This window comes from Lynx rufus, unplaced genomic scaffold (genome assembly GCF_022079265.1).
Source record: "Lynx rufus isolate CCGP_SWC_20201006 ecotype Redwood Valley unplaced genomic scaffold, mLynRuf1.p SCAF_21, whole genome shotgun sequence".
In the NCBI taxonomy this organism is placed as follows: domain Eukaryota; kingdom Metazoa; phylum Chordata; class Mammalia; order Carnivora; family Felidae; genus Lynx; species Lynx rufus.
In genome coordinates this window covers 26234453-26357428 of record NW_025814836.1, presented here as the reverse complement: position 1 = coordinate 26357428, position 122976 = coordinate 26234453, and the positions used below count along the sequence as shown (strand labels likewise).

Sequence of the window (122976 nt, the reverse complement as noted above, 5' to 3'; positions counted from 1 at the left end):
ATACCAAGTTCTGGTGACACGGTGAGTAAAATGGCCCTCATCATCCGCAGAGGGGGCTGGCATGAAGGTCGGGGAGCACGGGGATTCACAGAGAAGCAGCCGCTGAAAGTGAACACACACCTGTCCTGTGCACCAGGGACCTGCCCTTCGGGAGAACCAGCACCCCCGTCAGTCAGCATCAGCACGGGGGGCAGCCGAGACCGTGTAGATGATGTTGATTGCCGCACGATCTTTTTTTTTTTTTTAATTTTTTTTCAACGTTTATTTATTTTTGGGATGGAGAGAGACAGAGCATGAACGGGGGAGGGGCAGAGAGAGAGGGAGACAGAGAATCGGAAACAGGCTCCAGGCTCTGAGCCATCAGCCCAGAGCCCGACGCGGGGCTCGAACTCACGGACCGCGCGAGATCGTGACCTGGCTGAAGTCAGACGCTTAACCGACTGCGCCACCCAGGCGCCCCTACCGCACGATCTTTAGCTGACGCGGGGATGACTTCAACGCCCATCGACAGGAAATGGAACGGTACTGAGTTTATTCCTACGGTGAAATACTAGGCAGCAGTTACAAGTGAACTTGATCTTTATGTTTTGTTGATAGGCCTCGAACACATAAAGATGTAAAGTGATACAGGCAACACGATAGTATTTGCTTAAGCAAAACGCGCTTGCGTATGGTTACGGATGTTTCTACACACATATTTACACACACACACACACACCATACGTAGCTGTAAACAACTATGGACGTATACCAAATTCTTGGCAGGGCGAGAGGGGTGTGGACCTCTGTGTAGGGATTACAATGCACTCTGTTTGTATCTGTAATATTTTCTCACGACTGATAACACGGTGATAGATGGAAATCAAGTAAAATCGTAGCGGTCGTTGATCTAGCGGGGGTGGGGGTGCTCGCCACACGGGGCTTTGTATTAATCTGTATCTTACACTGAGTGCGGGCTCCCAGGTCAACTGTGTCGCCTGCTCCCTGCTGTACGTTTCCGGCACTCGCGAATATGATGAGCTCTCACTCCCACCGTCAGGTGCTGTTCCGCGGTAAAGATGGTTCTGGAGATGTAATGGAGGTCTCTGACCGGTTAACGTTGACGTGATGAGAAGGGAGATCCCTCTGGGTGGGCCCGACCCGATCAGGTGGGCTCTTTGGCAAGAGCGTCTGGGACTTCCCTGGAGGAGATTCAGAGCCGACGGGGTGTCCTCCCGCTGCTCGGTGAGGCGGACGGCCGCGTTGCGCAGAGGGCCACGCAGCGGATGAATTCTGCCAACAGTCACGCGAGCTGCTCCGAAAAGGCCCCCAGCCGCGATGGACAGCCTGGCGGAGACCTTGGACGGACCACCCAGCTGCGTCTGTGCTCGGCCCACAGACACCGTAGGATGAAAACTGTGTGCTGCGGGGCGCCTGGGTGGCGCAGTCGGTTAAGCGTCCGACTTCAGCCAGGTCACGATCTCGCGGTCTGTGAGTTCGAGCCCCGCGTCGGGCTCTGGGCTGATGGCTCAGAGCCTGGAGCCTGTTTCCGATTCTGTGTCTCCCTCTCTCTCTGCCCCTCCCCCGTTCATGCTCTGTCTCTCTCTGTCCCAAAAATAAAAAAAAAATAAACGTTGAAAACTGTGTGCTTTTTTTTTTTTTTTTTTAAATTTTTTTTTTCAACGTTTATTCATTTTTGGGACAGAGAGAGACAGAGCATGAATGGGGGAGGGGCAGAGAGAGAGGGAGACACAGAATGGGAAACAGGCTCCAGGCTCTGAGCCATCAGCCCAGAGCCCGACGCGGGGCTCGAACTCACGGAGCGCGAGATCGTGACCTGGCTGAAGTCGGACGCTTAACCGACTGCGCCACCCAGGCGCCCCCTGTGTGCTGCTTTAAGCCACCAAGTGTCACACAGCAATGGAAGAGGAGGACGAGCCCTGTCACGTGTCGGTTCTGGGGGCGGGGGGAGGGCCCAGAAATGAACAAACACCGCTTTGTCCCACAGGCTGGTGGAGGCGGCGGAAAAGTTGAAGACACAATCTGGAGTGGCGAGAGGGGCCATGGAGATAGGACTAGGGGGTGGCCTCCGGTTGGCCACGGCCGACTGAACCCCCACTGCTACAGAGCGCTGCGCAGTGCCCGCGAATGGGGCGTCGGCCACCACAGGTGCAGACCACGTGACGGGACGGACACCTCCCTTCCTTCCCCCGGGCCCATCGGCCGGCTGGTCTCCACCCGGCGTTTTCTGCCTCCGTGAATTCCTCTTCCACCTACAACCTGGAGGAAGCCTGTCGCCAGTGGGAGAAAATGCGGTCGACACACAGGGAGAGCTGGGAGGTAAAAAGACACGGGATCCTGAAGACGTTCGACACCCAGGTCCAGCTGAACCTGAAGCCGGCTTGATTCCCATCCTTCCCAGTTAAAGGAACCAATAAACCCCGGGGACCCCGTTACTTCCTAGCCTTGCGTCCTCGTTAATACGGACGTTCACGCAGCCCGGTAAACGGCAGGAGAAGTTCTCACACCGTACTCGCTCCCGCCATTCCTAGACTGACCGCTCATATGAACTAATTAAGCGCCGTGAAGTCTTGGAGGGCAGGTGCCTCGGTCCTGGGTGTCATCAGGGAGCCTGGAGGGAGCTCCGTGTGCCGAGACAGACGTGACGGGCGTCACGGCTCAAACGGTGCACACGCGTGAGTGAGGACAACACAGACATCTCACGAGGGGTTCTGCCGTCAGGCTGAGCTGTCTGGCTTGCCCGTGACCTGTGGGCGCCCTGAACGGAGGGAGGGGATGGAAGTTTTTGAAACGACAGCCTGATGCTCCGGACGTGCTCGCCACAAAGAGACCCGTGGACGCAGCCCAGCGCAGGCGGTTGCTGGAGAAACCGGAACTGTAGCCCTGTCCTGGGGCTGTGTGTTCGAGTCTCCTTCCAGAAGTGGGGGGGGGGGGACCATTCGCCGTCAGACCAGCAGACCAGCACTCCAACTGGGCTCCGAACCAACAGGACGGAGTCTCTAGACGTTAGAACAAACCAGGTCATTCAGATCCGCGATCAGCTCCTGCCTGGATGTGGCCTTTCTCCTGCCGAGCTGGAGCGCGGGCCTTGGGAACCTGCCTTTGCCCTGGGGGACCCAGAAGTATCCCTCACGGCTGCTGTCCCGCTGGTCGCTGCCGGACGCTGCTGACACGGAGTCCGATTCCGTCAGGGGCGGCTCAAACTCCGGCCTGTCCCTGAGGTTCGGGGGGTGCTGTGGGTACTGGGAGCCCCGGGAGCGTGGTTTCTTGTGCACGTACACCGGCCTGTCGAGTTGAGTCTCCACGCCGTCACTCCAGGACCCGTGGGGCACCCTTCCCTGGCGCTTGGGGGCCGGGGTCTGCCTCTCTGACCTGTCGCCAACATAGAAGCGAGGAGCCCCTCGGAGGCCCGCCGGGGCGTGTGGGTGGAAAGAACCTTCCATCAGCTGCCTCCGCGGGGCGTCCTCGTCTTCCTCACTCAGCTGCGGGGAGCCACCCTGCCGGGGGCCCCGGGACACAGCTTGTCGCGTGCTCCTGGGGTACACCTCCACCAGGTCCCCCAGGGCATCCATCCGGAAATGTCTCTCTGGCCAGAAAGTTGCATGGGAATTTTTGTGAGAGTCTCGCTCATTAATGATGTAGTAGCTGGGGGCCTGGGGCCTGCGACCACGAGGTGCCCAGGCCGAGGGGCACGGTCCGCCAAGGGGAGGGCTGATGTGCTGAAAGCCTTTTCGGAAAAGAGGTTCTGAGTGAGCGTCTTCGATGGGCTTTGTCAGCATCACAGGTGAGCGGGGTCTGCTCCTGCGCCGGTCACCTGTGCTCACACAAGGACCACGCGGGCGCCTGTAAGACAGAGGTGGGTAAGCGCCTGGTCCGAGCCCCTGCCTCCCGAGTGCCGCCAGCCAGGGAGGCCGTGTTCTCGGCCTTTCCCTGACCACGTTCCAGGGTGTTAACATGTGCTCTGCGGATGCACGCACAGGATGGTTTGGGGACCCGGGAGAAACAGAAGCCTTTGCTCCTGGAATTCTAGAACACCTACCGGAACGATGTGCGCGGTGCATCTCCATGGAGGGAGTAGGGCAGAGGGCGCTTTGCTAACATATCTCACCCTGAGCCCCGTTTTGTCCAGGAGCACACAGTGGGGCTAATATTAGGCCAGCGCGTGTCGGGAACGTTCCTCCGTGCCATCCCTGCCGTGGGCTGTCCGGCCGCTCCGGCACGTCCTGACCACCCGATGGTAGGGGATCCCTCCTCCCTGTCAAGGCCCCGTAGATACACTCTCTTATCGCAAGACTTCAAGTCCTCCGTGAACTTGGTCGCTGTCTTTAAGAAAAAAAAGCCCAAACCCCAACAAACCCCAGCCCCTCCCCCCAGCATTTTATCTGAATTGCTTTCACGGTTGTCGCGATCAATTCCAACAACATCCTCCGTGAGTTGGGGTCAGTGCGCACTCCCAGAGTGCATCCGCTGCTGTCTTATGTGTGAGGAAGGCTCGAACAACGACAACGGACCCCAGGTAACACAGAACGACCCCGCCAATAACTTGGCCAGCCCGGAACTGAAATATGAAAGATCTTGCCAATAATATGGCCAGTGTGGAGTTAAAAAAATAAAAGAACCAACAATTATAAAAGGCATTTTTTTCCCCTGAGGCTGTAGAAACACCTACCCTAGGTTGGCAGGAATGTTTGCTTACAGGTGATCCGGCAAAAGGCGGAGGGGGAAGAATGTGTCCTGTTTGACCCACTTTGTCCCCCCCATTTCTTCTCAGTACCAGCTGGCCCCGTGGCCGGCTGGCAGAGCTGGAATTCGACGGCCTGGCCTCCTGAAACTGCTGACGCCCTCAGATCCCTAAGGTTCTTCAACCTGCACTTCACGGCCCTGGCCATCACCGGCAGGTGTCACGGTCAGGGAGGCAGGTTTCCAGCTGGTCTGCAGATAAGCTCACCTGTTCGCGTCCTGCCCCGGCCTGGGTTTGGACGTGCCGGGAAGAGGCGAGCTGGGGCTGCGGGGGCCTGGCTGGGGACTCGGGGGGGTGTGCTGGGCAGCGGCCTCTACCCTGCCACTCTCACTGCTGCATGAGTCCCAATTGACCACGGCGCCGTTGCTCTGGGGTGTCCCCGAGTGAGCTGAGGACAGCTGGCTGCCGAGGTCGCCGTCCTTGGGAAGCCTCTTGCTGCTTTCGTCTTGGGTTTGGATTCGGGCTGCGGGAAGAGGGTGGGACGTGAGAAGGCAGGGGTGACCCGTCCGGGCTGGTTTAGCTGCAGGAACGTCAGGACCTCCAGCTGCTGGGTGTGCAAACCATTGTGTGCCTGGGGACACACCTATCCCGAGGGCAGCCACCGTTCCGTAACCCCGATCATATCCTCACGGGGAGCTGGGAGGGAGTGTGGACTCCCATGAACCCCGAGGCTTTATAGATGCATCATGTGAGATCCCCCCAGAGGCAAAGCGGGTCGTTGCCCAGCTTTAGGGCTCTGGTCGTTTACCTACACAATGCATATCATAAAGCTTATACGACAATTAAGAGCTTTTGGAAGCAGTTCACAGAGCATTCTGGAAGAAGACGTAGCCTGGAGCTGAAAGAGGGCCATCGGACAAAGCCACTGCCCTCCCGAGAGAGCTCCCGAGGCCCTCGGTTTTAAGGACCACCCGAACTAAATTATGTCCCGTTGGCAAGTAGTCCTTGACTTTCAGTGGGGTTTGATCGTGTGAGCTTCAGTCTCTTTCTGTAGCGGATTTTCATACACAGGGCGCTTTCTGAAAAGGGGGAGGGGCAAGGCTAACCCTTGGGCCTCCTGGCTCTTCCTCAGCGCCCCCCCAAGCCCCCACACCCTCACGAGGGGGACGGATCTAATTAGCTCTGCAGACACAGAGCCGGCCCGCGGAGCCTTTTAGGGCCTCAATCTCATTCATTTTCTGCAGATCCCTCCGTGGTCTCTTCGTGGCCCCGGGGGCAGACGGGGGGCCCCGGGGGCCCACCTCCTTCCTTCCGGACACACCAGCTCTCTGCACGAGGGGGAGCCTGGGCGGGAACAAGTTTGTCGGGGCCCCTGGAGAATTTGGGGAGAGAAGGCCAGGCCCAGCTGGCATTGCCCTGCGGGAGTGGGACGAGGGGTGCCCTCAGAAGGCTGCACCTGGGGCACCGACGTGGGGAGGGGGGGTCTCGCAAGGAGGAAATGGCCATCGAGAAGTACAGAAAAGTTAACAAGACAAGGGCGTCCGTATGGGTTTGCTCCAGATTTCTCTGCTGCTTTTTCTCTCCCGACTCAAACTCTCCTTCTGATTTCAGACATGTTTCGGTGCTATTCACAGGCCTGGGTATGACGGAAAAATTATACGTTTAAACCAGTATTTGTATCCCTATTTTATTGTGCCTAGTTCATTGTGAAAACCACAGTTTATCAGGCATTTGTATTGGTAGCACACCTTAAACGGCTGTATTTAAAACATTGTTTTTAATGTTTGTTTATTTTTGAGACAGCAGGAGACAGAGCACGAGCAGGGGAGGGGCAGAGAGAGAGGGAGACACGGAATTGGAAGCAGGCTCCAGGCTCCGAGCGGTCAGCACAGAGCCCAGTGCGGGGCTTGAACCCACAAACCGTGAGATCACAACCTGAGCCGAAGTCGGACGCTCAACTGACTCAGCCACCCAGGTGCCCCCGAACTGCTGTATTTTTAAATGCCCCCCCACCCCCCCAGCCCCAACTGAGGCATGAGGCATTTTTGTTTCTACTTACCCTCTACCATTTGGGCAACCTTTTTCTTGTCTTCAGATCTGGCCTAAAATGCAAATGATAAGCATGTTTGTTTTGGTTTTAGCAGGAAGAAGTAATGAACACTATTCTGGGGGAGGGGGGGAATTCACGTGTGACGGCTCACGCCTTGGGCCAAGAGCCTACGACTGCTATCACTTGGGGACAGCGTACTCGGGGACTCGGGCCTTGCTTAAATGAATAAACGCCGACACCCCAGAGCTGAAGTTATACCCAGCAGGTTTTATTTTTAGGGCCAGCTGTTCGACAGACCGGGTGTCGATTCTGCCAATATGGTCAACCTGAGACACGGATGAGAAAATACAGATCAACATGGGACGTGTATGTTTCCCCCAAACGCCTTCTGTAGCTTCACATCCGTTTCTTATGATTGTTCACAGAACTGTTTCTTTGCCTGAGCCGATACCCACAGGAGTTATGGTTTTCAAAGTTGAAAAAGGCGGATGTTTTTGCGTGGGGCTCTGGGACTGGGGTGGGGCGAGGAGGCAGCCAGGAGTGGAATCGTAGGGAGGCACCGCCCACTCTCGGCTGCGTGGGGCAGGGTCAGCGGGAGCCCGAGAGCCCGTGCCTCCCTTGCCTCACCCCGTCCTGGCCGGGGCGGTGTGCAGAGAGGGGACACCATGCCCACGCTGGACCTGTTAGTCTCCTTCTGACCGTCCTGAGAGCTAAGTCCCAGATGGGAGAGGGGGTGACGACACCGGAGCCTGAAAGTCATGAAAAAGGCGCGTCTTTGGGTCCAAACAGAGTGCGTGGGCTCAGATGTGCAAGTTGGCACAGAACGGGAAAGGGGCCCTTTTTCCTTCCTGTGAGTGGGTCGCGGCCCACAGAAGAGCCCTGCACCCTGAGTCCCCGGGGCAGCCACAAGAGGGCGCTGACGCGCTCAGGGCATCAGCAAGGCCTTGGTGGGGGTGGGGGGGAGTCAGCTAGTTCCTGGGCCAATGGGAGCTGTCCCTGGGATTTCTTAGAAAGAACTCTGCTGGAGCCTGGGGGAGGCGTGGCCTTGTGTCCCGGAGGTGACCAAGAGTCCTCGGAATCCGGAAACGTGACCTCACCGGTAGTCCCTTGCGGGCGAGAGCTGCTCCGCGAGGGACACGCAGTCACGACGGCAGAGACGAGGCGGTGCTTACGTTTTGGATTTGCATTCTGAGCTGCTGGTTGCTGAGCTTTAAGGATCTTGCGATGCTCTGAAGGTAATAGATGACCATGCTGGGACGGAAGAACACAGGCCACGCGTGAGCCCCCCTCGCCTCCCGCTGCCGGCCACCCCGGGGCACGCTCGCGGCCAGGCTGGTGCGGGATGATTTCAGCGTCTGTCCGACAAGACGACGATAGCGGCATTCGGCCCCATCGCAGCGGCCTCGGCGGAACGAAGCCCGCCGTCCCTCCCTCCGCGACTCCCGCCTGGGTCATCAGGCTCTACGCGGGACTTTGCAACGAACTCGTGGCTTTTATTGGGTTATTGGAGAGCAGCGCTCTCTCGGTGGCCAGGGCTGCAGAAGTCCCCCAAGCCTGGCGGGGAGGGGGGTGTGTGCGTCGCGTGTGGTACTCACAACAGCAGCAGTGTGGCCGGCAGGATGACCACGGGGCTGCTGACGTACCCCACCGCGGAGCCGAACCACGCGGGGAAGTCCTCCTCGATGGTCTCCGACACGACGTCGTACATCTTCTCTTGTCCGCTGCGAGGAAGACAGAACCCCAGATGGCGTTGTTTTTGGCAGGAGGACTCTACGGACCGTCAAGCAACAGCCGTGTGGCCGGAGCCCCGTCCTCGGAGTCAGGTGCCAAGGGAGGGTAGATACCCCAAAGTGTAAGACATGCAACATTCCTAAGCTTTTGTATGATTTGTCGACTGATGGGAGATTCGAAGGTGGAGTCAGCGATCACCGTGTGTGCGTGTGCGTTTTAAGGCCGGTAAATGTCCCCGATAGTTTTGAACCCGACCCGAAGGGAAAGCTAGGCAGAGCGCTCTGGGCCCTGCTACCCTGATGCAGTTAGAGAAGTAACATAGAATGAAAAGGGACGTGGGTTAGCGTTTGATAACGGCTTCCTGAGCTCTGGAAGGGACGAGCGCCCAGGTGACCTCCTCTGTCGCACAGCAGGCTGTACTGTTTTGATAGGCGCTATCTTTTCCAGAAGAGCACGGAGATGCTTTCCCAGCCTGCCGTCAGGGAAAGGGCGCTCACCGGTCCTGGACTCCCGGGCTGTGGGTTCGAGACCCTTCTCTGCTGTTGACCTGTTCCGTCGGCCGGGAAGAGAATTCCCTTCAAGGCAGGGGCCCTTTCCCTAGAGCTCAGTCGCTCAGGGCAGAGGAGACAGAACCGAAGTAACTTACCCGAAGGGCCCGCAGTTCAGAGACGGCTTGTACCGAGCAATAGCAAAGACGGTGGGCAGCATGCACAGAAACAGCATGAACAGGAGCATCGCCAGGTAGAAGTTGTTGGATCTGCGAAGAAACCGCGTGCCGAGTCCCTTCTGTGACAGTTGACACGATGATATGCCCAAACCGACACCCACACCGAGGCCCTGACTCTTTAGACAGAAAAATCCTCTTCCTGCAGGAGGCTCCCGGGGCATGGGGGGGGCGGGGAGGGAGCTCAGTCGGTTGAGCCTCCGACTTCGGCTCAGGTCGTGATCTCACGGTTTGTGGGTTCGAGCCCCGCGTCGGGCTCTGTGCTGACAGCTCGGAGCCTGGCGCCTGCTTCAGACTCTATGTCTCCCTCTCTCTCTCTGCCTTTCCCTGCTTGCACTCTGTCTCTGTCTCTGTCTCTCTTCCCAAAATAAATAAATATTTTAAAAATAAAAAAAAAAAGATGCTCGGGGGGTGCAGGAGTGGCTCAGTCAGTTAAGCGTCTGACTCTTGATTTTGCTCAGGTCATGATCTCAAGGTTCGTGGGTTCTGCCCACATCAGGTTCTGTGCTGCTGCACGGGGCCTGCTCGAGACTCACTCTCCCTCTCTCTCTGACCCTCCCCTGCTCGCTCGCTCTCTCTCAAAACAAAGAAACATTTTTTAAAAAGTTTAAAAGGACGCTCAGGGGACTGTTGAAGGCAACGCTGTTCCTAGCAGCGCGGGGAACACCCCACGCGCCCACCGACAGGAGCAGGGATAAAGGCCCTGGGGTGCTCTCCTTAGGAAGCACCGCACGAGCTCAGGGCTGACGGTACACAAAGCAAGAAACTGGGAAACGCGGCGCCCTTAGGAGTCGGTAACGAGGGGAATCGAGTGCAAGGGGGGCTTCCGGGTATGACTCTGGGTCTGCTTCTTGATCTGGGTGCTGGTTCCCTAATCGCATTCGGTTCGTGCACGTTTACGCCTTGTGCCTTTTCTAGATGGTTCTTAGACCAGGAAGGCGTTTCAAAACAAATGTGAGGAGCTGGGGAGGAGTGAATCGGAGTGGATCTGAGGGCGGAGCACGGGCGGGGGCTTCAGGGCACGTGCGACCGGAGGACGGACGGGCCAGGGCCAGGGCCAGGCGGCCGCTGGGACACCCCTTGCGGCACGTGGCCCCGGGGGCGGGAGGCCCGACGAGCCCTCCGTGTGCAGCGGCCGCGGTTCCCACTCACCTGGAGGCTCGGAACACCTGCTGGTGGGGCACGTTGCAGGTGAGCACGGCCCAGCTCCTCAGGTACATGAGCCCGATCAGCTTGAGCACGTTGAACGCCGGGAGGCACGGGGAGAAGAAGGCCCCCATCCTGCAGCACAGGGGAGGCGGTGAGCTGTGCCGCTTCGGACGTCCCCGCGATGCCTAAGGAACCGGAGACACCCCGGAGGGGCCGGGAGCCGGGCCGCCCGGCTCGCGGACACGGCCGGTCGCCCCCGCGGGCGAGGAGTGACCCTGTGATGACGCCCCTGCCACGCGGGTGTGCTTGGCGCTCGTGTCTGCCTCCTCGTGCGGCGGGGGGCACACACGTTCGCCCCAACACTTGACAGTTGGCCTCGGGCCACCTCGCTTTCCCGAGAGACCCGCCTTAGTACCTCTTGTCGCGAATAGAAATCCCAAGAGAATCTTTGCTTTCTCGCTTTGACAAAATTGCCCATACGGCAGTCCCCTCCTGGTCTGCAGGGCTCTGTTCCAAGACCCCCGCGCTGGGGGACAGTGCTGAACCCCGCATACACCGGGTTTTCCTACACATTCCCCCCCCCCCCCAGGTGATGAAGTTTAACCTGTAAGGTCGGCACTACGAGATTAACACGAACTCCCAGTAAAACAGAACCATTAGAAGATGATGTCACAAAAGGTCTATGAAAGTGGCCTCCCTCACAAACTATCTTATGAACTGCACTCACCCTTCTTCTTGCCACGATGCGAGATTACTGTAGTTATAAAAGTGCCTGATGCTGAGCAAAATATTAAATAAGCGTTGGGTGTGGCCTTAAATACTGCATTTGTGAAAACTGTGCAAAAGGGAGCAGACTATAAGGGTACAGACTTTGAGGAAACGTTGCTCGATGCTTCTCTATGCCTCATGCCTTTTACTGAATGATTAGGGAGAGAGACTGTGTTTTCTGAATGCACGGAGCCTCCGAAAAGAAGGATGGAAACTTCTTTTCCTTGCCTGTGTTTGAACAGACAGCACTGCGTGTGGTCTGATACGCAAAACCAGAGGCGGAGGCTTGACTCGGGGAGCTCCCCGCCGTGCTCCCACAGACACGCGCGTATGTGGGGGTCCCTTTGCGTATGTGGGGGTCCCTTTGCGTCTTCGGTGTCCTTAGGAAAAAGATTGCCTTGGCCGGGAGTTGCCCCATGTGAATGGATTTCATCCCAGGATGGGTCTCTCCGTCTGGACGATGGCCATGCTCTGGGCTCAGTGTCTCCATGAAAATATGGAGGCACATGGGAGGGACAGCGGGGGGGCTGAGGGCGGGCCTGGACCCAGCAGTGACACAGCCACTCCCTGGAGCTCCTGGGGGCTCAGCAGACTGTGTTCCCAGCCATCCCTCAACCTCCCAGCAGCTTATTCTAATGGTTCCTGTGCAGATATCTATCTATCTATCTATCTATCTATGTATCTATCTATCTATATAGATAGATATATATTTGGGGGGGGGGCTGTGACTAATAGTGGCCTAAATACAGACTATTTCTTTTCTCGTTCCTTTCTGCAAAATGCTTAGAAAGCCATTGCTAAAAAGCCATAGTAAAATTAACTACACTTGCAAGATGGTCTAGTTAGGAACTGTTTATGTCGCTTTAATTCTTATGACTGTTACAATCGTGTCCCGTCCAGACCGAGTAAGGCAAAATCTTTGTCCGGGGGCGCCTGGGGGGCTCAGTTAGTTAAGTGTCTGACTCTTGATTTCGGCTCAGGTCATGGTCTCACGGTTTGTGAGTTGGAGGCCCGCATCGGGCTCAGCGCTGACGGCACGGAGCCTGCTTGGGATTCTGTCTCTGTCTCTTTCTCCCTGCCCCCCTCCCCCGCTCACGCTCCCTCTCTCAAAATAAATAAATAAACTTAAAAAAAAAAAATCTTAGCCTGGATGAGAGGTACACAAAGGTAAGAAGGAGCTTTGATACTTACCAAATCATTCCTTGGTTGTAGACTAAATGTAACACGTTCTCTGCTATTTTGAATTCCCCGTATTCAGGCTACAAGAGAAAAGGAACTTTCACATTAAAAAACGGTTCCAGGGGTGCCTGGGTGGCTCAGTGGGTTAAGCATCCAACTCCGGCTCAGGTCATGATCTCACGGTTCGTGAGTGCGAGCCCCGCGTCAGGCTCTGGGCTGACAGCTCGGAGCCTGGAGCCTGCTTCGGATTCTGTGCCTCCCTCTCTCTCCGCCCCTCCCCTGCTCACGCTCTGTCTCTGTCTCTGTCTCTCTCTCTCTCTCAAAGATAATAAATAAGTGTTAAAAAAATAAATAAACGGTTCCAAAGTTCCTCGTGCAAACCCGTTCACGATAGTCACGTACAAAGGGTTCTTTGGTGTTACAGACACAGAGAGGTCGCGGTCTGCGTGGCCACCCCAGGAAACAGTACGGCTGAGAACGAGAAGGCAACTCAGCCCTGTGCACCCTCCCCTCTTCCCTCCCATTTCAGCCACATCAGGAGAGGAGGGTGCAGCCATAGGAGCTTCCCCGTGGACCCAGCATCTCACTTACAAACTTGCTTTCCAGGTCCCAGCACCAGTAGTCGCTCAGGTACCGGACGAAAAGTCCTCGGAAGAAGTCGATGAGCAGAATGCTGGCCACGGTGAAGAGCATGTCGATGATGGAAAGCTTCAGCATCTCCTGGAACACAGGGGGTCCTTGGGGCCACCGCCTCCTGCAGGGCCCCCAACCTCTGCCAGTCCCCACGCCACCCCCACCCCCACCGTGGTGTCTTCGCGTCTGGTGCCTAATGGGCGTTCAACGAATATTTGTGCATCTGAATTTGAATTTTGGTATCTGAGTCCAACCTGACACGAAACCAGGACAGAACCTGAGGTCTGTGGTTCTGAGGCACTGGAGACGACTTGGGGCCAGTGATTCAAGTTCACAGGACAGACAATAACCTGGGGGGGGTGTGGGGGGGGTGCTGAGATTCTCTGCGTGAGATCCCGTACGGGGAGGCCGAGCCTGGAGCGGATGCCCGGGTTCAGACCTGCCTTCTGCTCTTTACTGTCTGTGTCCACGGGCAAGTACCTTCACCCCTGGAGTCTCAGTTTCCCCGCGTGTGTCTACAAGGAGGGTCACGATAGGGTCTCATGAGGACTAAGCGCTTAACACGGGGCCGGCACGTAGCCGACACTGCACGGGTCTTTGTGCCGATTGTTACCATCAAATCGGAGAAAATCGGAAACGCTCACTGAACCTGAGTTTCCTTTCCTATGAAACAGAGGTAGTGACCCTTCAGAACGAAGTGATGAATGGCTGTGGAGGGCCTCTACGAGGGACCGAGGGAGCCACCTGGCCGACGTATGTCTCCCAGCACTGGTCCTGAAGACTCTGGGTGTAGATGGCGGTCTTGTTGGCCCCCGCGAGGGGCAAGGGGGGGGTCGGCAGGCCAGCCTCCTCTGGGGTCCACATTCCGCTTCTCCCGAGCCCGGTCCCGGGCCCACGTGTGGCCCATTTCTCCCCTTCAGGGGCCGCGCTGGCGGCAGAGAAGACAGTAGACCCCGTCCAGTGGCTCGCGTTACTGCTGGTGGCAGCTTCCTGCGGGGGCGACGGAAGGAAGCAAAAAAGATTGCTGCCTGTTTGTAAATAAGAATGGTAGACACCCAGAACAGCGCTGCTTGGGAATGATCTCCCTCCGCCTCTCTCTTTCTCACTGTGTCTGTCTCCCTGTCCGTCTCCGTCTATCTGTCCACTCTCTCTCTCTCTCTCTAGCTGGGTGGCTGGCCCCTTCAGCCCCGGCCTCCAGACACCGTCCAGGTTAACACCCGGCGCATCTTCTCGCCCCCGCGAGCGCGTCGGGACAGTCGTCACCCCGCGTTCCGCAGGAGCAGGCTGAGGCTGACGGGGACGCTCCGGGGCGGTGTGCGGGCCCCGTCCGTGTGGCGCCACGGCCGCTTCTGCGCGTGGGAGCCTTCGGAAGGGGGCGCCGGCCGACGCCCCCTCCCCCACCACGTGGGGCGCCTCACAGGTGCCGCGGGCTTACAAGGGGCGCCCCCGGGAGGGGGGCCCCCTCTGAACTGTCCCCACGCGTGCTCGCGTTCTCCCCAGCGCCTCGGCGAGTCTCACGGCCAGCCTCCCTTCCCGGGATGGTCCGCTGTCGCCGCAGACGCCCGCCTCGTCCCGACGGATGGAGCTCACAGAGGCCGGGCGGCCCCGGCCAAGGGAGCGGGAGTCGAGACGCCCCCGCTCCCCTCTCCCGGCCGGGTCACTCGCCAGCCGTAAGCTCCGGCCTCAGTTTCTTTAGCTTGGAGGCGGGGCTAATTCTGCTCTCTTTACCTTGAGAAGGCCACAGCTGAGTTGAGTGGTGAACGAGACGAATGGAGGGCAAGAGTAAGCGGTGACAATGTCCGCAAGGGTGATGGCCCCGGTGGGTGTGCGTGTGTGCACGTGTGTGTCCACGTGCGAGCATGTGTGAGTACGTGTGTGCGTGTGTATGTGTGCGCGCATGCACGTGTATATCTGTGTGCACCCACATGCATGTGTGTATGCATGTGCATGTGTGCTGCACGTGTGTGCAGGTGTTTGTATGTGCACGTGCGTGCACACGCATGCGCGCACACCCATGTGTGCGCGTGTGTACGCATGCATGTGTACACGCGTGCGCGCGCACATGCGTGTTTACATGTGTGCGCACGCGTGCGTGTGTTTGTATGTGCGCGTGCAGGCATGTGTGTGCGTGCATGTGCATGTGTGCACAAGTGGGCATGCATGCTTGTGTGCATGCGTGTGCATGTGCGTGTGCATGTGCGTGTGCATGTGCGTGTGTGCACAAGTGGGCATGCATGCGTGTGTGCGTGCGTGTGCATGTGCGTGTGTGCACAAGTGGGCATGCATGCGTGTGTGCGTGCGTGTGCATGTGCGTGTGTGCACAAGTGGGCATGCATGCGTGTGTGCGTGCGTGTGCATGTGCGTGTGTGCACAAGTGGGCATGCATGCGTGTGTGCATGCGTGTGCATGTGCGTGTGCATGTGCGTGTGTGCACAAGTGGGCATGCATGCGTGTGTGCATGCGTGTGCATGTGCGTGTGCATGTGCGTGTGTGCACAAGTGGGCATGCATGCGTGTGTGCGTGCGTGTGCATGTGCGTGTGTGCACAAGTGGGCATGCATGCGTGTGTGCGTGCGTGTGCATGTGCGTGTGTGCACAAGTGGGCATGCATGCGTGTGTGCATGCGTGTGCATGTGCATGTGCGTGTGCATGTGCGTGTGTGCACAAGTGGGCATGCATGCGTGTGTGTGCGCGCGCGCGTGTGCGTGTGCGTGTGCGCGTGCAGGCGTGGCAGCGAGGATGGGACGGGGGCCTCTGCCGAGGACGGCACTCACCTCAGCGCTCATGCTGTTAACTTTGTCCAGGAGAGCAATGATCAGGCTGTAGAGGTTCCCCAGGTACAGCACGAGGACCCTGAAAGCACACGCCCGCCTTGAGAGAGAGCCCCACACGCAAGCCCGAGGTTCTGGACGTGCCCCACTTGGGAGGGAATCTCACGGTCACCCCGAGACAGTGGCTGCCCCACGCGGTTCCCTTCAGAATCGTATGGGGGGGCGGAATAAAAATTCCAGAGCGCGTCCTGCTCAGTCGGTCTGGATGGGGCCTGGGGACCCCTTCAGGCCCTGTCCTGGGGGCAGCATACTAAAGCCGCTAGTGTCGCAGGAAGCGTGTGAGCTGAGGAGGTGGGGCTCCGGAGGGTCGTGTAAATTACGCATCCTTGTGTCCCCATTCCTGGTTCGTAAGGTGATTTTCCAGGCAGGATCTCATTCGAGCCTCCCAACTGGTCAGGCACGTGCTGAAGGGACAAGTGGATTGCAACATGGGTCCAGAGTTCTCCAGAGGCGGAAGGAACACCACCTGAGCGCCACGGGGTCTGCTTCCCACACGCGGGTCAGGCCGCCAGCCGCTCGGGGGACTCTGGGCAGCTGTGAGCGGGGGGTCAGCCGGCCACCGATCAGAGACGCGCTCCCGGCCGGGCAAACACGCCCTGGGATCTCCCAGCACACGGCCTGAGCCTTGACAGACGCACGTCGGGGACGAGGCCAGACAGGCGAGCGACGGGTTCACCAGCTCCTCCTGGGGACCCTGACTGGCACTTAGGGGGTCACGAAACTGGTACAGGTGCATGAAGAAGAGAAACGGCTTTATCCCGAGGACCAGACTCCAAGCTGATGCTTGGCGTCGCCCCTCGGTCCCCAAGGCCCCGTTGTTCACAGGTGCAGTTCAGACACGTGGGTGGGAGCCAGCAGGGGGGTCTGGGGCATCACTGCCGCCGGTCCTGGCTTGCCCCTCCACTCCCTGCACAGAGGAGCCCTGGATCCCCCGACTCCCTGCACAGAGGAGCCCTGCCTCGCGCCTCAACTCCCTGTGCACCCAGCCCTGGCTCGCCCCTCCACTCCCTGCACAGAGGAGTTCTGGCTCGCCCCTCGACTCCCTGCGCACCCAGCTCTGGCTCTCTCCTCCACTCCCTGCCCAGAGGAGCCCTGGCTCTCCCTCGACTCCCGGTGCACCCAGCCAGAGCCCGTTTCTCTGCATTTGGGGCACCTGCACAGGGCAGGACCCTCCGAATATGCTCAGAAGTGCTGCCCGACAGGAGAACAGAGGATTAACACGTGCTTTCCTGGTCCCCCTTTGCTCTGGGCCTCCCCGGGCCCTGGACAAAAGGTGACATGATCTGCTGTGGTGAGTTAATGGGACTAAAACAATATGTCTTGCTCTTATGACCAGAATTAGCCCTAATTTGTCTCGGGCGAGTCTCTTGATGGCTCTGTTTCTCTAGCTTTGACCGTGAATAACGAGACCGATCTGTATAATACGATTGCTGTTAGAACCAACGAAGTAATAGAATTGATCCTCCCCAATGCTTGCTGGTGAGGACAGAGCTGAGGCAGACACTTGTCTCCCTCAGGTCAAGATTGGGGCTGGGCACAGGAGGAGGACCGGGTTTGGGCCGGTTTGGAATCTCATCCCGGAGCCACCCTGGGTGGGGAGGTTTCTGCAGACCCCTTGACGGCTCTTTCTTTATTTCCTTCCTTCCTTCCTTCCTTCCTTTTCTTTTTCTTTCTTTCCTTCTTTTCTTTCTTTCTTTTTTCTTTTTTTCTCTTTCTTTCTTTCCTTTTCTTTCTTTCTTTCCTTCTTTCTTTCTTATTTAATTCCACTTAGCTAACATATACAACACCCAGCGCTCATCCCAACAGGTGCCCTCCTTAATGCCCATCCCCCATCTAGCCCATCCCCCCTACCCCTCTCCAGTGACCCTCAGTTTGTTCTCTGTATTTAAGAGTCTCTTATGGTTTTTAACCCCCTCTCTGTTTTTATCTTACTTTTCTTCCCTTCCCCCATGTTCATCTGTTATGTTTCTCGAATTCCACACGTGAGTGACTTAGTTTGCTTAGCGTAATACACTCTAGTTCTATCCACGTTGTTGCAAATGGCAAGATTTCCTCCTTTTTGATCGCTGAGTAGTATTCTGTTATATATACCATACACAAAAATAAATTCAAAATGGGTGAAAGACCTAAATGTGAGACAGGACACCATCAAATCCTACAGGACAAACAGGCCGCAGCAACCTCTTACTAGACAATCTCCAGAGAAAAGGGAGATAAGAGCACAAATGAACTAGTGGGACGTCATCAGAATAAAAGGCTTCTGGGGCACCTGGGGGGCTCAGTCGGTTAAGCGTCTGACTCTCGATTTTGGCTCAGGTCATGATCTCACAGTTTGTGGGATTGAGCCCCACATCAGGCTTTGCTCTGACAGCAAGAAGTCTGCTTGGGATTCTCTCTCTTCCTCTCTCTCTGCCCCTCCCCCGCTAACGCACATGTACCCTCTCTCTCAAAATAAATAAACATTTTTTAAAAAAAGATACAAAAGCTTCCGCACAGCCAAGGAAACAACAAAACTAAAAGGTAACCGACATGGGAGAAGATATTTACAAATAACATATTGGACACAGGGTTAGTATCCAAAATCTATAAAGGACTTACCAAAATCAACACCTAAGAAATAATCCAGTGAAGAAATGGGCAAAAGACATGAACAGACACTTCTCCAAAGAAGACATCCAGACGGCCCACAGACCCATGAAAAGATGCTCCGCATCACTCATCATCAGGGAAATACAGATCGAAACCACAGTGAGACCCCTCGATCTTTCTAGGCGTGTTTTTCTGCCTTTGAGATGACAGTTGGGTTTTAGGGAGAGGCAAACAGCCCTCAGGCCAAATCCTAGCCCCACCTATTGTTGTCAGTCAAGTTGTGAGGGACACGGCCACACCCACCTGCTCCTTTGCAAATGGCCCCTGGCCACTGTCCTGATGTAACAACCTCGGGGCTGAGCAGAAGCCACTGAGACCTATTCCGCGAGACCCAAACCGTTCACCCTCTGGTCTTTCGGGACGACCTTTGCCACCCCTGAACGAGAGCAACCTTGCCCGAAGCTGGCGGGCGACTGGCTCTGCAGAATGTCACCAAGCGGCACAAGAGACAACGCAGAGGCAGATGTGAGGCGGGGCTGTGTGGCGCCTCCCCGGCCCCGCTCGGCCAACAGTCCCCGCTCCTGGTCTACCGCGTGGACGAGGGGACTGCCCTCTGGGGGCCGTGGAGTTTTCAGGGAGACGGGGTGAAGCCAGCACTAGAAACGGATGTGGGTGCCCTGCCCCCATGGGTGGTCCCAGGACACCCCGTCAGACCCAGCAGCTGCCACACCTCGGGCCTCCAGCACCCCCAGCCGTCGCGTCCAGCCACCAGCCTCGCACCGCCCTGTCCACCCCTCTCTCCCAGCCCCCTTTTCCTCCTCCTTCCCCCTTTCTCTCCTGCGCATCCTGCTTTCCTTGAGAGGCACCCCCGGGGAAGTTCTGTGCTAAGCTTTAAGGGCAGCGAACAAGCTGGGCTCTTGAGGGACGCGGGTCCCCCGTGTGGGGGGCACACGGGTGCCCCCCGCGTGGCATTTCCCACGGGGCTCCCGTACCTTGCCAGCTGAAAACGCAGCGTGGTCCGCGGGTGGTACATCTCCAGGGCGGCGATGAGGTCGAAGGCTGATGGCGCCAGCATGGTGACCAGGGAGACGACCACACTCACCTGCCGAGAGAGCGCGAGCCGGCCGTGAGTCCCCAGTCCCCCCCTGGCCCGGACTCGCGTGCCTCCCGCTGGCCTCCTGGCCTTCCGTGCAGTCGCTGGGCACCCGGAGGGCTGTGCGGTTCCCACCCGGAAACCCTCCTCCAGATCCCTGCCGATTCGATGTTTCGGAGAGGCCCCTGCCACCCTGTCGCGGGCTTTACTCCTTTTAGGAGCCGGCTTCAATCCGAGATGCTGACGTTTGCCACCGGGGATTTGTGAGCAGTCCCGCCACGTCTCCCAATTGCCCTGCTGGTCACTTGGGTGGCGGGTGGAGGTGACCCAACTATTACACACAGGAAAGGGGGGTGCCGACAGGTGATCGGATACGCTTTCTGCACACAGAAGAGTAAATATCTCGAGGGTCACGCCTGGGTCCTGTTTATCTAACTTTCTGACGACGAAAGAAGGACGTTTAGCTGGTACCCGGGCGGTGTGAGCTAAGGAAAGATGCCATATCTGAATATGCCTTTAAAAACCTGGTCTATCTGCAAACACAGGTAACCCACTTACCTGGCATGAAATAAGAGGCCTGAGAAAACCTGACCTGATGCCGTCTCAGGTTCTGAACAACGAGGGTCGCTTGAGGAAAACCTAAGAACAGCCTCTCCCCTACGCACTTTGCTCCGTAAATTCCAAGGATGACGCTCGTTTCTACAACAGCAGTTGGCGGGACGGTCTCTGCATCTGCCTTTTAGACCTTGGCGGGAAAAGCCAATGGGGCTTGGGAGGCAGCGGCCTTACAACAGATACTAAGAATTAGGAGAGTGGTCGTAACATTTCTCTCGGCCGCTTCCGTCAGGGGAATATTCACATCGACCAAGAGAAGAGACCTTTTAGCAAACAAGCCTGGTTTGGGATTTAGAAATCCCTGTTTGTTAATTTAGAAATACGGAGGGGGCGCCTGGCCGGTCCATCCATTAAGTGGCCAACTTCCGCTCAGGTCACGATCTCACGGTTCGTGGGTTCGAGCCCCGCGTCGGGCTCTGTGCTGACAGCTCAGCGCCTGGAGCCTGCTTCGGATTCTGTGTCTCCCTCTCTCTGTGCCCCTCCCCTGCTTGTGCTCTCTCTCTCTCTCTCTTTCAAAAATAAATAAACGTTTAATTGTGCTCTCTCTCTCTCAAAAATAAATAAACGTTAAAAAAAAAAAGACATAGAGAAACAACCTAAGTGTTTAACAGCTGGCGTGTGGTCAGCTATGACAGGTGCCACGGACTGCGATTTGGTCATTAAAGCGAGTCTGCGGGGGATGTCCGTGTCTGGAAACGTGTGTGTGCGAAGAACCACCACGAGAGAGCAGCAAACCACAGTCCTCGAGACCCAAAGGCGAAGAAGGAAACGAACGCTTGAAGGTGACGTGGAATCGGAACCGTTCCCGACAGCGACCAACCAAACCATCCCTCCAGGTCTTGGTGTGGCCCCTGTGGCTCAGAGCCCGTGCAGTCGGTGTTCTCGGACAGGGGGACTAGGTTGTCCAGGGGGATATTTCCAGCCCACCTGCCTAAGGAACAGCCGGGAAGGGGAGGGCAGGCTGCTCTCGCGTCTCTCCTGGAGGGCGCGTGCGGGGAAGGCGGTGAGTACCTCGTTCTTCTCCCAGAGCGTCAGCTCCTTCTTTGACTGTTCCAGCTTCTGGGACCGGTCCACCACGAAGTAGATGAGGTAGATGCTCCCGGCGAGCGACAGAAGCACCAGGATGTTGGCAATAACCCTCAGGCACACGGTCACTGCCCTGCGGGGAGAGGCGGGCTGCGCTGGGCTGCGCTCCGGGCGCCGCGTGAACGACGGGACCCACCTCGTGTCGTGTGAACCCTCTGCCCTGAAGCGTCCGTGCTCTCCCTACCCACCCCCAAACTCCTCCTCTCCTGAGGGATCAACGAGGACTTCTAAGCCCACCCCACTGTCCTCAGGGGGACTCGAGACAAGTCTTGCGAATCTGACACTGTGCACAGGTCCATGCGGTAGGTGATCAGCTGTCTTTCCCTCGAGAACATACGCTCTGAAATGGTTTACTCTTCCTCGCCGTGGTATGCTCAGCTCCTGGAACGGGCCCAGCGCGTATAAACACATCCTAGCTCTTTTCTAGATGATGAACGAGGAATGGAACAGGGGTTTGCTCTTTCCTTGCTAACTCTGGGGGCAAACTCACTGATTCCAACTGCTTCTATATATATATTTCTTATCTTTTTATTAAAAAAAAAATTTTTTTTTAGTGTTTATTTGTTTTTGAGACAGAGAGAGAGAGACCGAGCACGAGAGGGGAAGAGGCAGAGAAAGGAAGACACAGAATCCGAAGCAGGCTCCAGGCTCCGAGCCGTCAGCGCAGAGCCCGACGCGGGGCTCGAACCCACGAACCGTGAGATCGTGACCTGAGCCGAAGTCGGACGCTCGACCGACTGAGCCCCCGAGGCGCCCCAACCAACTGGCTTATTTTGAAGGCGTCTTCTTCCAACTTTGGGGCCAGACTTAGCCTGGGTTTCCCTGCAAACAGAGCATCAGGCAAAGGCCTGTTTGCAAGTACTTTACTCGGGATGTGATCCCAGGAGGTCTGTGGGGGAGGCGGGAGAGAGCAGTCAGGGCAGGGTACGTGACAGACTTGGCCACAGCTCGCGGCAACGGCAGGGCCTTCTGAGGGGCTTGCGAGCTGTGTCTCAGGACGGTCTGCCCGGCGAGAAGTAGGGAAGCCTCTGTCGTCGCTTTCCTCCCTGCTGGTCAAGGGTGGCTCCCCGAGAGTGAACCCCCGGCGTTGCCCCAAGCCTGTCAGATTCCCGTGCACGCACGCTGGCCGGGGTTCGGTGGGTGCCCCACGCTGCAGCCTCAGAGGGGCCGTGGGGGGCACTGAGCAGCGGGTACCGGTGAGGGGTGAGGGGTGAGGGGTGCGAGGGGCCGTGTGCACACAGCTGCGGCGCCCCCACGGCCCTGCCCCGCAGCAGGTGCTGGAGGAAGAGGCGTGGCCAAGGAGGACGTGAAGGGCACAGAAGAGGTGTACCAGCCTCTCTGTAAAGCGTGATTCCACCCTCCGGGTGACCTCGGGCTGGTCGCGACACGCCCCTCCACATCAGTGGTGGCCCTTCATCATCTGTACAAGGGGGAAGCTCACCCCCAAATGATCTGACGACCGTCACCTTGTCTTTCTGTGCAGAACTTCCCCCGCCTCTACCCAATCCTTCTGCGTCCTGTGACAATATCCTGGATGTCCCAGAAGGCCTACCGCGGGCCTATTCTCCCCGGGCTTTGGCAGCCGCGGAAGAGACTTGGGGAACAGGCCAGTCTTGCTGCTGATGTATTTGCTTATCACGATGGGTCGTGCGTTACCTTGCAGTCAGACGCTGCAGTTTTTAAATGTGGGGGGACAGCAAAATCACCCGCTAAGAATGTGGACCGTGGCGGCCCACGTCCAGACGGTCTAACTCAGGGAATCGGGGTGGGCCCCAAAGGGGTCGGCATGTTTTGTGCCCGGGGGGTGACTGTGATGGGTGAGTGCTCTCTGCCCTCTGAGAAGCTTCTATGGAGCCCCATTCTCGTTTCACAGGGGAGGAAGTGGAGGCCCGGAAGGGCCAGGGGACCGTCCCGGGTCGTGGGAGCTCAGGACGAAGGGAGAGTAGGCGCCCCTCCTCCGCCTCCCTGTGGGGAATCCTTCCCACCTGCTTCCTCAGGGGCTCGCGTGGGCTTGCGCACCTCCCCACGTCCACGGCATGGCTCCGACAGGCTTTCTGCGTCACGGAAACGAATCCAGGGGCTAAAGACCCAGGGAGGATGTCAGAGAGTTGTCCCGTGAGGACAGGTCACTGTCCCTTGGGGGACTGGCCCTTCCGTGTCAACTCTCTGGCTAAAGGGCCTCACCTCACCCAGACAGCCCTCAAATCCCAGAGAAGTTCAGATCTGAGCCGTCACCTTGGAAGGCTTGTCGACAAGAATTGGATATTATTTGCGTCTTGTGACTTCTGGGATTTGTTGCTCGGGGACCTGGGTGGCGCAGTAGGTTGGGTGTCCGACTTCCGCTCAGGTCGTGATGTCGCGGTTTGTGGGTTCGGGCCCCGCGTCGGGCTCTGTGCTGACAGCTCGGAGCCTGGAGCCTGCTTCCGGTTCTGTCTCCCTCTCCCTCTGCCCCTCCCCCGCTCACGCTCTCTCTCTCTTTCTTTCTCTCAAAAATAAATAACCATTAAAAAGAATAAAGTACTCTTTGCTTAATTTAGCAAACTAGAAATTGGTGCTAAAAATACCTCCTTTATTATCTAAGTAAAAGAACTCTCACCCTGTGGCCTGATCTAAGGAGGAAGGAGCCACTCTTGACTACTGCTACTGACCGATTAGATTACAGGCTTCCCACGTGTCACATTACTAGAAAGACGGATTTTAAGAAGAAAGAAGAGGGGCGTCTGGACTGCTCAGTCAGTCAAATGTCCAATTCTTGGTTTCAGCTCAGCCCATGACCTTGCAGTTTGTGAGTTCGAGCCCTGCATCGGGCTCCATGCTGACCGTAGGGAACCTGCTTGGGATTCTCTCTCCCTTCTCTCTTTGGTCCTCACCTGCTCTCTCGCTCTCTCTCTCTGTCTCAAAACAAATAAATAAACTTAAAAATATTTTTAAAAACGAAGAAGAGCTACCTGACGATGTGTGAAAATAAGATATAGAGAGTTGGATCATTTTTGTGCCAAATTAAAGTAGCATTTCAACGAATGAAGCATGGGGAGTCTCCATACGTACGGGTTTTTACTTTTTTCCTTCTCCTGTTCTTCCAGGATGGCCTCCTTTAAGGAAAGACACATTCAGTTAGAAGCTTAGCGTTACCATTAATCATAAGTCTTCAGAATTATTTCATGATAAGAAATGATGAGTCAGTATCTGGAACCACTCTGTGAGACGTTGTTGACATCAGTGCTTTGTATAATAATTAGATAAAAACGGAGGGGCGCCTGGGTGGCTCGGTTGGTTAATTGCCCGACTTTGGCTCAGGTCTGGACCTCGCTGTTCATGAGTTCGAGCCCCGCGTCGCGCTCTGTGCTCACAGCTCGGAGCCTGGAGCCTGCATCGGATTCTGTGTCTCCCCTCTCTCTGCCCCTCTCCTGCTTGCACGCTGTCTCTCTCTCTCTCAAAAATGAATAAACATTAAAAAATAATTAAATTAAAATAAATGCAGATGGGGGCTTGGGGAGACGAGGGGGCAGAGCATGTTATTTAATAAATGAAATGATCTAATGGTGTTTCCCGAAAGGGGCAGCATTGAGCTGTCGGGTTGCTCAGTAGACCCGAGTCCCTGCGAGCTTCTAACTGCTTCCTCTCCTGAGCTACCGCTAAAGCGCACGTCGCCAACACGCGTGTATATTTTCACTCACAAATTACCTGCAATATGGCGGCAATCCCTTATGCAAATTACCAGCAATGCACCAACTGAAATTTTCGGGGGATGAAATTTAGAAAATTAAAGTAAAGAGTTTTTCAATGCCCCGTTCTGTATTCCATGGGAGTGTGGGTGCACGGGGCCGGTCCCCTCGCCGAGGAGGACTCGGACTCTCGCGGAGGCCCAGGGGCTCCGCGGTCAAGGCTGCGGGCGAGGTCGGAGGACCCCTGACCGCCCTCGGCACCCCCCGCGCCGCCCCACTCACCCGGATGCTGTTTACGATGGCGGCCGTTTTGCTCTCGGCGGCCTCCGGGTTTCCGATGAGGTAATCCCAGGCACAGAACACCCGCCAGCAGAACGTGTAGTTTTCATTGGAGGCTCTGGCCAGGCTCGTGCGCGAGTTCTTGGCCATCCTGCAAGAGAGGAGCCGGGACGAGCATGTGAGGGCAGCGTCAGATGGGCCCCGGCCGCCCCTGGGGGGCACCGGTGGGTCCAGCGCCCCTCTTGTGCAAATGGCATTGGCTACTCTGGTGGCCGGGAGGTCACTGAAGGCATGTGTGCCCGGGGCCGGGCAGTGTGACTGTGAAATCAAACTCTCCCTGGAGCTGACTTCGTCTTCCTGCCCACTGAAGGGAGCCTGTCAGGTGCCTCCTGCCCATGACACCCTTGAGTGAGATGTCTCTGAAGGCAGGAGCCACCGTCCCTCTTCCTTCAGACTGAAGGTCAAAGTCCCTCTGCCTTCAGACTGTCTCTGGTGATAAGCTTTTACCTGTTCTCTCTCCACAGTCCTTGCTCCTGAGTTTGCTCTCATCCGTCTCTTAGATTGTAACATCGAGCAAAAGGCCTGTCCTCCAGGTGGGGGTTTTGGGGACCCCCCAGAAGCCAGGCTGGAAAGCTTCCTGCCAAGTGGAGGCCCCTGGGTCACTGTGCACCTCTTTAGGCTTTTGTTTTTTGATGGTGATGGTGATGGCGCCCACGAGGCTGACAGAAGCAGCCGGTGAGCCACGCAGGGTGGGGCCGGGTTCTCCCTGGACTCCCAGCCCGTCGGTCAGTCCGCTGTGTCTGGCCCCAATACAGAAGCGGGGCGTGTGAAGGCTGGCAGGGCACCCGGCCGTCTTGGGAGCCAACCTGCCCATTTTAGTAATGAGGCCCGGGGAGGGGAAGTGAGTGGCTGTGGGTCTCGCGGTGGGGACGGTGCGGACGCCTCACCCCCAGCCACTTCCTCCCACTGTCTTCCTCCCACCGTGTCTCCTCTCAGTGATGGACCGGGTGCGCCAACCGCATCATGACGCGGACGAGCCTGTCCCTTACCGAACTCGTAGCTCGGTCACAGGCCGACGTGCGGCCAACGGAGAATGTTTGGCTTTCTGCAAGCTCTGGTCACTTAGACCGTCCTGTTCCTATCTCTGTCACTGCACTTACTAAATCGCCTGAAATTACGTTAACTGATAAGTCTGTGGGATTCTTGTCTCTCCAGACCCAACCCGGAGCCTGGCACACAGCTGCTGGTTAAAATGAGCACATCTCTCTTTAGCTTTGGTCCCCCCACCTACAAAGTGGGTACAGTTCTGCCTTAACGTTACACGGTATTGGCCAGCTTGCGATCACACGTATCACTCTTGGCATGTATTTGGAGAAACTGAGCAGCCATACTTTTTTAAGAGGATGATGAAGCTGTAAGCAAACACAGCCATGCCCACCAGGAAGTACGCCAGGGGCAGCCGGTAGCCCGCTCTCCCGATCCTTCTCTCCCTGCCGTAATAGCCGTAGAAGAGGACGGAGTACTGTAGATAACCCTGCAAAGAGAGAACACTCAGCGTCACTTCCGGGCTCCAGAACTGTGGCCCCCGTTCAGCCCTCCCTCAAGATGAGAGTGCGACCCAGCCTCCACCTCACCCCCAGGGACCAGACGGTGTCCAGGTCTTGGGCAGACATAACACTCTCCTTGGGGATCGTCTTGCTGTCCGTGCTTCCGAAGGGCTGGCCCGCAATGAGCTGGTGGGAGAGAACAGGACGTCGTGGGATCCTCAGTGAGGGCAGGGGACCAGAAGAAAAGGGGTGGCCGATCCCCACGGCCTGTGAAGGCGTTGCACGTGTGAGATCTCTAGGGGCTGGATCTCTGTTGATTCTCACTGATGGAGAGGTAATCCTGGGTGGGCAGATTTTCTCTTCGCTTGGTCAGCCCGCCCGGGTATTCTGTCGCTGGGCTGGACGGGGCTTCTACAGATGGGTTTTTGAGGTCACCGGGTTTCTTTGATGGCACGGAAGATAACCCCGTTTACTTTGGGAGGACAAACGTTAGTTGAGAAGTGGGTTTTATTTGAACAGTGTCTGCACGCTGGCCCAGATGCCGAATCTGGCCTGTCACCTCTTTTTGAACAGCCTAAGAGCTAAGAAGCGTTTTTGCATTTTTAAATGGTTGGAAAAGAATTAAAAGAAGAATGATATATCGTGACACTTAAGAACGATCTGAAAGTCAAATTTCAGTATCCATAAATAGAATTCGACTGGGGGCGCCTGGGTGGTTCAGTCGGTTGAGCGTCCGACTTCAGCTCAGGTCGTGATCTTGAGGTTCATGGATTCAAGCCCCGCATCAGGGCTCTGTGCTGACAGCTCGAAGCCTGGAGCCTGCTTCGGATTCTGTGTCTCCCTGTCTCTCTGCCCCTCCCCTGCTCACTCTCACTCTCTCAAAAATAAACAAACATCAAAAAAAATTAAAAAAAAATAGAATTCTACTGGAACACAGCCACACTGTTCATGTGCCGTCCGTGGCCACTTTCACACCGCGGGGCAGACAGAAGGGGTGTGACAGGGGCCGCGTGGCCCTGCAAAGCCCGAGCTATTTACTAGCTGACCCTCCACAGAAAAAGTTTGCTTGAATACAAGGATGATGAGGGGAGTCGTGTTATGAAACTACTCTGACATCTCTTGTTTTTAACGACTCGCATTTTTATCTCTCCTGGGCTAGTTCTTACCTCTGGAATGACGATAAAAGCACCTGTCATAATTGTGAGCACAATATTAATTCCAAATAACCATCTCAAGAATATGAAGTAGGAGGCAACACCAGATCCAAAATGACCTAAAGAAAGACAAGATAATAAGAACGATTAAAGAAAAAACCAAAAAACCAAAAAAACCCAAAAAACCCAAGACAAACAAAAAACCCCCATACGCACACAAAAACCAAAGACCAAAAAACAAAACAGTATAAACAGGATGAACAATATAAAACCCTCACGGTGCAAAGTTCTCTGTAAGCAACGTTGCAGTTGTTCGTGTATCGGGGCACAGACCAAGAAGGCCAACTGGGGTGTTCCCCCAAAATAGTCATTTACGTGGGTCAAGATGTTCCCTGGTATTTCCAGTTATAAGCACAAAAAAAAAAATCCCTAATTTCATAAGTTCCCTAATGACATATTCATTATGTCATTATACTTCAAATTCATTATGTCAAAATACTTCTGAAATACTCGTCAAATTTACAACATTTCATGTATGTTCAGAAGAATCAGCATCTTTTGAGGGGAGCCTGGGTGGCTCAGTCGGCTGAGGGTCTGACTCTTGACTTCTACTCAGATCATAATCCCAGGGTGGTGAGATCGAGTCCCGCATCTGGCTTTGCACTGGGAGCCTGCGTGGGATTCTCTCTCTCCCTCTGTTCCTCTCCCCTGCTCATGCACTCTCCTTATAAAAATAAAATTAAAAAAACCAACTCTTTTAAAAAAAGAATCAACATCTTTTGAGAATTTGATATATATATATATATATACATATATATATATATATATATATATATATATTTCATTTGTTATAGTTTTGAGAATTCCCAGGATTTTTCTTAGAAGTTTTTTGTCTTAATTTCAAGATATATAGCAATTGGCTAGATGTGAACATTAGGGGAAACTGGGTAAAGGAATTATAGAAACTCCTTACAACTTTCCTATATACCTACACTTTCCTATATATTTTATTCTAAATAAAAAGTGTATTCAAAACCTAATTTCTAATAAGAAGATAAGAGTGTGTGTGATCTGTACCATACTTAAAAAAAAAATCCCCTGAATTTGTATTTCAAATTTAGTTTATATTGGTCACAATAAATAGGAAAACACAAAACACAATAAATAGGAAAACACAAAACATCACAAAGAAAAAAAACATTACCTATTCTAGAACACTAAATTAACATTATTATTAGAGTTTCTGGGGCGCCTGGATGGCTCAGTCGATTAAGCATCCGACTTCGGCTCAGGTCATGATCTCGCGGTTTGTGAGTTCGAGCCCCGCGTCGGGCTCTGTGCTGACAGCTCGGGGCCTGGAGCCTGCTTCTGATTCTGTGTCTCTCTCTCTCTCTGCCCCTCCCAGGCTCGTGCTCTGTCTCTCTCTGTCTCTCAATAATAAATAAACGTTAAAAAAATTTTTTTTTAAATTCTATTAGAGTTTCTAACAAGCTTTTCGAGTGACCCCTCATTATTATTCTCCACGTATAGATTTTTTGTATAAAATTGGCATCTGTCTACAACATGCATCTTGAGTTATTAATTATTATCAGCATTTTCTCACGCAAAAAAAAATTCTTCCATAAAATAAATTGTATTGCTTCGTCAGCTGAATTTTCCGTAGTTTACTTAACCTCGCCCCACTCCCGGCCATTTCGGAAGTTTCTGACTTTTCACTTGGTGGGGGATTCACTGGGGTGAATAAGTCTGCCATAGACCATTTCTGTCCAAGGTCAGGGCACACTGGGCAAGCGCTCTCTGGAGAAAGGGAGGGTGGGGGTCAGGGCAGGTCAGGGGAAAGGGCCAAGCAAGGAGACAGTGCTGGAGCCTGGCTTCCGCCGATCCCACGGCGGATCCTGGAAGGCAGATTGCACAACACGGTGGGTTGGCCCCACTTGGCACAAGGAGCTGGACTTCGTCCGTCACGGCCTCTGGGCCCTCGGCGGGGGCAGGTGATGTGTGCCCCGCATCTGGAACAGTGTTGGCCCAGGGCGGCGCTCCGGAGACCAGGGGTGGGGGGTGGGGTGGAGGGGTGGGGGGGGGGAGGGACAGCCGTGAGTCACAGTATCCACACCCAGAGCTGCCGGGAAAAGCTGGACCAGCCAAGTCGAGAAATCCGGGTGGGGCACCGACTTTGTCCGCCTGCGCTGATTTTGTCGTGGCTCTCGTTTCTTCTGCCGTTAAGGGATGGGGGAGTTTTATCGAAGGGCACAAACAGCATGAAGGTTTTTGCTACAGATTTTAACTTTCCCCCGGGGGACGCCTTCCCAGTGGGCAGTCCCGCCCATCGCGTGTGCCGGTGCTAAATTCCACCGAAATGCCGAAAATGGGCTTTTCTCCCTTTGACTCTCAGCTTTGCTGTCTCAAGGATGTAGGTTGCCTTTATAGGTGACCAAATGCAGCCCCCTCTTCCTTGACGATTTCCTTCTTCACCTTCGGGATTGGACAGGCTTCTGTCCTGATCCATTTGGAGATCACACGCTCTCTCTTAATTCTTTCGTGGTTTCCCTATTTTATGTTTAATAGCTAATGGGACTTTAAGTGGAGGATCTAACAGAACTCTGTAAGAATCCAGTGTATCTGCAGTGCTGTGCTACAGATTCAAGGGCGGTAGTGTTCCTCATGTCCTTGAACCCTTTGGTTACGCAAGCTCATGTGCATCGTCAAAAAAAATTTTTTTTCGACGCGTCTTCTGGGTGGTTTTCTTCCATATACGTTTCACGATCATCTTGTTGAGTACAGAAAATTAAAAAACTGTGTTGAGGTTTTTACCGCAATTGCTGGAAAGCTGTAAAGTGACGTTAAGAAGGCCCACATCTTCCAAACATGAAGTCACCTGTGCCTCTCACAAGACTCTTGAGATATGTGGTGGCCCAATTTTACAGCTTCCTTCATTTCAGACCCACTGTTGAGTTTGTTCCTGGCATTGTGTGCTCTGTGTTATGGGTGCGTGTTGTGTGAACGAGTTTAGAGTATGTTTTCTAAATGGTGCCACTCACCCCTAAGAAAATGCAGATTTCTGAGTTTTGGTTTGGCAAATGCTCACATTAACCTTGGGCAGTTTTCCACCTGCTCCTTCTGGGTCTGTGTCGGGTCCGAGTCACGAACGACCCGTGAGCCGCAGCGAATGTGGGACAGCTGTCGTCCGGGGAAGCGGCGGACAGATGCCTTCCGTCTCCACCGTCCCGCGTCCAGCCCGGCGCCTCATCACGCGCGGGGCGAGGACCGGGACACGGAGCCCCTTCTCGGGCCACGCCGTCGTCTGGTCACTGGCAGGGCCTCCCCGCTGCCCCCCACCCCCCCACCCCCCGAGCGCCCACACTTACTCTCGATTTTCTTTATCCTCATTTCCCAGGGGATGAAGGTGACCATGAAGTTACGGGCCCCGCGAGCAAATTTCCGCCAGAGCTGGAAAGGAGGGAGCAGGGTTAGCGGGCTTCGCATTTGTCAGGATGGCAGTGACATCGTGACGCTAAGGTCCCTGGTGGAGGAGAGGTTCCCAGACACGCCTGTGATTATGACGTCATAGGGCTTGAGGCCACACTAGGACCAGAGCAGCCCCTGTCCGCTCTTATTAGGGTGACGACACCTGCTTGGGACCTGAGCTGCGGCGTCTGTATCGACGTGCGTATGGTCCAGGGTCACAGGCTGCCTTATTCCTACCGTTCCCGCCCTGGGGACTAGTGGAAATCCCTTGAGGAGTGATGTCCACTCTGGGGCTGGGGCCCAGGAGTCCGCATGGCCAGCAAACTGCCCCGATGACCACAATTCCCCGCTTGGGGGATGAGAGTCTAGAACATACGCCGAGCACGAGCCCTGCCCGCCGTGTGCCTCCCGTCCCACACCTGTGCTGGTCTCCTGCCCTCTCTCCTGGCAGAGGCCACCAGCGGGGAGATCTGCAAATTCGTCTTGTGTGTTTAAGAGGCAACTGCCAAGAGTTCAAGCTCTCTCTCTCTTTTTTTTCTCCTCTCTCTCTTTCCTCTGAGGAGAATAAAGCACAGCGCGCCGGGACTCCGGCCGCTCCCTCACAATGTTGGCAGGCTGTCCATTTTAACACACAAACAATCCGGGCTTGTGTTGGAAGCAAATGATATCACCGCGGAAAGAAGGGCTCCAAATGCAATTATAGGATTCTGAAGTCTGAGACAGCGCGCGGTCCTGATGCCTGAACGCACGATCGTGCCGTTCGGGTTGTGCCTGCCAAGGCCAGACACGCGAAACGCAAATCTGTTCGAGTTTCACCAGACGTTGTAATTGTTGGTCTTCTGTTCATGACCCAAGACGCAGCTCAGACCTAACCACGCCCGTGATGCGTCCGCTCAGGGTCTCTGGAGAGAGGCAGACCCTGCTCCCTGCAAACTTCCCGGCCATCGACATTCTCGTCATGCTCAGCTCATCCTACCTCGTGCTGCCCTTCTGTTTTGTTTTTTTCTTTTTCCCCGTGGCTTATGTCCTTTGGCACGGAGGCGAAGACCAAAGCTTTCGCTCTGTTGTCCCTGCAGCAGGCAGAGGCAGGGTGATCACACATCCTCGGGGGAGGGTTTGGTGTTGGAAAGCATCTGAGTCTCTGGCCCGCGGTGAAGTCCTGCGGTGTAAGCAGCCCTGGAGGAGGGCCCCAGACCTGATGCCAGCTCCAGTTCAACCGCTACCTTACCGCGCGCTCCTGGGAAAGGCGTTTTCTTTCAAGGTCCTCATCGGTCCAAGAAGTGGGCTTTGATCAGTGGTATTCAGAGTTACTCTTCCAATGAGAATTTCAGTGCATGAAACAGACTAACGCAGAGCAATTTTTCTAAGTGGGAGATGCAAACCCTCCTCCCCCCCGCCTCTGGTGCTCATGTGACAAGTCAGGGGCCCCGAACTCAGCTTCAAGGCCGCCAGACCCTCAACGCTCGTTCTGGTGACGACGGTCTGCCCTAGCCTTCTAAAGGAGCTTCCTTGAAACACGTGATTTGTTATGACCAAGATTCCAAAAGGCATGGGGAAAAAACACCTGATTCTCTGATGATGTGCATCAAATCTCCACGGAAAGCCTGAAACTCTGAAATGATTTGAGATTTTAAGAGCAGAGCAAAAACAAAACAAAGCAAAACCAGGAGCCAGACTTGGAAGAAATGGGTCTTAATTGTGGGCCTGGGTTACTGAGTCTGGTAAGACTCCGTACCAAATAAGCTCATTCTTGCCTCTTTGGGAAGTCTTGTAAGTTCACCTGGAATAAGTGTGTTCTAACCACATGAATGCTAGTTTATGAAAAATGCATTCATCCAGAGCACGTCCTGAGCACTGTGTGTGTTTCTAGTACAGCGGACGCAAGTCGACAAGACACGTAAGACGTCAGCTGGCCCCGAGCTTGCATCCAGATAGAGGGAAGGCAACGAAAGGGTCAACGCCACCGTGGGACGTGGTCCATTAGGACTGGAGGAGAGAGGTCTTTTAAACAAGGGGGTCAGGAAAGGTCTATCTGCAGAGGTCATACTTGAGCTGAGACTTGAATGAAAAGAAATCAATACTTCAAAAAATAATAAATCGGTAGAGGAGCTCTCTAGGAGGGCAGGACAGCACGCAATCCGCGAGTTAGCACGTGCTGGACATTTTACAGCAGAGGATGGAAGGGGGGAGGTGGGGTAGATCCAACAGGTGGCAATGGCCAGATCAGTTGGGTCATGGGAAGGAGTGAGATTTAACTCTAAGTGTAATGAATGCCTATCTGTCTCTCTGTCTGTCTATCTATCATCTATCTATCTATCTATTATCTCTCTATCATCTCTCCATCCATCCATCCATCGACCCATCTATTTATCTATCTATCATCTATTATCTATCTATCTACCTATCATCTATCAACCATCTATCTATCTATCATCTGTTTATCATCTATCTATCTATCTATCTATCATCTCTCCATTCGTCCATCCATCCACCCATCTATCTATCATCTATCTCTCTATCAATTATCTATCTATCTATCTATCTATCTATCTATCTATCATCTCTCTATGTATCTGTCGTCTCTCTATCTATAATCTCTCCATCCATCCATCTATCATATCTATCTATCTATCATCTCTCCATCATCTGTCCATCCATCCACCCATCTATTTATCTATATCTATCTTCTATCTATCTATCTATCTATCTTTTAAGTAAGGAAACAGTTTAAACAGTTTAAACAGTTTAAGTAAACAGTTTACTGTTTCAAGGATTGCCCGGGCTCCCGCACGGAGGAGAGTGGATTATAGGGGGACGTGTGCAAAAGCAATAGGACCTTCCGGGAGGCCAATCAGCCTATATACCATCATAGGCAGGTGCCAAATCATGCCATGCAGGCTCTAGGGAAGGGTGACCTCCCTGGTGGGTATTGCGTGAAAAACAAAGGACGTAGAATATTAGAACCAGAAGGAATCTTGAGAATTACACGTGAAAACCAAAGTCAGAGCAGGGAAACGATGGCAGAGAGACTTGGGTGTCCTCCCTCCTGCCGCAGAGACTTCTCGGGTCCCGGAGGCCCCACCCACTCAGACCTTGCTTCCGTAAGAAACAGGGACCCCTGCTGGCACTGAAGGAGGACTGCCTGTAAGGCTCAGGTGGAGACCCAGGGGGGCGAGGACACAGGCCGGACACCGGGGAGGGCCCCCCAGGATGCCTTGTGCTCTGCAGCCGGGACTCCCAGGACAGGACAGGGTGGAGCCCCTGGGAGTGGTGACCGGATCTCAGTGCCGGGAGTCACGGGAGAATGGGTAGCCCGTGACACAAAACGTACTGTTTGGAAAACAGTTGCATCTTCGTCGGACAAACCAAGGACTATAAACAGATGGGCTGCGGGCTGGATGGCTTCTGTTTTCTCTCCGCGGCAGCCGGAGTGGGTGCTGGTCCTCTGTGGTTCGTGTCAAAATTTCCAGCGTAAAAAATTATAGGGGCTTCTGTGTGGCTCCGTCGGTTAAGCGGCCGACTCTTGATTTCGGCTCAGGTCATGATCTCACGGTTGTGAGTTCGAGCCCCACCTTGAGCTCTGTGCTGACAGTGCAGAGGCTACTTTGGGATTCTTTCTCCCTCTCTGCCCCTCCCCCACTCCCACTCTCTCTCTCAAAATAAAAAAAAGAAATACACATAAAAAGGTGGAGGAATGTTGTTCCGAACAGGGAGGGGAGGAACCAAAGCGTGAAGAAGACACTCGAAAGGGGGACCTGTCTTTGACACTTTACTGCACCCCCTAGAAGGCGGAAGTGACCCAGTCGGGACATGACCCCAGGGCCTGGGACAAAGCGTGGCACGTGGATTAAACTGAACTGGATTGAACCCCTTTCTGCAGGGCCATTGCTCCTACAAAGGTGCCACCGAGCACCTTTGGGCAGCCCGTCTCTAGGTGAGGCTGGGAATTCTGGTTCCCCTTCTCATTCTGGAAACCCTGAGTCTAGTAAGTCAGCCCCTGGTCGAATTACACCTTTAATCCTTACTGATGTCACTGTGACTAAAAGTTGCTGTGCTTTTCACTCATATATATTACAGGTTGTCTGAACAGGACCTTCTAGTATTTTCCAAGAGACTTCCCACTGCATTGCAGGCCATCTGTTTAGGGAAAATGAGGGAGCCGGGCGGCACATATGCTTAGCATTAAAAAGATAATTTTGTTAAATGTATTTATTGCATGAGCCCCATCATCGCCTGACAGGCATAAGCACTCAGGGGTAATTTTCGTCCTAGGAATAGATTAGAGTTTTCAGGCACAGTCTGTGCAAAGGAAGAAGAAAGCCAAGGCAGAGCCTTGAGGACCCTTTGCGACTTTATCTAATTTTTCAGTTAAGTAAAATTTAGGACCAGCTTTAATTAAAAAAAGTTTTTTACATTTATTTATTTTTGAGAGACAGAGAGAGACAGAGCACAAGTGGGGGAGGGGCAGGGAGGGAGGGAGACACAGAATCCGAAGCGGGTTCCAGGCTCCGAGCCGTCGGCACAGAGCCCGACGCGGGGCTCGAACCCACCAACTGGGAGCCGAAGTTGGACGCCCAACCGACGGAGCTACCCAGGTGTTCCGTGACCAGCTTTAATTTAAGCTTCGTTAAGGATTTTGTTGGTTTGTTTCAGAGAATCTGAAAAGAGTGCGTTTAAAACAAATCTTACTTTTCTACAATGATTATAGTTCTGGCATTTATCCCAGGAAAGGAATTTTAAAGGGTAGAAAAAGCACTATGTGCAAAGATAGTCTTTGCAGGGTTATTAATAATAATGAAAAATTAAAGGCAATTTAAATATACACCAGCAGACAAATAACAAATTAAGTTAATTTACCAGCAGACAAATAACCAATTGAGTTAATGTACTTGTCTGTCACGGGAGACAACATGTGTAAAACGTTCAGAGCAACACGGAAAAATCCTTGTGTTATGGGCTTAAGTGAAAAAACGTTTGTACGCTGTGATTACTCTGTGTGAAAATTATAGACTCAGTGACTGAAATGTGAGCTCTAGAAAAAGATACTATATAAGAGGATGATTTTTTTCTTTGGCTTCTGAACATTTATGGGAATGATCGCAATGTCTCTCTAAACAGATCATTGCAATTAGATACTAAAGTTTAGCTTTAAGGGGCTGAATGGGAAAAATAACAAACAAAAAACATAGCACTGAGTTCTCAAATAAGCGCTGGGATAGATGTATAACGTTCCCATTACAAGACACGCTGTAAATAAAACTTACACGTATGGGAGTAAGTCAGGAAAAATGCTAGATCATTCTCTCGAGGGAAGATAGCCTTTCTGGGATGAGTCAGGTTTACCCAGGGTCATGTACAAATGGTGAGTGATGGCCCCAGGGACTAAAGTCCAAGTTCTGGGACGTGCAGACCCTCCAGGGACCAGCATCGCTCTACGGCTGTAACGACTGATGCGCACAGCCAATGTATAATGGCAAGCACGATGTCACGCACCTTCCTGGCCCCGAGGCCACAGGGAGGGGTGGGATCGCCACGCGTACACGCTCTCACCTCTGCACCTGCCGCTTGGTATCCTCGGGTCCTGGTCAGCCTCCCTTCGAACTTCAGCACAATCTCCTTCGCTCGCCTGAGACAAGAGAGCGATGACAGTGAGAACAATTTTGGCACCGCTGGAATCGTGGCGAAACGTGTGAAAGCGTGGCAGGAGCAGGTGGCCAAACGTGAGGGACAAGATACTGTGGCAGGGAGCTGGCTATGAAAATACGCAAACCGTTCATTTCCCGGCTTCCAGCGACCAGAGGGCTCCCTTACCAAATATTTTCCGGAAAACAAAACAAAACAAAACAAAACAATTTAAAAGGATACATTTACAGAAAATGATGAGTTAATGCCCAAATGAGTTGCAACTGAATTTCTTTTTTTTAAACATTTTTAAAAAAAATTCACCTATTTTGAGAGAGCGAGTGCGTGAGCAGGGGAGGGGCAGAGAGAGAGGCAGAGAGAGAATCCCAAGCAGGCTCCAGGCTGTCGGTTCAGAGCCCGGCGTGGGGCTTGAACTCAGGAACCGCAAGATCACGACCTGAGCCGAGATCAAGAGTTGGACGCTTAACGGGCTGTACCCCCCCTGGGCGCCCTACAACTGAATTTCTTAAAGCCCTCCCCTGATTCCGGTTGTTGGCCGGGAATCGTGAGCGTTGGAAGTCCCGGCAGCGGGTGCTAGCGCCTCGGCCCCTCACTTAACCTCGGCGGCCGCTCCCTGCAGCCCTCGCGTCTGGAATTGAAGGTCAGACCTAGTTTCGGAGAGCCCGCTTCAGGGAGGGGGTCGTGGGTGTCTGGTTACCGCGGCGTCTTCCCTCCCGCAAACTACTGACACACGCTGACCGGTGTGGTGGGTTGACCTGATGTCTCCACCTACATGATTCATCCCTGCAGCGCACCGAAGTCCCCGGGATGGACGGTCAAACCCACACCTAAATGAACAGCGGGGTTAGACAATCCCCGTTGGCGCTAATGGGGCGGACGGGAGTCGAGGACTCTTGGGGATGAAGGTCACCTTCGAGGCCACCTCGTCTGACGCTGCGCTGATGAGACCCTCGTTATCCATGACCAGCCCCCTCCCCTTGACTGTGCTCGGTGCCTCTTCAGAGCCCCTCGACCTTCAGTCTGCCCGGCTCGCTGGTGAGGAAGGTCTCGCACACGCCTCTCAACAGCCGTTTAGCGGCCCTCTCCCCGGTCCTGAGTCCCTCCCTGAGACCCCAGGAACTAGCTGACTCCCTTTTCCGAGCGAAACGTGACCGAACTGGAGCGTTTGCTGGGGTCTGGAGCCCGGTGCCCTCGTTGCAACCACCCCATCATCCCGGCCCCGCCAGCCAATGCCCTGGCTTCATTCCGGTCAGGACCAGAAATGCAGGCAAGGGTGAGGGTTGACGCCCTGCCCTGCAGAGCATCTAAAAGATAGAGGCCTGTACAAGTGACATCATTTATCTCATCTGATCATTTATCATTTTCTTCCTGCAGACATTTTCTGCACACTTCGTTGGGGCAAGCAGACTGGGGCACACAGGCGCGTGAAACGGAGTTGTTGTCCCGGAAGGCACCCCCTCTCTAATAGCGTGAAAGAGACCGAAAGCCACAGTAACGGAGGGCGACAGGGTGGGCCGGGCACTCAGGAAACAGGGGGGACCGAGCTAGCCTGGCCTCGTTAGGGCGCCGGCCGCTGGCTTCCCTGCGAGGTGAACAGACCCGTCCTCCCCGACAGGTGGCTGTTGCCCCAGACCCAGCCGGGACCCCTGCCCTTTTCCGCGTCCGCCTCGCTCCCTGGGTCCCCACGCGGTCAGGCTTCGGTGGCCTCTGTGCTTTCCAGACGCCTCAGCGGGTCCAGTTAGGGAGGCAGGCATCGCTCTGGTAGCTCCTGAAGGTGACGAGGGAGGAGACGCGCGGGTCCAGGGGATGATCTATGGAGGTGCTCAGAGGACCAGCCCGTCTGAGAGCCTGACCGCCTCCGCCCCAGGCAGCGCCGTGTGGCCCGGCCGCTGGCCAGGCGTCAGGGCGGAGGGCCCGGATTTTGCCCTTTGGCTCGGGAAGTGTATCGGCTGAAAAGTTATCATTTGCTGCGCTCTGCCTGCAGGTTAAAATGGCTTAGGCTCTTACTGGTAATTAATGGTTGTGAATTACTGATTAGTAATTACTACTTCCTCCCACTAACCACCAGCCAGCAATCCTTAACAGTGTTTCTGTACGACTTTTAAAAATCCGGATACAACTGCCTCTCTCTCTCTGCCTCTCCCCACGCGCACGTTTTCAAAATAAATAAATAAACTTAAAAAAAAGAGGGGGTGGGGAAGGGGCGCCTGGGTGAGTCAGTCCGTTAAGTGTCTGATTCTTGATTTCAGGTCAGGTTGTGATCTCACAGTTCCCGAATTGGAGCCCGGCCTCAGGCTCTGCGCTGACGGTATGGAGCCTGCTTGGGATTCTTTCTCTCTGCCCCCCACCCCCCACCACCTCTCTCTCTCTCTCTCTCTCTCTCTCTCTCTCTCCAAATAAATAAATAAATAAATAACTTTAAAAATTGTGATACAACACATGACTCTTTCTTTCTTTCTTTCTTTCTCTTTCTTTCTTTCTTTCTCTCTCTCTCTTTCTTTCTTCCTTCCTTCCTTCCTTCCTTAGAACTGAGAAGGTTCTAATCCTGTCCACGCAGGGTGCCTGCTGGTCAGGGCTACTGTCTGTTTCTCCGGGAAGGTCCACTTGACAGGTCAGGGGAGCTCATTAAGGCCATTCGATTAACCCCCTCTGCTGTGCTCCCGGGCATCGGCATCATCAATCAGTCCTCACTGGTGGGGCCTGACCGCCGGGGACCAGAGACAATGCGAGTCGCTTGCCCGGTTCACCTCGTTTAACCCCGGAACAGGGGTCAGTGGATCTTAACCTTCAGTATGTGACAGAATCTGCTAGAATGCCTGTTAAAAATCCTGGGCCCCTCCCATCGTGGTAGGGTCCCCTCCCTAAGGAAAAAAAAAAAATCTCAAGGTAACCTGGCTCTGTGCCTGCATCACAACCTCCCTCATGACCTTGTAACGTGAGACCACTTAATCAGGCTGCGCGCGTGTGTGTGTGTGTGTGTGTGTGTGTGATCATATACGGGAGACAAAGAAGTAGAAAGTATATAAAAAACGAGTCCACATGGCCACGCCGGTGAAAGTAATGTCTATTTTCAGTCTGGCTCATACGCTTGTCTCTGCTGAGTCTGGCCATTTTGTTCACGTCTCCACACGATGCTAAGGTCTAGCGTTTGCAAGGGAGGTAGAAAACCACACATTCTCCACCAGCACGTGCACACACCCACACACCCACACAGAAACTGGCCACCTGGAGGCACCCGTGGCTTCTCAGGGTCACGTCCGGGATGCCTGGCCGCCACCGTCAAGTGGGTCTCAGTGCTCATCCCCTTGGGCGGGACCGGGCGGCCTCGTGGAAAACACACCGACGATAACCAGTAACGAGAAGGGAAGCCCCTACCTCAGTGCTCCCAGCTTCTGTCTCATGGTCCAGGGTCTGCAGCGAATGTTTGCCATGAGATCTTTCTGGAACTGAATATTCTGGAAGATTCGTTCTGGATCATTGCTGTCCCCTGTTTCATCAGCATCAAAGCTGTCGTCCAACTTGCTGAATGGATCAGGACATTAAGGAGGAAATCCGATTAGTAGAATTGCTTCCGGCAAGGACCTTGCCCAGGGTACATCCAACATCTCGCTGCCCCGGGGTCATCTGTATGGAGTCTCTACGCGTGGAGGGATGAGGGACCCAGGGAGGCAGAGAGAGAAGGTGGCGGTCCTGGCAGCCACCGAAATACGTGTAGTGGAGTCTGATGGCTTTAGTGGCTCGGGAAAGGAAGACGGTTTCGCAGCGTGAAATCTATTATCAGAAGACGTCACACCAAGAGACAAGAGGGTGCTTAGGAACAATTCCTGAAGAGCACCATCGTTGTGGGCAAAACAATTTCTCTTTCAGGCTGATTGAAATAGTCAGCTGGTTTTAAAGACGGGGCTCCTCCTTGTCCCCCAACTCTGGAGGTGAAATAAAGAGAGACCCAACGTTGTCATCCGGAGACCCTCCCCGCGTTCCTGCCTCTTTAAAACGGAGAGGCAGGACGGTCAGCGGTTTCTTTAAGCAAGAGTTTAGCCAAGCGGATTTACGTGGGCAAATCTTTCAGGGAAACGGTGACTCCGGAGGAGAACAATTTGTCAACGTGTAGCAACGCTTATTCCCCCTAACAATTAAGTCCGAAGTGACTTCTCAGGAGGAGGGAAAAGAGTCTTCTGCGACAGCTATTTGATCAATGATGCGCTTAGAAGTAAAGAGAAAATCATTCCTTTGCTTTTCTCTAATTCCGACGGTTTTCATTTACCCCTAGGAGGATTTCCTTCAATTTCTCCAAACTGATGGAGGTTTTGATATACCTTTATAAATATTTAACAAACTGATGGAGGTCTTAATATACCTTTATAAATATTTAACAGATCCCAACGGCACTCCCTCACTTCTCCCTGGCCTGAAGCCTGTGCCAACAGGCACCTTATTTATTATGATGGATGTATTGCCCACTCCCTCTTGACATCGCATAATTGCGTAAACAGACAGAAAACAGAGGGCGCACGCCCGTGGGTTCGGCCGGGTTGGGGGACGCCAGGTTCGGGTCCCCCGGTCAGCCGGCAGGTACAGTCGCCTCCCTCTGGGCACGGAGTCGAGATGGCTAACCCGGGTGTGGAGAGCCCAGAGAAAGGAGTTTGGGAGTCCACCCTCAAGGAGAGGGGGACGGAGCGGGGTCTTGGCCCTCAGGTCGGACGCAGGCAAGGCTCGGGGTGACCCAGGCTTCCCTTCCTCAGCACACCTGCGTCCTCCTCCCTGCGGGTGGGGGACACCAACTCACCCGAGCAGCAGGGACTCCTGGTACAGGCAGCGCTGGCCGGTGTTTCTCCGGATGCTTCTGTAGCGCTGGGACGCCCTGGCGGGCTTCATGGGGGCTGAGCCGTTGCCGGCAGGGTCCCAGGGAAGCGGGGGGGGGGGGGGAGGTCTGGGCCACGGAGGTCTCCCGAGGGGAGCCCCTCCTTGCCCTGCCTCCTGATCTCCGGAGCAGGACTGCGACCGTGCAGCTGGCACCCGGCGAGGAGGCCAGCTGTGCGTGTGTGATGCGAAGGCGCCTGCCGCAGCGCGATTGGCCGGAGTCTGGGCCGGCAGAGGCGGGTGGCTCGGCCGGGCTGAGCCAGGGCTCATTAGGTACCCCCCCCCTCCCCCCCCAGTGATCACATCTGCGACCCCTCGGGCCCAGACGGGCCGCAGTGGTTTGCACAGTGCTTCGTCTCCATCCCCATGACTGGTGTCCACAAAATAATTAGGGAGAAGGCAAGGCATGGCTTAGGGCTTTCTGTGTTTACGTCTCGAGAAAGAGGCTGAGAGGGGCGCCCGGGCGTCTCAGTCGGTCCGGCACCGACTTGGGCTCAGGTCGTGCTCTCGCGGTTCCCGGGTTCGAGCCCCACATCGGGCTCTCTGCGGACGGCCGGGAGCCTGGAGCCTGCTTCGGATTCCGTGTCTCCCTCTCTCTCTGCCCCTCCCCTGCGCGTGCTCTGTTTCTCTCTCGAACGTAAATACACATTAAAAAAATTTTTTTAACGTTTAGAAATCAACATTTTTGAAAAATTAGTCTAAAAATTGCGACAAATGATTCACATCAAAAGTAGTAATTCCTCCTATCTAATTATCATAATATATGATTGGATACTAGAAATAGGTAATATGTTCAGATTAATCCATTTTTTTAAATTTTTTTTTCAACTTTTTTATTTATTTTTGGGACAGAGAGAGACAGAGCATGAACGGGGGAGGGGCAGAGAGAGAGGGAGACACAGAATCAGAAACAGGCTCCAGGCTCCGAGCCATCAGCCCAGAGCCTGACGCGGGGCTCGAACTCACGGACCGTGAGATCGTGACCTGGCTGAAGTCGGACGCTTAACCGACTGCGCCACCCAGGCGCCCCCAGATTAATCCATTTTATTCTGCCATACAGTTAAGCAAAGTGATCTCAATAAATCTGAAAAGCAAATCACTGGTTTGCACTAATTTGTTTTAATAAATCCCCATGGAACCTCAAGATTTGCTATGACCTCTGTCTCTACTCCAAAAAACCACAAACACACACACACACATATAAATATAGAAATAAATACATAAATACACACACACACACACACACACATATATATATATATGCAAAGAGGAGACAAAATGATCAAAATGTTAGTTGCACAGGCAGCTTCAGAAAAAGCAGGATAGAAAAAATCTTTGAAATGCTCAGAAATAATCCCTATAGGTAAAGATCTCTCAAAGAATGCCAAAAAAAAAAAAAAAAAAAAAAAGCCAGGGGACTAACAATAATCTTACTTTTTTTTAAGATTCTTTTTTTTTAAATGTTTATTTATTTTTGAGAGAGACAGAGAGACAAAGGCAGAGAGAGAGAGGGAGACACAGAATCGGAAGCAGGCTCCAGGCTCTGAGCCTTCAGCACGGAGCTCGATGCGGGGCTGGAACCCACGAACCGTGAGATCGTGACCTGAGCCGAAGTCGGACGCTTAACCGACTGAGCCACCCAGGCGCCCCTCCAATTCTTACCTCCTTATTATGAAACTCTAGGGAGTCTCTTAACCTCTCTCCAGCCCAGCATTATCGTGCCGATTGATGTGGCCACACTTAAGAAGCGTAAAATGTAAGAAAATCTTAATTTGATGATTATTAACATCACGCTGAAATATTTCTGCGCAACGTGTCATTATTTCCCAAACACACTTGTAAACGGTGTTGGGGGAAAAGTAAATAGATAGAAAGCAAATGTTAGCGACTAGTGAATCCAGGTTGGGGGTCAGCGATATCCGTGGTGCTGTTCTCTCAACATTTCTGTAGATCTGACTTTTCTCAAAGTGCAGAAAAAACAAAAAAACAAATAAGATGTTACAGCTGCCTCTCCCGGACTCCTTTGCGTGAACATAGACAAGCTTCTTACTCTAAGCCTCTTTTTTTTAATGTTTCTTTATTTTTGAGAGACAGAGACAGAGCATGGGGGGGGGTGGGCCGAGAGAGAGAGGGACACACAGAATCGGCAATGCCAGCCCCCCCTTCTTGAGGTCAGCAAGTTTTCTTTCACCTTTGCATTTTGCAAGAGCGACTTTTCCGTTTTTGAGACATGTTTGCACGCCCGGGAGATTGTTCTAGGGAGTCTAAGGCCTTTTGTCTGAAATGCCTTTGGGGTCTGGGAAACGTCATTCGGGGTGGACGCCCTGGAAAAGATGTTTTCCAATTTTCCGAGTCACGGCTGAATTCGTTGAGACGTGAGGGTGCGTGTTCTTGGTGGTGGTGAATTCCTCATGACATCATCAGCTGCCCGTAAGTTTGAGACTGAGCAGACACCCTGAGATTTCCATCGGGGGTCACGTGACGGTTGCTCCTGCGGGAAGCTAAGGGGGGACTGTCACCGGCCCACGGAAGCCCTTCCGAGGGGGAGCTGATCACCGGGTGCCCTTGAGACACAAATTATAGAGCCACCCTGGGCTGCTCGGTTCGTGTGCTTTCTCAAGGACAGACGTGCATTTTTGCACAGGACCGCATCGAAACGCATCCACCGCCCTCGGACCTGGAAAAGGAAATCAAACTTTCTCCAAGGCTGGGAAAGATTCCTTGTCAAGCAGCCACTTAATCGTTGGCTGCGGTTTCTCCTCTAATGATTTTTAGATTGTATTTACCCGGATATTCGGGGACTTGGAGAAAGTCCAGCAGAGCTGTCTCTGGGGGTGGGACAGCCTCCTGCGAGCGGTTCCCCCACACCCCTGCAGAGGCACTGTGCATCAGTCAACGGACGCAAGCCCCAGGAGCATCTGGGGCTGGGCTGAGCGAACAGAGCACAGCAGGTGTGGGACACAGCGTCTTCGTCGTATGTGGACCTACTGCCCAACCGCCAGGTTGGCCGTGTTCCTGCTTCCGTCCATGGGTGATCTTTTAAATCCTCTCTTAAAAAACAATTATCTTCATTCCCCCCACCCCCCTTCAATTTCACTGACGGTTCTTTTCATCTTGTTTTGACCCATCGTTTCTTGCTTTGTAACGACCTTTAACAATCCTCTTTCTGAAAATGCAAAGCAATTTCTCCCTTGACATTTCCTTGACTGGCCCCAAACCAGACTTAAAAATGGACAAGCCCTCCTCTTCCGGCTTCTTTTCTTTTAGTGTTCTGCCTCCTTCTGTGAGAGTAAAGCATATTTTCGTGGGCCCACCCCATCTCTGTTGATTTTTCAATGAGAAGAGTTCACATTTGCCCGTGTGTGCCCAGAAACAGTATTCACACGTGAAACCTCTTCTTTTTTAAAATTTTTTTAAATGTTTATTTACTTTTGAGAGAGAAAGAGACAGAGTGCAAGTGGGGGAGGGGCAGAGAGAGAGGGAGACACGGAATCCGAAGCAGGTTCCAGGCTCTGAACTGTCATAACAGAGCCCGACGCGGGGCCTGAACTCATAAACTGTGAGATCACGACCTGAGCTGAAGTCAGACGCTTGACAGACTGAGCCACCCAGGCGCCCCTATTTTTGAGAGACAGAGAGAGACAGAGAGAGAGAGAGAGAGCAGGGGAGGGACAGAGAAAGGGAGACACAGAATCCGAAGCAGGCTCCAGGCTCCGAGCCATCAGCACAGAGCCCGACACGGGGCTCGAACCCACGAACTGTGAGATCATGACCTGAGGTGAAGTCGGACACTCAACCGACTGAGCCACTCAGGTGTCCCTCGTAAATTCTATTCTTATCTTAAATACCATCACACGAATGCTGTGAAGTTCTTTCTTACAACTCTGGGATTTTACACTTTTATACAGAAGCTAAAAAAAAAAATGGTTTACATATTACATCTTTCTCTAAGAAAGACAGGGCTTACTCTAACTTGTGTGACCAGTAAACGCTGGGTCTATCATTTGTTGTTTCCGCTAAGAATCGAATTCATCAACCACGATAATATGCGACCACCTTGGAGTTGGATAGTCTAGTGATGAAACACAGCTGTGCTGTCTGCTGGCTGGGCGACCTTGGAGCAGTCACAGCCCGTCCCCGAGCCTTTAGGTCGCCGCCTACAGAGTAGAAGTAACCGCGAAGGGTTGTATGTGCCGTTGTGTGCGATGGGCCTAGCACAGTGCCTGGAGGGTAGTAGGAGCTCAAAACTGGCAAGTCTGTTTTATCGTTACGTCTATAATTGTATTGTGATTTAATGTTTATTTATTTATTTATTTTATTTTTGAGACGGGGCGGGGAGACACAGAATCCGAAGCAGGCTCCAGCTTCTGAGCTGGGAGCACAGAGCCTGATGCGGGCCTGGAACTCTCGATCCGTGAGATCGTGACCTGAGCTGAGGTCGGACCCTTAATCGACTGAGCGACCCCCCCACGTCCCCCCGCCAGGGGCTCCAAATCGTCTTGTGACTTAAATCTCACTGTGAAAGTGTGGCTGGAATGGTTCGGGCTTAGCGATTCTATACGAACAAGTGTTATGACCCTTATTACCGCGATCATTAACCTTATTGTAACTTCAGCATCGAAGTGTGATTAGAGTGGTTTCAGAACTGTTTATTTCATGATGACTGACCTGATTCATGTAAAGAATTTGCAAAGGAGGTATACTGCAAGGCTATTTCTTTTTCTTTTTTTTTGCAAGGCTATTTCTTAACTGCACGATAGACATGCTCTGTGTGCTCTCTAACGTTGCCGCAAATACAAATAAAACTTCAAAATTGCCTTCCTTCTTCCTAAGGAGCCACAACAAGCTTGAGCAGTGGCCGATCGCCCGTACGGCATCTAACTGCGTGCATTCACCGCAGTCGGCTGTGGGTGGGGGAAGAAGCCTGCCAAGGCCCAGAGATCCAGGGATTCCTTCCCAGAGCTCACGGGGAAGCAGGCTATCGTTGAACTGGGCGGTGCCGTGGAATTGAACGTGCGGGCCCAGCCCAACTGCAGGAGAGAAGAAATTCGTTAAACGGTACTTTTCCCGGGGTTAAAAAAGGAAGACAAACCGTCGCTGATTATGACAGCGTCTTATTACGTTTCTACGCTGCTAATTTGGAAACTGTGATAATGCGGACTACGTGATAGAGGAGATGAGGTGCCATTAGGTGCCGTCCCTTGGAGATTTTTCCTGTTGGGTGCGCTCTCACGGGATACAAGGCCTCTCGCTGATGTGAGCTTGTATCTCACCTCGGTGCCCCCTGTGCCATCCGCTTGAATGCTGTCCCGATTCCCTTCCAGAGCAAGGCGCAGGGAGTAGGAATAACGCCCAGCGTCAGGAAACCACTTGGGCGGTGGCAAAACAGAGAGAAAAGCTTCACGAGGACGTGGACAGGGAAACGGCAGGGACTGATTGCCAAAGGGTGTCTGTCCGTGCGGCACGCATCGGGCCCGGGAAGGCTAACAGACTCCGGAATGGAGAGCCGAGCGCGTGTGACCGAGAACAGCACCGTGGGAGGATTTGACCACGACACCCAGCGCTCCAAAGAATGACGTGTCTGGGCGGCCGTGGTTGAAGACGGACCCTGCAAACGTCGCCTGCCTGGTGGCTCCACTCGGCCCTTCAGAGAGGGCTGGTCGTTCCTTGTTGGTTTCACCATACGATGAAACACGATCCTGTAAACAAATTAATTTCCCCCAGGACTTTTGAGAGCATCCTAACTGCATTATCGTTTTTCTGCATAAAGGAAGCTTAGTACAAGAACAATTACGGAATGGGCTTCAAATGATCTCCAAACGGCCGTGAAGTGGAGAAGGCCATCGGCAGAGATGTGGGGATAACACGAACCACGTTTTGCTGGCTAAAATCTGGGATCATTTATTCTGAAAGCTGTGCTGACCCTTTCCTGTTCTTCCTCTCTCCTGGCAGAAACCCTTGGCCATCCTCATTTAAAACCTTTCTCTTCCTCTCCTGCTGTCCATAGCCTTTCTGCTCTGTCCCCTCCAATCCAACATAATGTAGAATTCCCAGAGTAGAATTCCCAACTTGACCTATCCCGGGACGAGCTGTCAGGGCAGGGCCAGGGAGCGTAAGCAAATGTGCCAGAATGGTATGGAGTGAATTAGCACATCCATTCATGTGTTGTTTTTTTTTTTTTTTTTTTTTTTTTTTTTTTTTTTTGGGACAGAGAGAGACAGAGCATGAACGGGGGAGGGGCAGAGAGAGAGGGAGACACAGAATCGGAAACAGGCTCCAGGCTCTGAGCCATCAGCCCAGAGCCCGACGCGGGGCTCGAACTCCCGGACCGCGAGATCGTGACCTGGCTGAAGTCGGACGCTTAACCGACTGCGCCACCCAGGCGCCCCTGTGTTGTTTTTTTTAAAATTATTTTTAATGTTTATTTATTTTTTTAGAGAGGGAGAAAGAGAGGATGAGCGGGGGAGGGGCAGAGAGAGAGGGAGACACAGAATCTGAAACGGGCTCCAGGCTCCGAGCTGTCGGCACAGAGCCCGACGCGGGGCTCGAACTCACCGACTGTGAGATCGTGACCCGAGTGGAAGTCGGACGCTTAACCGACTGAGCCACCCAGGTGCCCCTCATGTGTCTGCTCATCTGTCATTAAACAAATCCGTTTTTAAACAAAAACCAAAAGTAAATTTGTGAAGAATTGATAAGACAAAGGGCTTTGGGCTATGGGTAGTAAATGGTGAAGAAGTGACACGGTTCGTTGTCTTATCTGGCGCCAAAGGGGGTGCAAAGTGTCCTTCCTGCACCTGCTGTTTCCCAAGTACTTGTAATTCAAAAACAATCCGTAAGCCCAGAGTGGCATATTTCAGAGTGACGGGTCCTGAACCCCTTCAGCTACGTGGATGCTTGGAGCTATGGAAGGGTAGAGGAGAGGAAGGGAACGTTGTCTGGTCTGGGCCCCGGAAGGTAAATCGCTATTCCGAAAGCACGGTGGAGGCTGGGTGAGGGGCATATTCTAAAATGAGGGGCTTTAAAAAAAATATAATAGTGTCAAGTGCAGACAAAAAGAGCTCTAAGCTGCCTTTCTAAATGTCTCCTGCTTCTACCTGTATGCCATTTCTTTTGCTCAAACTACACGCTTACTCCGGTGACACGGAATAAGTAATAAAGACAAAAGCTAGCATTTACCGACCACCTCGTGTGTGCTATTTACACGTACTAACTACGCAGAGTGTCTCCATTATAACCCGGACAATAACGATGGTTGCCAGACAATAAGAAGGGGACAACCAGGCTCACTCATATCTGGTTTTCCTGGATACGTGGGGAAAACGATATTTTCTAGCACCTTTACGGTGAGGCCAGGTCCCGCGCCCGGTTAAGTAACACGTGTCCTGCGCAGAGCAAGACATTCACCGGTTGGTACAACCCATCCGCATACCTTGTCCCCTCTGGCCATGACCATGGGGGTCACGGGTTGAGATGGTAGGGCCACAGGAAGGAAGGAAGGAAGCAGGGTCTCTAAGTCAGCACGGAGGAGAGCTTCCTGGAACGTCACTGGAAACGCATCAGCGTCTGATACGGGCCAGACATTCATCTTGATCGTGCTGGACGTAACCTCTTCGATGCGGACTCCTGTGAGGCTGAGACTTAAACGTGTGATATATACTATGTGGCGACAGTGTGATTAGGCAGTCTTTATTGACGGGCTTGACGTCTCGGTTTTGTAACAAAATCTCCTGAAGAATATTGGCTCCAAGGATGACGAATCACGGAGGGGTTTACGGCCTTGTTTCACACCGTTGCGTAAGTCCTGGCGGCGGACCTTTCTGATTCCGAGAACTTTCACTGACGTTCTCACATATTCTGACCTCTGTCCTTTCCTGCTGCTTAATGACCGTCCTATAAATTGTATAGGAAATGGAGCAAATGAAATTACTCTGTCTGCCGGCCCTGATGCAGATAAATGTGGAAGTCTCGCCCAGTGTCTCCCCAGGGCAACCCTCAGCCCTCCGCCTGCGTCTTACTGAGAACAGAAAGAATGAACCGTCAATCACAGCTCGGCCTTGCTCCAGCGATAGCCTCACCTCCTGGAGAACAGGGATCACGGCAAAGCCGTTTCGAATGGACGTGACCAGTCAACACAAACCAAGCTCCTTTGGGAACGGAGCTTTTATAAATTTCTATCAGCGTTCTGATTTCCCAGTGAATAATCCATTGGCTCTCCAGGCCAGGGCAGCCCTTTCAATATAACCTCCCTCATCTCTGTGTCTCAGGAGACCTAGTCTCCAGCCAAGATCTCCCCACAACCGTGGGGCTGTGACCAGGCACATTGGGAGGGCTAGTTACGTGGGCCAGTCAGAGATTTGTCTACGTGAGCGACGAAATGCTTCCGTGGTTTGGAACAGGGGGCTGGTCCTTCAGAATGGTATCTCCAACCTAGTCTTTAATTCCACAGCACGTAGAAATCAACCCCTCTCGAGAGAAGAGTTGAAACAAAGAGTAAGTGAATGTCCTCCTTTGTTCTTACGGGTTTTGTCCGGTAATAGAATGAAAGCCATTTCTTTCTTTGACCTAGCTCGTGACAAAATGCAGGGGGAGGAAGTATCCTCCCCGTCACCTTCACTCTTGACACGGTAGGAACAGGAACTTTCTCACCCGGCCCGGATGGACGCACGGAGGTGTTCTAACCTATGTTTGGACATTGGGGTCAGTGACGGCTAGCCCAGCGAGGGGCGCGCTCCAGAGATCCCAGGGCCAGGAGGCCACCAGGAAAATGGTAGATGACAGCTTTTGCAAAGTCCGAGGATTCCAGTTCCTTAAGCCAGAAAGCAGCATTTTCTCCATTGTTCTTTCACACCTTGAGGGTTTGTTATGCACGAAGCACCTGTTCCCCGGCCCCATTCCTGGGCCCTGTGATGGCCACACCCTCCTCCGCTCTATCAACCTTCACTCTCCTGTAAGGTGGAACTTCACTCCTCCGACAACCAACTGTTGTCACTCTCCTTGTTATTTTAATTGGTGGGTAATAAGAAAGAGGGCTCACCTTTGTCCCCAGGTCCTGGGAGGTAGCCTGGAAAAGCTTGGAATTTTCTGTATGCGAGGAGTGTCTTTGTTACTCATGGTGAGCCCCTGGGCCCACATTTGACAATTTTTTCTAAGAATAGCTCAGATGGGGGTCCTCCAGGCCAAAAAAACCAGCCCCAGCATTACAGTGTCGGGGCTTCGAGCCAGGACATATCAGCCCAATCTCCAGGGAAGAGACAGGGTGTGGGGGCTGGAGGTGGGGCTCGATCACATGGCTAACGATTCAACCATTCATGCCTACGTGATAAAACTTCAATATACCCTCTGGACACCAAAGCTGGGGTGAGCTTTCCTGGTTGGTGATAGTCTACATAATGTCACACATCCTGACTCCAGGGAGAGAGGACGGCCGAGGCTGTGTGCTGGGACCCTCTAGGACCTCGCTCTCTGTGTCTCTCTCTCACCCTTGACTGGTTCTGACTTGTATCCTTTTGATGCAATAAGCCTGCGGTGGTAAGCACGTTGTTTTCTCGAGTTCCGTGAGACCTTCTAGTGAATTACTGAACCCGAGTTGGCGGCGTGATGGCCCAAAGTTGTAGCCAGCTGACTTTTCCTCACGACTCTGCTGGCCCATAGGAGTCTCGGGCTCCCTCCTGTGCGTCTGGAACAGCTGAAAGGTGTTCTGGATCATAGGATGGGGGCCCTCCACATGGTGCGGGTGGGAGGGAGCAAGTTCTCAGAGCACAGACGGATGTTGTCCTGCTCGGACAACTGAAGGGCAGGGGTGGCTGACCTCCGATTCTTCCCTTGAAAGAAAAGAAAGACAAACTGGAAAAGAAGGACAACTGACCTCTGAGATTATGCTAACTCATGATGCCCGTTCCCTCTGGGCTGGAGGTCTTTTCCTATACTTTCTTGTTCGCCCTGTCCTTCTCTGGCTCTCCCCCAGCTCCTGGTATCTCAAGGCGGGAAACATGAACGCGTTCTATCTTACACCGAGACCCGTTGTCCATCTCGACGCCGCCGAGCGTTTGAATTGGGCAGTTGACCATCCGTAACTTTTGCCCTCTGGATCCGTGTCGAATGACTGATGTCGCATTGTCTGGCCTCGTAGGTGAAGAAGGTACCTAAGTAGAGAGGAGTCCGGCCTACCAGCGATGAAATGACGTGATCCCCGAGCGCGTGTGAGCGTGCGTGTGTGTGCACGCGCGTGTGTGTGATGAGGGAGCGAGCGTGGGGCTAGCTGAGGGCAGAGTGCGGGCTAACAGCACCCCCCACCCCGCCAGGTGGGACAAGTGTGATATTCCTTGGACACTCCTGGCTGCCCCCAAACGGGAAAGGACTAAAAACACAGAGCCAAACTGACAAGAGTCTCCACCGGGCTACCAGAAAAAGGCAATCCCATCAATAGGCCGAAGTCCAGGAACTCCCTACTGCCTTGATGTCCATGTTTCGCCAGACGATAGCGAGGCCTCCTGTAAGTCTTTAGTAGGTCAAAGTCTCTGTGGGACTCCCTCTTGACTTTCTCCCCCCCCCCCGACTCCATAAAACGGTCACCCCCCTCAAGCCCAGTGCAGCTCTTTCTGCCCACCGGTCCTGTCCCCGTGCTTTAATAAAACACCTTTCTGCACCAAAGATGTCTTCAAGAGTTCTTTCTTGGCTGGCAGCTCCAGACCCCACGAACCCCCCGTCCCCCCAAAACTTCATCATGTGTGCGCGTAGGACGCGCACGGCCCCATCTTTCTTTCGAGGCTCTGGCACCGGGGGATGATACGGGACTCGTTCAAGGCCACACCGAGAAGACAACCCCCGCCATCTTGGAGTTGGAGAGGTTTACCTCGGGCTGCTGAGCCTAGAATTTTCCCCTTCCCATTTACAATCCCTGACTGGGAAGGATCTTTCCCTGTGACAGTCAGGTGGTCCTGGGCCTTGCCCTACACAGGGGTGTGCCTGGATTTCGCAGTGGCGGCCTTGAAGGGATCCCATCTTGGAGACCCTGCCTTCAAGGCCAGAAGGGAAAGGCGTGCCCCCCACGCCCTCCCCACATGCTGGCGCTCCCATTCAGCCTACCCCCCCGTCCCACCCAGGGTACGTCCCGAGGACCCGAGCCGGCGTGGGAGACTGAATGGCCGGCGTTGTCCGAGTCGGGGTTCCTGCAGATGTTGTCTGAGCTCCCGAGGAAGGCTGGGTCTGCCCGGTCCTCTGCTGCGGGGCCCCCCTCACGAACGCTTCACCTTCCAGCTGTTGGTTTCCTCCAGCTCAGCCGAAGAATCTCTCCGTCCCGTCCGCTGACCACGGATTCTGTGACCTCTGTGGGACGCAGGTCAACGGCCTTACAGACAGGGCCAGAGGCTGGTAGAAATGATTGGAGGTATTTCATTCTGAAAGGCGGAGTCCAGAAATTCCAGGACTAGGGTAAAGTCTCCCCCTTGTGGCTGGATTCAGTTCTGCAATGAACTCTTCCACTCCCCGTGACCCTGAGTCCCCGTAAACCACCCCCCCCTTCTTCGCTTCACACCAGGTCTGTTTCCTTCGCGGCCATTCGGAGGGGGTTTCAACTTGACAATGAACTGCGCAAAGGTATTCCTTTGTTCCTTTCCTGGAGAGAGGGCCCCCGCGTGCTGGGGAGTGAAGGTGTGTTGGTGGACAAGGCACGGTGCCTACCTGGGAGGAGGTCACCGTGGAGCGGGGCGGGCAGGCGGGCAGGTACGTGCACGTTCGAGATGCTTCTGCAGACACCTGTGCCGTGGGATCACGGGGGAGAGCCAGGGGTCAGGCGGGCGCTCTAGAGCGGACGGTCTCTGAGCTGACACCTGAAGCAGGTGCAGAAGTTGCCTTGGGGAAGGAGAAGGGAAGAGCGGGGAGGGCAGAGGAGGAGGTGGCTGATCGTTAAAAGGATTTGAGAAGGTGCAGATCTTAGAGCACAGAGGAAGTTACCGCCCGGAGCTTGGATTTTGTCCTGGGGTCACCTGAAGCATTGAAGCAACGAGTGAGAGGGACTAGAAAGGGGGGTTGGAAGGTCACAGTGGCTGCAGGGACAGGGGGCGGAGGCTGAAGGAAAGTGCGCAGAGGGGCTTAGGTCCAGGATGTGAGGGGGCCCCGGGTGTAATCATCATAGCGGTGGCTCTCGTGGAACAGAGATTGGGGTTATGACGGTCCTCAGGGACCGGGAGTTTGGGTGGTGGGAGGGTGGCTCTTGTGGACGTGGGCGAAGCCGGCAATCACAGGCGCATTAGCTTCCTACCGCTGTGCGACAAATGACCGCAAACCCAGTGGGTGCCAGCCACGGTGCCAGCTGGCGGTGGTCTCCCCTGGGGCCCTTGGGGCCCTTTATATTTATGCATCTATTTAATTATTTCTTTTCTTGGGGGGTCGCTTTTCCGGCTCTCGTGGTTTCTGGCAGAATCCTCTTCCTGGCAGTCGGAGGACGGAGGGGCTCAGGTCCCGGCGGCCACCTGGGCAGTCCCCCGCCGGGTGGCCCCTCCCCAGGCAGTTTCTGCGAGGTCAGCGGGCCACTCTCTCCCTCACGTCTGCTGGGATGGGGGCTTACACGGTGTGATGCGATCCGGGCTGTGGCCACCTGGGCCTCGTTGCCCTGTAACACCACAGGCCCACAGGGTCTGTCCACACTCAGGGCCAGGGTCATCCAGGCGTGTGCACCAGCAGGCGGGACTCTGGGGGGCCACCCCCGAGTTCTGCTCGCCACAAAGGTCAGGAGGGGGCAGATCCCCAGGTGACGGCTGGGGAGAGGTGGCAGTCACAGGACTCCCTGGACTGTCCGGGGGAACGGCCTCCCCATGTGCCGAGGACCCAAGCTCAATCGTGGCGGGGGTGTGGTTTGTACGATTTCTACTTTACTTCCGGGAGAAGCGAGCAAGGCGGTTGGAGGCTGTTCTCTTTTAGGGGCTCCTGGATGTCGTGGCACCGGGATCGCGGGAGAAGTCCCAGTGCCGCTCAGCCCTGTCCCTCCGCCCAGCCGCGCCCATCAACACCTCGCCACCGTTCGGGTGACCTCCCCCCGCCCCCCAGCTCAGGTCTGCTGTCTGTCACCTCCCGCCATCTCTCTTTCCAAACAGAAACTATCTCCTATATCAGCCCCTGTGTCTTTTATGTGGACGTTTTCTGCCCCCACATGTGAAATGAAGCTTTAAGCCACATTAATGACATTTCTAGCATCGAAAGCTAGACATCTTAGGGCTTGGGAGCCTCCGAAACGAAAGACTCAGGGTCTTTCTGCCTTTTCCTCTCTGTGGACAGTCAGGTCTCGATGCTCGCTCGTGGGAGCAGCGGCTGGAGACAGGAATACGAGGACCTAGGACGCTCAGGCACCTCATGAAATCTGCTCGTGGCTCCTTGATCTCGACCTCAGATCCCAACGCGGCTCTGTCCACACAGCGTTAACATCACATCTCCCCGGAGGCCGCCCGGGCCTGCGTCCGTGCCATCGCTCCCTTCCTTGGGTCTGTTTACCCCAACACAGGACTTGCTGTTCCCAGAGAAGACTCTTGTCCCTGCCGCCCGACCCCCCGGATCGGATCCTGTGCCCGCCTGCTGGACTCCTCCGAGGTTAGGCTGTGAGCCTGGTGGAGGGGGCTGCTCTCAGGCCGGGACTCCCCTCTCAGCAGATACCCCAGCAACAGTGTCGAAGGCTAACAAGGCAAGTGAGGTCTGAGGGGAACGTCTTAGGTCAGGGCTTCCCAGATTGTACGTAGTGGTTTATTAACGGTCGTCGGTGTGCGAGGGGAAGTCTTGCAGCACCTACCGGGGAGTGGCAAATCCATTAGCCCGCAAAACGATCTGAGCCCGATCTATAGGAGAGAAGTCTCTCTACGTGAGTTTAACCCACTGTGTTTAACCCACGAACTTTTCCGACCAATTACTTGGAGCGACCCCCTGCCCTATAAAGTAGTCGTCTCTGGAATGCGCTGTGTGAAATGCTGTTTTGCACAAACGAACAATTTTTTTTTTCCAACTAGACTCCTCCCCCTCCCCTAGAAATTTCACTCCTGTGCTGTGAAGTCTCTCCGTGGAGATAACCCCACGAAAAGGAAAACAAGGCAGGGTTTACCGCGTCCGCCGTCACTGAATCTAGGGAGCAGGTGAGGCCGTGCGGCAGCCGCACACACACACAGAAGAAGCCGAAGGACTGGAGGGATTGGTGAGGCAGCCCCGTGACCGCAGACCGCGGCGCGACGTCCCTCCCGGGAGTCCGCGGGGTCCCCTGAAGGACGAACAGCACGCACCGTCTGTGCAAGCTGCGGGGGCTGCAGGGGGCGGGGTGGTGGCGGGACACAGCCCGGCACTGACTTGCTCTAGAGAAGCAGAGGGAGCGGGTTTCAAGGCGGCACCCAGGGGACCCTTGGACACAGGACGCAGCCGTGTCCGCACGCCGCAGAGATGAGAACGATAGTAAGCCTTCGATAAATAAATAGAAGAGCTTGTCCCTCCGCCACTCCTAGACTCTCTCTCTCTCTCTCCGTCTCTCTCTCAAAGTAAATAAATAAACATTAAAAAACTATGGAAGAGGGGCGCCTGGGTGGCTCAGTCGGTTAAGCGTCCGACTTCGGCTCAGGTCATGATCTCACTGTCCGTGGGTTTGAGCCCCGTGTCGGGCTCTGGGCTGATGGCTCGGAGCCTGGAGCCTGCTTCCGATTCTGTGTCTCCCTCTCTCTCTGACCCTCCGCCATTCATGCTCTGTCTCTCTCTGTCTCAAAAATAAATAAATGTTAAAAAAAAATTAAAAAAAAAACTATGGAAGAAAGTAGGAAGGAACTACTAAGAGGGGACGAACATACAGTGACAATGTTGAGTCAAAGGAGAGAAAAACTGGCCTGATAATTTGCCAAGGATTTTTTTTTTCTTTTTTAAAGCCTTAGTGAGCACGGAGAAAACCAAAACGCCCCAGTGCAGACACACGCGGAGGGGTCGGGGAGGTGGCAGGACAGGAAAGATGAGGGTCAGAAGTCACAGGGGAGAGGACATGTTGGGGAAACACAGGCATTGAGAAAAACACGGTAGAGACACGGGAGAAGGGGAACACAGACCATGGACGCAAAGCAATGAAAAGTAAAGGGTCGGGGAGAAAACGATAAACAGGGGGCACAGGTAAAGACGATCCAACACGGGCACAGCCGGGCTACTTCCAAATCAACGGAATAGAACGCCACGGAACCGATATTTAAAGTTGCAGTCGAAGCACTTAAAAAAAAAGGGGGGGGGGCCTGGGTGGCTCAGTCAGTTAAGCGTCCGACTTTGGCTCAGGTCGTGATCTCGCGGTCCGTGAGTTTGAGCCCCGCGTCGGGCTCTGTGCTGACAGCTCAGAGCCTGGAGGCTGCTTCAGATTCTGTGTCTCCATCTCTCTGACCCTCCCCCATTCATGCTCTGTCTCTCAAAAATAAATAAATGTTAAAAGAAAAAAGAAAAGAAGTATACTTGTCACCTATTCTGTAAAAGTTGGAGCGAAAGGGATTAACTTAAGGCGTAAATTCAAATCTTAGTCTCAAGTAAGTAATGACATCACTTAATTGTTCAAAATCAGGCACCCGGCCCGCCCAGTCAGGAGAGCATGTGACTCTTGACCTCAGGGTTGTGAGTTCAAGCCCCATATGGGGCATAGAGATTACTTCCAAAAAAAAAATGTTCAAGAGCAACCCAGAGACATAATATTATAAGTTAAAGTGGGGTTGTAGGACAGGCAAGGGAAAAAGAAACTGGTGAATTTATCGCTGTTTATGGTGATACTGTGCAAAGAAATCAAGAAGTAGGAGTATTAAAGGACGTCGCGTTGATAACCAGGAGAGTTCACGCACAAGCCATCGCAGATATCAGGAAAGAGCACACAAGTACACACACACACACACACACACACACACACACACCCCACATACTAGAGGCTTTTAAAATTGCTGAACAGAAACTGTACCATCAAATAACATGACAGAACTCAGACGAAATGTGCCATAAATATGTGAATGGGCTTAACTAACTTATAAGGAGAAAAACACTTACGTCAGATCGAGAGCAAAGGTGGCTGTCACGCTCGTGAGAGACGGACAGGTTGAAGCAGAGAGATGGGCACGTACCCCCAAGGCAAATCCAGACAAAACCCAATAGGAGCTGCGGTCAAGGTCACCTGACAAGGCGGCAGTCAGCCGTGAGACCTTCCACGGGGCCACAGGTGTGAAATGTGCACAGTTGACGGGGGACCGAACTGCCCACGTGATACCGTGAACCTGGCACAGCCCCGCGCCTGCTGTCCGGACAACTTTCCAAACAGACTCTTCACTGCGAGCAGAGTGGCCCCACCAAGTGACGAGTCGTGTTCGTTGTGACATACGGTCCTGGTGAGAGAACAGACAAGTGACACCGGTCCCAGGAGAAAGGAAAAAGAGGCTCAGGGGAGTGTTAAGATGCGGCAGTCCTGGGGCCAAGGGCTGAGGCAGTTGGTTTTAGCCTTTCCTAGAAAATGAGGTCAACACTTGGAAAGTTTACTAAATTGCGTCCGGATGATTGATTTAGAATAGAAAAAGTGGGGAACTGAGATATTAAGACTAACGTAAATCATACCCGATATTAAGACTAACGTAAATCATACCCGATATTAAGACTAACGTAAATCATACCCAAGGGAGGGACAGTGAGGAAAACGGTGTTGTCCCGTCGTTTTTTGCACAAGACTTAAACAGCGTACCGTGAGGACGCGGCATAAATTATTCCACACATAGATGAGCTCTGCCGTTCGACTGTTTCGTTTTTTTGTTTTTTTCTTTTTTGCTACTCTAAACATCCTGCCGAGGACACCCTCACAGCTAAAGTCAGATGCCACAGACATTCATGATTTAGGATAAACTCTTAAAGGGGAGATCGCTGAGTCAGCCGGAGGCATATTGTACAGAGACTCAGTCTGGAGTTGCAAATTATCCTCGGAACAGACTGCCCCAATTCGCCCCTCGGGAAGGACGTCACGAGAGTGAACGTTTATCTCCCGAACACCAGGCAGCTCTCTCAATCTTGGACAATTAGGTGAAAAACGCGATCACGGTGTGATTGAAATTCACATTTGTTTACTAGTAAGTAAACATACAACCTCTTCTATGTTCATCAGCCAATTATGTTCTTCATTTTGTATTTCCTTCTTTATCCGGGCAACTTGCTTTTACTTTCCGTGCTGTTGGCTCTTGGCGGCAGGATAGAAGCATTAAGTTTCAGGTGCACGGAGATCTCCAGGCCGGCGGCTCACCTCGGTGTGCAAAGAGAATCCTCACTGGCAAAGCCCGCCTCCCCTCCCCGTGGGCCCGGGGCCTCGACTCTCCGGCTGCGGAAGCAAACGGTGTATGAAGCAATGAGCTTGGACAATCTGTGTCAGGAAGGTAGTGGGTGGGGGAAGAAGCAGAGATCTGAGTGTGTTCTGGTTAAAAAAAAAAAAATCAAGGAGGGGCGCCTGGGTGGCTCAGCCGGTTAAGCGTCGTGATCTCACGGCCCGTGAGTTCGAGCCCCGCGTCGGGCTCTGTGCTGACGGCTCGGAGCCTGGAGCCTGTTTCCGATTCTGGCCTCCCCTGCTCACGCTCTGTCTTGCTCTCTCAAAAATAAATAAACACTAAAAACAATCAAGGAATGGGGGGGGTGCGTATCAGTCTCCCGTGGCTGCTGTAACAAACGACCGCATCTGTTCTCTTACGGTTCCGCAGGTCGGAAGTCCGCGGTCGGTTCTCCGAGCCCCATGAAGGTGCTGGTGGGGCCACGCTCCACCTGGAGGCCCCCGGGGGAGGGCCCTTCCTTACCCTTTCCGGCTTCCAGAGCCCAGTTCCTCGCATTCGCCCACTCCTGTCCCCGTCCTCCACCTTCAGAGCCAGCAGGGCGGCACCCGGCTCCGCTCCACAGACTGCGTTGTTCTTCTGTGTCAAATCCCCCGCTGCCTCACTTTACCCTGTGGTTCCATCGGGCTCCCCCCCCCCCCGTGAAAAACCGGGAGAATCTTCGCATCTCAAGATCCTTAACGTAATCGTACCAGCAAAATCCATTGTCCAGAGAAGGGCGAGGGGCTTGCGATCCACAGCTCCAGGGATTAGGATCTGGATATTCCGTGACAATCACACAGCTCGCTCCAGAGAGGACACAAAGGGGATTTGAGAAAAGTGTCACCAGGGGCTTAGTGGGCACCGTCACGGATCTGCCCAGCGTTTATTCCTCCACTGCCATGACGGGATAGCAGCAGAGACGTGGGACTTTCCTCCAGGACCGGGGCTGGGCCCTCCCTGGTGCAAGTCCCTTGCTGTTACCACCCACCCCCCCATTTTAGTGACGTGTTCAGGGAGGGTCACTTGAACTGACTCATAATCCAGACCAGCTCAGGGCCTACAATTCTATCTCCACACTTGCAGAAAGAGGGTCGCTCTCTCCTGGACCTCGTCAGCCCTCCTGGGGGGGCGGGTGGAATTGGGGGGGGGGAGAGCCCAAGGGATTGTAGACGTCTTTCCATTGCAAACCTGGTAGCACCATTTGGCTTCTTTTTTAAGTTTGTCTGTTTGTTTATTTATTTAGAATCCCAATCAGGCTCCACGCTGTCGACGCAGAACCCAACGCAGGGCTCAATTTCGCGAGCCGTGAGACCGTGACCCGAGCCGAAATCAAAAGTCGGTGCCTAACTGACTGAGCCACCCGGGTGCCCCAACTATTTGACTTTTCCAAGCATGTGCGTGAATTACTTGGAGAGTTTTTTTAAAACCGAAGTGGAAAAGATGATCTGATTTAAAAGATACAGCTAACAGGGGCGCCTGGGTGGCGCAGTCGGTTAAGCGTCCGACTTCAGCCAGGTCACGATCTCGCGGTCCACGAGTTCGAGCCCCGCGTCGGGCTCTGGGCTGATGGCTCAGAGCCTGGAGCCTGTTTCCGATTCTGTGTCTCCCTCTCTCTCTGCCCCTCCCCCATTCATGCTCTGTCTCTCTCTCTGTCCCAAAAATAAATAAACGTTGAAAAAAAAAAAAGATACAGCTAACAAACGAAGTGTCACGTCGGAGTACGGACTATGTGTTCTTCAGAATATCCTTAGTTTTAGTATTCTTATTTTTTATTTAACTTCAAAGTGCATTGCCTCGAACGCATGTGGACTCCAACAAGTATTTTTTCGATGGGATACTCTGAGGACATCATTGTGGGAAAGTACAGGGCATCCTTGTTTTTTGTTTTTTTGTTTTTTTTTCTGCTCATTTTGGATGCTTTCCGGCTCAGTTTAGCTCTGGTTCAGGCTTCTTATAAAGCAAGTAGCAAAGTTACACTTGACAAAACTGTGTTTTTCTTGGGTGACTCTGGTTGGAGAGCTCCTGTCATTATTTGTGACATAACATTCTTTATTGGACACTTTCTAGCACTAATGGGAGCGGCTTCTATTCGCTCCAGCCTCCTCGTAAGGGCCCGAGGGCGTCCTCGCTGGACTTGTGTTTTTCAGAAACTGCTATGACGTCATGGGCTCCAACCCAGAATCTCTTGGGGACCAGCTTCATCCAATCGCCTTCAGACCATCACCTGTCATGTTCCATTTCCCCGGCTTTGACCTTGGAGCCGTCTGTGTCTGAGGGACAATCCTCTGTCTTCCTCGTTATCCTGAAAAACAAATCTCTCTCCTAGTTCTTGCTGTCTTGTCCCTCGGTTCCGTCACTGTGGAGTGACAGATTGTTCCTGAGGAGGACAGTGGTGTCTCCACCTGTCAGCTCATCTCTCTCTAGGGACACCAGCGGTCCGAGGTAAACAGTGCCCACAGCTGTGTACCGTGAAGGAACAAACTTTAAAAATCAGAAAGCGTTTTAGAGATTGGCGAGTCCAGCATCTGACTGAGCGAGGAACCACCTGGCAGGAAACCCCTGACATGTCGCCGTCCTGGATCGAAGTATTTCCAGTTACAGGAAAGTCAGGGCTGAAATTTACAGAATCAGATTCTTAGGATCAAAGATCTTAGAAATGACGGAAGGGAGTGTTTCTCAAGGTGAGGTCAGTGGGTCACTTGCATCGGAATCATTGGGGATGTTTGTTTAAGACTGCAAAACCCAGGCGTGCCCGGGTGGCTCAGTCGGTTGAGCGTCCGACTTTGACTCAGCTCATGAGCTCACGGTTTGTGGGTTCAAGCCCCGCGTCGGGCTCTGTGCTGACAGCTCGGAGCCTGGAGCCTGCTTTGGATTCTGTGTCTCCCTCCCTCTCTGCCTCTCAAAAATACAGAAAAAAAAAAGACTCTGAAACTGGGGCCCTCTACTCGCTGAACCGCACTCTGCAGGGATGAAGTCTGTGCCCGGGCCAGAAGAGATGATTCTTTTTTTTTTTTTTTTTAATTTTTTTTTTCAACGTTTTTTATTTATTTTTGGGACAGAGAGAGACAGAGCATGAACAGGGGAGGGGCAGAGAGAGAGGGAGACACAGAATCGGAAACAGGCTCCAGGCTCCGAGCCATCAGCCCAGAGCCCGACGCGGGGCTCGAACTCACGGACCGCGAGATCGTGACCTGGCTGAAGTCGGACGCTTAACCGACTGCGCCACCCAGGCGCCCCAAGAGATGATTCTTAACTTCGCTGAAATTTGAGATCAGTTGTGCTGCACTGACCGCCCCCCCCCCCAATCTGGTTCTCCAACCACCTTGACGTGTATGCATGGGATGGCTTCTCCCCAGAAAAAGGCACATATGCACCCCCCCATCTCCCCACATTATCTTAGTCTGCTCAGGCTGCTGTATAAGACGACCCCCTGGACGGGAGGTACGTGTTTGTCAAGTGCAGGAGGCTGGGGGTCCCCGATCAAGGCCCCCGCAGATGCGGCGTCTGGTGAAGTTTCTCTTCCCGGCTTCTCCTGCTGTGTCCTCATGGGGTGCCGTAAGGGCCTCACCGTGGGTCTCCACCCTTACGACCTCGGCTAAGCCCAATGACCTTCTGAAGGCCCCACCTCCGAATACCGTCGCACTGGAGATTAGGGTTCGACATACGAATTTCCGGGGGAGCATAAACAGTCAGTTCCTAACAGTGCACCCCCCGGCCCCCCAACCCTCGAATTATGTCATTTTTACCTGCAAAATACATCCATTCTGCCTTCAGTAGCCCCAAAGTCTTAACTCCAGCATGTACCCTCGTGTCTAAAGCCCAGAGGCTCATTTAAGTATCATTTACGTCCGATCCAGGTGAGACTCGAGGTCTGACTCATCCTGAGGCCGAATTCCTCCCCCCTTCACCTCCCAACCCTTGCTGCTAACCTGTGACGTCATCGAGGCTTTCATGCTTCTGAAATGCAAAGCTGGAACAGTCGTGGATGGTCCCATTCCAAAGACTGAAACCCTCAAAGATGCACCCGAGGCCCTGGGTGGCACCCCCCCCATGGATCCGGGACACCCCATGCCTAGGGCTTTGGTCAGAGGCTGGCTGGCTTGTTAAAGCTGAGGCCGCGGCCGGGGTATCTCCGAACTGTCCTCATGGTCATTCTTCCCCTCGTCTTGAGTAACGCATGTTCGAAACCTGCCTCCACCCCACCCTGCTCTGTCTCTGAGTCCCGGCTGGTGGTGTTTCTGCTGCTGCAATCCCGACTCTATTCCTGGGTCCCACTGACATGACTGCTTAGCATGATAAGCAGTGATAAACCAATCGTACTCCCGTGTGTTTCAGAAATTTGAAATGTAATATGAGTCATAACCTACACATTCCATTGCATTCCTAATGATTGCATGTTTTAATTTTCTTGGCTTTATTTATTTATATTGAGAGAGAGCCAGCAAGCAGGGGAGGGGCAGAGAGAGCCCAGCACTCAGCGCAGAGCCCGGTGCTGGGCTCAGACTCACCAACCTCGAGATCGTGACCTGAGCTGAAGTCGGACGCTTAATCAACGGAGCCACCCGGCCGCCCCCGCTAACTGTTCTGTTTTAAATGTCGTTCCAGCGCTCAGAGAGTGGCACTGACGAGTGTCCCGGCCGTCACTCAGCTAGAGAGTGCCATGTTTCCCCCGTGATTTGTATTTAATTAGTTCTGAGTCCAACTGTGGTTTTAAATCACTGTCGAAACTAATCTCTAGCGACTGAACTCAGAGGTCAGGAGGCCTTGAGGGCGGAGGGGCTGCCCCAGAGCTGCTAAGAGAGGGAGGAACACGCCTACCTCATTGCTCAGTGTCTGTAGGAACAGGACCCAGGAAGAGAAGGGACCCTGCGGAGTCACCGGCTGGGGGGTTTTGCTCTTCTGTTCTGGGCCATATGGGAAATGCTCTAAGAGCCTCTTTCAGAGACGTGGATTTTCAATGTCTATGCAGGGGCGGGGGCAGTGGAAAACTCAATCCGTGGCTAAGACATCTGCGTAGGCAGGGACTAGTTTCTCTGTGCCATCTGTGGCCACGAGGCAGGGAAAAGAGAGAAGAGAGACAGCAGAGAGAGGGGCTTCAGCCGGAACCCTCCGCCCTATCCCCTGAATCGAGTGCGGCGGGATGAGTGGGTTCCTGCATCTCACGGAAGGGCGTCGGGCGTGAGTCACTCTGATGGCACCTCCCCAAAGAGAGGGCTGTCAGTCCGGCGGGAGGAGACGTGGGCTCACCAGAGAACACAAGGACAAGGGGATCCCTCTGCAGGCAGGAGCTGGGGAGGGGGCTTCCTGGGGGGGGGGTTGAGCTGGGCTCACTCTCCCAAGGAAACACAGGGCGAATGGGGAAGCCGCCTGCAGGGTCCCCTACGGCACACACCTGTGCTTCACCAGGTCGCCCGCCTCCTACCCAGGGCACATTTGCTGCCGGGACGTGCGGGAAAGCCAGTGAAATAACCACATCTTCGTACCTTTTCTCTAATGCCTCTCTCCTGCCAGAAGGAGGGAGCAGAGAGGAGAGGGGAGAAGGGTTCAGGAGAGGGGCATCCTGTTCACGCGTGGCTCGGAGGCCTGGCTACTTCTGGGGAGTGGCGGGCGCCGTATGAGATCCCCTAACCGATCGAGGTCTACCATGAGTGGGACAGGGTGCCCTCTCCCCTGTCACTTGGCTACCAGACAGGGAGCAAAAGCTATGGGGCTTGCCCAAACCGTCTTTAAGTGATGGAAAGGAGAGACACAACTTACCAGTTTGAAAGCAAAGACTAGAGAAGAACAGGATCCCTCCCCCGCTGCGTTGGGTTCAGACCGGACTGCTCCAGAAACCCGGTTATGCCGGTCTGGAAGTGTCCCTCCTGTGCGCGTCCAGAAAGCTCTCTTGGTGCATCTATGACCATGACCAAATCCTCCGTACCAAACCCGGATTATGCATGTGCTTGGAAAGTGTCCCCAGTTAGATTGGAAAGCACGAGAACAATTCTCCTTGCGAGGGCCCGGTCTCGTCCGCCACCCAGCACCCCACTCATTGAGGACCCGTGGGTTGAAATATCTAGAACCGCATTGGCACGATCACCAGTGGCCCCCGCGACTTCCGGGAGTTTGCGTTCAGAAGCAAAGCCACTTGCCCTTGTCTGGCCCGACATCGTTCCTCTATAACAGCCAGCACGTGGAGAACACGGACGTCACTCCGTCTTTGTGTGTAGACAGGAGTCTTAATTTATGAACCGCGTACCCCTTTCTCCTGGCCACACAGTTGGCCGGGTTTTGCAGAATTAAATTATTGGATGTGAATTTGACATCCCACCTCCAGATGGCACCAGAGAACTGAGAAAAATGCCATTTCTGCCGAGCCTTTGTGTTGTTTAAGAGAGACAGGCAGGCCGAGGGAAGCTGCCCCTGTTGGTCACTAAGTCACCATCTGTGACACCCCTTCCAGGACACAGGTGTGGATGCCCTCGCAACGCCCCCGCGTCATGACAGACCCGCGACCGTGGAAATCTCTCAAGCAGACACACAAGCCTTGTGTTCTCGCAGAGGCCCTACAGGTACAGAGGGCGATGCCCCTGGCTCTCTCTAGAAGGAATTTGGGCGAGTGCTCACAGATGGGTTACTCACAGAATTTACTTGTTAAAGTTCTTGTTGCAAAGTGGTCAGATATACAAAAATATCTGCTGGAGAAGCAGGAAAGTAAAAGATCTACGTGAACTTAGACTTGGTGGTTCGCTCTGTCTGAAGACGCCGAGACCTGCTACGGGCTCCCAAGCGACAGAAAACGACCAGACTGAAACCCGAAGCCGTCCAACTGTTAAATACACAAAACCTAAGAGATGATTCATCTGCAACCAGAGGCCTCCAAGCTATCTTTGTCCCCTAAACGAATAAATGACAAGATGCTCCTTGGATGCCAGGGAGATTGGCCGTTCTAACCTATGATTGTCACCTACCCTAACTTCTTCACCAGTTACCAGCTTATCTTAGAAACACAGATTCTGCCTCGAGAAACCAGAGGCCCGGCCCCCCGTCACGCTACCCATGGAGCCCTGCAAGGGACGTCGCTGCCTAGGGTAGCTCGGGTCATATCTCAACAGCCCTCCAGCACCATCAGCACCTTTAATCCTACAACTGGTGGTTTCATTCTGCAACAGGGAGGCACCTGCTGTCCCTGGAGCCCTGTGCGCCCCTGGGGGCACGGATGCGGGTTTCCTGGCTCACCTCCTGGCTCTGTCTCAGCTCCCCCCTTCCTCAGGCCAGTTTTCGACAGCATTAGAGGTATCGGGGAGTACTGTTGTGACTGAATGTAACTGCCCCACCCCTGCCGCAGCCAATGCAGGGGAGGGGGGTGACACTCTTCCCTGTTTCTTCCTTCCCTTCCCCCCCCCCCCAGCTAAAGAGACTTTGAACTTAGGGGTCCCTTGAGCCTGGAGAGGCCTTAACCTGTGAGGAAGTGTAGGGGGAGCCCTCTCCCACCCTCAGCCCCTTCTGAGAGTGGTCAATGTTTACAAGCCCCTGAGCCCCCCAGGCCAGGGACTCCGCCCCCATTGCTGTCCTTTCCCACCCGTCCTCCTGGGCCCCAGCTGCTCTCCTACCCTCCCTGGGTTGGGGTGGGTGCAGGGGCTGTTCTGTATCCCCTTGTCTGCCTTGGGCCCACAATCTCCCCCGCCCCTACCCTGTGTGACTCCCCTCTCTTCTACCTGCCCCTGTAAATATTCCCCTTCCCCCAATGAAACTTGGTGTGTGTTCTCAAAAAAATTTTTTTCCCTCTCCAGTGGGGAGACCTCCCTGATCATTCTTCCTACAAAGATGTCCAGCCACTCTCTCTCATCTCCCTGCTCACTTACATCCAGCACTTTCCAAAGTAAAAATCACCTCCTCTTATCCTTATTGTCTCCCTCCCTCCCTCCCTCGAGTTTATGGTCAAGGCAGAAACATTTTCAGTCTGGCTCCCACTGTATACCCTTCAGAAGAGCGTGTGACCCGTTGCAGAAGGTTCGATGTGGGTCGAATGGGTGGGTGAATTGTGACCGATGGGCGGGTCCATTTCTCTGTTTTCTTCTCGTTCTGAAATCTGATTCGAAAATGGAGTGTGGGAGCAGAGCCATTACTAGAGAATATTGTATCAACACAGATAACTGAGTATGTCTTTGCCAAAGATGGGGTGTAACAAGAGGGGATTATGGATAGCCTAAAAGAATATATTCTCCGCGGTGAGAAAGCACTGGGCCATTTTTGGAACAGTGATGAAGAGAGAACTCAAAAACACAGGAGTCCTGCTGCCGGACGATTGTATTACCGGTGTACGATTTCTAGGAGAACGAGGACAGCCCGGCTCAAAAAGGGCAGAATGAAGTCGGCAGAGTCTCAAGTGTACCTGCTATCTTATCCAGAGTTGCACAACCACATGGGACCTCCGCTCAGTCACCAACCCAGCAGGGTGGGGAGGCGCCTTGAATTTTTGCTACATTTATAGTCTTGTACTTGCAAATTGCATTATCTTTAACCGACTTCCAGATGAGCCGGAAAAAGATCATTTCAGGACCTCAAGGAAGCTTTCTCAGGCTTCCAGATTAGCTCTGGTCCCTCTGTGCTCTCGCGCCGTACTTCTCCCTCGCGGAAGTGATCAAAACTGTAATGAAGTGATGTGCTGTGTGATTTGTCACCTGGCCTCTCGGTCACCTCTCTCAGAACGTAAGCGTCTCGGAGGCGCGGACTGTGTGTGCACCTGTTCAATGCTACGTTTCCAGCCCTTAGCGTGATGCCTGGTGAATCAAAAGTAACCAATCAAATATTTGTTGAATGAATGAATGGGTACTTGAGCACTAATGATGCTCCCAGAACTATAACACATTCTTGCATACTTCTCATCTTTCCCATTTCATCTCTCACAATCCGGTCTGGTAGACACTGGTTTCACCCCCGCTTTACAGATGAAAACACTGAGGCTTAAAAAAGATTAAGTACTGGGGCACCTGGGTGGCTCAGTCGGTTAAGCGTCCGACTTCAGCTCAGGTCGTGATCTCACGGTTTGTGGGTTTGAGCCCCGCGTGGGGCTCTGTGCTGATGGCTCAGAGCCTGGAGCCCTTTTCGGATTCTGTGTCTCCCCCTCTCTCTGCCCCTCCCCCACTCGTGCTCTGTCTCCCTCTGTCTCAAAAATAAATCAACATTAAAAAAAAAGAATACGTACTGTGGTTAAACAGTAATTGAACAATATCATCTATAACGAGTTGCCCGTTTGAAGTGATACGTCACTGAATTGTGTGAATTATTGCGGGAGAGAGAAGTTTTGGCCAAGGAATGTCTGTAAGCATCTCGCATCACCGGAGAGTAACATCCTAGTGCGGCTCTCAGCGTGGTGTTGAGGACCAGGTAAGACAAAACATATAAACCACACAGCACAGGGCCTTGCATATTGCCAATTCTCTATAAATAGCATTACTTAGCGGGTGAAAAGGGAGACAGCGTCTCTCAATAGAGGATGAGAACGTATCTGATCAAATTGATATTCAATATGATCAAACGTACCTCCTCAGCTTCTATTTCCACCACGGTGGCGGTCTAGGTGTTCTGAGACCTTCTGCCCCTGCAGAATGACCACTTGGGGAAAAATGAGAGCAAGCAGACCTTACGTGCCTTGCTGAACTTTCCAGAAGGTAAAGGGTAACTTACAACGATGGTGGGGGAGGTGAACCCAGAGTGAGCAAATGCACAAACCAGAGGTTCCCAGAAGGCAGCAGCGGGTTTCAGAAAACTAGTGATATGAGTCACGATCGCCAGCCGGAGGGTAAAAGCGTAGTTCGTTGCACCAGGAGGCGGGGGCCCGCACCTGAGATAGTCCAGCGAGTCACGACCCTTAGCGAGGATGTTCCCACATAAAATACAAAAGGCGCGGTAGTCCCCCTCCTCAGGGGGTTGAGGAGATGTGTGCCTGCTGTTGTAGGGCATCGACAAGGAAGCCCATCAGTCTCCCCATGGCCCCGGACTGGGGAGAACGAGCTGACCGTCAAGAAACCAAAGAGCAAAGCAAAATCGAACGTTTTCAAGGAGGAAAGCTGTAACGCAAGGCTGGACCCATCTGAGTCCGGGATGTGAACGAACGGCTGCAGAGCTACGCGAATCCCCAGTTAGGAAAATGCCGTGGAATCCGGTTGGTAGCGCCCTTGACACCACAGAGAAAATGCAGATACTCTCTCGAGAAAAGGATCCTCCACCCAGGGCCCTTGGGGTTCCCGGAGAGTAAGTGCAGCCACGGAGTAACTCGTAGACTAAACATTTCCAAACCAAATGCTGTGAGCTCGAGGATTGGTAGAACTCTCGCAAGAAGAAAACCAGTGTACGTATCTGCCAATCGTAGACAAAAGATGATAGAACAGGGGTGTGCGTGTGTGTGTGTGTGTGTGTGTGTGTGCAACTCACCAAAAGGAAGCCAAAAAAGAGACAGAATATTTTGAAAGTATTAAAATAGCACAAAATAACTTAAGATAAATACAATCAAGTGAATTGATGACGCAAAAAGGCAAAGGGTCTTTAACGTCTGTTAAAAGGCACAAATTGTGCTCTAAGATTTAAAAAGACGCCAATGTAACCATCTGCTGGTTATGAGAGACTGATGCATTGTATGAGGACACAGCAATGACGGAAATGCCAGAAGTAAAAGCTGGAAAAAGATACTCCGGGCAAATACCAACCAAAAGAAAGCGGATGTCTCTAGATTAGTATCAAACAAAATGATTTTTGAGACAAATCATCAACGAGCGTGTAAAATTACTAACTTACGATGAGAGCATCACTTCATCAGGGCTCGACATAATCACCGCAAATCGCATCAAAATTTATAAAACTAATTACAAGGAGAAGGTGACCAATTCGCTCTTGTATTTACCACTCATCTCGGGAATTGTAGGAGAAACACACACAGACACACAACCACACACGCCGACACGCCGGGTGATTTGATAACATGGCTAATAAGAAAGATGTAAAGCATATATATGAAACTAACACGTAGCCCTTAAAGAACACGATTCTTCTCAAATACACACGGACCGTTGTAACGTTCGGATAAGCCCTAAGCCGCAAGGCGGGCCTCCACGTATTTAAAATCATTTGAAATCGTTGTTTCCACACAGGACACACCTTCTCACCGTGGCGCACTTAAGCTCGAAAGCAATGGTGGAATGCTAATGAAGAATGCGCCAAGGGCTTAGGGGTTTAAAAACCCAGGAATCAAATATAAAGAAATGAAACTACGCAAGCCCATCAGCATCGAATACTAATAAAACGCTATATATCGCGATACGATTTTTTAATTATTTAGCCCATGAGATTGTGACAGAAAGAAAGAAACAGGTTGGGGGCAATTTGGACAACTCTCACGCATGCTTGCTGTGAGCCTTGAGCTCCGCCAGCCGGGTGCAATTTATCATGAGTGGAGGCCCATCGCGTTGCGATTTTTATTTTCATCCAGCATGCTTCATTTTGGCGTCTCTAACTTCCTGTCGTGGGCTGATTTGTGCCCCCCGTTCACAAATTGAAGCCTTAGGTCCCCGTACTTCAAACCGTGACTGTATTTGGAGGTAAAGCATTCAAAGGCAATGAAAGTACAAGGAGGCCGTGAGCGGGATCTTAACCTGACCCAACTGGCGTGTCCCTACAGAAAGACCATGGGGCATGCATGAGACACAGAGCAGGTGAGGACCCAGAGGGAAGGCGGCCATCCGAAATCCCGACACCTCGATCTGAGACGTCCAGCCCCCAGCACCGGGAGAAAACAAATGTGTGCCGTTAACCCAGCCCGGCTGCGGTGTTCCCATGGTGGCCGCCGAGCCAGCCAAGACGCTGAGCGAGCCCCAGTCCCACAGCCCACGTGGTTTCCACACGTCACCTCACTAAAGGATCGTAGACTCTGATGCCCACATTCTCAGGGCATCAGCGGGCACTTCGACGGTGCTGTTGAATCCTTACTTCCTTAGATGTGACTTCAAAGGTAGAGTCACCCTATACCTTCCCGGCGGGGCCCAATCTGGGAGAAGCAAGAAAGAGACTCCGCTTTGCTGATCCGCACTTGTCTGCTCTGCTTTTCCCTTCCAACTGTGACCTGCGCCTCCACAATGGCCGAGTTCCTTGACCTCTCCTTACCCTTGCCTCCTAGAATGGTCTCAGGAGGACAGTTCCTGGTGTCGGTTTTCCTGCTTCCCAACACGACAGAGACCGAGAAAATAAGACCTCGGTTCCCCGTGAGGCAGGGCTCCGAGTTCGGACCGTTCACTCTGGTCTCGGAAAAGTGAGCCCGTGTCCTGTTTTCTCGCAGTTGCCACGCATTCCTCAGCAGGGGATTGGACACGTTGGAGCTCACCTATGTTAGCGTGCTTTAGAAGTCAGGTTAGGGGCGCCCCGGGGGGCTCAGTCTGTTGCGTGTCCGACTCTTGAATTTGGCTCAGGTCATGATCTCACCGCTCATGAGATCAAGCCCCACGTTGGGCTCTGCGCTAACAGTGCGGAGCCTGCTTGGGATTCCATCTCTCTCCCTCCCTCTGCCCCTCCCCAGCTCGCACTCTCTGCGTCTCTCAGAATAAAATAGACGTTGAAAAGAAAGAAGAGTCAGGTTGGACAGCCTGTCACCTTGCAAGAGCTGTGGCTCCCTGGCACGAAAGGTAATATGCATTCCTCCAGGGCCCTCTCGGTCTCTCGGCTGCGAGTTCAGGTAAGGAACAAACGGGCTTGTCTCTTCACCTTCATGCTAGAAAGCTCAGATGGAAACATTGACTCAGATCCTTACAAACCCTCCAAACTTGGGGGTCGGTCCTCACAGACACTCATGAAAAGAGATGACCCGTTTCAGGTAGATAAAAATGGGGGTGCTAAACAGCCCACGTTTATTTATTTTATTTTTTTTTCAACGTTTTTTTTTGGGACAGAGAGAGACAGAGCATGAACGGGGGAGGGGCAGAGAGAGAGGGAGACACAGAATCGAAACAGGCTCCAGGCTCCGAGCCATCAGCCCAGAGCCCGACGCGGGGCTCGAACTCACGGACCGCGAGATCGCGAGATCCCGCAAGATCGCGAGATCGTGACCCGGCTGAAGTCGGACGCTTAACCGACTGCGCCACCCAGGCGCCCCAACAGCCCACGTTTAAACCCGCAGAATAACCTAGCAACGATTACATCCTCTTTTTCCCTCACTCCGCCAGGGATACATTCGGTTCCTCGTTTTTTACAACGAACGGCTCTGGCCGTGAGACAGTCAGCCAATAAATGCGTGTGTATAAAACCGTTTTTAAAAGTTTAAGTGGTCTGGACACGTAGCGTTGCAGCCAATCACAAGTCAGAGCCATCATCTTTAGTTTAAATCTGGGATGTCGCAGGGGAGTGTTGAATCGATGGATTGCACACCTGAAACTCATAGAAGACCGTATGTGAACGAACTGGAATTTTAGAATAAAAACTGGAAAAAGTTCAAAAACAAAAATTAACAGCTGGTAGATGCTGGAATTGGGTTGTCAGCAACATGCACAACATAGGTATGAAACCCCATTATGTCCTATACTATGTAAGATCAAAATACGGTCACCCTGTTATGGCTTTGCACACAACTCTTGTAGTGCTATCGTCATTTTCTTGTTAGAAGTTTTGAAATTAGACGTCCGTTTCCACGACAGTGAATCCACAAGTCTGTCTTTTGGAGAAACGGTGAGGGCGCAGCACATTCTCGGCCTGGAAAACACGCTCGCGGGCGTGGATTTCTTCCATTCCTTCCCTTTGCGCGGCTCAGTGTCCGCTCCGTCGTGAGGCCGGTTTCGGATTCTGTGTCTCCCTCTCTCTCCGCCCCTCCCCTGCTCATGCTCTGTCTCTCTCTGTCTCTCAAAAATAAATAAATGTTAAAAAAATGTTTTATAATAAAGACTCTGAAAGCTTCTCTAGCACTATCCACTGGCTTCTCCTTCAACAACCGCCCACGCTAAGTACTTGGGTGACAACGTGTGGCCCTAAGCACCCAGGCTCCCTCCTTCGGCCTCACTCCCCAGCTTTCGCCCAGAATTCCAGTGCCTGAAACTCCCACACAGTGCTGGCCTGCGTCCTCTAGTTCAACCTCTGCCCTCTGTCCCCATGTCTGGCAAATAGGTCACCGTCTCGCCCACCCCGTGGGGTTACTGTGAGAGCTAGAAAGTTACATCCAGGCGTCACATCTAGAAAAGTGTCTGGAACATAAGTGATCAGTAAAAATTAGCCACTGTTAATATATAATTATTGTTATTGTTATTTTTAAGTTCCTATCAGTCTAAGGGTTTGAAGAGGGTTTGAGTTTGAAGAGATAATTGTGAATATTTCAATTTGGTATTTTATATAATAAAAGTGACAGCTGGGTGTTGAAGAGATCAGTAGATGGCAGACGAGAGAGAGGGAGAGAGAGGGAGAGAGATACTGTGATATTTCAGACTCGTCCAAAAAAAGGACTTAAGTTTGGTCTAGAAAATTGTGTAAAGCGTTAAAAAAAAAACCAGACAGGATTTGAGAACCTGTTTTGGTACAGCTGGTGCATTTAGGGAGCTGGGTGAGCTCGCACATCTGGAAGAATCAACAGAGGGCACCTTTGTACCCCTTTGCTCTCTGATAATTCTTCTAGCTACCTTTTACACGATCAGTTTTTTGCAGAGGCTTTCGTGAATGTATCAGCTTTACATTCAATCGTCTCTTTAATGTGCAATCAACAGAAGGTCTCGTGGACGCTTGTGTCTTTAGACTGCAGGGGGGGCTCAATTTTCAGGAAAGAGAACCAACTTTAGACATTTCAAAAAGCTGAAATAGTATCACGAAACATCGTCCTCCTTGTAAAATCGCAAGTGTGTTGAGTTTAAGCAAATGTAATTAGGCCTGGAAATCAAATTAAACTATGGAAGACACTCTTTGTGCCCTAAGACTTTTCCCTCTATGCAAATCAGACAGAAGACATGTGTAATTTATGAGATTGCTGATTAAATTGCCCCGCAGCGACCACCTCTCCGTAAGACTGCTTCTCTTCCAAAAACCACACAACCACCGCAAGGGACACAACACTCACGCGAGCAACGTCTTCCATAAAGGACTTCAATAAAGTAGAATTAAATAAAATTGGCAAATCGGTACAGTGATGATCGGAGTCACTGAATGTGACAGCCTGTGGGAAAACTTCCTAACGTAACATTCAAACAATCCCGTAAGTCTGACTGTGTCTCCGAAATGGGTTGAAAATTTGGTCTTTGTTGTTTGGTCTTTGTTTGGATATCAACTACTCAGCTGTCCCTGTGCTCCTGTGACTGGCTAAATGTGGCCATTGTGACGGGAAATTTTGCTAACGTGCCTTTTGCTTGATTAGTTTCTTAGCCTTATGCATATTTAGAGAAAAAGGCACCCGGGTTTAGTGAGATAACCCAGAGAGAGTGGCAAAACCAAGGGTACCCGACTCCCCTAAAATGGCGCTCTGCTGTTCTCGAGTCTCTGTAACCTAGACGGTGCCTCCTCTGTTCTCCTCCTGCTGGTGTGAGGGAATCTGGCCGATATGGGATGCCCAGCTACTAATGCATTCACATGTGATCTGGGCTCAGTGAATTAACTCTACCACTCAAACACTCCCACTTAAATCACAAAAAGACCATGACCAGAGGCAAGTCTGGGACAAGTCTGGGCAAATCAAGTGTCTTGGGACACTTGATTGGCTGGTATGGTGAATTTTTGATATCATCTTCTGCCTACTTTTCCATTATGGGAAAGGGGTTAAGAGAGAACAGAGGTTCTATGTGGCTTCAACATTCCTCTCCGATCCCTCCAGAGCGATCTTTGGAAAATGAATCAGAGACGTTATTCTCCTACTTAAACCCTGAAACGGCCTCTTCCTTGCTTCCCATCTTTGTCCTCATCCAATATGACCCCTGGTCTTCTTTCTGAGCTTCTCAAACATGCCAAACTCCACTCAAGCGCAAAGGCTTGCTCAGAAAGTTCTTCCCCAGGCCTCCTCGTGGGGCTGCCTTGGAGACACCTTTGGCCATCTGGCCGAAATAGCCCTGCCCCGGCTCACTCTGGTTACCTCTGTACTCTATTAGCCTGTTTTCTCCAAGGCCTGTTTCAGGTTCTAAAATTAAATATGCAAATGTGTGCTGACAAGCGTGCATCCGATATTCAAGGGCGCCAAGGATAACCCAACGCAGAAAAGACAACCTCTTCAAGACATGGTGTTGGGAAAACTGGCCAGCCGTGTGCAAAAGAATGAAGCTGGGCCCTTATCTTACATCATACACAAAAATTAGCTGCAAATGGATTAGAGACTCAAACGCAAGATCTAAAACAGCAAAACTCCTAGAAGAAAACACAGGGGAAAAGCTTCTTGACGTTGGCTTTGGCAACGGTTTCTTGCATATGACATCAAAAGCACATACAATATACACAGAAATAGGCAAGTGGGACTACATCAAACGAAAGAAGGTTCTGCACAATCAAAAATAGAAACCAACAGCATGAAAAGACAACCCACAGGATAAGAGAAAATACTGGCAAACCATACAAAAATAAACCAGAGCAAAACTCTGATAAAGAGTCAATATCCAAAATATATGGGGGAACTCCTACAACTCAATAGCAAACATAAAATAAAATTCAATTCACTTAAAATAACATAAAATAACCCAATTAGAAATGGGCAAAGAAATGAGATAGACATATGCCCAAAGGAGACATACAAATGACCAACAGTTATATGAAAAGGTGCCCCACATCGCTAATCATCAGAGAAATGGAAATCAAAAAACCACCATTAGGAAGTATCACCTCATATATTTTAGGATGACTATTAACCAAAATCCAAAAGATAGCAAACACTGGCAAAGACGTGGAGAAAAGGGAACCCTCGTGCACTGCTGAGACGAGTATAAATTGGTGCGGCCATTATGGAAAACAATATGGAGGTTCCTCAAAAACTTAGGCCTACTATGTGTTCCAACAATCCTCCTTCTGGGTGTACATCCAAAGGGTTGAAATCAGGATCTCAAAGACATATCCACACTCCCATGTTGACTTCAGCATTATTCATGATAGCCAAGATGTGGAAACAACCTAAATGTCCATGGATGCACCATTGGGTAAAGAAAATGTGGTACATGCATACATACAATGGAATACTTAAAAAAGAAGGAAATCTTGCCACGTGTGACAACCCGGATTGCCCTTGAGGGTGTTAAGCTGAGTGAAAGAAGCCAGACACAGGAGGACGAAAATACTGCTCGATCTCACTTACAAGAGAAATCCAAAATAGTCAAGCTCGGAGATGCTGAGAGTAAAATGGCGGATGCCAGGGGCCAAGGGAGTATTAGTCAAAGAGTAGAGATTTTCGATTACGTTAAGATGAACAAATTTTAGAGGTTTACTGTAGGGCACAGCACTCGTAGTTACTGATACTGTTTTACGTACTTAGAAATTTGCCAAAAAGGTAGAGCTCATGTCAGCGTTCTTACTTGAACAAGTATCCATAAGACTTACGGCACGTGATCGCCGTGTAGTAAGGGTTCAGTAAACAGCATCCATTAGTAAACTGTGAAATGTTATTTATCTATCGCTGGAGAGAAGTTTGCAAATCTGGCTTTTTGTCTCTGTTATCTCTCCTTGTCCCCTGCGACCTTGTCCTTCTTATTCAAATAAGGAAAAAATATTCCGGTAAAAATAGCGTCTCAGGGTGTATTTAAATATAAAGCCTTTCGTGGACACGAGACTTTCGGCAACCAGGAACCTCCATCTCTCACTGGAGTGAAATTGGTGAGTTGAAAGTGGCCTTTACTGGCTTTGCTCGTGGTATTTGTTGAGGACTGAACAAATGACAGTGCTGATTGGGCTTGGTGCTGCCGCGAGTCGGATTTCGGACTTTTATTTCACAGCGCACACAGGAGAGCGAAATCTACCATCAGGGTGGAATAGCTTTATGTTAAACACGTCTTCACATGATGCAAATGACACGTTCGGGTGTCCTCTGAACCCCTGTGACCATCCTACTGATCCCCCCTTAATGGAGTTGAATAAAATATTTGGCACGGGCTCATTTGCGTTTGCTCGAGAGTCACGGACACCTACTTGCCAGTCGGGACGCGTTGCATCAGGAGTGTGATGCCGAGCAGAGCCTGGCAGTCACAGGCTACAAATCTCCAGGCCAGCAACTCCTTCCTTATCATGAGGGCTCTCAACACAGTGCCGGACATTGATGGGGTATCCACGAGGAAGCAGAACAAGGCTCACTGCACAAATCCAGGCTTGCAGTGAGAGACCGGCGAGCCTGACTGAGAGGAAGAAGTCTCAGAGGGCTCGGGGATAGCTAACACATCCAGAGACAGAATTAGAGCCCAGAAAGGGCCTGGAACACTGGAACATTGGGTTGAAATAAACCACATGTAACAAAACAAACTGTATTTGATGGCTCAGATATGCGTATGAATGACAAAATATTGGAATCCCTCGACTCTGAGCAACCCCCCCATGTAAATCTATTCTGAGTTAATAAAAACATGGAAAGAGATTTTTGCACAAAAATGTTAATTGCAATGTCGCTACGAATAATGAAAAATTGGAAGCAATCGAAATGTCGACAATATGGGGATGATTAAGTAAATTGTAGTGCATCTAATTCATGGGTTTTTTTCCTAGTAAAGTAAAAGAACACTTATTACATATATAGCGTATAATAGGAACGTGCACGCTGCGTAATGTACAACTTATGGCACCATCAGAAAGCGAACAGCCATATCACCACCACCCACCCCCCAAAATAAAGCATTACCCACAACCCTTAGCTCTCTTCGTGGGTTCCCTTCAAACCCAAACCCCTAAAGTAATCATTATCCTAGATATTATAATAATCACTTAAAATCTTTGTTATAGCCTAAGCATGCAGTCCCGAGATGCGTAGTGAAGGTTGGTCTTCTGAAATTTATATAAGTGGAATTCTTGTGTTTGCCTCCTTTGGCTCAACATGGTTGTTGTTTTTTTTTTTTTCCTTTTTTGAAAAAATTGAAAAATAATACCCACGCCACAAAACGAACCCATTTAAAGTGTACGATTGAGTGGTTTTTAGTATCCGCCCAGAGTTGTGCACCATCCCCACTGTCTAATTCCAGAACATTTTTATTTCTCCAAAAGGAAGCCCTGTCCCATTGGCGGTCACTCCCCATTCCTTCCTTCCTCTGACCCCTGCTGATCGACTTTCTGTCCCTACGAATTTGTCCCTTCTGGCTATTTCATGTAAGTGGGATCATACGACACGTAGCTTTCACGTCTGGTTTCTTTCATGAAACATACTGTTTTCGAGGTCATCCATGTAGTAAGCATGTATTAGAACTTCATTTCTTTTTACGACGAACTAACATTTCAGTGTCAAGGCGAGTCACGTTTTACTCATCCCTTCATGAGGCAAGGGACGGTTGGGCTGTGTCCACTCTTTGGCTGTTGAAAATTATCCTGCTGTGAACATTTGCATGTAAGTGTTTGGATGCATATGTGTTCACGTTTCTCTTAGATGTAAACCAACGTGTCTATGGCTGGACCGTATGGTAACCCTATGCTTAACCATTTGAAGAACTGCCAAACTGTTTCTCAAAGCAACTGCACCGTTTTATACCCCATTTTGGGTAGTGAGGTGTGATAGTTCCAACTTCTTCACATCCTTGCTCACACCTATCTATCGTTTCGATCATAACCATTCTGGCGGGTGTGAAGCGGTAACTCACGGTTGTAGTTGATTCGCCTTTCTCTGATGGCTAATGAGGTTGAGCGTCTCTTCGTGTACTTGTTGGCCATTTGTATGTCGTCTTTGGAGAAATGTCTATTTGAATTCTTTGTCCATTTCTTATTGGGTTGTTTGTCTTGTTATTGTTGAATTGTAAGAGTTATTTGTATATTTTGGGTCGTAGTCCCCTATCAGATATATGGTTTGCAAATACTTTTCTCCGATTCAGTGCGTTGTCTTTTCATTTTGTTGATAATGCCTTCTGAAACACAAGTGTTTTGGTAGTAGTCTTACCAACTAAGTATATATCCTGGGCACTATAGTTTAGTTTTGCCTTTTGAAATGTATACAAATGGAAGTCTCAGGTTTGGCTTCTTCTGGTCAACAGTATAATTTTTTTCTTTTTTAATTAATTGGGAAACAATCTACATACCATACAATTAATTCTTGTAAAGTGTACAACTCAGTTAAAAAAAGAAGTCCAATTGGAGTCCAATTTATCTTTTTTTTCCCCTTCTGTTGTTCATGCTTTTGGTATCATATCTAAGGAACCATTTGTCTAATGTAAGGTCGTGAAGATTTACACCTATGTTTTTTCTAAGATTTTTGTAGTTTTAGCTCTTACATTTTTTTTTTAAACCTATTTTGAGTTCATTTTTGTACATGGTGTGAGGTAGGGATCCAACTTACGCACTTGCATGTTAACCTAGAAACTTTTGTTGAATTTTTCCTCATTGGACTGTCTTGGCACCTTTATCAAAAATCAATGTACCATAAATATAAAGGTTTTCCCAATTCTACCTTATTGATTTATACGTTTATTCTTATGCCAGTGGCACAGTCTTGTTTAACTGTAAGTTTGCAGTAAGTTTTGAAATATGGAACAGGAAGTCCTCCAAATTTATCCTTGTATTTATTTCAAGATTGTTTTGGCTACTCTGAGTCCCTTGAATTTCCATGTGAATTTTGTTATCACCCTGTCACTTTTTGTAAGAAAGACAGCTGGAATTCTGATAGGGCTTGAATCTGTAGATCAATTTGAGGAGTATTACCATCTTAATAATAATAAATCTTCAGATCCATGAACGTGAGATAGCTTCCCATTTATGTAGGTCTTTAATTTCTTTCAATGATATTTTATAGTTTTTAGAGTGTAATACACTTTTAAAAAATTCATTATAAAGTATTTTATTCTTTGTGATGCTATTCTAGATGGAACTGCTTTCTGTTTTATTTTTGAATTATTTGTTGCTAGTGTATTGAAGGACATTTGATTTTTGTATATTGATTTGTAACTTCAGACTGCTGAATGTATTTATTAGCTCTAGCATATTTTTTCTTGATTCTTTAGGATGTTCTACAAACAAAATTGTGTCATCTCAGCGGTAGGCTTCCTTCTTTTGTTACAATCCGAATGCCTTCTACTTCTTTTCCTTGCCTAACTGCCCTGGCTAGAGACTCTGCCCAATATTGAGTAGCGGTGAGAACAGGCATCCTTGTCCTGTTTGTAATCTTACTAGGAGCGTATTAGCTTTTCGCCGTAAGTGTGATATTAGCTGTGCAATGGCATCTCGGTGTTGTGACATATGATGTTTTTATATGCTTATTTGCCATCTGTGTGTTTTCTCTGGTGAGGTGTCTGTTCATATCTTTTGCCCATTTTTAATTGGGTGTTCTTGCTGTCGGGTTTTAAGAATCACTTTGTATCTTGAACAGCAGTCCTTTAGCAGATATGTAGTTTACAAATATTTTCCTCAGTCTGTGATGTGTCTTTTCTTTTTCTCAAAAATGTATTTTACAGAGGAGGTTTTAATTGTAACAAAGTCCAATGTATCGACTTTTTTCTTCTTTGATAGATTGTGCTTTTTTTTGACCTCTAGTTTTTTAATGCATTTCAAATAAAATATTTAACGTGATTAGTAAGTCCAACATATGGACTTTCTCAAGAACCATTTCCATCGACTGTTTTCTTTTCCCTCTGTATGGGTCACACTTTCTTGTGTCTTTGTATATCTCATATTTTTTGTTGTTGAAAACTGGACGTTTTAAATGATATAATGTGGCAACTCTTGAAAAGAGAATCTCCTCTTCTGTGTATTTATTATTGTTGCTGTTTGTTGTTGTTGACATGGGTGTGTGTGTGTGTGTGTGTGTTTAAATTTCTTTCCTGAATTAATTCTGTAAAGTCTGTGTGCTTTCTCATGTGTGACCACTGACATCTTTGCTTAGTTAATGTAGTGTTCGGCTAGTGATTGGACACAGATTTCCTCAAATTCCAAGAGTTAGTAAGTGTCCCTGTCTTTGCTGTGAGCTCTGTGTGTATGTCAGGGCAACCACATAGCTCACAACTCTGCCTTAGTCTTCTCTCCTATTTGCACACAGCCTCAATGTAAGCCAGATGCGAGAGCTTAAAACCTTCTTTCAATTTTTTTTAAAACATTTATTTATTGTTGAGAGAGAGAGAGAGAGAGAGAGAGAGACAGACAGACCATGTGCAGGGGAGGGGCAGAGAGAGAGGGAGACACAGAATCTGAAGCAGGCTCCAGGCTCTGAGCTGTCAGCACAGAGTCCAACACAGGGCTCGAACCCACAAAGTGCAAGATCATCTCCTTAGCTGAAGTCAGACGCTTAACCAACCGAGCCACCCAGGCGCCCCAAAACCTTCTTAGGTCTTTCCTGAGCAGGTGCACGCTGTGGGCTCGGGCACAGCCCTACATGTAGGTGTCGCTTTCCAGATTCCCAGGAATGTGATGCAGCTTTTCAAAGCATCCTATGAAAATCTCTTACTCCTTAGATTTTCCTTTCAAAATTTTGGCCTGCTTATTGTTTGCTTTAGTTTTGATTGCCACCCGAGGCCATAATAATGTTAAACAATTAGCAGCAATATTAAACAATTGTTGCTTTTACTAAAAAAATAAATGCCACTGGGTACAAGGTTATTAGCACTGGGTGACCGCTGAGCCAGGTCAAGTAAAGACAAGCCTTGCGTGTGCTGTTTTCCAGATGGGCCAAATAGTGATAGTTCTCTGAGAATGGTGTTTGAAAGAGATTCCACCCTTCTAGTGCCTGATTAGGCTGTTTGTCTCACTGTGATTGTGGGGTGCTCGTTTTCAAGGGTACCACGGAGTTTAGGAGATCACGGTAATAGGGCAAATGTCATAGTAATAGGGCCAATTAAAATGTCACAAAGCTCACTATTTTTGATCACGATTCCACCACATAACCACCATTCTACCAAAAAGTTAAAAAAATTATTTTTTAAGTTTTAATTTGAATTCCGATTAGTTAACATTCAGTGTAACATCCATCCGCCATTTTTCTTGTGTCAATGGTCCATTGCAAGCCTTTGGTTAATTTCTAGAGTTTCGGAGAAGTTGACTTTGCCATTTTGTCAATACTGCCTTTGCCTTTCAGGGCGAGGATTTTCAGAGGACCCCGTTCCCGCTCGTGTCTTAATATCCTAATTCTACGAGTCATCACGGTTTTTGATCGCTTTCAATCTTAACATTCTGGCCCAATGTACCCAGGGCACACTCTTCTATCCTGCAGCTAGGCACTTGGTTATGCAGAAAAGATCCCCCCGTCTGGCCAATCATGGAATCAACGCTGACAATGAAAGAAAGAGTGGATACCCTCTCCAGGTAATTTCCACACCTATTATCATAATGAAGTTAACAGTGTTTCATAGCTTCTGAAATAGACCAAACACTATCGGGCTCATATTGCTTTATCATAAGAGGTAGTGATACACATCACTGAGACCCTGTCTAACCACGTGATGATTTGAAGACCCCCCAGTTTTGTGAGTGTTTCCCTCCCCCCCCAAATTATGGGTTTGTTAAGGAAAAACTTACCCAAGTTTTTCCACCCACGTTTCTTTCCTATGTTACCTTTAATTTTACATCCATACCTCATTTCTGGCACTTGTGGTTCCCCAACGTGTGTGGGCTTTTCCCCCCTCCTAGCCATTCTCCGCCATACACGCTGGGTGTCCTATAATTTAACTCGATCCTGACACTTGTCTACCCGGAGCCAGATTGTCACCTGAGCTGGGTGTAGACCAGAGGTTCCAAAGAGCCCCTCCAGTTGACTAATTTGCTAAAGGGGCCCAAAACTCAGGGAAACACTCACTCACATTTACCAGTTTATTAAAGGATATGATGAGGGATACGGATGAACATCAGATGGGAGAGGTGCGTAGGGCGAGGTGTGGGGAAGGGCATACTGTACTTTGCGGCTTTTTATGGAGGCTGGATAACGGATTTCTATGGAGGCACGATCAGTCATGAACTCCGTTTCCATCCACTCTCCCTTCTTAAGAGAATGGAAGGTAGAATTGGACACTCCAAGTTTCTGATCAGGGCTGGGTCTGCCCATGACCGGTTCCCATCCAGGAGCCACCTGGGAGCCACCCAGAGTCACCGCTCTACAATCAAAGATGTCCCTGTCACCCGGCAAATGACAGGGGCTTTCGGTCAGGAGCCAGGGGCAGAAATCAATACACATTTTCTAGCATCTCATAGGATTGTGCGAGTCTGTGTGTTTCCTATACAATTTCCCATGCAATTCCCACTGTGTGAAGAATTATAATCGTGCTAAGAATTCAACACTCACCGCCAGCTACAGGACTCTCCGAAGAAGAAGAATGATACGGATGGCAAGGGGGCCTTCACCAGTGCTCCTCGGACCCAGCCATTCTCTTCTACAGGATTTCTGCAAAGAGAGTTAGGTCACTGGGGAGACTGGTGAAGGGTCTAGGTCAGAAAGATTTCTTCTCCCTTGGATTCAGGTCATTGGGCAATACATTTGGGTCTGGCATTTACCAGTGCCTTGGAACTTTAATGTCCTCGTTTGTAAAACAGAGAGAACAAAGCCCACCACACAGCTTCCGGTGAGGACCAAATGAGATAATATTGGCGAGAGAAGGAAAAGCTATTTCGGCATAAAGCCTTATTATGATGACCTAGAAAATACCCACGAATCTGGGTCCCAAGACAATGTTGCTGCCAGGAGGCATCCCCTTCTGCCATGCCTGGTGCACACCTCACAAGGTTCACATTTAATTGGCCTTGGATGTGTCCCGAGCATCTGGAGTTTTTGAAAAGCTCCCCAGGTGATCTATCGTGCACTTAGGGTAGCTTCATCCTGTGAAGAAAAGGTAAAAGAGAAGAAGACTTCAAAATGATGGCTTTCAGATCTCTGTTTATCTCCATAGCTGCAATCGACAGCTTGGGTTTTGCCGCTAGAAAGCTTAAAAAAAGAAACAAAATCAGTGGATGTGTGAAAACAGTTCTCGAAATAACTCTTCGAGCTGGTGGAATCAACACAAGGGAGAAAACGGATGAAAAGACCAGCATGATTCTTTTTCACTGTTCTGAATTTTTTTGTGTGCTGAAAAACTAAGTGATCACCTAACCTAGATATGGTGGGTTTTGTTCCCTTTTCACGCTATGTTCCCTGGAGGAATTTTCGCCCGCTGTTGTAAAATACTTCAGCAATAACAACGGTGTGAGTGTGTTTCCATCACGCAAAAGAGGACTGTTTGTGGCCATTGCTAAAGACAGTGTTTGTCTTCTGCACAGTCGACCCAGCTGCCTGCAACCGACCCCCCATCCCCCAGTGAATCCAAGATAATTCTTTGTTCTTTCTCTCTTGGACTCCCTCTGGCCCCTCTCAGCGCGGCCCTGACCGTGGAGCCAGGAAAGTGAATTGAAACACGTCCTCTTCGTGGCTTCCTCTCTTCCCGCTCAGAACAGCAACGTAGGGGCCACACAGCCTGGGTTTATGCTATTCGAAGATCGGTTATTGATCGACTGACTGACCGATCCATTCCACTAGGGCAATGTGGTTCTGAAAACACCCAGATACTTCGACACCTGTTGTCCGGAACTGGAAGAGAAAATGGGGCGTCGTCTCCAACACCTGGATACGAACTGGTCAAAAGCCCACCTGTACCCGCCATCGCTAGTCAGCGAGGGGATTGAAACCCAAGCCTGCCTGTGACCGCGGGCCCGAAATTTGCCACACACCCACACCTGCGACCGCCATGACTGGGGAGCAATCTCAAGGAGCGAGCACTTGAGAGGGAGTCCATTTAATTCAAAGATTCGTAAAGAGCACATTTGCAACTGCAAGTGTATCTCAGGAAATTAAATTCTCTTGAAATCTTTTTTACCCCCTGCTAGCCTTATTCTTTTCTTTGTGTTTGCTTGTTATAGCTTTCTCAATTCCTTTAATTTAAAATTTCTACACTCTTTTCGTTGCCTGGTTAACAGTTCTATAATTATTTTTGCTTTTTATAAAACCTTTCGTTTTTTTTTAACTTAAAACCATTTTTTTTTAAATATACAATTTATTGTCAAGTTGGCTAACATACAATGTATACAGTGTGTTCTTAGTTCTGGGAGTAGGTTCCCGTGATTCATCACTTGTAAAAACTTTTGTGTTCAACCTCCCTACATTTTCTCCTTTATCTCCTTACCCTCCAAAGAAATTATACCTGTGAATATAATTGGAGTTGCATTAATCGATAGATTAAAAAATTTTTTAATGTTTATTTATTTTTGAGAGAGAGAGAGAGAGAGAGGCAGAGGAGAGGGAGATACAGAATCCGAAGCAGACTCCAGGCTCTGAGCTGTCAGCACAGAGCCCGACGCGGGGCTCGAACCCACGAACTGCAAGATCATGACCTGAGCCGAAGTAGGATGCTTAACAGACTGAGCCACCCAGGCGCCCTGATAGATTTTTTTTAAAATTTTTTTCAACATTTATTTATTTTTGGGACAGAGAGAGACAGAGCATGAACGGGGGAGGGGCAGAGAGAGAGGGAGACACAGAATCGGAAACAGGCTCCAGGCTCCGAGCCATCAGCCCCGAGCCCGACGCGGGGCTCGAACTCACGGACCGCGAGATGGTGACCTGGCTGAAGTCGGACGCTTAACCGACTGCGCCACCCAGGCGCCCCTAGATTTTTTTTTTAATGGGAATTGATTAAAAATATTGGCTAGCCCCACCTAGGATTATGGTGTGTTTTTCTATATCCACATCAAAATCCTTCCTTTCCCCCTGCCGCCCATCTTTTTTTATGTCCTCCAGTAAGAGGCTTAATTTTTTCCCCTTAAATCTTGTATGACTCTTACATTCTGTGAAGTTCTGTATTTTACATGGAATCTTTGATCTTTGACATTTGCTGCTGTGGGCGGGGTCAAAGGACTCTGACTTCAATAATAGCACAGAACTAGTCAAAGCCAAAACAGTGGTTCCTGAGAATGGTTTCCAGGAGACTCAGGTTTGTTTTGCTTTGTTTTATTCTTTTTTTTTTTTTTTTTTTTTTTAATTTCCAGCAAGTTCCCGGGGAGGCTGGTGCTGTGGGTCCCCGGACCACACTCTGAGAAACACTGGCTTAGTGCCGGGCTGTGCAGCCCCTGACTGCACATCAGTCTCACCCAGAAACTGGTAAAACTCCCAGTGTCCGGGCCACACAAGCACACGGATACGTCAGCATGTCTGGGACAAGGACACAGGCGGTAAAAATTCCCCCAGACTTTCCCAGCTGATCCCGATGTGTAGCCCGGGCTGAGGAGCAGTATCTGAGAGCCTTAGACCCTAGGGTGGTTATCAAAAATGCCGCATCTTGGGGCGCCTGGGTGGCGCAGTCGGTTAAGCGTCCGACTTCAGCCAGGTCACGATCTCGCGGTCCGTGAGTTCGAGCCCCGCGTCAGGCTCTGGGCTGATGGCTCGGAGCCTGGAGCCTGTTTCCGATTCTGTGTCTCCCTCTCTCTCTGCCCCTCCCCCGTTCATGCTCTGTCTCTCTCTGTCCCAAAAATAAATAAACGTTGAAAAAAAAAATTAAAAAAAAAAATGCCGCATCTTCAGCCCCTTCTGGAATCAGAATTCCTGGGGTTGGGGTCCTGGCATTTTATTTTATTTGTTTATTTCATTAAGATATAGTTGACATATAATGCTATCCTAGTGTTGGCATACGGCGTCATGATTCAGGGTTTGCTTCTATTGCAAAATGACCACCACGATTAAGTCAGCATCTCACTTCACACACGCATAAAAACTTTCTTCTTGTGATAAGAACTTTCAAGATCCGCTCTCTTAGCAACTTTCAGTACTCACGAGACAGTATTATTAACTATAATCTCCCCCAGGAGTTACGCCCCCAGGGTTTGTCGATCTTCGAACCGAAGGTTTGTATCTTCTGACCCCCTCCATTCATTTCACACACCCCTGCCTCCCACCCCGGGGAACCACCCACCTGTTCTTGCATCTATGAGTTCGGTTTTTGTTTGTTTTCGTCTTTTTTTAATCTACATATAGATCTACACATAAGTGAGATCATATGGCATTGGTCTTTTTCTGTTTTATTTCGGTGCCTTAAGGTCCATCCAGGTTGTGGCACTCGGCCAGAGTTCCCTCTTTTTTATGGCTGAACAATATTCCTGTGTGTGTGTGTGTGTGTGTGTGTGTGTGCGTGTGTGTATGTGTGTGTCTTACATTTTCATCCATCAATGGACAGACACTTAGGAGACATTTTGCTGCAAAGCTTGGCACCTGGGGGCACAGGTCCAAGATGAAGGGAGACTATTCCTGCACCGAGGGGGCCTGGCCACTCCAAGGGTAGCACAAAAGGGAGGGGAAACTGCCCCCAAAGAGTTGCTGCTGGTGACATCTCCCCGCGTGCCAGCTCCCTCTCCTTCCCTTGTGTTAGTCAGATGGCACCGAGCCCGGAGATCACCAACTGTGCTTACGTGATGCACCTGTTCCTCGAGAAAATCCTGGCCTCGGATCGAAGGCTGAACACATTTCAGAACAGAACATGGCAACGACAAAAACATACCAGGACGTAAACATACACACGACATGCAAATGTCAGGAAAGAAACATACTTGGGGATTTTTTTCCCCCCCGGGAAGAAAAGTAAAATCAAGACATTAAATTTTGCTGTGAATTTTTCATAAAATGAAAAAAAAATTTTGCTTTTTTTAATTTTGAGAATATATCATTCATCACATAAAGGTCTGTGACAATAGTTCCTCATGCCAATAGTTCCATTTTGTAAATGTGACTTCATTTTGTGTTGTTCAATATTTTTCACATCAATTGTCAAATGTAATACACCCGTGTCTAACCTAAATTGTTTCATCTTGCTTGGTTTTAAAAATTCGTTTTTTATTTTTATTTTTTATTAGTTTTTTTCCCCTAAAAGCTTATTTTGAAAGAGAGAGAGAGAGCAGGGAAGGGGCAGAGAGAGAGAGGGAGAGAGAGAATCCCCGTGCTAACAGCACAGAGCCTGACGCAGGGCTCGATATCACAAACTGTGAGTTCACGACCTGAGCCAAAACCAAGAGTTGGACGTTCAACCGACTGAGCCCCCAGAGGCCCCCCCATTCATTTTTAAATAGCTTCAACTTGGACTTTTTTTTGTTTTTGTTTTACCCACTCCATGAGGTTAAGTCTTTTATAGAAAACTTTTCATCCATTTACATTTGTTATTCTGAAATTTTTTTAAAGGTTGGCTAGGTAGGCCTCGGTGTGAATTAGGTCTCGAAATTCCTCAATGACACTCAGATTTGCAGCGCAAAAATGTGACTTCTTTGGTCTTTGTATCATTCCCCCACTCTCACTCAGTAGCGGGGGGAGCAGGTGGAGAACGGAACAGAATTTTACTTCTTTTTTTCTTTCGGTGACACGTTTAGTGACGCGGACAGAACGCCTCCCCAGCTCCCTGCGCAGCTCTGGGAGAAGGGGGTGTATGACCTCACGGACAGGACTATCCTCAGATTCTTGCGGTGGTTTCTGGGGGGGGGCAAGAGAGAGTTCCCGAGCCTGGCTTGGAGTCCTTTTACGGCCATTGTGCTGAAGAAGCCGTCTGGGCTGTTTCAACACCCCGTCTTGGCCGAATACATATACTCGACGGCCTGCAGAGGTTACCAATGGTGGTCTACTGATCGCATATACTCACGGCTCCCAGGAGGGGGACACCGCATGTCACCTGGGCCACCCTGTCTTCAGGACCCGAGTGAGCCATCAGGGGCTGTAGGAGGCAGGCTCTGTGGGATCGGGGGAACGACGGGACCCCGGGTTCCTGGAGAGGCTGTGATGCGCTGGTCTGACTCATTCCACGAGCTGGCAGGGAAATGAGGTCTGTTATTCAGGGCTGAGCAGCAGCCGTGCCTCGTCCCCACGGTGGGAGGGTCCTGATGATCGGGAGCGGAGTGGGGGAGCGAGCTTGCCGTCCGTCTTCTAGAAGGCCCGCCCCGATTTCCCCAGATGTGCGGGCCGCACGGGACACGGGCCCCTCATCCCAGGCCTAGCGCCACTCTGGCCAGTGACGTCCTTCCATACGACCCCTAACCCTGTGGCTTCTTTGTCCCCTTGGCAGAGTCCCCAGGCCAGGTCACAAGGAAGTCACTAGTTGCCTTCCCCCCACGTGTAGGCCTGGCCTGGCTGTGCAGTGTTAGTAACGCCACCGGGGGGTTTGGGATGTGACTGCAAGCCCAGTGACACTCGTGAACGGGGCCACGGAGATGGGGTATCAGCCTCACTTTCCTTAGATTCCCACGTTCTGTGGCCACGATGTGTGACCCAGCCCGCAAGTCTTCGTCCCCCGGGAGGGACCGAGGGACCACGGGAAGGAGTCTGAGCTCTCTCCTCTGGGAAGAGAAAAGAGGGTTTTGCAGGCGGGTGTGGGCAAGGGCCTCTGCCACGTGCACACCCGCCTGTGTTTCCTTTCTGTTCTAGAACGCTTGACTTCCAAATTAGTAGGCCACACCTACATTTTTTTTTTTAATTGAGAAAATACTTTCTCTAACGACAAACTCAGGCTTTCAAAACCTTTATCTTGCTGCAGACTCAAAACCTTGCCCCGATTCCTCCTGCGTGCAGGGGGGGATACGTGCTCTCCCGGCCCGTTTTGTGAAAATCCTGATTCCCCCGGAGAAAGGCGGGCAGTCACACGAGAGGAAATATAACAGGGGAACGCATGTCAGCACATTTAAATGCTCTTAGATACATGCCAAGCACTGTTCACGGTGCTTGTATCTACGGAAAGGAATGCAGGAACGTTCTTTTTTTGTTTTTTTAACATCTATTTATTTTTGAGAGAGAGAGAGAGAGAGTGAGCAGGGGAGGGGCAGAGAGAGAGGGAGGCACAGAATCCGGAACAGGCTCCAGGCTCCGAGTTGTCGGCACAGAGCCCCATGCAGGGCTCGAACCCACAAAGCGTGAGATCATGACCTGAGCCGAAGTCGGACGCTTAACCGACTCAGCCACCCAGGCGCCCCTATAGTTTTTTTTTAAATGCCCCCCCTTTATTTATTAATTAAACGTCTACCCCCAACGTGGGGCTCGAACTCTTGACCCCAAGATCAAGAGGCATATGTTCTGCCGACTGAGCCAGCAAGGCGCCCCTCAGGAATGTGCATTTTTAACTGAATTTAACATTGTATCACCTGAATATTTTCAAAGCAGGGCTTCCAGCTTCCAGCTCAGCAATTACTTAAAACAGACACTTGGTTTAAGTTTTCATCTTGTTCTTTGTTTGTTTCGAATGTATCTTTCCTTTGCTCTACGGCTACTGTTTCAGGGTTCTTGTTGGCTTGACTTGCGGTTCATGGGTTTTATTTTTACTTGTCATCTCCAAGGATTACTTGCTGTCTAGCTTTAAGCGTTTTAAATTACTACTTGCCTTAAATTCTGCAGGTGATTGGACTGGAATCATATTTGCGCATCTCACTCGGGCAAATTCAACCATGAGACTGCGGAGGCAGAGAGAGACAGAGACAGAGAGACAGATAGAGACGGAGAGACAAAGAGAGACAGAGAGAGAAGAGACAGAGACACAGAGAGGCCTTTTATCTTCTCATTTGCCCTTCCCAAGGACTCTTCCTCAAATGCCAGAAGGAAAAGAAAGCCGTCGCTTTAAGCGTATAGAACAATGAAGGAAAAAAGCCACGTCTTTGGAATTTCAAGGGCCCAAATCCTCCTGGTCATTAAAAAAAAAAAGATGTAATTTTCTCCCCCAGGGCAGATTTAGCTACACACTTTTTCTTTTTCAAACCTTTGCACTGATTTTGGGTTCTGTCTCCGGCATCAGAGACAACCCGCTGCCGTCCAGAATTCCTCAGAAGCTTTTTAAAAAACCTGCTTCTGCAATTTTTGGAAACAAGACCGAAGTGTAGTCCTCACTACCCCACCTGACGGAGGCACACGTCTGTGAAGGGAGCAGGTGACCGGAGCTGGGACCACAGGGCCTTTGCACATCTGCTTCCATCCACCCGGGCAAATAGACTCTTACTTCACGGGCGTGGGGTTTGCATGCCCTTCACTAATGCTTTCCAGTCTCCCCAGAAAAGTACCAACTGTGCACATCTCTCTGTCCCCGTAGCGTCTCCTGTGTCCCTCTGATTAGCATGAAGATACATGTGGTGTGGCTGGCTACACAGATCTACACCCAGCCTTTCCGAAGGCCGGATCCATTCTCATTTCAAATTTACAAGTCAGTTCCCAACAGCGCCTTGAATATTAGGCGGTTGGAAAACTATTTCCAAATGAGGAAGTGATATACTGAGTAGGTGGCTAAGTAAATACGTTAAGGAGAGGAAGCAGACCCCGAACTCTCCTGAAATGTAAGACGCGACAATGGCCACATGTTTGGTCTCAGATATCAGGACACGTGTCACGGTCGGTGGCACGCGACGGGTTATTCGGACGTTTCACTTACTTCTCAGCGCTCCAGGGCGCGTGGCCCAACAGTTTCTGCGTGGCAAGGTCGGCTTTGAGAACAGTTGGCCACCGACATCCCCCCTTCTAGAAGGAAGGTTGCTCACTGGTGATGCGCTGCCCTGGATTAAGACGAAAATTCAGTGTAAAAAGGCTTTCATCCACTTTCGTAACGTTGAGTATCCACCGCGCAGGGAGGAGGGAGGAGGTGGGTGGGCGTGTGGTGGACAACATGGGCACATGTGCATGAGCGCCGGGGCGAAGCGGAAACCCGTGTGCAGAGTCTGCAAACCTTTGTGTCTTTCATTTCGCTCGACCTGAACTGTTTCCTGAGAAAATTGATAATTAAAAACAAAGTCAACAGGGGCGCCTGGGGGGCTCAGTCGGTTGAGCGTCCCCCTTCGGCTCAGGTCATGATCTCACGGTTCGTGGGTTCCAGCCCCGCGTTGGGCTCTGTGCTGACAGCTGGGAGCCCGGAACCTGCTTCGGATTCTGTGTCTCCCTCTCTCTCTCTGCCCCTCCCCTGCTCATGCTCTGTCTCTTACTCTCAAAAATGAATAAATGTTAAGGAAATGTTTTTAAAAGCCAACAGGCAACAAACAAGGAAGTTCTAGGTGGCATTATTTATAATAGCAACATAGGAGAAATAATATAAATGATAAAAAATATAGAGTACACATAGTAAAAAATTATTGTGTGTAACAGGACCCTTTGAAGTCATTAAAATAACATTGTAGAAGAATATTTAATGATAGGAAAAATTCTCTTGATGTCCTGTTGTGTGCCAATGGTAGACTAGAAGCATAGGTATAAAATTGCCTCTTTTTAAAGTCAAATTAGATATGAATTATATGGATGTATTATATGCATATATTTATACATATTCATAGAAAAATACTGGCTAAAAAGTTATAAGGGGTGATTCTTCTAGATCCTGAAATTATAGGTGATTAAAAAGATATTTTAGGGGTGCCTGGGTGGCTCAGTCGGTTAAGCGTCTGACTTTGGCTCAGGTCATGATCTCATGGTTTGTGAGTTCGAGCCCCGCATCGGGCTCTGTGCTGACAGCTCGGAGCCTGGAGCCTGCTTCGGATTCTGTGTCTCCCTCTCTCTGCCCCTCCCTGCTCACACACTCTCTCTCTCTCTCAAAAATAAATAAACATTCGGGGCGCCTGGGTAGCTCAGTTGGTTAATCATCCGACTTCAGCTCAGGTCGTGATCTCACAATTTATGAATTCGAGCCCCGCATCGGGCTCTGTGCTGACAGCTCGGAGCCTGGAGCCTGCTTTCTGTGAGCCTGGATTCTGCGTCTCCCTCTCTCTCTGCCCCTTCCCTGCTCACACACTGTCTCTCTCTCTCTCTCTCTCAAAAATAAAGATTAAAAAATTAAAAAAAATTTATTATGAAAATTCAAACATAGTATTATAAAGAACAGAATAAAGGACCCAGTGTCAGTTATTAACTCTTAATCTGGTTTTATCTATATTCTCATCGCCCTTCCCCAACCGGTGTATTTTGAATTAAACATAGGCACTGCATAATTTCATTTGCAGCCTTTCATTATGCGTCTCCAAAGGAGAGAAGCTCTTATAAAACACTGGCCACACTACCACTATCCATCTAATACGGTGGTCAGCACAACTTAACCCCGATGTTAAAGGTCCAAACTGTCTCAATTGTCTCATTCGTGGATGGGTAGGGAGGTAGCTTGGTGAATCCAAGTCGAAAGCCAAACACGGTCTACAGACGACATCCGGTCGATACGCCATTTACGCGCACGTTCGTCTATGGGTTTCCGTCTCCCTGTCTCTCTTTTCCCCCCGGCCCTTTATCTGGGGAGAAATTGGAATATGGCAGAGTCCCCATGGTCTCGATTTTGCCAGCTGCACCCTCGGGGCGTGCAGAGGATACTTCACCACCTGGCGGACTTTCTGAAACATATAGCCGGATCTAGAAGCTTGCTCAGATTCAGGTGGTGAGATACTCTCAGTGCTGACTATGGCTTAGAGCCCTTACGCCACTGGGGGGTTGCGAGCAGATGGCATTTTCTTAGTCCATTGGTTGGAATAATTCTTTAAAGAAGCTCCCCCCTGCTCCCCCCGTCCCCCATCAACTGTTGGATGGTCCTGAGGTGTATCTCTGTACAGCCAAGAAGGAATAAATGCCTGTCTTCCCTTTCCTTACGGATTTGCAGAATGATGAGTTGCTCCCTAGCTTCTGCCAAAGACGACCGATGCTTTTTGAAAGTATTGGGTTTAAAGATGTCTGGCCTGCGTGGATCTAGGGTTGCTCAGACTTCGGAGTTTTTCCGACACGACTGTGTGTCCAGGGAGGGTTGAGAGAGTGAAACAAAGATGCTGGGGAGACGAGACCTTCATGCCATGGTGAGCCGCCTCGGGGTCCCGAAGGTGGTGGTGAGCCATGGAAGGGACCTGAGCACGGGGCGAGGGGGAAGGAAGCAGAGAGGAACCGCGGGTAGAGTTTTTGCAGAAGTTTGGATGACAGCACGAAGGTGCCGGTTTAGACCAGTGATGGCAGCGGGGAGGCGGCAAAGAGGCCAGAGTGAAGTCCTTCGGGCACCCGGGCAGCACCCGTCCTCAGGAAGCTGCTTCCTAAATCCTGATTTTTTAACAGGGTCTTAAAGACATTTAGCCGCATGGTCCGGTGATTAACCAAGTGTGATTCAAAAGAAAATCTGGGGCTCATGGGTCCTCTGCTCTGGGCCAGCTCTTCGGGTATAAAATCTAGGGCTCGTCACCAGCTTCCATAAACCCACGCAGTTTAGGCAAAGTCAGGGTACGCTTTCATCAACTTTCTAGGCATCTTCGAACTTGAAAGTGGCACACGTTCCTTTATGAATTGTTGTCTGGGGCAGTGACACTCAGGATGGGTCTGTGAAGAGGGGTTCCTTCCTCCTGAACTATTTGTCACTGGTCTGCAACGACATACAGAAAGGAATTGAGAGAGCTTTAAAAAAAGAAATTGTTTCTTGATGTTTATTTTTGAGAGACAGAGAGAGAGAGAGGGAGACACGGAATCCGAAGCAGGCTCCGGGCTCCGAGCTGTCGGCACAGAGCCCGATGCGTGGCTCGAACCCACAAACCGTGAGATCGTGACCTGAGCCAAAGTCAGTTGCTTAACCGACTGAGCCACCCAGGCGCCCCGGGAGTTAGAGCTTGTACAGGGACCTGACAGTGAGTAATTTTATGTGTGTCTAGTCTAAACATGTTAAAGAATCCTACCGACTGTGTTTTGTGTTTTTGAAATTCCATATCTGCAATAATTTACTTTTGCTGTATTTTCCAAAGTCAGGGACGGACGGACAGGGGGAAACAAGCAGGCAGACAATGTGCCAGAACCTCCTGACTGCCTCAAGGTGGGAGCTCGGGGGGGCGCCTGGGTGGCGCAGTCGGTTAAGCGTCCGACTTCAGCCAGGTCGCGATCTCGCGGTCCGGGAGTTCGAGCCCCGCGTCGGGCTCTGGGCTGACGGCTCGGAGCCTGGAGCCTGTTTCCGATTCTGTGTCTCCCTCTCTCTCTGCCCCTCCCCCGTTCATGCTCTGTCTCTCTCTGTCCCAAAAATAAATAAACGTTAAAAAAAAAATTAAAAACAAAAAACAAAAAACAAAGTGGGAGCTCGGAGTTCATCCCACACGGTGACTTTAAATACTCATTTGGAAGCCATTTGGTAAGAAATCCACGTATAAAGAAGTCTATGCTGGCGAATAGCAGAGGAAATGTAAAAGCAATTAGCTCTGCAACCGTAGCGTGCATTCAGTCCTTGTCAGGTAGTTGGGTGCTTTCGATGACGAACTTGAAGTTGCAGGAGAGGAAAATGCCGCACGTGTGATGTCCTGATTGCACCCATTCCACTAACACAATTCAACCTGCTTGTTTTCATGTGCAGGCACAGAAAATGCGTCCATTAGCATAAATTATGTATGCGGATGGACACGGGCGCTCACTCTTGTTAATAGCCATTATAAATCTGACACACCCCTGCCGAAGTTTCCAAGAAATACATGTGGGAGAAACGTAATTAGTCAGGGTCCACTTTCGTCAGCCAGCAGGAGTCAGAGGGAAGCAAAGCCCCTGATTTTCCTGCTTTTGAAAAGCTTTTGTTTGGTAAGTGACACTTCTTAATAAAGTCGAAAGTGCTTATTAGCAAGCTAGGCTGGCCCCGGGGAGGAGGCAGAGGACTGAAGGGCGCTGGGATAGAGCTGCTGGGCTGCCTGTGACGGGGACATTCACGCCGGGGGGTCTCCTTTGACTTTGGCCCAATTTAGAGTATGTTCAACAACACACAGATGACACCGGCTTGGGAAAAAGTGTGCCCGTGATGCGTTCCGAGCTCCTTTACCCACCAGAGAGATTCCACTCTCCCTCAGATGAAATTTCGTGCAACTGTTCGAAGATCAGCTAGATCGGCGGATTTAAACGCGGTAATTTTTCTAAAGGGTGCGGGACAGCGTGTTCTTTCCAGGAGGGACCCAGCTCAGGACCCTTCGGCGGGACGGCGGGGCCGCTCATCCCCACCAAGAGCTCAGAGAGCATCTCTTTTTAAAAAATTTTTTTTTAATGTTTATTTATCTTTGAGAGAGAGAGAGAGAGAAAGAGAGAAACAGAGCGTGAGCAGAGGAGGGGCAGAGAGAGAGGGAGACAAAACCCAAAGCAGGCTCTAGGCTCTGAGCTGTCAGCACAGACCCCGACGTGGGGCTCGAACTCTCCAGCTGAGATCGTGACCTGAGTTGAAGTTGGACGCTTCACTGACCGAGCCACCCGTGGGCCACTCAGAGAGCATTCTTAAAGGGACGCTGGATCCCCCGGTCAGTGGGGCGTCTCTTAAAGGGACACAGGGATCCCCCTGTGTCCTTCTCTTATTTAGTTAGACTACGTCGTAACAAAACAATCCACATATTTATCGCGTGACACGGTAAAAACCCCATGACTTCACTGTGCAAACTATGGGAAAGTATAGGTTATTTAATACTCAGTGATGTTGGCACAATTTGCTGTTCATCTGGAAAAAAAAAAAAAGAATCTTTACCTCCTCTCTCATAAAAGATGAATTCCAAACACTGTAAAAGCTTACGCGTGAAACGGTAACAGCAACTGTTCTATAGCCTAGATGTTACAGGAACCACTTAATTAGCACAGAACGTTTCCCATCTCTAAAGAGAAATATAACCCTATTTGAAAATGCGACAAACATTATTTCTACACAACAAAAGACAGAAGCAGAATCAACATTCACTGGTAACAGGCGGGAAGATTTTCAGCGAGTGTAACTGCTCTAATCAGGATGGTTCCAGCTGCAAAATGGCCACCTCGGTCCCCGAGCTGTCTTTGTCAGCTTTCCCCAGAGGCGGCACATCTTCCTAGGAAGGCCTCCACTCCCATGCATGTCACTTGTATCTTATTGGGCACATGAGGACATAAGGCCACCTCCCTACCGGGCACTGGAAAGTGGTAGTGGGATGTCCATCACTGGAATGGGGACCTGCACTACGTCCTTTCCTGGGCGTGAACATGTTCTCACCTGACGTCGAAGAAATTCAGGGTTCTGTCATCAAAGGGGGACAGGGTGAGCGGAGATGTAATTGCCAAGCAGGACGGCCGCGGCGTTTGCCGAAACCGATGGAGTAAATATTCTTCATATGAAAAAGAGCCCCTTCAAGTTGGTAAGTGAAAAAGCCCGATGGAAGACTCAGTAAAGAAGATAAATAGGCAAGGAGAGGTGGAGGGAGAACCAGTGGAGACCTAATGGAAAAGGAACCTTTCTGGTTGGTGATCGTATTGATACGTAAAAGTCCCTTCACCTGTGACCCAATGATGCAATCTTTTGCCTACCCAGTAGGCAAGGGTATATGAATGAAAACGTCGCTGAAAAGGAGTTTGTAGCAGCCGAGTGAAACACGGAGGTAAGCGAACTTCTCATCCAGAGGGGGGTGGTTGGGTAAACTGTGGTACGGTGGGGGCATGGGGTATTATCAGCTAATAAAAAGAGTAAGTCAGATCTGCAGTTGGGAAGAGGTTAGGAGGCAGGAAGGAAAGGAAGTCAACAACTCAAGAAACTCGTTGAGTTTGAAACTCGTTGAAAAGGTGCATGGAAACCTAGGTCGCCAGTTCTCTTTATAAGGATGAAAACTGGAACGCGGCCGCCATATCCAGGGCAGGCTCGGTTAGCCTGAGGATAGGAACACTCTAGAATCCCACCCCTGGCGACGCGTGCTCAAGGAGAGGTACCAAAGTCTTTGCCGCAACTGTTCCCAACAGCAAACGTTGGAAACAGCCTCAGTGCCACTCAGCAATAGGAGAGCGGATAAATTAATTTGTAGCATAATGTCTGAATATACTACGTTTTTGTACGCTTATTATAATACAGTAAAAACTGAATACATTAGAATTACATATAAGAACGTACATTGACCACAAAAGCCTGTCGAGCAAATGAAGGCCAGCTGTAGGATACGTACAGTACGATAGAGCTGATAAGAAATTTAAAATCAAGGAAACAATATTCTATACTGTTTGTGTCTTCAAAGAGAAACCTGATATGTACTAACTTCAAGGCAGGAATTGTTGCCACTCGAGTGGGCCAGTGGGAGGGACAATGGGACAGGGCTTCGACTCCATGGGAAATGCTTGCTTCTTAAAAAAATATGCAGAGGGGCGCCCGGGTGGCTCAGTCCGTTAAGCGTCTGACTCTTGATCTCAGTTCAGGTCATGATCTCACGGTTCGTGAGTTCGATCCCCGCCTCAGGCTCTGCACTGACAGTGTGGAGCCTGCTTGGAGTTCTGTCTCCCTCTCTCTCTGCCCCTCCGTCATTCGTGCTCTCTCTCTCTCTCTCTCTCTCAAAATAAATACATGAACTTATTTTTTTTAACTATGGGGAAAAAAAGAAAAACTATGGAAAATTAGTAAGAATATATTTTGAAGAATTAAGTTTAGATTCACTCAACCTGTTTATTAGTCCATGATATGTTTCTTCGCGCTGCCCAATTTCCCACTTTGACTTTAACAATACATGTCTTTATTATCTTACCAAAGCAGCAAAGCTAATAATACACAGACAGAAATTGAACTTAATGCCTAAGAACTTGACCCATATCTAGGCGCTGTGTTTTATTCAGACGGAAATTCTCTGGGTCGTCAAACACAAGTCAGCCCCATGATGTGAAAATTCCCAACTGTTTCGGAATCAAACAGACCCAGGCTTAAACCACAGTCCCCCAAATGTACTGACTGAATGATCACTGGAGATATTAGTTAAAAAAAAAAAAATGGAAATGTCAAACGATGGCATAGTCCAGGATGTTCCAGGCTCCCCCTGTGAGGGTATCAGGGGCTTGGAGGAGGCAGGAAACACTGGGGAGTCTGACCAGAGGGACTGTGGCTCCAGGGTCACAGGACCTCTCCCCTCGGAGCGCTGGAGGGTGCCTTTTGTGGCTGCTACCCCTCCCCTCTTCCCTGCCCTGGCAGTCACTGTCCTTCCCACCGACGCGGTCTGAGCGTGGCCGGCCGCTCAGGGGGGCTGCTCGTCATCCCCACCCCTGCGCGGGCGTCTCTGCCCCTGCCTGCTGGCCAGCGGCCTCGCGGGCGGGCTTCTGCTGTGTCTCTGCTTCCTCGCCCCTTTTTTCGGAGCCCGGTTCTTGTCTTCACAGCTATTACGGCCCCTCTATTGTGCTCTAATAGGAGCTTCCCACGACAAGAAAGCAAAACGCATATGACTTCGACGTAAGGCTTAACTTCGACTGGCACCTCTAGAATGCCAGCGCCCTCCTCCTCCTCCTTCTCTTCCTCTCCTTCTTCCTTTACTTTTTCGGTTCTAAAAGTTTCAAACCTACACAAGAGTGCCGAGAGAGGGGTATGGCATCAGGAGCTCTCGGGAAGAGCTCACCCTGGGGCCTCAAACGTCTCGCCAAACTGTTGCCTTCATGTTTCCGTCCTGTTTCCTTCCCCTGAACTTGCCCTCTGGTGCTGCCTATCATCTGTTTGCTTCTGCCAAAGCACTCCCCAACTTCCAGCTCTCGGCCAGGGGTCCGAGGAGGCTGGGTTTAGGCTTCTGGCTTCCAACTGCATTTGGTAAACGGCGGCGAGCGTTAGCCGGAGCTGGGAAGGAGGGAGAAGAGGGAGGCTGGAAACGTAGCTCCTTAGCTGCAACTGTCGGGTCCCAGTGGGTTGGCCACGTCCCGTCGCCAGTTATGGCTCCTGCCAGGCGGCCTTCGCCAGACCCAGCTCTCCCCGGATTCCCCGAATTAGCCGCTTTGTGTGTCCTCTTTTCCTACTGGGATCCCGACTGGCCCACCCCCATCCTCAACCACGGAGCCTGTGTTTATCACTGTACGTCCACATATCAGTCCCTTCTGGCCGCTATGGCAAAAGTACCACCGACTGACTGGTATGAGCATCAGACATTTATTGCTCCCATTCCGGAGGCTGGGAAGCCCCAGACCAATGTGTTGGCCGATCTGGGGTCTGATGAGACAGGTGGGCTGACTTCTGACCGTGTCTTCGTGGGGCAGAGGGGACCAGGGAACTCTCTGGGGTCTCTTCCATAACGCACAAATCCCATTTGCCCTCGTGACCTAAGCACCCCAAAGGTCCCACTTTCAAATACCATCCCCCTGGGGACAGGGTTTCCACATGGATTTTGGAAGTGACACAGACATTCAGCCCATAATCCTCCCTATCTCAGTTGATAGTCACTAACCACGTAAGGTTGAAACTGAGCACTGACCCTAGACACTTCTCCGGCATCCCCCACACCCCGTAAGACCCGGCTAACCCCTCTTCTGGGATTCCTCTTGTCGGTGACATCATCCAGAATTCCATGATCTCACCTACGTCAGCCGTGGTTCTGACCATCAAAAGCTTTGATAGGTTTGGAGAGTTTCCTGAGGTCTGAGGAATTAAGACAGATGTATCACCTACGTGCATATGTGTGTTAAGACGAGCCTTCTTATGTCTTCTAACAAAAGGCTACTGGGAGGTTGGAAAAAAGAATATCTATGCACGCACATGCTCACTTTACCTAAATATGTTAGGATTATCAGTCTCTTTAGCAGATAAGGGGAGTTTCGCGTAGTAGAAATAAAGCATATAATAGAGGCGATGAACAAGGTCAAAAGTTAGATCTTGCATGGATGAAGTCTTAAATGTGGAAGACAAAGTTACAAAACTTTTAGAGGAAGATGTAAAATATACTCACGACTGGGGCATATGGAGGGAATGTTTAAGCAAGACACATACAGCATACTCCAGAGACTAAGACTGATAAATTTCACTGCGTTACGTAAGAATTTATGTTTCACAAAAGGCCCATAAATAAAGTGAAGAGGCAATGTATAATATACTGAATATATACATAATTTTAACAGATGACTCATAAAAAGAAAATGGCTCAATAGAAAACTAGGCAAAATTCGTGAACAGGCATCGTGTAGAAGAAGAAAATGAATGAACAACAAGTCTTACGAACAGATGCCAGATATTATTTGTAAGTCAGGAAAAGTGAAGCAAAACTATGATGTCTCATTTCCCCCCCCATCGCGCCGGCAAAAATATTTAAATGTGTAAAATCAAATGTCAACGTGGACACGGGAAAATAGGAACTGTTTGCTGCGCTGGAGGACGTGTAAATCGGTGTCACACAATTTGAACACAATTTGGCATTCTGTCTCCATTTCCGGTTGTTTAGTTGGGCAATGAGAAAGACACCCTCGAGATCGGCATCAGGACGCAAGAATCAGAATGTTCATAACTTAGCAAAAAAAAAAAAAAATACTGAGGAAAATCCATACACACATTACAAACAGACTGGGTAAATATACGGTCGAGTAGGGGCACAGTGGGAAATACGACCCAGCAATAAACAGATATAAACCACAGCTATGGGCAGGAACAAGGATGTCTCGGTCTTGGTCAATTAAAGGTGGTCAAAAAACGCATAGACTATAAATCCATTTACAAACAGTTGTTTTTAAAGTGGAAATACTAAATAATATATTAAGAACGCACATGCACCTGGTAAACTGAGTCAGATTCCATGTCCCTGAATGGCCACCAGTTCCCATCAGGGCAGCCTGGCGGGTGGGGAGCAGACACCAGCACGGTGCACGAGTCTAGTCTGATAGGTAGTGAGTTTAATATTCATCCTAATATGGATATATTTGTTGTCTCCTTATTCTTTTGTTATTATAATTCCTTCTTTTTCTTCCCTCCCTCCTTCTCTCCCTCCCTTCCTTCCTCGCTTCCTCCCTCCCTTTCTTCCTTCTTCCCTTCCTTCCTTCCTCCCTCCCTCCCTCCCTCCCTTCCTTCTTCCCTCTCTCCCTCTCTTCCTTCCTTCCTTCCTTCCTTCCTTCCTTCCTCCCTCCCTCCCTTCCTTCTTCCCTCCCTCCCTTCCTTCCTTCTTCCCTCCCTCCCTCCCTTCTTCCCTCCCTCCCTTTCTCCCTTCCTTCTTTCCTCCCTCCCTTCCTTCCTTCTTCCCTTCCTTCCTTCCTTCCTTCTTCCCTTCCTTCCTTCCTTCCTTCTTCCCTTCCTCCCTTCTTCCCTCCCTCCCTTTCTCCCTTCCTTCCTTCCTTCCTTCCTTCCTCCCTCCCTCCCTCCCTTCCTTCTTCCCTCTCTCCCTCTCTTCCTTCCTTCCTTCTCTTTCCTTTTTGATTCAGTAGAATTCAATGGGCGGGGAGAATGTAAGAAAAAGATCTTGAAAAGGTCTTACATTTCATCTCCCATTCTACCTTAAATTATGACCTGAAAGGCCGTATTCAGAGCGAAATAATTAAAACTATCAGTGAAAAATGAGTACGTAAAAAGATGAGACATAAGCATGGTAACCCGGAAAAAGAAAGAAACCGAAAGTTTAAGAAAACCAGAAATTTAAGAATTTAGAGGTTACGTAGAGGGAGACTAAAGCAAAAGAAATATCAGTCAGCACCTGGAAAGGTAAAATAGAAATTTTCAAACATATGGACAATTCATAGACACATTAAACCAATCATAATAGATCAACGCACTAGCTCGGAACTTACTGTGACCTAATTACGTCAGAAGTTCAACTACAAAAGGGTGACTAATAAGAATGAAAAGAAGATAAATAATTAAAAGGCCACTTATAAAGCAGATCAACAAATCAAAACTAGGGAAGCCAGAAGGTCACTCATTATGCAAAAAGTGTTAATGTGGATCTTTCTGTGCGGGGAAAAGTGCTTGCTCCTGGTAATTAGAGCTCCAACATCAAAGGAGGTGAAAAGTATGCCTGTGTTAAATTATTCAAAGGTAAATAATAAGATCTAAAATATTTAAGGAACATATAGACACAAATTTGAAATGATTTTATGAGAGATCATATGAGAGATTTATGAGAGAAAAATGAGAGACAGAAAGGATGCCAAAATCCTGAAAGCGAAAAAGGTTACAATGAGATAGAACCCATGAAGGCACCTTTCAGAGAAACGTGTCCGTCCACACCGCGAAGAAGTCAGGAAGCTTAGGGCTCAGGCGGAGCTCTCTCCTCCCCGGTCAGGGACCCTGGCTGCGGGACGTGTCTCCGACGGTCCCCATTTGTAATGTGGGAGCAGCGAAGGTCCCTGGGGTTGGGGTCTTTTGTGAGAATCGGATGAGATCAGGAATGTAAGTAATTAGCACAGTGCCCGACGGAGGTCAGCTCTCAACAACAGCTTATGATAAGCCCGGAGCGATGAATCTTGGAAACTATAGGACGAGGAAAGAAAAGAGAAGAAAGACAGGGTCCATAGGAAGGCAGCCAAGACTTACGTTTCTGGCTCAGTCGAGTCTGGGGCTGAGCTGACCTAGGACTGCGTGGGAGTTTTGGGGGGCAGAGAGCTGACCCCAGTGGGAAGGCCATAACCTCAGACCTCTTGCTCTTGGCTCTTGCCTTTGAGCTTTTCCAGGTCTGAGCCTCCCGTGTCTGCCCCAGATTCTGAGGTACTCAGAGGTGGGCACCAGGCTCTGCCGGTGTCCCCTCCCCCTACACCCCCAGTGGCAGTCGGCCCTATTGAGGTTCCCAATTCCCCACCCCCTCAACCCGCTAAGAGTCTCTTCAGTCTCCTTTGGGACTTCTTCCTGTCAGGGAGTAGGAAGGAACAGCCACCCTGACAACGAACTCATGATCGGCATCTTAGCCACTCATGCCAACATTTAGAAGTGACCCTCTGAGTGTCCTGCCCAAGGTCACCTGCCTGTCTTACCACTGAATCAAGGTACTCGTACTAGGAAGCTACGGGAGACGAATGAAAACAATCCATTTGCGTTTGGTTGGTTGTTTTCCTGTTTCTCCTAAACTTTGCGTTCAGCTTCACGATCTCACGGGGAGAGGGTGGGGGGGAGGAATTTTTATTTTAGGACACGAGAATAATTCTGGGCGATTTGCACGCGGGCATTTGTATGTTGCATGCGACTATGTTAAAAGTGAAAAAAAAGAGAGAGCACATTGGCAAAGGTCTGTTTCAAATCATGGAGGCGAACGACTTTCAGGGATTGCTAAAGTCGGAAAGTAATATCTTAAGTGATCTTACAGTCAGGAGTATCAGCAATGTCAAGACGGTTCCATTTTATCCTCCAGCGGGAGCAAAATTTGCAAGCAAATTTGGCAGAGGAAAAGATCCTTAAGTGCGTTCTTAACTCTACATTTTCTTTCTTTCTTTCTTTCTTTTTTTCTTTCTTTTTTTCTTTCTTTTTTTCTTTCTTTCTTTCTTTCTTCCTTCTTTCTTCTTTCTTTCTTTCTTTCTTTGTTTCTTTCTTTCTTTCTTCCTTCTTTCTTCTTTCTTTCTTTCTTTCTTTCTTTCTTTCTTTCTCTTTCTATCAACATCAAAAATCTCCATAAAGCATCTATGAGTCTTACCTAAAACAGCAGAAATAATCCCAGAACAGATGTTTTGTACCCCTTGTCAACTTGGAGCTGGACTTAAAAAAAAGAAAAAAAAAATCCATGGAATCTGGGAAAAACATGGCGATTGGAAGCCATACATTCACAAATATATTCTTCTCACACATTCCTCTTAAAATGACCATAGATGAGCAAAGGTTTGCACCATCACTGGCATTCTAGAAACCTCAAAACCTTTTTACTAACTTAGTGAAGTTGAGATGACATTGGGGAAAGGTAATGCAGAGAATTTCAAGAGAGGTAATTTCGTCCACCTGGGTAAAGCCTCTCCCTTCCAAATTTCCACTGAAATGACCAAAGAAATACGAAAACGGGAGGGGAAAAACCAGTCTAAGTCCTTACAAAGGGAAAATGTCATCGTGTGCCAGAAACTGTAGGGAAATTCCACAGGATATACACACATGGGATCAGGTTGAGGGAGAAACAGCCACCTTGCACTTGCAGCAGGCTCAAGTTCACAGCGGCTTAGACAGCGATGATGGGGGCCAGGGGCTGGGGGGCCGTGGCGGGATAAGCTGAGTACCTTCCGGGGCCTCACCCAAATGCTCAGTGCCGACAGGAAGCAGAAGGTCATTCGTAGCTGGGCTTCTCGTTTACGGAAAGCGTAGACGGCTGCGAACAGCCATCTGTGACCCTAGAAGGAGCGATCGCTCCCACTTCTTGCCCTGGGGTGAGTTGTGTAGCCAGCACAAACCTCACTGAACCTGGGCGCGAGTCACGGGCTTTGGTGGGCATACATGTGTTCCGTGAAGTCGCCAGGGGTTTGGAAGGAGCGGGTTTAAAGGGCATCCTTCTCGCCGGACAACCGATGAACAAAGTGTTGGCTGCTTCAGAGGGACCCCTTTTGCGAAGGCAGTGGGCATTCGTTGCCTGTGGGCTCACACCGTGGTTGGGCTCTTTGCTTACATGCGGGTCAAGCAATCTGTAAATGTGACCCAGTTTCTATGGTTAGAGTGCCCCTTGTCCCAGACCCTGCCTCCTCTGCCTCTGGCGCTCCCATCCATCGCGGGCAGGGTGTGTGTGTGTGTGTGTGTGTGTGTATGTGTGTGTGCGTGTCGTGGGTGTGGACGGGAGGAGAGAGCTTCCTTTCCTGTACGATCCTGCTTTCCCTGACGCTTTTGTCTCATCTTTCATTCTTTCCCTCTTCTCCCACGACCCGTGTTTTTGATATCAAAGCCAGGTAGCAGCCACATCTATCTCTCTCTTTCAGCTGCCACATCCTCGTTCGGAAATAATAAGCGGAGAATGGTCCGGCTCTTGTATAGAAGCGGTTGGGGGTGAAACATAAAGATGCAGTGAGTATTGGCAGGGCAGGGACACATGGGTAATATTCCAGAAATAGCATTCTGCCACAAGTTTGATCTATTCTGTCCCTTATGTTGCTTTTTAAAAATTTTTTTTTAACATTTATTTATTTTTGAAAGACAGAGAGAGGCAGAGCGTGAGTAGGGGAGGGGCAGAGAGAGAGGGAGACCCAGAATCCGAAGCGGGTTCCAGGCTCGGAGCCGTCAGCACAGAGCGCGACGCAAGGGCTCGAACTCACGAGCCGCGAGATCATGACCTGAGCCAAAGTCGGACGCTTAATTGACTGAGCCCCCCAGGTACCCCTTTGTGTTGCTTTTTATGGGTTTCAAAGCCTGAATTTTAATCCCGTCTCCATCTAGGTTCTCCAGAGAAACAGAAGCAGTAGCCAAACACTTTTAATAAATCTCTTTATTGTATATATCATATACAATATTTGATACATAACATATATCATAACTGTCTTCTTTCCTGGGACGCCAGCTTCACAACTGCAGATTTTAGGATCGCTCAGCCTCCACAATCTGTTATATATAAATATCACGTACGTAATGTATTACGCACGTGATATTTATGTGTTATATATAAATACATAATTTATACTATATTGGTAAATTAATTCTATCAAGAAATTAGATTAAAATAATTATATTAATAAACGAATTATAATATGTTAATAAATATTCTATAATATTTGCCTGTAACATACTAAATAAGTATTATGATATTCATACAATATAGCAGTATAAAAATAAATATACATTATATTTTACATAGTATGGATATTATATATTACATTCACTTAATATGTTATATATAATAGATTTATTATATAGGTGTATGTATGGATGTATAGTATGTATATTTATATAATAAAGAGAGGATAGAGGCTGAGAAGTCCCAAGACCTAGGCTGGCAAGCTGGAGACACAAGAGAAAAGACGGTGTAGTTAATTCCAGTCCGGGCTGGAGGCGTGAGAACCAAGAGAGCTCTTGGTATAAGTTCCAACCTGAGTCTGGGTCTGAAGCAGGAGAGACTGATGTCCCAGCTCAAGGACAGTCAGGAGGAGAGTTTTTCTCTACTTGTAGGAGAGCCTTTTTGTTCTATCGAGCTCTTCAACTGATTGAATGGGGGCCACCCTCACTGGGGAGGGTGACCTTCTGTACTCAGTCTAGTGACACAGATGTTAATCTCATGCAGAAACACCCTCGCAGTCACGGCCAGAATCATGTCCGACCAAATGTCTGGGCACCTGGCGACCTAGTCAGGTTGCCACATAAACCGACATCACACTGACCACACGTCAAATAAATAGAATAGGACTGGTTTCTACCAGAAGCACAAGGGACCAGCCTGAGAGGGGCCTCACCCTCTGCCCTTTTCTCATCTTGCTATTGATGCGCTTCTGTGTTAACCCGATGCAAGGTTTCTCTTTTCTTTTTTAGACTTCGTTTATTTTTTAAGTCAACTCTCCACCCAGTGCAGGGCTCAAACTCATGACCCCGTGACGAAGAGTCACAGGCTCCCCCCACTGAGCCAGCCAGGCGCCCCTGATGCGAGGGTTCCAGCAGCACGGCCAAGAAAGGGAAGCCACAACGGGCTTCTGACGTTGCGGATTAGGGTCTCGGACTCGGGTGTCTACATCTGTAGATTCTTCGTGTGGGTCAGTTTTATGGTTTCTGGTAAAATGGAAGATTACCAGCCCCGATTCATCGCTTGTGATAAGCCTGTGGTATAATTGACACCCACCTATAGGTAAGGGAAGTAGGACACATAAAGTCAACCACTGGCCACAGGGACAGTGTGCCATTGGCTTTGCTGACCAGTGGGATGATAGAGTGTTGCGGACTTACGTCATGACCTTGAAGGTAAAGAGTAAAACACTACAGCACAGTGATTCTCTACCAAGGGTGGCTTGGTCCCCAGGGGATATTTGGAGATAATTTGGGGCTGCCATAAGGGGGATGCTACTGGAATGTGGAGGGTAGAGGCCAGGGATACGGCAAAATACCCTAAAATTCACATGACATTCCTCTCCACCGACAAAGAATTATCTGCCTCAAAATGCTAATGGTTCAAGTTTGAGAAACTGTGGTCTACCAAGAGCAAACACTGTTTGCTGTATCGACAGCGCTGTATCGACCCCTGACAAGATGGGGTCTCTCTTTTTGCCTTCCTCTCTTTCACGAAGCACGGGGGCCCCATTCGTGGCCTGGCACTTGGCTCTACTCTCCCTTCTCCCTCGTGTGTTTGCTCAGCTAGTTTCCTTCATCCCTCTGGTCTCAACGAAATGCCACGTGCTCAGAAAGGCTTTTCTCGACCACCCAGTCTAAAGTAGAATCCCTTTCCTGAGGTGTTCTGTGAGACTGCCACATTTCGTCATCATCGCCATGTTTCATGGTTAACCATTAGAATGTAGAGTTCCGTAAGAGCGAGACCTCCTAGAGGTCATCACTCCCTGCGGAGACCATCTGGTACAACAGAACAGATATCCTTTGAATTAATGACATCTCCCAAGCATTTTCTGGTCGTGGGAGCTCAGATCATCTCCACGGTTATGCACGCTTTTATCAGAGGAAAAGGTCAAGCCACGTTTTAGTGTAAGATTTTGTAATAGTGAACTCTTTAACTGCGTCTCAGTATTTTCATAGTTTAAAAAGTATATGACCAAACGTCGTTTTCATTGCCATGTTAACTTATTTGAAATCATTTCGTTTTCGACATAAGCATCAAGATTATTTTGTTAATCCAAACGGAAGGGATTCTATATGAGATTTTATTAAATTCCTACAGGAATTTTATCCATTGAGTAAGAACTTATCCGTACTCCCCCCGACGACTTCCAAGACCCTGTGTGACCGGCGGCTGGTGTCCTCAGTTCTCACTGAGCTCAAGCCTCTCTGGACGCTGTTGACCCCTGGTAGCACACACTTTGTTATCACTCGGAGCCCTTCACGCTTTCCACTCCCTTTGCCTAGAAAAGTCCCCTGTGGTCCTGCACCTGCAGACCCCTTGTTGTCACTCATGTTTCATTGGACATATCATTGCAGGGAGACGCTCCTCTCCTGCCCCAGACCACGAGAGACCGTCTCACCCCATACGCCTCCCCTGCGTCAACTGACCCTCCGTGAACTTTCACTGCATCTAATCACTATCTAAAGTTACTCTGACTTTTGTTTATTTGTTTGCCTGTCTGTTGCCTATTTCCTCTCAGGAGAATGTAAGCCTCAAGTAGAGAGGACTTTTTTTCCCTGACTCCTTCACTACATGGCCCAGGCACTCAGAAAAAGACCTCGAATTAGCGGGAACCCGAATATTTGCCCTGAGTGGATCAATAAATAAAGGTGTAATTGGAAACTCAGCAAACGAACTCTAAAGATACAAAGTCAAACTTCAGAAATTCTCTAGTTTTTCTTCGTTTAAAATGGGGGTCAGAAGACACTGGATCTCTGAAAACGAATCACTTTTCCTCCACACCCTCCTCCTCCCCATCTCCATGGCATTGATCTTGTCTAGGAAAAGCACTCTCTACTGGAATGCTTAGTGATGAAGGAGTGGCTTAGCTCTGTGCTCTCCGGTGTAGCAGCTACTGGCCTTATGTATGTGGTTATTGAGTGCTTGAAATGTGGCTGGTGTGACCGAGGAACTGAATGCAAGATTTTATTTTATTTGTGTTTAAACGACTCTATGTGGTTAATGGCTATCGTGGTTGATAGTTGATTTTAACTCCAAGTTAATACGGATATACTTCTCCTTTATTTTCTTTTTTCTTGACCTTTTTTTTTGGATAACAACAAACATTACAATGCTATATGTCAAATTTAACTCCTTTCTCCTACAGTAACTTCTTGGGTTTATTTAAATGGAAACATCTTTATTTTTAAGTTTTTTTTTTGTTTTTTTTTGTTTTTTTTTTTTTTACTTTTTAGAGTGGGGAGGGACAGAAAGAGGGGAAAAGAGAGAATCCCAAGCAGGTTCCACATTGTGAGCACAGGGCCCAATGCGGGGCTCAGTCCCACAAACTGTGAGATCATGACCCAAGCCCAAATCAAGAGTAGGAGGCTTGGCCAACAGAGCCACCCAGGTGCCCCTGAGATGCAAAGATCTTGATAACCTAATGTTGATTTTAAAGACAAGGAACATAATAAGATCTACAATCTAATGCCATTTGTATACATTAATTAGAAGCTCATTTAAATGTAAGTAATCTAACACACATAAAGATATGTAGTGCCTTTGATGTGTCTATGTTTATATGTCTTTCATACCCAACCAACATGTAGATGATAATATATGCAAAATTGATAATGTTTTCATCTCTTAAGTATTTTGCCTCTTACTTATTTTCCTTGTCTAATCATAAGGAGCTAAAATCCCAAACCACTGTTAAATACTAATAGTAAGAGACATTTGTATTACATATATATTTAAAAAAAAGAATACACATCAGATAAATTAGTCAAACAAATTAGCTTGTGTGTCTTTGGGAGTTGGGATTTGACGCCAAAAGTAAGCAACGATGGGGCGCCTGGGTGGCTCAGTCGGTTAAGCGGCCGACGTCGACTCAGGTCATGATCTCACGGTTCATGAGTTTGAGCCCCGTGTCGGGCTCCGTGCTGACAGCTCGGAGTCTGGAGGCTGCTTCGGATTCTGTGTCTCCCTCTTCCCCACTCGTTCTCTCTCTCTTTCTCTGTCTCTCTCAAAAATAAATAAACATTAAAAAAATTTTTTTAAATGAATAAATAATTTGCAAAAAAGGTTTAAGTGAGGTCATAAGGGTAGGGCCTAGTCTAAGAGAACTGTGGCCTTCTAAGAAGAGGAAGAGAGAGAGCTATTTCCCTCTCCCTCCCTCTCTCTCTCTCTCTCTCTCTCTCTTTCTCTCTTTCTCTCTCTCTGCTATGGGAGGACGTGGTGAGAAGGTGGACACATACAAGCCAGGAAGAGGGGTCTCTCCAGAACCCAGCCGTGTTGGCCCTTCCGTCTTAGATTTCTGGTCTCCAGAACCGTAAGAAAATAAACCTGTGCTGTTTCAGCCCCAGAGTCTACAGTATTTATCATGGCAGCCCAAAGTGACCAAACAACTATATTGTTATTCAATGAGGATCTGGCATTTCAAAAGTTTGGATTATTTAGTAACTGGCATTTGGACAGTTGACTAAACATTTTTATTACAAAAAAACAAAGTTCTTTCTGTTTTCTACTACATTCCTTACACTAAATTCCAAATGGATTAAAGATTGAAATGTAAAAAAAAAATACATAAATAAAAGAGTAATGTAAGAATATTCTAAATAAAATATTATCACCTGGGCACCTGGGTGGCTCAATTGGTTAAGCGTCTGGCTCTTGGCTTCACCTCAGGTCACAATCCCAACGTCCTGGGATCGAGCCCCTTGTCAGGCTCTGTGCTGACAGCTTGGGATTCTCCCTCTCTTTCTCTGCCCCTTCCCTGTTCAATCTCTCTCTCTCTCTCTCTCTCAAAATAAATAAACTTTAAAAAATATTATCATATAGAATTCAGAGTTCATTAAAAGAAAAAGAAACCGTGACAAAGTAAGTTTTATTTTATGAAGACGGGAAATTTTAAATGTGCTTCAGTAAGTGAATACAATGGGTCAGATTAGAAGGTCACAGACATACAGTAATACAATTAACCTGATAGGTATGCCACCTCTCCCCTCCAAATCACTGGATAAAATTCAATGTTCATTTCGATGGAAAGCTCTTGGTAAGCTAGGAATGGAAAGAAACTCCCATAATAGCATAAATGAGGTCTGACTTAAATTGAGTCAACCCCCTGTTTGATAGCGAGAGCCACAAGGGGTTACCATTGAAATTAAGAACAAGTTATAAATATCTCCTGTTGCCATTATCATTTAACACTGGTTTGGAATTTTAGTCCCTTGTGGTCAGACAAGGCAAAAGGAATCATATAAAATATTTAATAAACGAAAAATTACACTTTTGTAGATGGCGTTATTATTGGTGTAGAAAACAAAAAATAATTGATACCAAATTGGACCTGACGAAAATATCAATAAAGGAAAATTTATAAAACAAACAAAAAGAAAGGTACAAAAAGAATATACTTACAACATGTTGGGAATACGCAATTGAAAAGTACAATAGAATCGTGATTCCATTCACAGAAGCGTAATAAAACCCCTCGTCTTGTAGTCACATTGACAAAAAACTGTAGGGCTTTTATGAAAAAAAAAATTCACCAAGGAATGTAAAAGGAGATGAGACTGAATGGAAATTTTGCCTGAGAAGATTATATCAAGGTCTCGGTCCACTCCAAATAAATCTATTATTTGAATATAATTTTAACAATTTTGATAGAATGATTTTGGAAATTGAAAATAAAGGAAGACAAAACGTTATCTCGGTGTGAGGCAGTGTACACAACACATAAAGCGGGGGTGGCTGTGTTCCAGTAAAACTTTATTGTAAAAAGAGGAGGCAGGCGGGATTAGACCTCACACTGTAGTCGCTAACCCCCATTTTACCTTGTCAGTATTTTCCCATGGTGTTGCTTGCCCTTAAATTGTATGTTTTTTATGTATAGACATTTTAATCTTTTAAAAAAAATTTTTTTTAACGTTTATTTATTTTTGAGACAGAGAGAGACGGAGCATGAATGGGGGAGGGTCAGAGAGAGAGAAAGAGACACAGAATCCGAAACGGGCTCCAGGCCCTGAGCTGTCAGCACAGAGCTTGATGCGGGGCTCGAACCCACGAACCGCGAGATCGTGACCTGAGCCGAAGTCGGACGCTTAACCGACTGAGCCACCCAGGCGCCCCAAGATATTTTTTTTATCTTTACGTAGTCATTGGCATCAAACTTTTTCTTTAGTTTTGGTTTCTTTAGATTTCGTTTGTATTCAAATATATTAAACTCTCATCCTTTTTGGCCTTTGAGTTCACTCCGTGAGAACACAGATTTCACGTGTCAACCTTTTTCCTGCGCGAACGGTCTGGGCATAAAGATCTTACCGCAAGGATGGTCATCGCGACGCTTGCTGTAATGGCTGATGGGGAAACACTGGGGGATTTGGAGCCAAGGAAGAATTCTTGAGATGCCTTCAGTGCAAAAAGTTGGCTTTATTGAAGCAAGGAGGCAGTGGAAAAGAGCAGCATGGGCTTGGGGGAGGTAAACACAAGAGGAAGTTTCCAGAAGGACTTTCATCTGCTCAAGGAGACACCGGATCCTGGAGGCCTGGCTGTTGTCAAGCTAAGGCCGTTTCTCCCTCCAGCGAAGCACTGGCCTTAACGACAGGTGGGAGCTCCTGGAGGAATGTTCTACTCTGCCTGCCTGCACCTTGGGCTTCAGGTTATCGGAAAATTTAATTGCATCCACATTTATTTCTGCCTTTGTTCCCCACAGGAGTCGGGGGCCTGACTGTAGGTCCTCTTAGCTTCTCTGAGCATCCGTTTCCCAGTGTGTGGAAGAGAAAAAGTGACATCCTTCCACTGCCTTCCGTCCCTCTGGCTCAGGACAGACTCAGCTGGGTGAGCAGGAGGAAGGGGGGCGGGGAGGGGGGCGGGCAGATGGCCCAGGAGGGAATCTCAGTCCCCACCCACTTGTGATGTGGTTTGCCCAGCTACTAACACACTCCCCGTGGTCCCTAAAAGGGGGCCGGTGACGCTGCTTTATGGACGGGACCTGAGCGACTGTCGCAGAACCAACCACGAAACCAGGCTTGGCCGGTCGCATGCGAAAGCGCTTGGTAAACTATAAAATGCTAGCCAAACGCGGGCAAACAATAATGGGAGAATAACACATCGTTACCATGAGCTAATCTTGTACGAAAGCTTCCTAAGGGTACAGAAGAGTTTTCCTTGGTTTTTCTGGAGTGAAGTCAAGCCACTCGAGCTTCTCCACGTTTCCACGTTTATTCACTGAGCGGTTTGTTAATCCTGAAGGGAGAGCTGAGCTGCGGTTCAGTGCGGGGCTGGGGAGCAAAAACAAGAGCCACAATGGGAACCAAGGGGCAAGCACACTGGCCAGATTGGGGGATAAGGTTTAGGACGAGGCTCTATTTCCTTGGCTGTGCGGTCTCGGGTCGGTGACTTAAGTCCTGCTGACCTGGGGAGGGGGCCCCGGAGCTGGGACCCGGGCCCGCCAGGCAGAGACAGAAGGCGTTCTGAGCAAGCAGCTCTCCCCTTCCTTGCGGTTACCACTCCGGCCCCAGCACAAGTGAGTTCTCTCTGCCTCCGCATCCGGTGCTACCACTCATGTGGAAGGATAAGGGGCCCCAAAACCTGGTCTTTTGTTCATTTTTCCCTAGATGTGATGGGAAAGGGGAGTCTGGGCACCTCCGTCGGTTAAGCATCCGCCTCCTGACTGCAGCTCAGATCGTGATCTCACGGGTCACAGGTTTGAGCCCCGCATCGGGCTCAGCACTGACAGCGAGGAGCCTGCCTGGCATTCTCTGTCTGTCTGTCTGTCTGTCTCTCTCTGTCTCTCTCTCTCGAAATAAATACATAAAACTTTAAAAAATGTGATGGGGAAGAAAAAGGAGAAAGGTGAAAGAAAAAAGTACGGAGTAAACTTGGGATTGACTTTTCTTGTTTCCGATGTCCCTGGCAGAATCCTAAATTTTAGACACTAAAGAACAGTGATTTTCACAAATCAGAGGTTTGAAGTGACAGAGGTTCCTTTTGCTCGGCATGGCTTCGTTTTTGGAAACCTGTCCGTGGCTTTGGAAAACATGGTAATTATCATTGTAAAAAAAATTGGCCGTGCACATAAAGAACACAGCAAAAGGCACAGTGACATTCACTGGTAGAATTTGTACCTGAAGCCCTCACGCACAAGAACAGACGAACAAAAAAGCAAAAAACCCCAAAGGGTTCCATCTGAGATCTGGCGAAAGGAAGGAGCGTGGCCTTTTCTAGAGTGTAAATGTGCGGGTTTTCTCGGAATATTTTAGTTCGTCGTGACCCGCGGCATTAGAGGGTACAAGGTGGCACCTAAGGTCTCGGGGTTAGTCCCCAATATGCCATTTAGGGTGAGACCTGGGGTGGTCACTTTTCTTCTCTTGGGCTTCGGTTCCGTCACCTCGGCGATGACAGGGTTGGACGGGATTCCAGAGGAAACACCAAGGTGGGAGGTTTGTGGCGTGTTGCGACAAATCCCCACCAGGGGGCAGCACTTGCATGGTCAACTGTCAGCGCGGCCGGAGGCAGAACTGGGGCCCCACTTGCAAAATCGGCAATTGGAAGCCTGCGTCCGTCCGGCTCCGCCGAGGACGACGACATGAGCAGGTGGAGACGGCGGTGTGCCGGGAGGGGCGGGCCCCTGTGGCGGCGCCACAGCTGCACGGGAGGGGACACCGGCCCCAGGCGGCCCCGAGCGTCCGGTCCAGCCAGAGGGAGCACCTCTCACACCGCCCGTAACTTTCCAGGGTCCTTCCAGGTGGTGCGAGATTTGTCTTAACTGCTGAGCGCTTCCTGGCTGCGGCTTGAGGTCTTTGGTGAGGATTTAGTATGTGTTGCCTCATTCACCGATCGCTTATTTTTCCCTTGGCCCATCCCTTAAACACCGACGGACGCATCTGCAGGAATTCCAGCTCTCAACTTGAGTGGTCATCTTCACCGGTGGTTTTCTGAACGATGTCTGGAAGTCGAGGAGGTGCTGGGCTCCTGGGAAGCCGTCCCAGACTCAGCGCTACCCGTCAGGTGGTTCTAGAACGCCCGTGCAGACCACAGACAAAGTCCAAACCAGATCTCCCCGGTGGACCAAGGGTCCGGAGACTGGGGATTTGGCGAGGGATGTGCAGGGTGGTGGCCAAGGGAAGAAGGTCACGACGGGGTTCCGCCCTCCCGAGAGCGCACCTAGCTGTGCCCTCTCCAACCCAAGCCTTCCACCTCTTCCCCCTGGGAAGAACGCTGCAGGCTGCCTAGCAGCCGTCACATGCCTGCATGGGCTGCCGGTGACAGTCATCCGTCAAAACGAGTCATTGAGTATTTATTGGTCCCCTGGCCCCGGGAGGAGCTGTGGCAGAGCTCTGGACCCCTGAGACGGGTTTCTGCCCTCCGGGAGTCTTCAGGACGAGGCTGTAAACCCAGGACACAGACGGAGCGCTCTGCGGGGCCCAGTGGAGAGCCAGCCGATCCCGAGGCAACGTGGAGAGGCCCTGCGAGCCGTCCTTGACCCTGGGGGCCTGGAAGTGAGGGGCAGATCTTGAAGCGGCGAGAACAGCAAAGACAGGCCAAGGGGAGCAAGCAGGCACATCCAGGAAGGGTGAACGGGGCAGGCTTGTTCCACTGGGAAGGAGGCAGAGGGGCTGAGGCTGAGAGCAGAGGTGCGCGGTGACTGGTGGAGGGGCAGGGCGGGGCACGACAGAAGCTCACTGTCCACGCAGCAATGCTGGGACGATTTATGGCCTCCACCTGGTTTATCAGAGCCCTGGGGCTCCAGCGTGAGAAAGCGTGTGGGCAAACCAGGCGTTCCGTACGCTTTGTGGATGTAAATCATCACTTTTTTTTTTTTTCCTGGGCGGTTTGCCACCGTGCATCAGAACAAAAAATGTAGGCGCTTCTGCTGTGACCACCAACCCCCTTGAAGGAACCTCCCCTATGCGCACAAGCACACAAATGTGAGAGGCATATGTGAGCCGCCAGTCATCACAGAGTTCTATTTTAATAGTTGAAAGTTCAGGGGAAAAGATCTCTGTGCTTTTAAAAGAACTCATAAATAACGGAATATAGGAACCATTTAGTAAAAAGTAACACGTATCATGGTGAGGGGCTCAGATATTCAGTGCAACAGACAATTTATAGAATAGCACTAACATACTGATACCTTTGAATAGCTGTCTGTGTGTGTGTGTGTGTGTGTGTGTGTGTGTGTGTGTGAATGAGGGCGTGTCCCCCCACAGACTGCTCTGAATCAATGCTCCCCCGATTTAACACATCTCTGTGATGTTTTCCTTTTCATTTCGTGTGTTGTCCTAATTCGTTTCACCTTTTTAATTTTTTAGTTTTTATTTTGAGAGAGGGCACGAGAGGGCGAGGGGAAGACGGAGAAGTAGGACTCGCCCCAAGCAGAGCTCCTGCTTGCCTGATTTGGGGCTCAAACTCACCCAAAGTGGGACTTGAGCCCACGAATCGGGAGATCGTGACCTGAGCCAAAGTCATGACCTGCTAAACCAGCTGAGTCACCCAGGCGCCCCCGTGGCCTTAATTCTTTATGACAAATGTGCATGCCATTTTTATAAAAACTTTGCAGAGAAACGGAACCAACGGGATAGTGACAGAGAGGTGGCGGGGGTGGGGGACCTTTTCAAGAATTGATTGACATGATTCCCGGGGCACAAATCTCAAATCTGCAGGGTAAGCCAGCAGGCTGGAGGCCCAGGAAAGAGCTGATGTTACAGACCAAGTCCAGTGGCCACGTGCTGGGAGAATTTCTTCTTTCTCGGGGGAATTCAGTGTTCTATTGAAACCTTCAACTGATTGGACGAGGCCCACCCGCGTTCGGGAGGCCAGTCGGCTTTACTCAAGAGCACTGATGCACATGTTAATCTCACCCAAAGAACACTTGCACAGAAAAGGCAAAATACCATTGGGCAAAGGGCCTAGCACTGTGGCCCCGCTGACTTGACACATAAGGTTAACCCCCCAGGCAGTGCCCAGGATATACTGGTGGTTGTTGGCTCCCTGAGAGCTTCCAAAGGAGTCATTCCAGGAGCTTCTCGTGACCTCGGGAGTGGGGGACACGGAGAGCTCACGAGTGGGGGAGGGTGCCGTGTGGGTTTTGTGTTACTTGGTTAATTAAGCAAAATAACGGTGGGATCCCATATAGAGTTCCTGAAGAAAAGTCCCTGAAGACGAGTGAGGACTTTGAGTTCTTTTCCTACACTGGGCAGAACTTGAACTTTTGTGTAGGGTGCCAGACCCGGCAAGGAAATCAGCAATAAATTTCTGGAGTCTCCCGTGCGGGCGTGATCGTTTACCTGAGACAACACACCTTGCTAAGAGCAATGGCCACTCATTGGTTTTGAAGGTACAACATGCTGGGGTGCCCGGGTGGCTCAGTCAGTTGAGCGTCCGACTTCGGCTCAGGTCGTGATCTCACGGTTCGTGGGTTCGAGCCCCGCGTCGGGCTCTGCGCTGGCGGCTTTGGATTCTGGGTCTCCCTCTCTCTCTGCCCCTCCCCCGCTTACAATGTCTCTCTGTGCCTCTCTCAAAAATGAGTAAACATTAAAAAAAAAATTTTTTTTTAAAGGTACGACATGAAAAAACGCAGCCTGTGTTCAAAAGATAATTTTGTGCCTTCTCAATATTTTTCTCTTTCCTGCTTGGGCCTTGATCAGGAGAGGCAGGACCCCTGCTGGTTCGGGTGAAGCAGACCAGGGTTTATTTCGGTCACACGGGTAGGGCTGCTCTGCTCCCGCTGTGGAAAGAGCCCTCTCTCCTCCACCCCAATGCCACTACTACCTTTCCCGGGCAGCGCTCGGGGAAGGGGCCAGGCCTCTCCTTCCCGGCATCTGTGGTCCAGCGTGTGACTGAGAGTGTCACGAGAACAGTGCAACCCCACGTCGCAGGAGGTGAGGGCATGATCATTTCCTGTGGCCCCTGCACGAGCTTCTCAGGACAGCCACCCCGGAGCTCATCTGTGAGGGCAGAAGGGACCCCCTCCCTGCCAGGTCTCTGGACAGATCCCACCCTATTCCTGGGCCGGCTCATCAGGGAGTGCGATCAGCAGGGTGGGGGGAAGAGAGCAAGGTCATCTGTGGTGGAGAGGGGGGGATGTTCTGAGGGTCAGTATTAAACCCGAAATTTCCAGAAGCTCACTTTTCTGTCAGACACCTGAAGATGCCATTCGAGGTCTGTCCCTGCAGGCAAGCTGGGCTCACGGAAGGGGAGAGAAAACGAGGACGGGGCCAGCTTCTGCTCAGAGGTTTGTCCCCGTCGTACCGTGTGGAGCCGGACCGTCAGGTCGAACCTGGTGTCAACCACGACTCCAGAAAGTGAGCCAGCCCTACACTCACAGGAACATACAAACGTGCTCAATTCTTTTCAATTCTGCTCCAGTTTGACCTGTTAATTCGGCATGATCCCATTCAAAATCCTAAAGGAATATTTGGAGGGATTTTACACAACGAGCCTAAAACTGCATAAGTAAGCGTGTACGAATGTTCAGGGTAGAGTAGACCTTTCCCTGAGGGGGTGTTAGAATTTATGACCTCGCTTCAGACAATCCGAAAACGGTGCCCACCCCAGAATCAATCGATCAGAACGGAAAGCCCGAACAGTCAGACTCGTCTGAGTGTTTATGGGCACATGTCTGCTAAAATCGAACATGTGCTAAAGACAGAATTTTCCCAGCGGTGGGGTACAGGTAGGTGAGTCGGAAACAAATGCCAGGACAATAACGGAAGGGGGAGAACGAACAAGACGTCTCTTCGACATTGCCACTGGAGAAAATAAAGTACAGCGTAGTAAATATAAAATACAGTACAGTATTTACAAGTAATATTTAGGCCAAATCATAAAACATAGGTGAATTATTAGGCAAGCGATAATGAAGTAGGGCAGGCCTTTCTAAGCATGGGAGTAAAGGCAGAAATCATACAGAAAATGACTGATAGATGTATATCTCATAAACATTTAAAGAACCGTAAAAATGATTTTAGTTGAAAAAATAAAAAATGTATTTATAACATATACGGCAGAAAATGGCTCTGTTACATTTGTCATGTTGGGTACATGTCTTATATTCATTTTAATTATTATATTGTTTAATTGTAATAATTTAAATTATTTTAATTTTCTTTTGGCTTCCCGTCGTGTCTACTGCAAAATAGCTTAGCTTCACGTAAACGTAACTCGCAGAGCTCCAGCTTTGCGACTTGTCTGTTGTTTCCAGAAACCTGGCGGTCAGTTCGATTTTTTCCCAAGTTCTCAAATATTCTGCTTTCTATCATTTCATCTTGAGAATTCATCTCTTCAACACATTTGGAATTTATCTTGCGTGCTGTGAGATGCGGAGCTAAGTTTATCCAGCTGTCTTAATCGTTTCACAGAACGCATTCGATGTCTGTTCTTTTTTAAATTTGTTATATTGTATTAATGGGTATTCATTTATTCACTCAACATAACTTACTGAAAGTTTTGCTGGGCTATATGGTTATTTTATTAGACGATTGTTACAGGTTTAGAACAGATGTTTATATCTAGTAGTACGATCAGCCTCAAAGGTACTTCCTTTCCAATTTTTGAATACGTCTTTACATGGTTTTCCCAAATCAACTTTGGAAACTTCCACAAGATCCTGATGTAGGCGTAGACGTGGGAACAGTGTAAGCACAGATACGTTCCGTGCCTGTAGCTTCCGTGTACGGCGACTGGGGGCTCCAGCGGGGAGGGCTAGGGGTTAAAATTCCAAGAATGTAGGACACAGCGTATTTAGGGATGTCCCAGTTAGAATCGAAGGCACAACCAGACGGGTGGCCTCGGAGAAAATGCACAAGACGGCTTCAGTGTCGGGAGAGAGGGGGGTGAGGAAAGAGGGAGACAGAGGCACGAGGTTGCCGCAGGAGGGAGTCCCGGGGGCCCTTCCCACAGGACCAGGGATGGGGTGTTCCGCAGAACGAGCAACACGCCGGTCCCGATGGAGAGGTTTCTAAGGAAGCGGTGTCACCAGGGGGACTTTGGGTGGAGAAGCAGAAGGACTGGGGGAAACTAGGAGGAAAGAGCATTCGTTTTGCGAAGAGTCCAGAGAGAAGCAGGGGGTTATCCCAGCGAAGATGGCATGGCCTCACGTTGCAATTAAACAACATTTCAGCAATGCCCGTGCTTGCTGGGCTCTAAGGACAAAAGTTCCCCTGATTCAGTGCCAACATGTGTGCTGGTGCCCGCACACGACTTTGGGTGCGTCTTTGGATTATGACGAACAAGTCCCCGGGAACTTGCACGGTAGATGCCCAGTGGGAGCCTTCCGAGACGGCCTCCGGGGACTTTCTTCTCTCTAGGAAGGGAATTCTGTGCGCAGAAGTGGGCAAAAGAGGTCGGGCAGGGGGGGAAGAAAGGGAGGCGGGGACGGGCTCTGGTCTTCACTCCTGGAGCTCCGTTCAGAGACGTGTTTCTAGCATCCTTGTAAGATGAGCGGGAAGTGGCTATCATCACCTGAACTTGGTAGACAGCTGAGTGTCCACAGAGGTCCACAGAGGCCAGAACTCCTCTGCCAAGACGCCAGTGATCGGAAACACAACAAGGTGGGTTAGTCGCCTCAGAGGTCTACGTGGTCTTAAAGAGAGGGGTCATTATTCTTAAACACAAGACTATCATCCCTGCAGAGAGGGTCTCAGCTTAATCCCTAAGCTTCCTTAAAACTGAAGCTGAAGTCAGGGTCTCGGCAAGGCCCGGTGGACAAAGAGGACACGGCTGTCCCCCCTCCTCCTCTGCAGCTGGCCGGTGCAGAGCAGCTCAGGGGTCCGGGGAAGGTGGGACTCCGGCTCAGGTGTGCCGTGTTGATTCTCGCCGAAGAAGAGGCATCGTGACCAGTAAACTGAGACTGTGTTCGGGATCATGAGGCATCACAAGATTTTGTTGGCTTTTGTTGTTTGATTGTTTTTTATCTTAGTGTGAGCAGAAAAGTCTCCAGACTGCTGGCATGTTCGTCCAAGGGGCAGATAAGGGACTGTCCCTCTGTAAATATACTTTTAAAGGTGGGAGGTGGGGAGAGAGAGAGAAAGAGAGAGGGTAAGAAGGGGGGGAGGGGAGAGGAGAGGGGAGGAGAGGGAGGAGGAGGAAGAGAAGAAGGAGGAGGAGAAGGAGGGGGGAGGGGGAGGGAAAGGAAAAGGGGGAGGAGGAGGGGGAGGAGGAAGGGGAGGAGGGGGAGGAAGAGGAAGAGAAGGAGGAGGAGAAGGAGGGGGGAGGGGGAGGGAAAGGAAAAGGGGAGGAGGAGGGGGAGGAGGAAGGGGAGGAGGGGGAGGAAGAGGAAGAGAAAGAGGAGGAGAAGGAGGGGGGAGGGGGAGGGAAAGGAAAAGGAGGAGGAGGAGGGGGAGGAGGAAGGGGAGGAGGGAGAGGAAGAGGAAGAGAAGAAGGAGGAAGAGAAGGAGGGGGAGGGGGAGGGAAAGGAAAAGGGGGAGGAGGAGGGGGAGGAGGAAGGGGAGGAGGGAGAGGAAGAGGAAGAGAAGAAGGAGGAAGAGAAGGAGGGGGGAGGGGGAGGGAAAGGAAAAGGGGGAGGAGGAGGGGGAGGAGGCAGGGGAGGAAGGGGAGGAGGAGGAAGAGAAAGGGGAGGAGGAGGAGGAGAAGGAGAAAAGAGGGGAAAGAAAAGCACATTGAAGAGCCAAGCTGAGTTGCCTGTGTAACTACCTCCGTCTACACAGAAGACGCATCCAAATGTGGATGAGGCCAAAGCTGCAAGAAGTCATTGTGTTCTGACCCGAAAGCTTGCCAAACCTTCCCCGCCCCGCCCCCCCCCCCCCCCCCACACACACCATCTTAAACATCCTATTTATTCTGAGCCTCTGGAGTCACAATGGAAAAAAGAAATGGTGTAAGAAATACGTCTTTTTCCTGATCTGCAAAGTTCTTGAAACAGAGTACCCTCCGAAGTATCCAACTTAAAATCTTGTATAGCGATTCACGTGGTGAAGTGTCCTTGTATTTATTTATTTTTTTTAACCTTTATTTATTTTTGAGACAGACAGAGACAGAGCATGAACGAGGGAGGGTCAGAGAGAGGGAGACACAGAATCTGAAACAGGCTCCAGGCTCTGAGCCATCAACCCAGAGCCTGACGTGCGGCTCGAACTCACGGACCGAGAGATCGTGACCTGAGCTGAAGTCGGATGCTCAACGACTGAACCACCCAGGCGCCCCTGAAGTGTCCTTTTAAAGACCACAGAGCCTGTAAATCATTTGAAACCTTCTCTGTTAAAAAAAGATCCCTCGTTGGGCCAAAATGTTAGGGTCCTGATCAAACGACTTAAGCTCTATTCGTATAAGTAAATACTACGCAGCCATTAAAATGGAACGGAAGGGGCGCCTGGGTGGCGCAGTCGGTTAAGCGTCCGACTTCAGCCAGGTCACGATCTCGCACTCCGTGAGTTCGAGCCCCGCGTCAGGCTCTGGGCTGATGGCTCAGAGCCTGGAGCCTGTTTCCGATTCTGTGTCTCCCTCTCTCTCTGCCCCTCCCCCGTTCATGCTCTGTCTCTCTCTGTCCCAAAAATAAAATAAACGTTGAAAAAAAAAAAATTTAAAAAAAAAAATAAAATGGAACGGAAGAC

At 50.5% G+C, this 122976-nt stretch overlaps 1 protein-coding gene across 1 annotated transcript; it reads right to left on the bottom strand.

Annotated features, from left to right (window-relative positions):
- Positions 1–1868: 1868 nt before the first annotated feature.
- TMC3 (transmembrane channel like 3) lies at positions 1869–41771 on the bottom strand. Its single transcript, XM_047086844.1, has 22 exons — positions 41668–41771; positions 40257–40403; positions 36789–36864; positions 31139–31220; positions 27786–27892; positions 26707–26805; positions 26464–26606; positions 25076–25223; positions 24177–24220; positions 21054–21201; positions 19327–19436; positions 15689–15767; positions 13660–13905; positions 12874–13002; positions 12295–12362; positions 10339–10467; positions 9109–9219; positions 8327–8452; positions 7904–7982; positions 6741–6783; positions 4949–5204; positions 1869–3843 (listed from the first exon to the last, which is right to left on the bottom strand). Exons 1-22 carry the CDS (start codon positions 41754–41756, stop codon positions 3000–3002), a joined length of 3303 nt encoding a protein of 1100 aa, XP_046942800.1. The 5' UTR covers positions 41757–41771; the 3' UTR covers positions 1869–2999.
- Between the last annotated feature and the right edge of the window lie 81205 nt (positions 41772–122976).

Bases quoted from the DNA above. Each gene is read 5' to 3' on its own strand.
- TMC3 (XM_047086844.1), bottom strand. From the start codon at position 41,756: ATGAAGCCCGCCAGGGCGTCCCAGCGCTACAGAAGCATCCGGAGAAAC. The intron at 26,607-26,706 runs GTGAGGTGGAGG...CTCTCTTTGCAG, and splicing joins ACACCGTCTGGTCCCTGGGG to GGTTATCTACAGTACTCCGT. The intron at 9,220-10,338 runs GTGAGTGGGAAC...GTTTCTTCGCAG, and splicing joins CAGGTGTTCCGAGCCTCCAG to ATCCAACAACTTCTACCTGG.